Genomic DNA, 139751 nt, shown 5'->3' with positions numbered 1-139751 from the left:
TTACCATTCTTTCCTGAGGATCTAGGCTTACAAAAACCATTTGATAGCGTGGAAGAAGTCCCTTCAGGCAAAATAACAAAATATTGACTTAAATATTTATACCTGAAGGTACACCAAAAGAAGTTCATTTTAAATGCCCCCTATTCAGTGGTGGGTTGCCCCCGGTTCGGACCGGTTCGCAAGAACCGGTAGTAAAACCGATGGGAGGCTCCGCCCACTGACCCGGGCGTCATCATAGGCAATCTGTGCATGCGGGCACGATGCGAGCCAGTAGTAATGGTAAGTAGAACCCACCCCTGCCCCTATTTGATGTTTCACCACCTCAATGCAACTTCCTTCCTTGGCCCAGATTTCAAATAAAAATCTAAAAGAGGAGAGCATCCTCAGACCAGCTAGTCTACTTCCCTGCCTTCAAGCTTTTCATTAAGCAGATATTCTCTAGGGCAGAAGTATGTCCTAAAAGGCATTTAGGTAACTCCAAGCATGCTCACTCCACAAGCCCACTAGGTGCAATAAGCCCACCTCACCTGTGCGAAGTAGAAGCCAAATGCAATGATGCCACACCAGCTGTGCAGGCTGTACATATCTGGAAAACCTTGATTCTTGTGGTGCTGGAAAACAGCAATCAGACCTAAAGGGAAAGACGGCAGGCAAATTCCTTAGAAAACCCCCATTCTCTTCTAACCTACCACCATCTTCTCCATAATGTTGAGATAATGACTACTCTAGGAATAGTTGGGAAATAGAAGAATAGCAGGTCCACCATTATCTGGGGTGATGAAAATGGCCCTTGGCATTCCAAATCTTTCCAAGCCAGAAAACATCTTCCAAAATCCATTTTGTCTTTGGGAGATATTGTAAGACATCTTCTTCCCCCAACAGTAACTCGGGGCCAGGGATAGGAGAGGGATTTTCATTGCAATCTTTAAATATAGGCTAAAGATTGGATTTGAGTTATACAGAAGGACAACTTCCAACCATGTGTGAAGAGAAAAATTCTAATAGAAAGAGCAATTTGATTGTTGCCTAAAAGATATAGGCGCTTCTTCATTGGATACGTACAACTCAGGGGTGAAATTCAGAAGGTTCTGCCAGATTCTGGAGAACCGGTAACGGAAATTTTAAGTAGTTCGGAGAACAGGCAAATACCACCTCTGGCCGGCCCCAGAGTGGGGTAGGAATGGAGATTTTGCAGTATCCTTCCCCTGCCATGCCCACAAAGTCACGCCCACCAAGCCACGCTCACCAAGCCACGCCCACAGTACTGGTAGTAAACAAAATTGAATTCCACCACTGGTACAATTGGCTAGACAATAATCTATCCTAAAGGCTGTTATTTGGATTTCTGCACTGAGCAGAAGGTTGGACTCAGTAATGATCAACTTGAAGGAATTTTTAGCAGAGACCCCATGTAGCGACATGTTATCCATCCCCCTCTTAGCAAAGTTTCCCTCAAGTCAAATTCAACTCCTAGCAAATATGCATATATATACTGTATATATCCCTCCGTTTGCCTTGGTAATGATATTAAATAGATTCCCACTGGCTTTTTTTTTATTCCCAGGCAAAAGTGGCAAAAGAGACCTGTTTCTTTTCCCTCTTTTTACAATATAAGAATGGAGGACACACTGCACAGAGAAGTATCGGCGCAAGCTGCAAAGAAGCCGCCAGTTGCACTGTTATGAGAGGAAAATGGCAGGCAGGCATAGTCTCACTTTGCTGTATACCACCCTAACCACTCCAGTAGAAATACGCTTTTAAATAGGTAAAGAAATGCTGCCCAATGGTTTCACCTTCACGAGCAGCAGAAAATGTTGCATCTATGGCAGAGGTGGGTTCCAGCAGGTTCTGACCAGTTCTGGAGAACGGGTAGCGGAAATTTTGAGTAGTTCGGAGAACCGGTAGTAAAAATACTGACTGGCCCTGCCCCCGTCTATTCTCTGTCTCCCAAGTCCCAGCTGATGGAGAGAAAATGGGGATTTTGCAGTAACCTTCCCCTGGATTGGGGAGGGAATGGAGATTTTACAGTACCCTTCCCCTGGAGTGGGGTGGGAATGGAGATTTTACAGTACCCTTCTCCTGCCACACCCACCAAGCTATGCCCACCAAGCCATGCCACGCCCACCAAGCCACGCCCACAGAACCGGTAGCAAAAAAAAATTGAAACCCACCACTGATCTATGGCTAACTATAGAATAACACTGAAACAGAAGTTCTCGAGTAATCTGGCAAGCCTCGTCTCCTCTCGGGAGCCTAAGAGCCATAAGGAACATCAGTGATGACCTTTGGAAACAAGTGTGTGACAGAAGGCTCCCAGGCAGGTTCATTGTGCCTTACCAACCAACGCAATGATGAGTGCAAAGAAATGGATCAGCCCATGCAGGATCTTCGTGGAATGCTTGCTCTCGTTCCTGAAGACACGGTAAACCAGAAGGGCTGGAGGATAAGAAGAGGAAATAGGAATGAGGTGGGTGGCTGGTCAGTTCCCCTTGCTTCCTTATTCTCCTGCCCAAATTGAATGCAGTCTTTGGGCTATTAAGCAAAAAGCATTTCAACTGATCCAACTGACTTTCAGACGGCCATAATTTGAGCTGCTTCGGGGTTTTTTAATTATTTGTTTTATGTGTTTATGCATATCAGTTTCACGTGCTCAAATTAGAAGCGTGAGATTTGAATATTTGAAATAAATATATGCAGCCAAGAGGGAACTTAAGACAGCAGTAGCTACGCAGTTCCCATTCTACAGGCTACCTGACTGATTTGAGAAAAGATGGATCATGGTTGTCAATGGCAACAGCAAGGAGGGGTGTAAACGCAGCAGGAGATCGCCAGAGGAGGCATACCGGGGACTCCATAGACTGAACACAGGTGCATAATTTTTCTGCGCGTGCAGATTGAGGGTCTCTGTGCTCCAACTGCTAACTCTCTTGCCTTCCTGCCTTCCTCTTGCTCCCTTTCCACAGATTAAAAAATCCACACTGGATTGCATGAAGAGCAGAAAATAGTCTGCTTATCCCATAAGCATCAACAATGACCAGAATGTTCCTGGCTGTTTCCCAGTGTCTTTGTCCCTTGCTTGCTCCTGAATCATTAGAAACTGTATGTCAAGTAGGCAAGTGAAATGATTCTTAGCAATGTTATAAAAGGGACAGTGCACCTGATGCACTCTTGTCTGTCCAAATATGGGCAAACATAATTTTCTTTTCAAAATGGCAAATGATTTATAAGGAACTCTTTCCCCCATCTAACTCTGGATCTGGGTTCAGCTCCTTTTAGGATATGCTCTATAGTAACTAGAGCTGTTTTTTTCTATCGAGGCGCCTGGTCTACCCCAACATGTGGGAGGGAGCATACTGCTTCCCTTTCGCCTTTCTGCTCCAGTTCAGGAGCCCTCAAGCAGTCGCATTCACGACAAACCATTTATATTTCACTGATAAAGAAATAAAGGGAGACTAGTATAGATCTATTTCAAGCTGCCCAAGTTCGAATCCAAATAAGGGTATGGCTAGCTGATGAGAGCTAAATAGCTTGAAATAGATCTATAGTAGTCTCCCTTTATTTATCAGCGAAATATAAATTTTATATATATATATATATTATATATATAACTATAACTGTAACTGTAACTATAACTATATATGTATGTATGTATGTGTATATGTATATATATATATATATATCGGGGTGAAATGCTCCCGGTTCGGACCAGATCGCCCGATCCGGTAGCAATGGAGGCGGGTGGTTCAGAGAACCGGTAGATGAGTTGCCTGATTGGCAGAGGCTTTTTTAAAAAGTCTCTGCCGATCAGGCAACTCAGCTTGGATCGTCAGAGGCTTTTGAAAGCATTTTTTTACAACCTCTTCGCCGAAGAGGTTATAGAAAAAATGGTTTTAAAAGTTAAAAAAAATTGGCCACGCCCACCCAATCACATTACCCCACCACCAAGCTATGCCCACAGAACCGGTAGTAACAAATTTTAGATTTCACCACTGATAGATATACATACACTATATATATAAAACTATAGTAGTTACTATAGTCGTAGAGTCAAGAGTGACTAGCACATATGTGCGAGGGGAACCTTTACTATAGTAACTGATTCTCTAAAAAGTATATATATACACACACACACACACGTGGAAACAATTAGGAAAAACTTCGAAATACAGTATATATTAAGCTGTCAAAAGTTATAGCTAGCTGCTAAGCCAAATCATAACTGGGGTCCCCAACTGGAAGGAGGGGAGACCCAGCTGGAAGGCCTTCTCATTTGTGGGAGAAAGCAAAAGGTCACAGCCAGTTTACCCCATTTCAAATTAGGACTCCAGCCACACCCAATTGTGTCTCTTCCCTTGGATGACAAACTTCATCCACATGCCTTGCATGTGATAGCTTCCTATCAAAGCAGAGCTGTCATTTCTTTCAAATCTCTTACCATCTCCTTGAAGAAACACCATGCCAATGACCATGCACAGGGGGTGGACATTAAACAGTAGTTGAGAGCTGTCCCAGGCAACGCCACCTCGATACTGTCCGATCCAGGCTGCCATCACCGTGATGACAGCAAGGCCCAGGATCTGTGAGGCGGCCACGACATAGGTCAGTCCAATGGGGCTTGCGGGCCTGGCAGGAGTCTCATCCATCTTCAGGAGTTTTCCCAAATGAATCTCGAGCTGCCAAATTTGGAAAAGAGGGGGTAGGGAGAAAAATCAACATCCAAATTTTTTTTCTCCATCTTGTCCCATTATGGATTTTTCTTCCCTCTCCTGGATTAGAAGGCCAAATGGGGGAAAGAATATTGAGCAGAATAAGGAGAATAAGATCCCTTACTTCTTCACATCATCTTTTATCTTTATCTTTTATTGCTTGTACTGTAATTTGTTTGTTTGAGCCAACCAGAGTCACTGAGAGTTAGGTGGCATCCGTGGTGGGATTCAACCAGTGTAATAACCGGTTCGCTGAGCGCGCGTTTTGTGTCCATGGTACATTTGAATTCAGCTCTAAAATTTACCTTCTATTGCAGCCCCAGTGAGTAAAACAGATCAGGGGCGGCAATCCAGTCTGCCGCGACGATCAGCTGGGCTTCAAACAAAGGAACTAAAGGTTAAGTAAAGCGCAGAGGTGGGCGGGCCGGTTCGCTCCCAACTGATTGTTGGAGCTATTGATTCGCCCGAACCGGTCTGAACCGGTAGAATCCCACCGAGTGGCATACACACAGGTAGTTCTCGACTAACAATCGCAATTGAGCCCAAAATTTCTGTGGCTGAGTGAAACATAAGTAAATTTTGCCCCATTTTATGACTTTTCTTGCCACAGTGGTTAAATAAATCACTGCAATGGTTAAGTTAATAACAGGGTTGTTAAATGATTCTGGCTTCCCCATTTGATTGTCAGAAGATCGCAAAATGTGGTGACACTGCAACCATCATAAATATGAGTCACAGGCCGAATGCGACCCGTGGGCCTTGAGTTTGACACCTTTGGTCTAGAAGTTTTAGGTGGAAGTGCATGAAATACAGTGTTGTTGTTTTTCAGGAAAACTGATAGCCAGAAACAGCCGCCCATTTATTGAAGGTGGGGAGAAAAATATGGTTGGAAAGACACAGTGCATGACAGAAGGACTGATACTAAAAGATCTTTATCAGTGAGCCACACAATTTCTAGTCAGAGACAGAAGTTTTATTGAATTAAAATACCTAACCAGATTAAGATAATTGCATTAGTCTTGTTTCTGTTTCTGGCAAATGCCAGCTCCATGCTGTGCAGCATAACCTTCAGGGTAAAAATGAAAAAAAGATGTAAAGAATCAAAACCTGGAAAAACAGTGACATTACTAAAAGCAATTCATTAGTACCCAAACTGAGGGGGACTGGCCTTCTTCACCACGACCTCACATAATGTGCGATGGTGAAAGTGCTGGACTAGGAGCAGGCAGACTCGGGTTTAGGTCTACCGTCAGCCAGGAAATATCATTGGTTGGCTCTAAGCTAGTCACTTGCAGCTCAACCAAAATCACAGAACTGTTATTGCAGGGAAAAGAAGAAGAAAGAAAAATGATGCATTCTGCTTTGAGCTCTTGAATAAAATGCGGGCTGTAAATCTCATAAAAGCATGCGTAGGATTAGGCAACATTTTTTTTACCCTGGGGGGGCACATCTGAAAGTATGAGATGTCCAGGCATTATTATGAAACATAGCACATTTACTAAAACCTAAAATGCTAAAAATGCTTGTGGCTTTTCTATCCGTGGAGGTTGCTCTCATATTCAGTCTCCTTCCTTCCTTCCTTCCTTCCTTCCTTCCTTCCTTCCTTCCTTCCTTCCTTCCTTCCTTCCTCCCTCCCTCCCTCCCTCCCTCCCTCCAACCCTCCCTCCCTCCATCATTTTGAACTTCTGAAGGGGAGGGGAAATAAATGGGGGGATGTGGTTGTAAGATGCCCCATATACCATATTTTTCGCACTATAGAACACACTTCCCCCCCCAAAAAAAAGTGGGTGGAAATGTTTGTGCATTTAAGAGAGTGAATATTGTAGTGGGTGGAGGGGGGGTTGGTGCCACCGCCGCCTATCACCACTGCCACCATTTGCCGCTGCCAGGGAACACTGGAGCCTTCACTGCCGAGCAGCTGATCGGCAGTTGGATCAGCCTCCCAGAATATCGCCAATCAGCTGTTCTAGGTGGCGGGGATCATTACTACCATTCGCCACCACCACAAATGGCAGCGGTGGTGATAGGCGGCAGCAATCAGCAGCAACAAACAGCAGCAATGATAGATGGCAGCAATAGGCAGCGGCAATCCCCGCCGCCTAGAACAACTGATCAGCGGTATTCCGGGAGGCCGATTCAATAGCCAATCAGCTGCTCGGCAGCAAAGCTCCAGTGTTCCCCAGCGGCGGCAGCAGCTCAGCTCAATTGACCAATGGTGGGCGCAATGGAGCGGAGCCCAGACGAGCCATGTGCTGGGGCTGTGATAATGTGCTGAAGCTGACCAGGCTGTTTGTTGTTTGCTGCAAGAATGCTAGCCAGATGAATACCAGATGGATGCTGGGAGGCAGAGGCAGATTTTTTTTCTTGTTTTCCTTCTCTAAAGCTAATGTGTGTTTTATGGTTCAGTGAGTCTTATAGTGCGAAAAGTATGGTACATATGTGAGCTGCAGTCACTACCAATCGTATGAGATGCCCTTGTGAAGGTAACAAAACATTCACAGCAAGCTGAATTGACCCACAGTGATGAGAAAGAAGAAAAATCAGTCAGGAACCATGTGGCCCAGTAAACCAAATTGTTTATATTCAGTGAGCCTGTCTCCAAAACAGTGTGGCTACGAAGCTGACCTAGCAGGAAGGGATAAATAATTAGAAAGTCATCCAGATGGGTTTATCAAAAACAATCCAATATCATGCTGCAATTTACACTGGATCTGTTCTAATTTTGTCTTGTCTTTGAAATGTAATAGGCCAGAGGTATATAATTTGAGGTTCTGCTTTTGATCAGGGCTGCCCAGCAAGTTGCCAATGCTTGCTGGGAGCCCAGCGTATGTTGATTTATAATTTGCATGTTAATACATTTATGTTATATCTTTAAAGTAATTTGATTGCTTTGAGCCATCCAGGCTTGGGCCATAATAGTGTCCTTTTAGGTGCCAAAATTTTACTTCTAACCACACTCAGCCTCCATCATGCCTAATCATTTTATTAATTTAATTGCCCGTAAAGTAAGACATCCAATGTAGAACTTTACATGACTGATGTGTATAGATGGGTCACTTATTCCCCTCTCTTCCTGTACTCCCTTCCCTTATTCTAGTAGTAAAGCATAAACAACAGAAAAGCAGGTAGAGCAAAGGAGTAGCTACATTTGGAAGGGAATAATGTCAGAGACAGGCAGAGTAGAAAAGAAAAATCCTGTTTAAATTTTAGGGAAAACAGTTACATTCAACAGGCAAAGGACACAGAGAGGAAAACACAACTATCAACAAGAATTGAAAGAATAAAGGCCCTCTGGAAAATGACACTTTTGAGCAATTTGCCTTGTCATGCTTCCCATCTAAAGATCTGGCATTAATATGGTGACGCCATAAGAATCAAAGCTGATTTATCAGCCCCCTTTTTTTCATTGGGGAAAGCAATGAGATTTTTTTTCTCCTAAAATACATGTATTAAGTCTGTTTCCAGTTTTTGGTGCCATTATTCGAAAGGCACTAGGAATGGCTTAAAGATGGGTAACAATATATTATTTAAGGGATGCCTACACTAGTCCAATGATACAGCAAATACATTGGATAATCTTCCCCCTTACTTGGATAGAGAGAACCTGGATTTCTCACTCGCCTTTCCCTTTCCTATTTAATCTGCTCAACCCAGAGGAGGAACCAACCTAGAATTAAGGAGAAATTTCCTGACAGAATGATCAGTGGAACAACTTGCCTCTAGAAGTTGTAGGTGCTCCAACACTGGAAGTTTCTGAGAAGAGATTGGACAACCATTTGTCTGAAATGGTATAGGATCTCCTGCTTGAGAAGGGGATGGGTTAGGAGATCTCCAAAGTCCCTCCCAACTCTGTTATTTTGTTATATACTTGAATATGGGGAGTGACCAGGACAGTACAAAATACAAACCATGTGGTACTTTGGCTGTCCAAAAGATTCCTCTCTGATGATTGCAAACCACATTTTTCATTTAGGATTCCATTATGAAATTATATGGACAAAGGAAATTAATTCCTTCCTTCCTTCCTTCCTTCCTTCCTTCCTTCCTTCCTTTTTCTCTTTGCAGCTCTCTTCTTTCTTCTTTATCCTTCCTGACTTTTGTTTCTATTTGCATTATATATTATAACAAACTTTAATAAAAAATACCAAAAAAATGAATTATACGGACAAATATAGAAAGTCCAGGGGAGATCACATATCCAAAGCAGCAGCGCAGATGGGAAATGAAACCAAGAAATGGGAAAGATGTACTGGTATATGCACACACACAGAAAGACTTCAACAGAAAGCTAAAGATAATATGAATCATTGTCCCAATGGTATTCCATACTGGATAGAAAACCACAATATGTTGCAAAGGTATGTCACTTACTCATTGGTAAATTAAAGCAATCTACTAAAAGTAGAGTGGAATATATCCAGTAATCTTCTTAGCTAATAAAAGAACAGGATGGTATCTTATTTTAAAAATCAAGAGAATCATTCCTAAAGATTAATATTGCAAGTTGCAACATGATCAATAGCAACAAAATCAAAACCAAGGAGAGCAGGATGTACTGGGTTGTAGACCAAGAGTTAATAATATATTATTATTCCAAAACATTGCAGACTAAGTCCACCTCAATATGCTTCTCTGGCTCTTATCTATTTTTAAAATACATCACATTTATTTTTCTAAAACTGCAATTCCCTACTATATCATTTAGATAATCAACAGGTTTCTTCCTGTGTATTGCTTCTCTATCCATTAGCAGTATAATGAGAAAAAATACAGTAGATGTAAAAAAGATATTCTTTTATTCAGGATCTTTTTCAGAGATGAGACAAGATAGAAGACCCACTGAAATTCACTGTTTTAAAGGATCAATGGGATTAATAATTTTAAAAATATAATCTCAAGAATTATTTCAAGCACCAACCTTCAGCCTCCTTTATATTAACACGAATGCCAGTAAGATTCAAATGGGCAACTGGTTTCCTTCATATTAAACACAACGAATTGTTGCAACCCTGTAATAATTTTGGAAGCTTTAGAACAAAGGTAAGCAAGCAGAAATAGTAGCAAGAAGCTTTCTGGTAAATCCATGTTTTTTTATCTGGTTATATTGCCATTGGCCATCATTTTCATTGCCATGGCAATGCTTTTGCAGTCACAGGAGGTTCTTAAAGTTCCTATTATGCTCATTAAGAATAAAAAGAACCTCAGGCCCTATTTGCCATTGATTTCACATATTATAAAAGAATGGAGAATTGCACTGGCAAGAGGTGCAGTGAGAAGGAAATTAGGACTAGGGTCAAATTAATTTCCTAGGTTTCTCAAAGTCATTAAAAGGGTTGATTTTTATTGCCTCCACTATACATACTACCCTAGATCTTTTAAACCTGATCTCTATTGTCAAATGGCAAAAAAATAATTGCAATATGCCAGGAAGAAAAATAAGCAAAAAAGTCTCTATTCCATCTGCCCCACCTTCATTTTCGAAAGCAATATGTTTAAAGATTAAGAAGACTTTAGGAGGTGAAGTGTCAACAGTGCACACTAGACTTTCTTGTTCACAAGCCAGAAATAAAACAAACAAAATTGAGATACTTGGTACCAGTCGTTTCGAATTTTGAACCTTTAATCACTTCCTTTAAACTCAGGCCCGACATCCATTCTCATTCATCCCCCTTTTGCAAATTCATTTAACTTTTATACCAGAAATTACATATGCTGCTGGACTACTATTGTCTTTCCTCACCATTCTGTTACACTATTCAATTGACTCCCAATAGGTAGGATGCAGTTTATGAAACACTTACTTTTTTACGAGATCTCAGTTCCAATTCCGGGGGGGGGGGACACCTCCTCGGTGCCTAGCTCAAGATATCTTTTACCCAAGCAAATCAGAATCAAATTCTGTAGACAACCTTCCTCTTCCTTCACTGTGCTGATGACTCATACTAATCGCTCCTCCTGTCACTCCAGTTTCAGAAAGAGCACCTGGAGCAAAATTGATCATTAAACTCTACAGCAGACAGACAGTAACTTGTAACCTTTTCTGGACTGGGCAACCCAGAAGTTTACAGGTTTCTGTTCCTTCCTCATCCATTTCCTTTCTTCTGGTCTCCAAGCAGAATCTTATATTTAATCTTTTCTCCCAGCCAGCATTTATGTTGAACTCAGTCAAGCATTTGAGATGGTTTTGTAGGAGAAAACTGTGTTCAGGTAAATTAAGGCTTCCATTCTTAAAATGTGGCAGCCTTGGTTAGCTGATCACAGCTGCTAAAGTTTAGGGCTCCACCTTTAGCTAACAGTGACTCCACTTAATTTTTATCCACCCTTAGGAGGAAGGAAATGAGTAAAGGACAAAGGAACATACTTTTTTCCAAATAACAAAGAAATCGAGTAAGAGACCAAGCACAATCAGGGAAAAAGAAGCCCATAGAATAATTCAAACTGCATTTCACTTACTGCTATTTGAACAGAGTTTCCTTACCTGGTTTTTAAAAAGTTGCTCTACAACTTTATATATGCCAGCAAAGCAACTGTCTTGTGATCAGATATCTCAGCAACAATGTGCATGATTTTCCTGTGCCTTCTTTCAGAAAAAAAAAGGTTTGCTTGTTTTTCAGAAGTTGCATAACTTATTTATGTTATTATTAATATTAATCTTGTGAGTGGTGTCCACGGTTAAGTTTTCCTAAGCAAATGGGGTGAGAAAGGTATCTCAAACAAGTACATAAAAATCAATGGTGGCGTGTTTTTTTAATTATAAGTCCTGGCTCAGTTTAGCGTGTCAGATTCATAATTGGCAAGCGTTAATTGTACACAAAAGATTTTTCTTCACTTTCAGGAAAATCTCTTGTGAACTGCTGGCTTATACCCCTTCCACGCTTGGACTGGACTAGTCTCAAATATGTCAATCATCACGGATCACCGTGCTAACTACCAATCAAAGCTGAAATAAATGAAAAAGCCACCTTGTATCTTGTTTCTCAGCGCAGATGGAGAACAAGAAAGCCAGCGATGCGACCACATTGAGAAAAGAAAAGCATAATTGTGAAGTCCTCCTCATCAAAGAATGTTGATTCAGGACAGTTCTATCTCACCCTTTTCAAGCTGAAACGCACATGTGATTTTTTTTTTCCCCTGCCTCCCTGGTTAGATTCTCACAACAACCCCGCAGGGTAGACTAAACGATCGAGGGCGTGGTTTTTAAAGAGAGCAGGAAAGGTGGCAAGACGACAAGAGGTTTGCGGGTTAAGGGAAGGAGGCTCTCTCCCATCCAGTTACACCTGCCGAGCACGTGAGGACTCACCTCACCTGGAAGTGGCTTCAGCTCCCGCAGACCAGCCAGCCAGCAGCACCTGTCGCCCCGCTGAGCCTCCCCCCCCCACTCCGATTCCCAATAGTCCTCCCCAACGGCGACCGACCCACCTTGCGTTTCCTGCGGATGGAGAGGAGGACAAAAGAGCCACGTTGCCACAGAAACCCCAGCAAAATTGCACTGTGCTGGGCGAGAGAGCCAGCAGGAGAGAGAGAGAGAGAGAGAGAGAGAGAGAAAGAGAGAGACCGAGGCGGGCGCAATTGGGAGGTTCCGGCCTGAGCTAAGCGGCTGGCGGGACGCTCGCGCCTTGGGGTCCCTAAAATCGCCCCGGGTGGCTTGTCCGCCCCAACTCCCCAATCCCTTTGTTATTGTTGTTGTTGTTGTTGCTGTTGTTGTTGTTGTGTAATAGCTTTCTAAGGGGCTTGGCTTGTTCTTTAGTATCAGAGCGACTAAGAATCAGCTGCCTCTTGGAAGATCGTGGGAACAGATGGTGCTCTCCAGACGCAGCATTTGTTGATGCATTTATACCGCGCCTTATCTAAGGTGGGTTGTTGTGTAATCGCTAAATCGTGTCCGACTCTTCTTGACTCTTCATGGACCATAGCAACTCCAGGCACCCCTATCCTCCACAGTCTCCCTGAGTTTACCTAAATAGCATGCCCCTGCCCTGCGTCGATGACACTAACTAATCAGTCATATCTATGGAGATTCTCAGTCATCCAGGTCATGGTTGTCCCAAAGGATGGTTTTTTTCAAAAGGCGACTGGGTTTTGTTTTTGTTTGTTTTTGTTTTGTTTTTTGTTTTCTGGTGTTTTTTTTTTTTCTTGCTTTAAGAACTTCAGCTTCTTATCAAAGAAACATCTTCAAGCAAAAAACAAAGAAATCACCTTTTGAAAAAAACATCTTTGGGATATCTAGCCATCCCTTCTCCTTTTGCCTTTAATATTTCCCAATATCAGGGCCTTTCCTAGTGAATTTTCTTTTTGCATTTGGTGGCCAAAGTATTTGAGCTTCAGCTTCAGTATCTGTTCTTTCAAAGGACAGTCAAGGTTGATTTCTTTTAGCATTGATTTTCTAAGGCAGAGGTCTTCAAACTTGGCAGCTTTAAGACTTGTGGACTTCAATTCCCAGAATTCTCCAGCCAGCATAGCTGGCTGGAGAATTCTGGGAGTTGAAGTCCACAAGTCCACATAGCTGGCTGGAGAATTCTGGGAGTTGAAGTCCACAAGTCCACATAGCTGGCTGGAGAATTCTGGGAGTTGAAGTCCACAAGACCACATAGCTGGCTGGAGAATTCTGGGAGTTGAAGTCCACAAGTCCACATAGCTGGCTGGAGAATTCTGGGAGTTGAAGTCCACAAGTCCACATAGCTGGCTGGAGAATTCTGGGAGTTGAAGTCCACAAGTCCACATAGCTGGCTGGAGAATTCTGGGAGTTGAAGTCCACAAGACCACATAGCTGGCTGGAGAATTCTGGGAGTTGAAGTCCACAAGTCCACATAGCTGGCTGGAGAATTCTGGGAGTTGAAGTCCACAAGTCCACATAGCTGGCTGGAGAATTCTGGGAGTTGAAGTCCACAAGTCCACATAGCTGGCTGGAGAATTCTGGGAGTTGAAGTCCACAAGTCTTAAAGCTGCCAAGTTTGAAGACCTCTGTTCTAAGGTATCTCCATGAAAACACTTCTATTGCATTTGGTGGGTTGGGCTGAGATAGACCGGATCCCAAATCATCTGGAAGGGTCTTTGGTGGTGTGATGCCCCCCAGGACTTGAATTGAGGTGTCTTCAGGCCAGATACTTAAAACCAAACCTCTCTTCTGCACATAGCTGTGTTTTAGAAACGCCACCCTTTGGGACAGTCAGATGTTGCGATGTCTAAAAGGCATCTGATGGTTCGCATATTATACTTTTCATGGGTGTTTACATGGATGGTTCACAAATTACATTTTCACGGATACTCTGAAGAAGTGTTTCATACTGAACAATATTCGCATTGTACTCATGTTTGTTTCTGAAGTTGCCACAAGCTGTTTCCCATGACATGCCTACCTACATTTAGTCTTTTTTTAAAAAAGTTTTTTATTTTTTAAAAAAACAAAAACAACATAAAAACATCATCCTTCCGTATAATTGCAGACAGTGTTTCGATCGGTTAAAGTCATTTCGTGCTCTCAACATTTTCAAATTTTCAATTGTGACCAATGTTCTTTCATCTAACAAAAAACAAATGTTTACACATTTTATCCAAATTTCATTTCATATGTAATATTTCATTTCCATTCTTTATTGTCTATCTATTGATAAAATAGCTCCCATATCAAATAATATTGTTTATCTTCCTGTTCTCTTATTTCAAATGTCAATCTACTCATTTCAGCACAGTCCAATATTTTTTTAATAATTTCTTCATCAGTAATTATCTTCTCTCCTTTCCAATTTTTTGTAAATACAATTCTAGCTGCTGTTAAGATATTCACAATTAGATATTGCAGTTCTTTATTAAATGTCCCTGGTAAATCTCACATTTAGTCTTAATACGGTAGCAATTTATTCCATTTTCTCTGGTTTGTGCAACACACGGAATCAACTAACCAACAGCGGCAAACTTCAGACAACAGACTACAGTAGTTGTGGCCACTTTGTGCTGATGGAAGCCACATGGTTTGTCACGATGCAGATCATTTGCTACTCCTCCCCCTTGCAGAAGACTGTCAATATAGTCTCTGTATGGAAAGGTGCCTGTCTAGGACAGTACATTTTGATTTCTGCTACCTCCCAGGAGGTATAGCTAACATTCTGCATCTCTTTCCCTGCCCTTCAAAGCCATGTTGCTGTGCTTGAGCGTTTTGTTCATCATCAACAGTCATTCACCAGACCTTAAGCACATTGCCAAAAACATGTTCACACAATATATTAAACCTTAAAGACAGGTTATCACAATGCAGGTGTTATGTTCAGGTGGCACGATATGCCTCAATAGTCCTTGGTGGCAGAAGGCTACATCAGTGTGTGTCTGTGTCTGTGTCTGTGTCTGTGTAAACTCCAAGGATTGCAGACTTGTATGTCAGCTGAAGCGGACAGCCGAACAGAAAATACAAGCCACTAAAAAGGCTGTTGACTGAAGAGCAATAACTTCTATCAGAGATGCATTAGGCTACTTTGTCGGTGTGTAAAGATAACAGCCTGTCTTTTTGGTACCTTCAGGGTATTTAGAAATTGCATTATTTATGGGCAAAGCACTATGTCTTCTACAAAACAACGGGGAATAGGAAAAAAAACCTGCTGCTCTTTTTGCCTTTTGCCTTATTTCTCTTTTCTCCAGACCTGTTAATTCGCTCTAGGCATGTTTTTTTTCTCTCTCTCTTGGTTCACTTGTAAGCCGCCTTACAAGTGATTTTATTGTGTGCAGATGCTTGTAACTCCCAGATACTTCATTGCCTTGAATCTGAGTCTTCTTGAAGATGGGCACCCCCTCAACCATTTCACCCTAAGGCAGAAGAAAAAGCTGTTTGCACTGATGCACCTATAGGGAATTATTTTTTAAAAAAATTGATTTATATGCCACCCTTCTCCGGAGACTCAGGGCAGCTTACAATGCGTTAAGCAATAGCCTTCATACTTTTGTATATTTATACAAAGTCAGCTTATTGCCCCCACAAACTGGGTCCTCATTTTACCTACCTTAGAAAGGATGGAAGGCTGAGTCAACCTTGAGCCTGGTGAGATTCAAACTTACAGTAATTGCAGACAGCTGGTGTTAATCACAATGCTTTTAGTCTGCTGAGCCACCAGGCCCTTTATCATCCTCAACATAGGAAAGAAAAAAGGGAGAGAAATATAATTTGTGATGTTACCAAAAGTACATGTTTTACTCTGTTATATTTTAGCTTATTTCTCAAAGTTATTGGTTGCTTACGTGAAGGAATAAAACACAGAATGTGATCATAAAATGACTTAAAATCTTTACGTTTAAAGATTCTAGGCTCCCGATGCTCATCTTAGAAACAATTGTCTTAATGTTAAATAATATGTACAGGAGCACACATTAAATCACATTGATCTGTAGGGTTTTTTTTAACCATGAACACCTCAGGTAATGATGCTCAACCTCAACCTATTTTAGACAGAATCCACTTTAGGTAGAACACTCTCACTACAGGATAAAGGATTTCTTCAATAGGAAATGCTTTCTTCTTAGTTCCATGTGGTTCACAAATCTGCTGAGGCCTTATCTAGTCACGATATGTCCTTGTAGCTTCCTCACTGGAGTACTAGAATATGAGGCTCCCCGTGAGGGGCATTTTAATTAGCTCAGTTGAAGATTCCGGTGCTTTTGAAGGAGAAGGCAACACTTGAAAGTAAGAAGGCCACAACATAGACTGCCAACTCTTTGAAAGCTATTTGATAGTGTACTCTGGATGTCACCAAAACTGTGAATCAACGACGGACATTTTAAACCTATTTTGGGGTCTAGAGGTGAATTAAAGGTGGGCATGAGCCGTGGTGGCGCAGTGGTTAGAATGCAGTACTGCAGGCTATTTCTGTTGCCAGCAGTTCGATTCTCACCATCTCAAGGTTGACTCAGTCTTCCATCCTTCAAGGTGGGTAAAATGAGGACCCAGATTGTTGGGGGCAATATGCTGACCTTGTAAACCGTTTAGAGAGGACTGAAAGCACTGTGAAGCAGTATGTAAGTCTAAGTGCTATTGCTATTGCATAACAAAGTTGCCCAAATGCAGCAGCACAACCTCATGGTGCTGCATCACCTACAATCCATGGACTGCCTATTCCTACTTATCATGACGGAAGAACTCAAAAAGCTCAAGCAACATCTCTCTTATTTTATTTTTATTATTATTATTATTATTGCGATTTATATGCCGCCTTTCTCCCTGGGGACTCAAGGCGGCTTACAAAATGACAAATTCCAATACAAATCACAATGAAATAAAATTAAAATCAGCGACCCTATTAAAAACAGTTTAAAATTATAACAGTGTACCCCCAAACGGGTCAGTTGAGTTGACGAAAGAGCCACGTCTTCAGCTCGTGACAGAAGGAAAGAAGGTCGGGGGCTGTCCTGAGCTCGGTGGGCAATCCATTCCAGAGGGTCGGAATGAATTGCCCACCGAGGGTCGGTTATCTCTTCAATGACAGCTGCCAGTTGCTTCTCTATAGTTATTACATAAAACAAAAACTACGAAAATCATATTGGGAAACGTATGGTGCTTCATATTGGGAAACATATGGTGCTTCCACCATAGTGCTGTATGGTTTACAAGGCCCTATCCAAACAGGGTCCCCGCATGCCAGTAAAAGAATCTTAATAAGTTCACACTTTCCAACCTATGCTTTTCAGGTATGTAGTTCCATGTTTATCACTCCATTGCCAAGCAAAAATATTTACAGAAATACTTTTAACAAATTTAATCAAGTATTTATTTATTTATTATTTTATTTCGTGTATGGCAAATCAAGCATATTTTAGACCATATTAAATATTCTACTTTTCTTGCATTTTAGAATAGTGGGAATTTGGAATTATCTCTAGGCACCTAAAATTGTTCATGCCTGCCTCCGAGTTGAAACAAATGATCATAAAGAGCAGCCTTCTTTCTTTGTTGCTTTCTCTATTCCTAAGACAAAAAATTAAGAGATACAAACCTTTTAAAATCACAATATATCTGGACTTTGAGTATGTCAACAAGTGTGAAGATAACATAATCTAGCAGACACATCTTTTGATATTCAGTTGTCTTCAGACAAAAATCCATTCCCATAAAAGGCTTGAGTAAATTTAGTGGTCAAGAGATAAGGGAACTTCCTACTTCTGACTGGCCAATACTAAATTGTCAAAAACAATAGAGTGAGCAGTTCTCCTAACACAAATATTTAAATAATAGATCCTCTGCAATAATCTGTAGTACAATTGGTGAACTTCCTCCTAATTTTAGAGTTTCAAATGGGGCCGTTTGACAGATGTCCAGAATTCAAGGTAGCAAAAATCAAATGGTTACAAACAGCTCAAAATCTCATCTCATTCTAATAAATTGGTATGTGCAGTTCAGTGTTGCAGAATGTGATTTTAAAAAATCCTTAATTTCTGGTTCAAACGGGGGCAAATGAGCCAATGAAAACATTTACCCCAAACTGTGATCTTTTTGTAATAAACATTCTAACCCGTGTATATAGGAAAGGGGAAGAAGAGAGAATGAGGCCAGGCTACAGGGAAGAAATAATTTTTATGGTTTTTTTTTATTCTTTGTTCACTGGTTTCCTCTTTGTTATTTTAATCTCTTCCCATAAATTTTCTTTTTTTGTAACAAGCATAAACCACAGACCCCACTTCATCCTTACCATTACTGTCCTGCTGATATGCCAATTCTGTTTTTCAAAATCAAACAAGTCACAGTCATCAGCCAACTCTTGCAGCTCAAGGCAAGTAAGTAACAATACAAATCAAAAGTACAAAAACTTACAATGAAAAATACAAAATTTCACACCTCTGATGCCCTCTGGAAGAGCTCCATTTTCAGCTGCTTCCATGAAGCAGCCAGAGTTGGAGCCAAATACACTTCCCATGGAAGAACATTCAACCCAGGGTTACACATAAATATGGTTGAGGCACTATTCTTGGTGGAGGCTTTAAAGGTCTGGATGGGGAGAAGCAGACTCAATACCACCAAGATAGAGTGGAAGTAGGTTTGGCAGCTAAGATGTGTTTAATTCAAGATGCAGTTCCCCAGATAAAACTAGCTTGTAATCTGGAGGTGTTCTTAAGAGTCTATTTTGCATAATTCTGTCTAGCTGCTACAACTAGAGTAGATCAAAAGACGCACTCACAGTTGCTCATGCCCAGATCATTTTTATTTGATTATTGCAACTCATACACTATGGAGCTGCCTTTGAAAACTACATCATGGGGCAGAGGCTCAACCAACTAAGGAAGCCTTTTTATGGCTTTTATCATAAATTCACATCTTTTAGCTACAATTATTGCTACCCCTCTTGCTTTTTCTTTTTTTTTTAATTTGATTTATATGCCGCCCTTCTCCGGAGACTCAGGGCGGCTTACAATGCGTTAAGCAATAATCTTCATACTTTCATATATTTATAAAAGTCAGTTTATTGCTCCCATAATCTGGGTCCTCATTTTGATGTACCAAATGCCTTTTCATATACATCAGCCCAGTATAACTTAAGTTCATTCACCCCTTCTTTCTTTTGATGTGTTTCTTGTAAAAATACAATATATATTTTCTCTTTGTTAATTGATTTTTCAATTCTTGCTCATTTATATTCAACGATTTCCCCATCTATCCCACATATGACATATTCCCTTTGGTCTCCATAGGTGCTCTAACATAAATCCTACAAAACTAAAACTACACAGTATACATATTACCCCAAAATGTAAATAACCTCTTACCCACCCATCAACATTTACCCACCCATAAACATATATAATATCCCCTTTCCCTTCTTCAGATCTTCCTCCTCTCCACCACATAAGGCCTCTGGGGGAGAGAAGAGGAGCCATTCATACATGGCCTTCGGTTGCCCACTCCACCTCCCTTAACTACCTTTACCCTATTTCAACACCCAAACCTATGTTGTAACACATATCCCTTAATATAACTATTGCAAATATTTATATACTGTCTCTACAGCGAACTTGTAACTCCTGTTGCTTCATCCAGCCTCCCTTTCTCCCGTAGATCTTTCTTCTTCTCCATCTCCCTTCTTGAGAATGCTGACATCTCATTCATTTTCTGGATTTGCTCCACGAACTCTTCTTTATTGATGATTCCAAGCTCCCTTAATTTCTCCATCGCCTCCTCCTTTGTTTCAACTCTATAAAATCTTCCACCATATGGAAATCTCAAAAAAAAAACCTGGATAACCCCAGCTATAATTAGGGGAGATAGTGGCCTAGTGGTTATTCTTCCCCCAGTTCCTGCCAACCTAGCTGTTCGAAAGCATGCACATGCGAGGAGATAAATAGGTACCACTTTGGTGGGAAGGTAACAAAGTTCCATGCACCAAAGTGAAGCATGACCATAGAAGCATCTTTGGACAACACTGGCTCCCCTCAGCTAGGAAACGGAGATGAGCACACACTCCCAAAGTCAGATACGACTGGACAGGGGAAACCTTTACCTTTATTTCTGACACTTTAAATGGAGTTGGACTACAACAACCAGGTCAGAAGCATTTTGCAGCTCCTACTAAAATACCTCCATTTGGGAAGGACAGGAATCAGTTCCAATATTTAACTAGCTTTGCCTCTGTTCGTTTCCTGACTTCCTAGTAAATGAAGCCGGAGCTTTGCTCTAGTTTTAAGGCACTTTTCTGCTGATGAAATTCCTCCTGGCTGTCATATTCAACTTTTCTTTTTTCTGTCTTTGAAGACACGGGTAGCCCCTTGCCCAAAACAAATAGTGGGTGGAATTCTGAAAGACAAAATGCAAAGAGTGCAACCTGGCTTAGTTATAGTAATACAATACACAACTGAATACAAGCTAACAAGTCCTCCTAAAGCAGAGTTCTCCAATTTTTTTCAGCTTTACGGAGCAGCAGGGGCAGGGAGAGAGGGGATGGTCCTGCACACGAACAGCTCCATTTGTGAAAACGGTGGGCACGCGCATCTGCCATTTGCACAAACGAAGCATGTGCACGCCTGGTCACCTGCTGCTTGAGCGTGTATGTGCCCACCATTTCCACGGCTTGGTTCAAAAAAGGTTCAAGACCTGGTAATGGGTCATGGCCCGGGGGTTGGGGACCCCATGTGCTAAAGTTTCTTATATTTCTAACAATTCTATAGTCCAAAGACAATACTAGTTCTGCAGTATGCAGATCTAAAGAGGGGGGGAAATGCTTCAGATCCGACATGAGTCTTGCCAAATTTTCCCCCCACCCCGGTTTAGTCACCAATTAGCTAAAAGACAGAATTAATTCTTTCCTTTAACTATTTCTGATCTGAGCATATTTAACTTCTCTTAAACATTTCTGACATTGAGAAATTCTCAAATTATTAAATTATACCAATTAAATCCAGATTGGCTGATTATCAGATTTTTGCTTAATTTCCAATGATGAGATGAGATTGGATAGGAATTCCAGAAATCTGACATCAGTTTGCTGAAAAATATACATTAGGCCAAAAAAAAAATTCCAATAAATACTATGTTGTCTCCAGTGGCCAAAATTATTCTAATTCTTGAAGAGATAGATGTTTCGGTGCAAAGTCAGGTGGATGTTCATACCAAAAGGTGATTCCAAGCCATCTGAAAAAAGCAAAGCCACCAACCTTGATCTATAGAGCTGTTTTCCAAATGCTGGAGAGTCCAAAGTACACTCTGTCTCAGCCTGAAAGTCACTTTCCATTATACTCTTATCTGGACCTATTTCCATGGCCTCAACATGTGATTGTTCTGAGTCTTCCACAGTCATATCCATTGGCACATTGCTTTCTTTTGATGAAGGCCTCATTTTCTCTTTCCTATTGCAGAAATTTAGCTCAAAATCAACATACTGAAAAATAGATGGCAAGAACATTGTAGAAAGACTTTAACATCCATGCCAGTCCTCAATTTATGCTTTTTTTTTTCCCTTTAAGCAGTCATATAAAGGTAAAGTTTCCCCTCACATGTATGTGCTAGTCGTTCCCGACTCTAGGGGGCGGTGCTGTCTGAAGACGTCTCCATGGTCATGTGGCTGGCAAGACTAAATGCCAAAGGCACACGGAATGCTGTTTCCTTCCCATCAAAGGTGGTTCCCTATTTTTCTACTTGCATTTTTTACGTGCTTTCGAACTTCTAGGTTGGCAGAAGCTGGGACAAGTAACAGGAGCTCACCCAGTTACGCAGCACTAGGGATTTGAACTGCTGAACTGCCAACCTTTCGATCAACAAGCTGAGTGTCTTAGCCACTGAGCCACCATGTCCCTAAGCAGTCACAGTCTCTCACATTCTGGTGAGAAAGAAGTTCCCTGACGATGGGCTCCAGCACAAATCTGAAAGCTTGGAAGACTAAACCTCTGGTCCCAGTGACCGACCCAAACTGAATCCTGCCACATTATCCTGGGACATGAATATTTACTTTCATTCCTCACTTATTTATTTTTATTATATTTATATGCCATTCATCTCACTATTGAGTCACTCTCTCTGGGTCAGTCACTCTCTCTTAGATTAATTTAATTAATCAAGTCAAAAGAAAAATACAGAATGATCATACCAACAGTATTCATAACTAGGAACTGATCTTCTGAATTTTAGATTTTCTGTCAGTCATAGATCAAAACATTTCTAATGAGCAGTGAGAAACATATCAAATGTACATTCCGTGTAATCATTTACCTTTGTGCTTTCAGAGATTTATCAAAGCGAAAATCAGATGGATACTGATGAACTGTGATTAAATGATCCTTGCGGTCCTTGCTGCTCTTGAATTTCTCTGGACAGCTCTCTACCAAACACTGGTACTGCAAAGAGGCAGAAAAACCAATAAGAAGGTTGATCAGTATTCTGTGTTATACTCTTGAAGTTACTAGTCCACTGTTAGGGACTGTATTGGCAGAACATAAATTCAATCTTCCCAACTCAAGTAACAAGTTTTAGGTTGGTCTTAGTATCAGCAGCTGTCAGAGCTAGCAATAGTTGATGAACCCATGAAGTGAACTAAGCATAAGGCAGTGTTACTGATTTCAATACCCAAGAGAAAAATGAACTACAAGTAAGCATTGCTTATGTTCTTGATTTTTTATAACCAAAAAAATGGTGATTATGATAGTAACATTCTTGATTACAAAAATATTGCAGTTGTTAATATAACTAGGTTTGTGTTGTACTAAATCTCTGAATAGCAGCCAATCTATAGGTCTCATGGCCATTTACCATATTCTGCTTCTCTGCCATTATCTGGAAGAGGGAATCATGCCACTCCAAAATGTGAACATCTAACAAATGTGTTGAAGGGAAGGCTCTTTTGCAAGAAGAACACACGTTCCTGTGCAGCATGTTGTAATGATGCTCATAGCTCTCCAAGGTGTTGAAAACCTGGCTGCATCCACCAATTTGGCAAGAAAATTCAGAGGTTCTGAAAGGAAACATAGAAAACAAGTCTTTATCAAATTATTCCCAAAAAATGCTTTTTCAGGAGGCAACTGGAGTTTCTTGTTTTTTCTTTGAAGACGTTTAGCTTCTGGTAGGGAATGGAAGGAGGTCTAGTCAGAGCTGAAGAAGCTTCTTGGATGAAGTGGTATAACCATGACCTGGAAGACTGAGAATTGCTACAGCCTTTATCAAATTGTGACATTTTAAGAAGTGTTGGGTTTATTTATTTAGTGCATTTTTATTTACAGTCTTTACAGTGATTGAAGCTTTGGGAGGCTTGTTATTCTTAAAGGAACAATGTCAATAGAGTAGAATCATCCCCATCATTGTGGCTATACGCTAAAAGAGAAGTGTGGGGGGGTGAGGCTTTTAATGTAACTCTTCCTTATGGACAAGCTTGTTTCTGCTGAAGATTTTATAATCAACAAGCAACAGCGAATGAGCATCCTTGCAGGGAGGGAGAGAGGGAGGTGTTGTGGCCCACCAGCTGCCAGCAGAACTGCCAGCAGACTCGGACGATGAGGAGGTTGGGGAGGAACTTATGGAGTCTGCGTCGAACACAGAGATAGAGCCAGGGCCGTCCGACATTTCCCAACCACCAAAGAGACAGCTGCCTTTGGAGGCTGATATGAGTGAGGAGGAAGAACAGCTGGGGCCTGTTCCAGATGCACATATGTGCAGAGCAGTTAGGAGAGATGAACAACAGAGGACAAGGAGTTGACTCGGGAAGCAAAGCACATGTGGATGTTGCATGGCCCCTCCCTGGCTGGGGAATAAATAGAAGGAAAGGAGAATGGTTGTTGTAGAAGACAAGTGTTTGTATTTCTGAACATTTTGCTCATTGTGTTTTGTGCGACAAAGACTGCTTATCAGAACTTAATTTGCAGCCTTTCAGCTGGGAGCTCACAGCCTTGCAATTATCACAAGGAAGTGATAAGGTCCGTTACTGCCATTAACTCCTTGAATAGATTTTTTTCTTTTTTGAAGGACTACTGCCTGGACTTTTCCGTGAGTGAATTCAATTAATTCACAGGAGGTAAATAAAAAGGAGGTTTTCGTGACAAAGAGTCTGTTTCTTGCTTCTGCTAAAGCTGGGGCAGGACAGAAGGGCAGGAGGGAGGGAAGGAAATAAAAGAATCACAGAGTTGGAAGAGACCTCGGAAGTTTTCTAGTCCAACCCCCCTGTTCAAGCAGGAGACCCCATATTAGGGGGTATTTAACCTTAGAACTTCAAGACTTGTGACCTACAACTCCCAGAATTCCCTGCTGGCTGGTGAATTCTGAGAATTGAAGTTCACAAGTCCCAAAGGTCGGACACCTCTGCCCTACAACATCCCAGACAAATGGCTGTCCAGTCTCATCTTAACAAGATTAAAAACATCCTGCCTTTGGGGGGGGGGGGAAAGAGGCCTTTATTCAGGACATCTGGCGAGGAAGGGGGGGAGGCAAAGGCCCAGACCCGCCCACACACACACACACACACACACAAACACTGATCTTGTCTACCAAAGATTGGCAGTTCGAATCCCTGGTACAGATCTCCTGCGTGAGCAGGGGGTTGGACTAGATGACCTCCAAGGTCCCTTCCAACTCTGTTACTGTTAAACTCCCGGTCACCTGTGCGCTCACAGGAAAGGAGGAGGCACCTCTCCCAATCTTCACCTGGGCCTTTCCGTGTCCCTCGTGACGTTCTCCAGGAGACCTTGGAGGTACATATGCCGGTGGACGTCGCCGTCCTGGAGAGGAAGAGAACAGAATTTACAGCAGGGCTCTCCAATCTTGGCCACTTTAAGACTTGTGGACTTCAACTCCCAGAATTCCTCAGCCAGCAAAGCTGGCTGAGGAATTCTGGGGGTTGAAGTCCACAAGTCTTAAAGTGGCCAAGGTTGGAGACCCCTGATTTACAGCCATCGCTTCAGGCGCAGGGAAGAAAAGCGGCCGCCCGCATCCCAGGCAAGGCCGACCCCAGCTCGGAAGGAAGGCAGAAGCAAGGAGGCTCCCTACCTCGAAGAAGGGATCGTCCGCCGCGTAACGGACCACGGCGGGGCGGAAACGGAAAGGACCTCCCTCCCCACCGCCGGCCATTCTTTCTTTCCCCTCGCAGCTTCTCTCTCTCCCTTGAAACCTAGCACACCCGCGCTTCTTCCGCTTCCGGGTCGTGCGGAGGATGGTTGCTGGGAGACGGGAGACGGGAGGGGCGGGGCTATAAAAGGTGGAGCTTTTGTGGCGCCTTAATTCCTAACGGCATGGCCCTGCCTCGCAGGGTTGTTGTGGCTTGACCGCCCACCCTTGGGAAGCCCTGAAGGATCTTTTCCCGTCATTATGAGCGAGTTTCGGATTCATCACGACGTGAACGAGCTCCTGAGCCTGCTGCGGGTGCGGGGCGGCGGGGAAGGGGCGGAGGTCTACATCGACTTGCTCCAGAAGAACCGCGCCCCTTACCTCACCACCACCGCCTCAGCCCTCGGAGCCAAGGTGGACCGGCCGGGAGAAACCGGGGATCCTTCTCTTCCCTACTTCCCCTTCTCTTCCCCCACTCCTCTCTTCTTCCCCCCCTTCTAACCTCCTCCTCTGCTCCTCTTTCCCCTCCCTTTTCTTCCTCTCCTTTTCCCTTTCTTCTTTCTCTTCTTCTCCCTTCCTCTCTCTCTACTCCTTCCCCTCTCTCCTGTTGTTTCCCTTTTCAGTTCACTCTAAAGTGGTATTTGAGCAGCCCCGATTTTCTAATTATCTTTATTCTCATTTCAATTTCTTATTCAATTATTATTTATTTTTATTTCATCATTTGCGTACATTTTTATAATAGCTCACTTTTTTTCCCTTTTACACCCCCCCTCCCCTTTCTCCTTTTACGTGACGTAATCTGGGTATCTATTTTTCTAATTGTTTTCTCCCATCTATTCTCTTATCTATTTTATCTCTATATCCTTGTTCAAGGAAAGGAAAAAAAACCTATTTTTGTATAGGAGGGAATGAGATATTTTGAAGTAAACGCTACATAGTGATCACTGATGACTGCGAAGGTCCACCCAGCTATTCCTCCACAATCATAATATTTAAGGGTGCAACTGGTTTTGCAATCAATTTTAAAAGGGTTGACTGGCCCCGCATAAGATCTGATGAAATGAAGATAGCCATAAAGCCCTTACTGGGTCCCAATAAGAGGTTCCTCTCCCACCCTGCTTCCAGTCACCCTGCTTCCAGGATGGCCGAGCTAAGTAGGGGGGGAAATAAACTTATTTGTTTAGTCATTATTTATTTGTTTGTTTGTTTGTTTTAATTTGATTTATATGCCGCCCTTCTCTGGAGACTCAGGGCGGCTTACAATGCGTTAAGCAATAGCCTTCATTCTTTTGTATGTTTTATACAAAGTCAGCTTATTGCCCCCACAAACTGGGTCCTCATTTCACCTACCTTAGAAAGGATGGAAGGCTGAGTCAACCTTGAGCCTTGGCGAGATTTGAACCAGCAGAAATTGCAGGCAGCTGTGTTAATTACAGGGTGCACTAAACCCCTGTACTATCAAGGCTCAATTGTTAAATGTATTTGCCGCCTCTTCGCCGTGGGGGCTACTCTGGATGGCTTACAATAAGAAGAAGGAAGAAAAAGGGAGTGTAAACAGAAGTAGAATAATAATAGAACAATAAAATAAACAATTACAAAGGAACACCCAAAGATAAATACATTAATATGATAACCAAAAAGATGGGTGGGTGGAGAACAGAGAGCAAGAGGGAGTAGTGATGGAGTCTGCCATCAATCTAGCAGCCACCTCCAGGTTTATCAGTTTTATTTGTTCATACCTGGCCTAAAAGAGCTCCTGGTCTTCAAAATATGAAGTTGTGTTCATATTTGCTGGCCTTCCTGACCACATTTTATCCCAGAGTGAGCCAGGTAAATTTGTAGAGTTATGCGGTGTCATTCAACCCATTAAGTTCAATCCCCTGCTCAGGGTAGGAATCAAAATAATTTACAGAGATGATGATAGCAAGGATGTTTTCACCAAGATAGAAGAAACATGGGGAGATGTGGTAAGTGATGTTGGTTTCTTTATCTTGGGTCTTTAACTTTTTGACTATCTCATTCGTTTTCTTTTCATAAAGTTGCTTACCTGGTGGGTATGAATATATAATACAGTCAGAGAGGGAAAATCTATAGTAGCTTTTTCCCCTGCCGCCACAGGATCACAGTTTAGCTGCCCAGCAATTCTGCTTCATGCAGAATTGGAAAGGCTTTGTTAAGTAGAAAAGCACTCTGGAAGTTTACAGATATATATTTGTGTAGTTTTTTTCCTCTTGTGATACATAAGAACAATGTTATTGATTTTTTAAAAATTTTGATTGCTTTTGTACACCACCCAAAGTCGCATTGCTCAAATTGGGCGACTATATAAATTAATTAAAATTTTAAAAGTAAATAATAACAATAACATGTATTTCCTAGGTTAAAATTGCAGAGTTTTCACGGACTCCGGAAGATTTCTTAAACAAATATGATGAACTAAAATCGAAGAACACAAGACATCTTGACTCACTTGTGTATTTGTTGTCCAAGCTTATAGAAGACAAAGAGGTAGAAGGTTTACTTTAGAAAGCCCATATAAAAACAATTTTAATTCTTAGTTACTGGTAGTTGTGTTGGTAAAAATAGGAGACCAAGCATTAAAGGAGTCAAGACCAACCATAGTTGTGTAGTGGGATCCAGAAAGGGGTACAAAACAAGGAAATAGGGAAATCTCTTGCATTCTCAAACTAACAGTGTTGAGTTGAGGAATACAGCAAAGCAAAATAAAAGTCTGGGTTAAGTAACATTAATTTTCCAAGTCCCATGTACAGAATAATTTCTAAATGTAATACAGAGGTCTTTTCAATTGGAGATGATCACAGAATACAGGGGATGAAAGGGATTTTGGAAATTATCTCTCTGAGTCCAGGGTTCCCCAAAGTGGTTAGAATCAAGGGTCAATAGAACTATCCATTATAGTTGTTACTATTTTTTGTAGTACTATTAGTTAAAGTATTTATAAAATTATTTTCATGCAATAAATGTTTGGGGTGTGCATGAAGAATCTGAAACATGAAGTCATGGAGCCAGTGAGCTGAAGAGTTTGGAAACCCCTGATCTAGTAGGACCCCAGTCAGCTATCCAATTGTAGAGCATAGCTGAGTGACAGTGAACAAGTCTTTATTTACACATCTCTAGAGGAGAATCTACCATATCGACAGTGAGTTTGTCCCATTGTTGAACAGTTCTTACCATTAGGATTTTTTTTCTGATGTCTGACCAAAATTTGCTTCCCTATCACTGAAACCCCTTTAAATGATATAGGGCAGTGATGGCTAACCTTTTCCAGACCAAGTGCCCAAAGCGCGCACACACGAATGCGCACGCGTGTGCCCAAACTCCCAAAATGCAATGCACATGCTGGCCCCATGCATGTGTCCCGCACATGCATGCACGGCCCCCCGCACACATCCCAAACCCCGCGCATGCGCATTTCCCCCACATGCACCCTGTGCATGTGTGGCAGAGACCCAATGACCAGCTGACCCGGTGGGAGGCATGCGCGCATGCGTGATGGAGCTGAACTGGGGCAACAACTTGTGTGCCCACAGAGAGGGTGCTGCATGCCATCTGTGGCACACGTGCTATAGGTTCGCCATCCCGGATATAGGGGATCTTCTGCACAAAGGGAATAAATGCCATTCTAAGTAAACATCTTATTCAAGGATGCCTCAGAAGCTGAGTGAAGTTATTAATCAGCACTCGCCATAAAGCTAGAATCAAGAACATCTGGGTAAGAGAACAAACTCACGTTGCCATACATACCCAAATTCCATAATAGGTTTCAGGGAATTGTCAGAAACGCAAGTAGATGCCTAGATATGTTGGTAGCTGGAGGTATAGTAAGTTCAGCAAATAATCAGGAAATCGTACATGTACATGTGAAAGACTGAAGCCTTCATTATTTCTGAATTCTGTTTTTGGCCCATTTTTAGACATTGCAATACTTGCAACAGAATGCAAAGGAAAGGGGAGAACTTGCAGCAAGTGCAGCAGCCAGTAACAGTGGTAGCAGCAGCCTCACTTTCTCTGTCCCCTCAACATCTTCCAAAATGACTGCTCAAGAACTGGAGGAGTTACGGAAACAGCTGGGCACTGTGGCAACCGGCTCCAGCTCACAGCAGGTCTCTGAGGTTCTTCCTTTGTTTATTTGCTGTATGTAAGCCATGCAATCCAAAGGGCCATGCGTATTCTTTACGATTCCACATTTATTGAGGAGTAGAGAGTGGCATTTATTATCAAAAATTATAAGGAATCACAGGGAAATTATACTCTATATAACTCAATTAAATTATTGGGTGGATACTGCAATATGTTATGCATGGGCTATCCCTTGGCCACTTTAGTTACTCAAAATAACCCTGAAATGTTTCTGACAAGTTGCTTACTTATCTAGTACTCTGTTAACTGTCTTGGCCATTAAGTCATTTCTGAGCCCAGTTCAATATCTTAATGTTGATTTTTAAAGCCCTGAATAAACTACATGCCAGACTTGAATGGCTTGAGGAATGATTCTTCCCATATAAACGAGCCTGGCACTTTAGTCATTTTCTGATGACCTGTACTGTGGTTGTGGATGCTTAGAGTGGACTAAACAAAGTTATATTTACAACTTTTGAGCTCCTTGTGGAATGTGAAGGTAATACAGACTGAATGAAATTAACTGGCTGGTTGGGTGGGGTAAGGGTTAAGAAATGTTTGTCTGCTCACATAAAGATGGATAACACCTAACCATGCAGTAAATCAATTGCTAAAAAATGTCACTCTGCTGTGACAGAACTAATTTGTCTCATCTCTGTGTGTGGCAAAAAGGCTTCTTATATTAGTTTGGTAGGCATTTCACTTACAGAATGCTCATGTCTCATTTTTCTTTGGCAGCCTCTTGAACTTGTACGAAAGGCACTCCGAGAAAAGCAGAACAAGAAAAATTCTGGCCAGCCTATCCCATCATTCCCTTCCTGGGTGTATGAAAGACCAGCTCTTATTGGAGACTTTCTTTCTAGCTCTAGTTTAAGTACAGATACAACTGTGCCAATAGGTGAGTAAAAGTGATGGATTGTAAGAGACTATCTAATCATGAAGCTCCACACCAGTCTGTTGTTTGGCTGGAGCCTTTCATTAGCACTTAAACATTCAGCCTGTATTTTCCTGCCAGCGTACCTCAAAGGAACTGGGATGCAAAGTTAGAGATGTTAATTAATTTGTGTACATTATTCTGTTCAACAAATCAGGAAAGATTATTTTGTATCTTAATTGGATGCCTTTAATATAAAAACTTAATCCTCCAGAAGCCTGAAAGTTATTTGTTTGTTTTTCCCTTCTCCAAAATATTATATATCTTTGATTTCCTCATCAGGTACGTTACCATTGGCAGCCCAAGAGTCTGCAGTTGTAGAAGACCTGCTGTATGTTTTGATAGGTGTGGATGGCAGATACATCACAGCACAACCCCTTGTTGGTAGAGAGACTCGTACTTTTCTAGTGGATCCCAATCTAGATATGTCTGTTAAGGAATTGGTCACTAGAATCCTCCCTGTCGCTGCAAGTTACTCCATAATATCCAGGTACTAGCAAGTTCTTTAAAATGTCACTAGCGGAGACCAATGAAGGTGTCCATTTCTTATATGCTTCTTGCAACTACTCTAGAAAGCCAGGCTCTTGTTTCAGCTAATAAAACAGCCTAATGCTTGTTCTTATAGATGGATGGATGGATGGATGGATGGATGGATGGATGGATGGATGGATAAATTGACAAAAGGCTTGGATTATTGCAGGTTTGTAGAAGAGAAATCTTCCTTTGAATATGGACAAGTAAATCATGCATTGGCAGCAGCAATGAGGACCCTCGTTAAAGAGTACATGATCCTGATAACCCAACTGGAACATCTCCAGCGCCAAGGGCTCCTCTCACTGCAGAAGCTTTGGTTTTATATTCAGCCCACAATGAGGACCATGGAAATCTTGGCTTCTCTTGGTGAGGAATTCTTCTTTCTTTGATTTATTGGGATGGTGGTAAATATTTTCTGCTAGACCATCTTTCAACATTTACCTATATAAGTAGGGTGGCCAGTTTTTTAGTGAATCAAGTGGAATTTTTTCTGCCTGCATTTCTCTTCTTCAGTTGTTTTATCTAAAGCAAAATCCTAATTCAATTACTATTTTTAGTAACTACATGCTTGGTGCACTAAAATAATACCTGCTATTCAAATACCAGGGCCCTTGAGGCTATCATTCTTATTATAATTTTAGTTATTATAATTTAAATTCAGGGTAATTTAAATCACCCTGAAAACTATTGAACTGAAAAGAAGAGGCTTTTAAAACTTACAGATTTACATATTTAAAGAATTCAGTTACACCATGAACGTGCTCAATTTGAGCTGATCACTTATAGCTCAATCACGTTTACAGGTAATCCTTGATTTACAATCATAATTGAGCCATGGGAGTATGCAGCCATCATAACTGCAGAAACAGGTCATAAGTAGTCTGGGGAAATCTGCCGTAACTTTAAACAGTCATTAGACAATTAGTCATAAATCAAGGACAACCTATACATGTACTTCAATGGTGTCAGTTTGACTGTCATTTATTCTGCTAGTAAACATTCAAAGATGTTTAAAATTACATTGAGCCATTTGAGAGCTGCATTTAATGTTTTGCAGCATGCAGCTAACTAAGATCAGTGAGTCTTTTTGAAATTATCATGTTTAGTGGATTAGCAGTGTTGCAGTTGAATATTTGTTCAGGTGGACTTTATGCAAAAAATTCTGTGTGATCAGCAAGCAGATTCTTTCAGGATGAAAGATCTTTCATGGTAGATGCATTTTTTTCACAGTTAAGTTTTTAAAATTGCATCTTTTTTCCCCCAGCTACTTCGATAGACAAGGGCGAATGCGTGGGAGGTTCAACCCTCAGTCTACTCCATGACAAAACATTCAATTACACAGGAGACAGCCAAGCCCAAGAACTGTGCCTCTATTTAACCAAAGCTGCCAGTGTTCCTTACTTCGAGATATTGGAGAAGTGGATCTACAGAGGAATTATCAATGATCCTTATAGGTATCCTGAGGAATCGTGCTCTTTTTTCCTTCTGGGTATCATTTGTAGTATTGTTGGGAGGCGAGGTAAAATTTCTTGCACTGGTGGAAATGGTGTGTTAGCACTGCCAGAGTAACCAGAGTATATATAGCACACTGGAACAAACAAAAATTCTTTTCCATCTTTGTACTCTGATTTCCCCTTTCACTCTTCTCTCCCCTCCCCCCCCCACCCTTCTCCACCGCTGCTCTTCATCACTCCCAAACGTTCATTTCTTTTAATTTTATAGTGAATTCATGGTGGAGGAACATGAACTCCAAAAGGAAAAGATCCAGGAGGACTATAATGATAAGTACTGGGATCAACGATACACCATTGTCCAGCAACAGATTCCCTCCTTCCTGCAAAAAGTTGCTGATAAAATACTTAGCACAGGTAAGCATTTAGCTTTCAGTGAACAGGAAAGAGGGCAGAGGCTCCTGAAAAACAATACTGTAAGCACCTTAAAAATGTGAAACTTGTGCCTCCTTTGTAACCAAGACTGAAAAATTCTTTTTTTTAATCATGAAAAAACAATGGTTCTTCACAGAGCCTGAGAAAGCCATTTGGATGGAATCTTGCTGGCCTTGACAAATCCCTGCTGTTTTCTTGGCAAGTTTTTGGCAGTGGCTTACAACTGCCTGCCTTTTAGGCAGTGGTGAAATCCTCTGAAGTCTGCTACCGGTTCTGTGAATCTGCTACCAAGCACTCGCTTTTGCATGCGCATGCGCACCTGAGACTCACCCGCACAGTGCTAAAAAAGGAACATTTTGAAGCCTTCTGAGTCTGCAAAGATAAGTAGAACAGCGAGGGGAGGAATCCACTGTGCCATGTGATTTAGATTAGCTAGAAAGCAGGAAATCCGATGATTCTAGCTAATATAAATCGTGCATCACAGTTGATCGTCGCCCAGCTGATCGTCAGAAATACTGGTTTGCCCAAACCGATAGCATTTTTTACTACTGGTTCGGGAGAACCAATCCGAACCGGTAGCATTTCACCCTTGCTTTTAGGGCTAAGAGAGAGTGATCCAAGGTCATTCACTTGATTTCATGTCTAAGGCTGGATTAAAACTCAGTCTCCCAGTTTCTGATCTGATCCTTTAACCATTATACCAAACTTTCTCCCTTAAAAATAATTACATATTTTTAAATGTATCTGTGGTATGCCATGTGTGGATTCACTTCTTTTGGCTCCATTACAAGGCAGAGCAAGTTAAGCTTTGTTTGATGTAGAAGTTTTTAGTCAGTCTGTACCCATCTGAGTTATTCCTTTCTCTCTTCAGGGAAGTACTTAAATGTGGTCCGGGAATGTGGCCATGATGTTACTTGCCCAGTGGCAAAGGAGGTGGTTTATACCTTGAAGGAGCGTGAATATGTGGAACAGATCGAGAAGGCCTATAATTATGCCAGCAAAGTCTTGCTTGATTTCTTGATGGAGGAAAAGGAGCTTGTGGCCCACTTAAGGTTTGCTTCATTTGTTATATTCAGAAAGCATGGTTTTTACCTTGCTTTGCCTAAGAGGATGATTCAGGGAGGGTGGAAACGTGCTGGCTTTTGTTAGCATTTCTCCTTGTAGAAAATATGTCCCTTTTTTTTGTTGTTGTTGAGCAGGTCCATCAAACACTACTTTCTCATGGACCAAGGTGACTTTTATGTCCATTTCATGGATTTGACAGAGGAGGAGTTGAAAAAACCAGTAGATGATATCATTCCGACTAGATTGGAAGCTCTTCTGGAATTAGCATTACGTATGAGCACAGCTAACACTGACCCATTTAAAGATGATTTAAAGGTAAACGAGACTTGGCAGCCTGAAATGAAGACAAGATGTTATAAAGACAGAAAATAAAGACAGATGTCAGATTCACAGATAAAAACTGGGAGGTCTAGATAGTTACCTGTTTCTGCATTTATCAAGCCAATAATATAAAACCTTCAGGACAAAAAAAATCCTGAAGCAACCGTAACAGCAGATACACTATTAACAACTCAAGAGAACATTTAAGTCACAGCATTTGCCATATAAGCCAAGAGGAAGTGCAGCTGACAGCCTTTTTAGAGCAAAGGGTCATGTTGATTATCATTGTTAGTATACATTTAGTATAGATCTATTTCAAGCTTTTTAGCTTTCATCAGCTAGCATACCCTTACTCGGATTCGAACTTGGGCTTCCTGCATGTTAGGCAGTTGAATTAACCTTCTGAGCCACAAGTTCTCCTCCCTTCATCAGCTTGGGGGGGGGGGGGGGGACTTAATCTTTCCCCTGGCTCAAGCTGATGAAGGGAGGAGAACTTGTGGCTCAGAAGGTTAATTCAACTGCCTAACATGCAGGAAGCCCAAGTTCGAATCTGAGAAAGGGTATGGCTAGCTGATGAAAGCTAAAAAGCTTGAAATAGATCTATATTAGTCTCCCTTTATTTCTTTATCAGCAAAATATAAATTTTATATCTATCTATCTATCTATCTATCTATCTATCTATCTATCTATATATATATATATATATATATATATAATTATAGAAGCATATAAAAAACAGACTATATTTTGTGGGTAGAAGAAATTCTTTTTGTCTAAATTCCCTTACATGCATTATCCAACCTAATTACTTAATAATGCCTTATAATTAACAAAAAGAGTATTTTTTTTCTCCAATATCACATTTGTCAGATTCTTACTTTAGCTTTAAGCTAACCTCATTGTTCTTGTGGTTTCTTTCAAGATTGACTTGATGCCACATGATCTCATAACACAGCTCCTGCGAGTTCTGGCCATTGAGACAAAGCAGGAGAAAGCCATAATCAATGCTGATCCAACTGAGCTCACTCTCAGTGGCCTGGAAGCATTTTCTTTTGACTATATTGTGAAATGGCCATTGTCTCTCATCATCAACAGGTAAGCCAAGGAGAGGAATTTCTGCCAGAAAGAACCACATCATTTATAGGTTGCTGTCAATATACTTTTGCAGTGGTTTGATCACTCATTATTTAATAATCTCGGGTCCCAATATAGGAAGTGTTTAGGATGGACTAAAAACTGTCCATGCCTGGATGGCAGTGTGATAGCTCAATGGTTAAGATGCTGGCTTGTCGCTGGAAAGCTGACTGCCAGGTTCCAAACCTGAGCGCCATGCAACAAGGTGAGCTCCCATTACTTGCCCCAGCTTCTACCAACCTAGCAATTTCAAAGCATGCAAATGCAAGTAGATAAATAAGTACCACTTTGGTGGGAAGGTAACAGTGATCCGTGTTTTGCCACATATTCTGCGCTCTGGTGTGATGTCATGCTGGCCACATGACCATGGAAAAATCTTTGGACAGCACTTAACAGCTTTGTAATGGAAATAAGCACCACTCCCTAAAGTCAGCTACAACTAGCAAAATAAAATTATCTTTACTTTATGCCTATATAAATTTCCTTCTGAGAAAATTTAATGCTTGCTTAGCATTTGCTTGTAATTGCTAACTTTGTGCTTGACTTGTAGAAAAGCCTTAACACGGTATCAGATGCTCTTCAGACACATGTTTTATTGTAAACACGTGGAGCGGCAGCTGTGCAATGTCTGGATCAGCAGCAAAACAGCTAAGCAGTGTTCCCTACAGTCATCAAAATGGTAAATGATCCTTCAGTGTTCAGTGGACTAGAAATAGTTGTTCAACTATTTATGCAAACAGCCTTCTATATTTGACATCTAGTAATACCTTGCCAAGGAATGTTTCCCAACCTGGAAATTCTTGGCCTCCAGTTATGGAGATACAGGGAGGAATCTTAGTGCTTTCTGAATAAATTGTTTTTGCCATTCTAAAAGTGAAGGAAGTAAAAAGAAATAGAAAAGCAGGTCTGTTAATGGTTTCAAGCTTTCACCTCCCCCCCCCCCTTTACTCCAGTGAAATGTTTTGATGGAAAGCTAAACATCAAGTATGTTTGAAAGGTAAATAAATTTGAAGCTGCAGCTGCTTATTGAAAACTGCTTTGCAATGAGTGAAGTTGTTAGTACTTCAGTATTATCTTTAGTGATGGGGGTGACTTCTGGATTTCTGCCATTTCGTTCTCTGCACTAGTTAACAAAGTTATGGACTCAACCCATCTGCTTGCAAAGCATAGTAGTAACTACTCTGAGGCTGTGTTTGCACGCCACATTTAGTTAGGGATGTCAACTCAAGGCCTGGGGGCTGGATCCAGCCCTCGGGGTGGTTAGATCTGGCCCATGGAGCCACCCTGGAAACAGTGAAGGACTGGCCCGCAGTGCCTCTCCAAGCGAAAACTGAGCTTGGGAGGGCTGTATGCAGCTCTCTCGAGCTCCATTTTCTCTGAGAGAGGGTTGCAGAAGGCTGTCTCAGCCAAAACAGCTCGGGAACCTGTTTTCACTGGTAGAGCGCTCAGGCCACCACAGGTGCCCCCACGACGAGTGACATCGAGCTGGCCATGCCCAACCTGTCCCCCCAAGGTCAAACACAACCCTGATGTGGCCCTCAATGAAATCGAGTTTGACACCCCTGCATTAAGTCATATGAACAGTTCATGAGAGTATTCACTCTATGCCCTTATACTAACTTATGTGGTTCATTAACTATAATTGAAGACTTACCTGATAATACATCCCTGAAAGTGAATTGGCTGTTGTTTAGATTTATGAAAACTAAAGTTGAAACCCACAACAAGCATTGATTCTATATCCTGGTTCCTGCAAATAAAACAACAGCCACTCCAAATTCAGAGGCATGGTACCTCTCGGTGGCAAACCTGCACTTCCTACCCTGACAATCTCTCTTGAGTTTGTTGACCCCTTATAGCTTCATCAACCCTAATTGATCAACTCTTCCTTGGGCTCACTGCTCCTCTCTTTTTAGGTTTGCGGGTGCTTTTACTCTGCGTCAGCGGATGCTCAATTTTGTGCAGAATATCCAGTACTATATGATGTTTGAAGTGATGGAACCCACATGGCATATTTTGGAGAAGAATCTGAAGTTGGTTAGTCTGGATCAAACTATATTAGCTGGAATATAGCTGGAATATAGTCCCGTCTGGACTACTGTAACGCTCTCTACATGGGGCTCCCCTTGAGGAGCACTCGGAGGCTCCAACTGGCGCAGAGTGCGGCCGCGCGGGTGGTGATGGGAGCGACGTGGCGCTCCCATGTAACGCCTCTCCTGCGCGAGCTGCACTGGCTCCCGGTGGTCTTCCGGGTGCGCTTCAAGGTTTTGGCTATCACCTTCAGAGCGCTCCATGGCTTAGGACCTGGCTATTTGCGGGACCGCCTGCTACCACCAATAGCCTCCCACCGACCAGTACGCTCCCATAGAGAGGGGCTCCTCCGGGTGCCGTTGGATAAACAATGTCGACTGGCGGCCCCCAGGGGAGAGCCTTCTCTGTGGGGGCACCTACTATCTGGAACGAGCTCCCCCCCCCCCCGAGATACGGAGGATTCCAGATCTGCGAACCTTCCGTCGCGCACTTAAGATGTTCCTATTCCATCAAGCTGGCCTGACCTAAACTTTTCCTCTTTTTAAATGGGAATTTTAAATTTGGTTTTAAGTTATTGGGGTTTTAAAATGGTTCAGCCAAATTTATTTAATTTGTTTTATCTCCATTTTAAATTTTGTATTTATATGTTTTATTTTATGGCTGTTCACCGCCCTGAGTCCTTCGGGAGTAAGGCAGTATACAAATTTAATAAAATGAAATGAAATGAATAACTAAAGAGTTAATTGTGCTGCTGAGTCAAAACTATAGGAACCAGTTGGTTTCTGCCATCTATTCTAACTGCCTATTAGCAAAGCTGTAAAGGAGTTATACTTGGGGGGGGGGGGGAGGCAAATCTCCCACCACTAGGGCTCTTCTAAATCTGCAGATTTAGTGTTCTATATTGAGCAGGCTTCCTGGATGAAATTTTTGGTAACCTATGGCAACTGAGCAATTGGATAAGCATTCTTTTCAACTACAACTGTTAGAACAAAACAATTCTTCAAACTACAGACTCTCCTGAAATATGCGTAGCTATCTAGACAGAGCAAAGATTACCAATCCTACCTTGAGCAATTACCATCCTTTTTTATTAGCTATTGCTAATCTAGCTTCCTTACTGGTTTAAATCTTTGGAAGTATGGATGTTTCTAGGCAATATCATTGCTGCTAGGTTCTAGACAGGCCAGATAAAGTAACATTCACACAACATGCTCATTTCATTAGTTTTAGTGTTGGTTACTTGGTTGTATTCAGTCCCCAGCTCACTTGGTTTGGTTGTGATTGATTACGTGAACCTTGAAAACCAGTTAACTCCCAGATTGAGTGTTGAGTAAATTGAGGATTTTGAGCAAACTTATTTTATATTCCTGCAGAAAACATAGCTAGAACTGATAGCTGGAAGTTGTACGGTATGAAAGCCAGTAGTAGATAAACATTAGAGAAAAAAATTCCTCCAAGCCTTGAGGACCTGAAGGCTATTAGAAGAGAAATATTTGAATTGAGGTTGGCCACCATTTGTGTGAGATAAACTAATTGGATTCTGTTCTACAGAGCATCAAACAAGATTACACTAGGTGACTTCTAACTTCTCTTCCGTGCTTGCTGGAAGAAGGGTTCGTTGATGTTATTATATCTCCTTCAATAGGCCTCCAATATTGATGACGTCTTGAGCCACCACACAAGCTTTTTGGATAATTGTTTGAAGGATTGCATGCTTACCAATCCAGAGTTACTGAAGATTTTTTCCAAGCTGATGTCTGTGTGTGTCATGTTCACCAATTGCATGCAGGTAGGACCCACATAGCTTTAAGTCTTCTAGATTTGTTGAGAAGAGCCACCTGCTAAATTATGTAGGGCCTCAAAAGCGATATATGTATGCTTTGGAACATGAACCTTAACACCTGTTGGAAGTATTTTAAAGCACCTGTCTACAGTACTTAAGTATTCCTTTTCCCAAGGTTGCACAGTTGTCTGAAAAAAAGATGCAGCTTTTTATTTATTTACAAGATTTGTCAATTGCTGCAGTTGTATCAATTCTTGGCAGCATATAAAAAAAAATCAAGTAAAATTATCAGCTTCATGGCTGCTGCTGGCCAAGAAATCTGGGAGGGCAGATGTGTACCACCCAACCACATCACAATAATGCAAATTAAGTTTAGGAAATTGTCCCCTGCTGTGTCTTAAATATAATCTTTAAAGCAACACTGCTTTAAAGATAGGCGATATGCAATAGGCACCAAGTTCATGCTCTCACATGCTCTAGAACATGAAAAAATGTGCAGAATCCTAATATTATATGCATTTTAAATACGCCATCCTTTCTGCTTGCCAGAGATTTTCCCACAGCATGAAGCTAGATAATGAAATGGACCGCCTCACTGTAGAGCATGGGACTATGAGAGGCCCACCTACTAAACAGGAAAGAGTAGAGGAATCCACACGAAAGCAGCTTGCTAATAAGGTACGTTGTGGGTGCCAGGCTCTTCCCACTTCCTCTCTTACTCTAACACAGCACTTGAAAATGTTAGGCTATTGCATTTTTGCGCTGTATCAGAATCACTAAGTTAAGTCACACAAATGGTTTAGTCAGCTAAACACAATGTGTATGTTTCATTTTGGTTTGTGTGAATAACAGTTGGAAGGGACCTTGGAGGTCTCCTGGTCCAACCCCCTGCTTAAGCAGGAAACCCTATATCCGTGATGGCGAACCTATGGCACGCGTGCCACAGGTGGCACGTGGAGCCATATCTGTGGGCATGCAAGTTGCCCTAGCTCAGCTCCAGCGCATATGCGCGCGCCGATCAGTTGAATTTCAGGCCTTCTGGGCCCACTGGAAGTTGAGAAACGAATCGTTTCCGGCCTCCAGAGGGTGAGAGAGGCCATTTTCGCCCTCCCCAGGCTTCTAGAAAGCCTCTGGAGCCTGGGGAGGGCAAAAAAAGTACCTACCAGGCCCACCGGTAATCTTTTTGCCATTGTGTGCCAAAAGAGGGGGAGCGCGGGGAGTGGGTGGGTGTTGCGCGTGCATGCGTGGGGGAAGGGGAAGGGCATGGGGGAGGCATTGAATTATGGATGTGGGCACGCATGCGCACGACCCCCCTGTGCTCTCCCCCCTTTTGGCACTCGACAGCCAAAAGGTTAGCCATCACTGCCCTATACCATTTCAGATAAATGGTTATCCAATCTCTTCTTAAAAACCTCCAATGTTGAAGCATCCATAATTTCTGGAGGCAAGCCGTTCCACTAATTAATAGTTCCACTGCGAAATGAACCTATTAAGTTAACGGACTATAGTTTATGGCTAAATGGTATTTGAAAAAATACCATGTGGGAAAGCGCAGAACCTTTTCTCTTAATGCTGTACAATCATACAAATCATTTTTCTCAGTAGAGTTTGCAATTTCTAGTCTTTTGGCGCATTTATGTCCTTTGATGTTCTAAGAAATCAATTTGCTATGAAATGTACATGAAACAATGTAGGATTGCAGGAGTCTTCCCCTTTCAGTTGCAGTCTTTGGGTTAGAAATTATGCTAATTTCCTGTATTTTGCTTTTTTCAGTTTTTAGCAGAGCAGGCAGATTCTTTGCATGTAAGTTCTGGCTTTGAGGCAACAATAAACAAGTTTGACAGCAATTTCTCTGCACATCTGCTGGACCTCCTGGACAAACTGAGCATTTACAGTACCAATGACTGTGAGCACAGCATGATCAATATCATCTACAGGTAAGCAGAGATTTTTCTCCCAGAAAAAAAAATATATTCCTCTTCCTCAGGAATCTCTATTGAGTGTATAAAACTCTATAGAGAGAGCTAGTTATCAATGGCTATGCTGGTAGTGTGTGTATACTCACTTCAGGATCCGACTCAGTATGGCTTTCCGTTCCTGTTGCTGGAGAAGCTTTTGCTTTTCACATCCTATTTGCAACCTCTCCTAATCTGATGTGGCAGTGGGGAAGTAGAAGCTGGGCTAGATGGACTTTTGGTCTAGCACAGCTCTTATTTCAGTTCTTCCATGGTCCACCCACATAAACCCTACCCTTTCTTTTCTAGACTGGACTTCAACGGCTTCTACACAGAACGACTGGAGCACATGTCTGCAGAAAGGAGTCAGAAGACTGTTTTGCAAGTGGCTGCTCCTCCCAAAGTTGCTGCCTCCACTCAGTGAAAGGCCTGGTTTGTATGAAAGTCATTTTTCCCAGAGAAAAGTGGGAAGAGTTAGGGACTGCTTCGAGAATGTCATGGTTTCATCAACACTTATGTCGCACAAAAGTTGAGGAGCAGCAGTGGAAATATAAAATACAAACTCTAGCAACAATACTGTTTATAAAGGAATGTGACTCTGAATGCTTCTATATTTTTAAATCCAAGCATTTAAATTCTAAATTTTCTGTATTATAGGTGAAAACTAGTGTTTCTAAGTGGCATCTTTGATCTTTAAAAATGTACTTTTATATGTTGATGTTTAAGTCCTGGCTAACTAATTGTGTCAGTGACGGCTCAATTCAGTCAAGAAATAAGATAATGCCACCTATTTTGATCAGATATTAACAATTTGGAGTAGAATGAGTAATATTACATGAACTTTCATGGACACTGTTCACTGCTACTAGCCAACTCATTTGAGTATTTGCACTTTTGCTGAGAGCTTAACTATCTTCTGTTGTGTACACTCCATTCAGATAAAGCTTCATTAAATGTAATTGATTTCATCTGGTGTCTGGTTTGTATAAACCTATGTGCACATGCATGGGAAAATCATTGAACAAGAGTCTGATAAAATGAGGGAATTCTGTGCATTGGGAATAGTAGCAGAAGAAGCAGGAATTTAGATCTATTAGGTACATTGGGAACTATTAGTGGAACATGGCCACTAATGCTACTAAAAAGTGGCACTTTCACATTTGAAATGCCACTATGAAACGAAATCATTTTGAAGTCCTGAATTTCACATTGACAGATATCAGAGGAATTCTTCGGGGGTGGGGGGAATCAAGTTGTAAAGGTTGAGTTTGAAAAAAGACTGCCAAAAATAAAGGAACACAAAAGAAAGCAAACTGGATGTCAGAACAGATAAGGAAACCAAGAGAGCCAAAGCCAAGAAAGATTCAGGAGGGAAGATCTCCAAAATGATCTCCAAGTAACAATTTCAAAGACCTTTTGGAAGACACAATAAATAGTATTGCAACAATATCTGTAGAAGCAGGAGACATGTAGAGTTCTAAAAGATCTCTGAATTTAGAATGTTGCAACCTTGAATTGATATACTATGGACAGGTAGTAACTGATTCCAAGAAAATGAAACAAAGATGGAAGAAATTACTGAAACTTTGTACCGTAGAAATATCATTATCCAAGACACCTTAGAACACATTCCATACTTTCAGGAAACTCTCCATACTTTCAACAAACTCTAGTATTAGAAGATGAAATCAGATCAGTGCTCCAGTCAAGGCTATAAGAACAGATAGAACTACAGAAACATGGCAAACAATAAAAGAATTGTAAAAGTTCTAAGCAAACTATCCCAGAAAATCTGGGGAATGACAGCAGGGCCAATAGTTTGTAAGAGTGCACTACACATACCAACACCAAACAAAAAAAGAAAAACTTAACAGAATAGGCAAACTATCATGAAAGATCTCATATACAAGCAGGGTGGATAAAAATTGATTTTTTTAAATTTAAATTGGATTTTTTTTATTTCTATCAAATTTATTTTAATAAAATGCTTTTGGAGTAAATATCTAAAGATAGTTTTCTATTTAAGATACATTAATATAGTTTATTCAGCATGAAATGGAGTTTAGTTATGTAGCATGAAGCTGTATATTCTGCAATATTGGGACTGTCGGTGAGTCAACAGCAGATCAGAGGAGCAGCCGCGGGACAGATGACAGTTGCGCTTTAAAAATTATGATTTAAATCAAGTTGATTTAAATCAAGCCTTTTTACTACTGATTTAAACCGTGATTTAAATTGACTTGATATAAATCAAATCCACACTGTATATAAGCAAAATGTTTAGGATTATCCAATCCAGATTAAAACTCTACATGTAAAGGAAAATGCCAGACAAGCTGGTTTAGAAAAAAAGGATAAGATACATAATTGCTGGTGCATGTTGAATAATTAAGAAAACCAAAGAATACCAAAATAAATCAATATCAGCTTCATGGTTTATAGAAAGGCTTTCAATAGTGTGAATCTGTCCAATGTCCTGATGAAAATGGAAATCCCAGACTATCTTTGACAAAACACAGTAGTGGCCAAAATTGTGGAAACATTTTGATTTGATGGCTAATAACACTTTTTTGGGAGTTTCAAGATAATTATATTCCACTGCAGGAATGGCCTGGGAATAGCCCAGAATTTAACCCAACTGAAAATCTATGGAGCCAACTAAAGAAACTTGTTAGTCAGAAGTGACCTAGCAATAAAACCCAGTTAATAGAAGTGATCATTCAATCTTGGTTTCACATTATAATAGCTGCAGAAGTAAAAGACTTGGTTCACTCCATGGGAAGACATTGTAAGGCTGTAATTCATGCTAAAGGTTACCCAACTAAGTATTAACTGACGTGATAATTTTTGTATATCTCATTTTTTCTATGGTGATAATTTCTGTATATCTCAATTTTTTCTGTTTCACTTTTCTTCTTTATACTGTAACTGCTATTCTAATAGCAAATCCTTCATAAAAGTTATTGCATTACATTCTTGATTAAATTATCTTTCCATTGATATATAATTTTATGGCACTACTCCAAAAAAAGGTGGTTATTAGCCATTAAACCTCAAAAATACATTTTCCCCAAACTGTTTCCACAATTTTGGCCACTGCTGTATATACAGATTACACAGAAATGACAATTTGGAGGGAACTTTTGAAACTGACTGACGCCAGAGCAGGAAAGGATTAAGGGTGGCTGTTTACTCTCTCCTATTTATCCAATCTACATCTAGAATATGAATCAAGACACTGAAGCATGGTTGGAAAAATGATGTGCATAATTTTAAAACTGAAAGAACTTGCATTATGCTGATATTAATCAGATAAATAAAAACATCCATGATCTGTAAGCTCAGAGTCAAGCAGTAAAATGGGGGGGGGGGGGGAATGGATTAAGATCAAATATAAAGATGACCTAACTAATGACAGCAAGGAAAGTAATGAGCTTCAGAATTAACAAGATACTGAAGTGGATTGCTTCTGCCTTTTTGGATCTACTACTGTGGCAACATTAAAGGAAACGGCAGCAAAAAAACATTCCATAGACTAGCACTTGGTAACAGTGAAATCCCGGGAGAAGATACTCAGAGGCTGTGATGTGCTTGTTCCCATACAGATCACAATTGTGCATGCAGTAGTCTTCCCTATAACACTTTATAGAAACTAAAGTTGGGAGTTTGAAGAAGCAGCACAGAAAAAGTATTGACACTTTTGAACTTTGGTGTTGGACAAGAGCCTAACAATGCCATGAATAGTCAAGAAACCAGATAGATGAACCACAGAACAAATCGGTCTGAAGTTTTTACCCAAGGCACAAATACAGTACAAGGTTGAAATTATTTGTTGGACACAGCCCTGTCTTGCAGTCTATAATTCTGGGAATAATGGAAGGAAAAATAAAACAATTAGCAGCAAGGTGTATGACTTCAATTATAGTGATGTATTTGGATGCACTGATGGAAGCACTGAAGACAGAAAAAGTTGGGGATAAATCATCCTTAAGAATGTCGATCTGAGTATTCACTAAAAGTCAACATGAACTTGATGTCACATCATTATTCATTATAGATTTTAATAAAGTTGTCTTGGTTTCTGAATTTTAAAGGGATTTCTATTTTAGTTTTCTTTTTAAACAATTAAGATTGGAGGACAAAATATTCTACCGTTATCGAGTTGCTGTTTCATCCTACATCTCCCAATAAACACTAGCCCATTTTAGCAAAGTGACTTGTTTTCTGAGGTTTTTTTTTTAGCAACAACTTGTCCGTGATAACATAGGATAAACAACCTGAATCCACCATACACATTCTTAGAAAAGGTTATGAAAATAGCTTTATTTTCCCTATTCCAAATACCATTTGAAATACAAGCCTTTAAAAAAAAAAAGTCTGAAATGATACTTTCCAGTCATGAGATGCATCTTCTTCAGACACATTTGTAAATTCCAAAGCAAAGTTTTCACAGCAAGAACACAATTGAGTTGGAGCCAGAGCCTAAGAAGTAGTCTCAATAGTTTTTATCTTACCAACAAGTGGGACCAAAATTAATTGGGGTACGCAACTCCCCTGGAGTCATACATTTATCTTATTGAGCTCTTGGTTAATAGCATCAACTTCCAAATTCCAGTAGTAAAATGTATGATTGAGATTATTAAGATCTAGTACATCGGAGCCCCTATGTTACAATTGCTTTCAACGTAGGAACAAGTGCTTCCCTATAAGAGTGAAATAGCCAGGTTCAATTATTTTAATTGCCAACTCTTTTCTAATGATAAATGTTAGCGCTTGGATTACTTTAGTTCTTGAAATCCCCAGGAGCCAGCTTCTGGTGTGGAACAGCCCAAAAAAAGCCTTTGGATTCTCTTCCTAGCAGGCTCTGGAGAATGACACAAACTCAGTGTAGAACCGTTTATACTGCAAACAAAAAACAAAAACAAAACCCACTAATTCCTTTCCTCTGTTTATCAATAAGGCAGTTTGAGAACAATAACTGCCCTGATTTTGAGCAGTTGATTAATGTTCAGATCAAGGAGGCTAGATGGCATGAGCGTCAAGTAGCAGTTTCTTGAGCCCTGAGGTGGTGGCCTCCTTTAGAAGTCCTTGCAATCATGTGTTCAAACGCCCAGGAACCTAGAAACAAGTGAGAGGGCAGGCTACTGCCAAAGTAGAGCTTGCTGTTAGTAGCGATTGCTTGGTATTTCATCAGCTCCAGGTAGGCTGGTGTGAGTTTCAGCTGTCAAGGAGAAAAAAAATAATAAATACACCAAGGAAGGTATTCACATTACAAGAATTACCGTCTTTTTCAGAGTATAAGACACCTTTTTCCCCAAAAAAAGAGGGTGAAAATCTGGGTGCATCTTATACTCCGAATGTAACCCCACCCAGCTTCTAAAACGGAGGTTTCAGAGGCTGAAAAAAGCATCAGAAATGAAGCTTCAGAAAAGAAGCCCCCAAACAGAGCTTCAGAGGCTTTTTTTTCCAAAGCTGTTTCGGAGGCTTTCAGAGGCAGAAAAAAAAGCAAGGCACAGACCTCACAACCAAGGAGCCTGTTGCTAAAATTCACCTCTGGGAACAGCTGATTGGGAGTATTCCAGGAGGCCGGTCCACCTGCCAATCAGCTTTTTTTCTTATTTTCCTCCCCAAAAACGAAGGTGCGTCTTATACTCCGGTGCGTCTTATACTCCGAAAAATAAAGTAAGTGCAAATGCAGCAGGCCACTAGTAGGGAATGTTTTTACAGCTGTACTTATTTTCTTCCCCAAAAAAGTAGGCATTGCTTATATGTGTCTCATTCCCCCTAAACTTTGGTCAGATTGCTGATTGTAAGCAAGGGAAACTTAACTCACCTTATTTGAGTCAGCTGCTTTTTGGGCAGTGTAGTATTCTGCATCAGCCTTTGCTTTCTGTCTTGCTAAATAAGCAGCATCTAAGAAGGCAGCAGCAAAACCTCTTTTAGCCAGTTTTAAGCCATCAAGTCACCTGTCTGTTTCTTCAAGTTACCAAAATAAACCTTTCTAAACCTCTGCAACATAGCCCACTGTGAAATACATGAAGTCTAAGCATGTTTCTTTTTGGCCTCCAAGAACGAATTCAGAATAGAAGACAAAAAAACAACAACCAGGGAAGACTTTTGAGGAAGGCTGAAGTATGGGACGGGGTGTGTGGAATGTAATGACAGGAGGAGATTCCATTAAGTTGTATTCCAGTTCCAAAACCCGGCAATGGGGAAGAGAAAGATCAGGGAGAGAATAGAAGAACTAATATTTCCACAAGGGAACCAGTAAACAACATTAATCATTCCTACAAAGCCTTCTAAGCAGCTTGAACCAATCTTTGGAAATCAAGACAACCATCCTCCCATCCTAGTTCCCAGACACTGTGGATCATTGTCTAGAGATTGGCAAGAGATATAGAGCGGAGCACATAGCTACCTTCAAGCTCAGAAATTCGTTTCTCTGTCAACGTCTCCATGACTTTCTGTTGGATCTGTATCTTTGCCACTTCAGCAATTTTCTCTGCTTCTGCAATTGAAAAGCATTCACAGTTAAGCACAAGAACTGCACAGGCTGTGACAACAGTCAAGTGTGCCAATGCCCCAAGTTCATTCAACTTTCCTGAAGCTCACAAGAAACGATTTGTGGTCTGGCGCGCACACAGTTAAATCCCTACAGGTCCGGGAGAGTAATGTATGGCACATCCTTGCTCTTAACTTACTTTCCTTCTCTTAAAGACTCCATTACAGCAAAGGTACACAAACATGCATAAACTAACCAATGGCCAAAATAGTTCAACCTCAACATTTTTCATTTGGAGTATTGCGGCACACAAGGTAGGGATGGAGGGCTATTGGCACACATTGAAGGCTCCTCAAAATTATGCCACAATTCTGGCCATTTAGCTACTATTTTCAATACCTGCCAGACAGAAGATCCATGGTTCAACAATTATGCTTGTCAGTTTCCACACTCAGATTTTCTTCAACCAAAAGAGAATACTTAGCCCAGAGGCAGTCAAGTGAGATGGGGGGGGGGGGGGACGGTTGAGCAAAGCTCATTACCTATGACTGCCTTCCTCCTTTCCGTTTCAGCCTCCTTTTCCACCACTTTCTGCTTCTGCGTAGCTATCAAGAGTTTAGTCTTCTCTGCTTCCCTGCAAAGCAGAAAACGAATCGGCTTCTTGAACTGCCTACCTGGAAGGTCATCTCTATGAAGTTATCTCTATCATCAGCACAAGAATAGAGCTTTACGAAAGTCTCAGCTTAACTCATGAGAAATTCAGATGAAGACTCGGAAGCCAGAGATGGAGACTATTATGCTATTACATCCACATCCTGCTTTATAAATACCCCAGAGGCATCTAGCAGAAGCAGAATGCTGGACGTGCCTCTGATCTGATCCAGGAGGGTGTTCTTATACTCACACGAGTTCAAAATTTCTTCTGATTGCTTCAGGGATTTTGGGCTTTGTCACACGCACTGCCTGTGCAGAAACAATCAAATGGTCTTGATTAAACAATATCCATGTAGCATTTCCAAAGCACAAGTTCTATACCAGTGTTTCTCAAACTCGGCAGCTTTAAGATGGATGAATGTCACCTCTCAGGATTCCCCCAGTCAGCCATGCGACTTATGACCATTCATTTAGCGGCCGTTCAAAGTTACAACAGCACTGAAAAGTTACCTACAACAAGTTCTTGCACTTACAACATCCTGATTTGAGCGCTTGACAATCGTCACAAATTTACAACGGTTGCCGCATCTCATGGTCACATGATCACCATTTGCGACCTTCCCGGGCAGTGTTCTGTTTCAATCTCTTTCCATGACCCACACAGCTATACAACAGGCAAGTGATAGGTAGTACCTGGATGGTAAGGCCTGGTGCCATGGTATTCAGATCTTGTTGTAGTGCCAGCTTCAGGTTTTCATCGATCTGGTCTGGTACAAGAAAACACAAACTAATGAGTAAATTTGGTAAATTAACCAAACAGAGACACTTATGCCAGAGCTCAAAAAAAATTTCTGTCAGCACTACCCATGGCAATGCCATCTATTCAGCTAGAGAAGGGACTGGGATTAAATAGCTACTACTCTTTTAGCCAAGGTACATGAAAGAAGAATGTAGGGCATATCTAGGCGGTTCCATTCCAGGCTAACCACTGCAGATATTTTATTTATTAAATTAATATGTCACCCATCTCTCCATCAAGCAACTCTAAGTGGCTTGGATCAAGCTAAAAATGGGAATACAAAACATTAAAATAATAAATATTACCAAAAATATCTAAGGAAGGAGCACTATACAGCAGGCTGGAGATAAAATCTTCTCTTATACTATAATAATAAAATTGTAAATAACAAAACCTTCCACAAAACATGTTTTACATAGGTTTAATGACAACTTGCTGGGGTCAGTCTCCCCCCTAGCTGCACACACACCTCTCTACACTCAGGTTGCACTGGCCACTGGTCACATCCTCGCAAGCCCTCCTTGACCTATGCCATGTATCTCACACACACCCTCATGCCCTTCCCAACCCTCCCCATGCATCCCTCTTTCTCTCTCCTATCCAGCAGCAGCCACTTACCTGCCTACCGGCCTGGAACTTATAACTTTCTCCCCACTTCCCCACTGGTTGTGAGAAGCTGACAGAAAGTTGCTTTGCTTAATAATCATGGGATTCAGTTAATGACGACGATCAAGATTGCCACGACTAAAGCATTTTTTGCTTAAGACTTGTTGTTGTTGTTAGCCGCCTAGAGTAGCCCCATGACATTTGAGTAGTCCCAAATTAATTAACTAATTAATTAATTTACAACTGCTTTGCTTAGCAATGGAAATTCCAGTCCTACCGTAACTGCTATCATAGGTCAAGGACTACCTACGTGTGGAAAAGCCCATCCTCCATTGTGAAATACATAAAATAGACAAAAGCATTCCAAAAGCCATCCTCCAATAGAACTCTGTGTCTATGCAAAACCTCTTACCATGGATAGCAAGGTCTGGTCTGTATTTACCAATCACAAAATATGTGAAACTGCAGGTAATGAAATCACCAATAATGAGGATTGCTGGGAAACAATGTGTCCCAAATGTCAAAGACTCTCTGTGGGAAAGAGTGGAGCCAAAACACAGTGAGACTTACCAAAGAGCTCAATGTACACCTCCTGCAGGGTATGGACGCTGCAAAACTGGTTGAGTTCATGATGGATCTTATTGAAGATGAGCGCCTTGTCATAATCGGCAGTATAATTCCTCACAACGTCATAAACTAGGAAAGGGAATACCAATTTGCTTATCAATGATGTGACCCCCCCCTCAATCACAAAGCGATTCTATGCCGCTGATACAACACAATTACAACACCAAGTCAAAATAACAACTAAAATTAGAAAAAGGCAACCGGTGAAAGAACATATGGCACATGTCAAGGAGGATTGCATTTTATTCCAAAAATTACCATCAGGGAGTAGCTCCTCCTACTTTACCCTGGGACCTGTTGAGAGAGCCGGATTTTACAGAAGGGCAATGAGATGAGGGGCATATAATCTCAGGGTGTCACCTAGATTCCACAAAATTAGGAAGCCAAGACCTGGAGTGAACCAAGTCATTCAGAATCCAATCCACCAAAATGGTTCCTTGGCTAACCACATCTTGAGCCACAAAAGACTCCTCACAATGACCTTTGAGATATTCTTCCTACCTCTCAAATCTCACAAGAGTTTGGGTTCCCTTAAAAAATGTTGATGGGTAGGATTCTCCAGAAAAATATCCATGCCTTTATTTTTTGCGATATAGACCTAAGCTTGCACATGTATTTGGTAGGACTCATTCTTCATTCTCCCATTTTAGCACTCTAAATATCTGTTCTGATGCTTTACCTCCTCAGAAAACCAAGGAAGAGTATAAAATCACTCAAGTGCCATTCTGTGCAAGGCACTGATGTACCTTCATTTCAGAAAGCAATTAAAATCCAACTACTAGAGACTCAAGGAATTCCTCAAATGCCCTCTGGAAAACAGGCAACACCAGGCACTGGGGGCAGTGCAATTTGATAATCCCATCTGCAGAAAGAGGGGGGGGGATAGCTGCACCAGAGAGTGGTTTAGCTATGACAAGGAACAAATGCAAACCCACTTCAGATCATGTCACCTCTGCTCCAAGACAAAAAACAGATCCAATATGTAACATTGTGAGTCAGGTCCTCAATCATCTAGGACAGGCCACAAACTTCCAAGCCAATTTAGGTCGAAATTCTCCAGAACTATCAGTCTAGGGAAAATTTAATCACCATCCTGGCAGTGACATTAAGCAGTTCAGGCAAAGAACCTGCTAGGCAGCAAGAGAGTCTGGTGTTCCAGCAGCAATCTCACCTGCTCCCTTATACTGCACCCAACTGTATATTTCCAAGTAAGGAACAACACTGTGTCCAATCAGATTTGGTAATTGCCACTACAATGACTCTCTCATGGATGAGGAAGGATTTATTATAGGCCAGCCTGACATTAAGTAGAAATAACCAAAGCCCAGAGACACTAAGGATCTGGTGATCTGAAATTTGGGCTCAGAACTAGGATGCAGATGTGGGGAAAGGGAGCTCAGTGTAAGAAACAAAACCTCTCTTTCTTAGAAATGGCCCATTCCCTCTCTCAACACATCTCCCTCTGCACACTGCCATCAAAATGCTCCTGCAATTCCCACAAACACACAATATATGACAGTAAAATGCCTGAATCCAATCTGGTGCCCTCCAGCAATCCAGCAATCTTTATGAATCAACTGTCATATCAAACAATAACAAGCCAACTATGTCAGCGTCTCAGACATAGAAAAGGCTGACACAGAAAAGGGAGGATGAAGTTTGAACTTTTGCCTGCTAAATCCCTTTGAATTTTCAATCTCCTTGGAGATGAAGAGGGGAGGGGGAACATTCCTGTGAACTGACAGGAAAAGAAATCAGGAGAGTGACTTGGAAGATAGCCAATGAGAAGCAGAGAATTGGGGATCGGAAAGGGAGGGATTGGGGGGCAAAGGTCAGTACTGAACGCGCAGAGTCATGATCCGGTTGCCGTCCTCGAATAAAGAGAAAATTCCCTTAAAGATTGGCAGTTTGGAAAGTCATTTATTTTGAGATAGCACCGAAGCTAGACAAACTATAGTTGAACGTATCCTCCTTTTAGGAGCAATAAACTGCATAGCTTCTGCTCCTGTTTCTACATGTACTTGCCTACCTTCTATCTTCCCACCACTGATCTTGCTTTGAAGCTCCCTTCCCAAACTTGAAGCACCCCAAGAGTTCTCTTTCCTCTAAGCGTTTGTTTTCTGTTAAAGGAAAAAGGAAAATACCTGCATATGGTGCCAGCATATTCATCACCTCAATTCGGTCAATATAGATCATGACACCACCACTGCAAGAAGATAAGGAGAAAGCTCTTCCTTCATTGCATATACATATTTGCATGGTTAAAAACTATCCACTGTGTGCTTTTCTGGCAACGTCTTTGGAAACAATACACTCAGTTCACAAAATCAGGATTATAAACTATGTTCCTCCAGGATTATAAACTATGGTCCTCCAATTTTTGCAGAGTTTTTGTTTATCTTTGCGAGATTGGTCTTCAGAAGGAGGGCTGAAACCTCTAATCCCTCAGAACTGTTCAGTAAGAAGGCTGCATTATAAAAATTACTTCCCTTTCTTCCATTTTTACCAAAAAAGAAGATTTAACACCTTCTACTCTTCCACCCTGTGACTCAACCATTCTACTACACATCTTAATGGTGTATTTCTCAACTAGACCAGAAACACAATACAAACCACAAAACAACCATATACCTTGTCCCACATGGCACATTTTTCACTTCATCTGTCTGCAATGTTGTCTGGAAAAAAACAAAAAAAACAAAATTGATCAGCAAAGACATTGCAGAATGTAACATTTACTAATCTAACAATTATTGACATTTTGGAAACAAACTAAATTTCAGGAACATTCTGCTCTTTTTCTGAGAAACAACTTCAAAAACTTCAGTCCCACAGAGTTACAAGTGCTCCAACCACCACCTCCAATATCCAGGAGGAATTGCAGTTCATTTTTGGCATGAGATTGAGATCAAGAAACTGGAATGATGCAATTAAAAAAAAATATTATTATTTTTAAATTGCATTAATATTTTTCCCATAGAATAAGAGACAGGAAAGGACAGGACAGGACAGGAATTTAAAGTTTAAAAATTAATGACTTCTGACCTTCTTTTCACCAGATAATTACAACCTTCCTATAGGTAATCATCCACAATGGAGCCTACCCATTACTCCCACAGGTTGTGACGGTTGTGTTGTGGCCCGTCAGCGGCCTGTGCGGATTGTAGCTGATTCTGACAGCGAGGAGGCTGGTGTGCTGCGCCAGCAGCCTGTGCAGCTGGCACTCGAGTCAGACAATGAGGAGGCTGGAGAAGATGTGGTGCCAGAGGCAGGGATTCAGCCAGGGCTGAACCTCCAGAAGCTCCTTTAACTGAAGAGGACGAAGAGGAGGAGCCTCTTCTCGATGCAAGGGAGCGCAGAGCTGCCAAAAGGCAGGAGTGGCTCCTCAGGAGGAGGTCTCCTCTAGAGTAAGGCTTGGGGCTAATTGGCCACTCCCTTAGCCTATTTAAGGAGGAACGCCGATTGAAGCTATTTGTAGGGAACAACTTTAGTTCACTCTACTTCGCGTCTGGATTTATTTATTTATTTATGTATTGGTTCGATTTATATGCCGCCCTTGTCCGGAGACTCAGGGCGGCTTACAATGCGTTAAGCAATAGCCTTCATACTTTTGTATATACCTGCTTAATAGGGATTTCGCCCCCCCCCCACAAGCAGTGTTCTTTCTTATACAAAGTCAGCTTATTGCCCCCACAATCTGGGTCCTCATTTTACCTACCTCGAAAGGATGGAAGGCTGAGTCAACCTTGAGCCTGGTGAGATTTGAACTTACAGTAATTGTAGGCAGCTGGTGCTATTTAACAGCACTTTAGTCTGCTGCGCCACCAAGGCTCTTAAGGATTCTCTGCAAATTGCTTCTGGGCTTTCTGCCAACCTTAGTAAGATTGTCTTTGATTTCTTGTAGGCTGTTAAGAAAGTTTATTAACAGCCTTTGTTTGGAAAAGACTGAGTTATTTTAGTAAATTTAAGTTTTGTACAGACTTTGAGTGTGCTGTGTTCTTTGGGGTCCGTGCTGGGGCAGAACAGGTTGTAAAACAGTCATCATGTGACCAACTCAATTTTAGGAACTTTTTCTGGGGATCCTAAATTAAGCAAATGTGGCAGTCATAAAGCAAACACAGTGGTTGTAAAACTATTGCCCCAGTCCTTACATGAACCAATGGTTCACTAAGGCTATGATTTTGCTGAAAACCGGCAGTCAGATTTTTTTTAGCAAAACCATTGCAAAACATGGTCATGTGACCGCAGGACACTGCATAAGGCCATAAATGAGGCTGTGTTGCCAAACTCCTGTCAGAACTTTGAATCAGGGTCATGAGTCCCTTTCTTTGGGTCAGTTGTAACTTCATAGTAACTGATCATAAATCAAGATATCACTCCTCCCTCTTAGATGTTATACAAGTTCCTTCAACCTAACATTTAATCCAGGGAAACAGGGTAATTGCTAATAAGGAACTTGCTAAATTGCTATTTTGTTCTTCCTTCTTTTCTTCAATCCTTCTTTTTTATCTTCAAGCAATTAGCAAGATCAAGCATGCAAATGAGAGGTATAAGCTTATTTATAAGTATCTGTACTGCAACATTAGCCATTACCTACTTCTAGTAACATATTAACCTGAGGTGGATTTTTAGTACTGACAGGATACAAGGAAGTATCAAAACATTAATTATATTCTGCCCTGACGCTATCTGTATGAAAGACAAAGGCAGTCCTTTTATCATCAAGCTGTTTTCCCTCCCTCTGCTGTTTCCCATCCAAGGCAGTTACACAAACCTGTACTGTTCTGTAAGTTGTGAGAATTGGGATCATGATGTGATAGCCTGGTCTGCTCAGGGTAGAGAGCAGTGCACCTCCCCTATAATAAATTATATACAAAAAGAAAGCAAATAAGCATGAACTGAGGTCAGAGAGGACAACGTTCTTATAAAACAAAACCCACAGCAAACATTAATTTCATCTGTCCAACTCGTTTTCCTAATACCATACTCCAGTGGTTCAGAACAGAATAACAGAGTTGGAAGGAACCTTGGAAGTCTTCCAATCCACACCACTGCTCAAGGAGAAGACCCTATACCCGTGATGGCGAACCTATGGCACGCGTGCCAGAGGTGGCACACAGAGCCCTCTCTGTGGGCACGTGCACCATTGCCAGCTGCTTTTGTGGTTTCCAGCGCGCCAGCTATTCCCCTGGTTTATTGGCAGATAGGCTGAAGATAAAGGGGCAAATTTACAGGCACAGAATATTTACAAGTTGCCTTGTGCATTTAGCCAACTTAGTCTGGCTCTAGGCCTCTTCAGGAGTAGAGCAAAATCAAGAGATGAGAGCGCCAATGTTGTTTCACACCTTTTCAGGAACAAAACAGGACAAGCCGCCCTTTATTTCTGAGAAGTGTTGCTGGGTGGAGCCCTGTTTGTTCTAAGACAGTTTCCCAACCTTAGCCATTTTAAGGTGTGTGAACTTCAACGCCCAGAACACTTCCTATTTTGGGAGTTGAAGTCCGCACACCTTAAAACAGTTAAGATTAGGAAATACTTATCTAGGACAACTTTTTTTTCCATCTGGGACCATGCCCAGGTATTCGAGATCACAACACTACATTTGGGTTCATGCATCATGCCAAGTTACCATAAGTTTTGTCAACTATGGATCAACAAGGCTGTGAACCCAACCAATGGAAGTTGCTTAAAAAGTACAATTAAGCAAACCAGGACACACCCAGCCTCTGAATCACCACAGCCAGGTTGGTATCAGAAGTTGTAGTCCCAACACCACCCGGAGAACTAAAGCTTTTGCTCACTCAGAAGAAAGTTTCAAATCAGGACAGATGGTTGAGTAAATAGTCCTCAACTTGCAAGAGTTCATTTAGTGACTGTTTGACGTTACAACAGCACTGAAAAAAGTAACCCATGACTATTTTCCATCCCCGTGGTCACGTGATTTACATTTGGATGCTTGACCACTGGTTCATTTTTTATGACGGTTGCAGTCATATGATCCCCTTTTGCAACCTTCCAACAAGCAAAGACGGTGGAGAAGCCAGATTCACTGAACAACAACTGTGTTACTAATTTAAAGCGATTCATTTAGCAAACATGGCAAGAAAAATCGTAAAAAGGGGGCACAACTCACTCAGCACATTTCTCACTCAGCAACATAAATTTTGGCCTCAATTGTGGTCGTAAGTCGAGAACTGCCTGTATTGCCAGAGCCAGGCTGCAACCACGCTCTCTACTCAGGGGTTTCTATCATCTGCCCGGGGAAGGAAGGCAGCTTCTCAGGATAAGAGGTTAGTTAGAGCCACAAGAGGGATCCCGTCGTCCGGACTCACCTGTAGTAGACAGCCAGGTGTCCCTCCTCCACCTTGTGGACCGAGACCCAGAGCAGCAGCGACAGCAACAGGCCAGCCGTCACTGCTATTGACACCGCCGGTCCCCGTCTCCGGCTCCTGGTCGGAACCTCGCCGCCGCTTCCAGGCATCCTCCCGCCGCTCACACCCCGCTGCCACCACGGCCGCCACCACCACCACGACGTCGCCGCCTCTCCTGCCGCTGCATGTAACAGAACGGGACGGACTCTCCCCGCCTCCTTCGCGTTTCCGGCGGAGCATTTTGCCTGTTGCACGGGGGCGAGAAGGCGGCCGGAAGTGCTTTTGCGAGGCGCCGCCGTCGTGATGGCGCCGGAGAAGCCTTTGCGCCTGTGAGGAAAAGGGCGAGGGGAAGAAGGCTGGCCGAAGAAAGCCCCTTTTATTTTATTAAAATGGGGTTGCGGGGGATCTGGGCAGGATAAAACCCAAGCTCCTGGTCTTAATGGGAGTGTTAAAAAAAGGCCGCAAAGGACTGAGCTTTACTTCCTTTCTCTAGAATCCACGGGTCGCTTGGAAGGGGGGAAAGTTTATTTTTTATTTATTTATTTTGTCAAGCGTGTATAAGATGACAGATATAAGTATAAACATGATTATGAATGCATGAAACGGATACGAATAAAATGGGGACATTAGGATAGGGACGGAAGGCACGTTGGTGCACTTATGCAGGCCCCTTACAGACCTCAGGAATGGGGTGAGGTCAACAGTAGACGGTTAAAGTTTTGGGGGTTTGGGGAAGTAACCACAGAATCAGGTATTGCATTCCAGGCATTGTTTAAAATATATAGTTTCAAAGCAGCGTTTCTGATCTGGGGATCAAAAGAGCCCAGGTTTGCATAAGTGCACCAGCGTGCCTACCATCCCTGTCCTAATATTCCTTTTTACTTACTCTCTTCATGTATTCAAATTACGTTTATACTTTTACCTGTTATCTTATATATGCTTGACAAACAAACTTATGATTATGGTCTCCATTTGGTGCTTGAAAACGGACTTTAAATTAATCTTGGCTGCTTCAAAAACCAGGCAAGCTAAGTGGCGAATGATGTGATTCTGGAGCAATAATAGCCACCCCTGACATATCTCTTCATTTGAAGTTATTAAAGATGGAGGATCCCCACACTTTAATTGGGCTCTGGCTACCTGGGAATGAAGATGTTTCCTGAGTTCTCTGGCTCACATCACTGCATTTCTTCAAAATAGTCACTTAAGAACTCCTTTTGTCAGTAATTTTGTAGATTATTTTATCCCCAGGGTGTTCTGCCATAGTTTGTTGATTCAGGGGCTTTTTCTCTGCTTGAGACATGCTCGTTTCTCTCTCTAGGTTGGCCTGTGGAGATGTAGAAGGAAAATTTGGAGCTTTATATTCCAGAGTTCAAGCTGTTCAGAAGAAAAGTGGAGCATTTGATGTAAGTTTGTCTACATAGAATAACGTCCTAAAGCACTGAAGCTTCAGAATGAAAATACTCCTATCTTATATAGTCCTTCCAGTCTGTCTCAGTATCTGCCAAATAAGGAATCAGTTCATTGTTTATGTCAGCACTGGGTTCTCTTCTTTTTCCAAACAATCACCATTTTGTTTATTTCACCTTCTAAAAAATCTGAGAAGCTGCATAGAGGAGATGGAACACTAATAGAATTATATGGCACTAAGGCAATTATATGAAATGTCAAGTTCCAAACTTGACATTTCAATGTAGCTAATCAAAACTACGTGCTACAATATATCATATTGATAATTTTATGATACTGCACAGGGCTATTTGTATCATTTCAACAGGTTAAACTTTTTAATCCACTCACTAGCCCAAATTCTCTAGGTGAATTACAACTGATTTAAAGCATCATTATGATAAAACAATGAAAATAATGCACCACTTTTTTAAAAAATGAGCAGAATGCATTATGGAGAAACTACACAAAAGTATATTAAAGCTACCCTTGTTGAGCTAAATGTCTATGGAGATTCTCAGTCATCCAGGTCATGGATGTCCCAAAGGTGCTTTTTCAAGAGACAACTGGAGTTTCTGGTTTTTCTTTTGAAATCGTTTTGCTTCTTATCCAAGAAGCTTCTCACTGAAGAAGCTTCCTGGATGAGAAGTGAAACATTTTCAAAAGAAAAATCAGGAAGTCCAGTTGCCTCATGAAAAAGCACCTTTGGGACTACCTTGTTGAATTCATCACCTTTGTTTCTTCTTTGAAGGAATATTTCATGTCACCTCAATATTGTGTTCATTTTTATACTTTTTAATTATTTCATCCCAAAAATTTGTCGTCCATATAGATTTTTTAAGACATTACCTTAGCTGAACTCTTAAACTTAAAATTAGCTTATTGTGCCTCTTTAGCTGAAATTGCTAAGGTGAAATTTTTATATTTTTCCTAAAGGGAAAAATATTGAAATAAGTAATATGCACCGTAGCTCTTTACTTTTTAAAAATTCAACTGTATAGTACTGATAAATACCTACTATACTTATATGCCCTTCTTGAAATAGCTAGAGATGCCATTGTGGTATCCCAGATTGAACAGGCAAGTTTATAGCTTGGGAAGCATTTTAAAGATGAGGTATTTTCACCTTGATGCATCTCCTTTGGTTATTCCAATCAGTGTTATAAAAATTGTATGAAATGTTCTTACAGTTCCTTGTGTGTGTGGGAAACTTCTTTGGCTCTGCTCAAGATTCAGAATGGAAAGATTATCAAACAGGAGCAAAAAAAGGTAAGCAAAGTTACTGTTCAGCAGGACCTGTTGGCCTTTGCAACTGACAATCGTGTTATAGAATCTTTTTCACAAATATGACACTGCAGCTTAGACCTCATTTTTACTTACTATGTCTGGGCTGTACCACTTGAGGAAATTGGCTTGCTGACTGTTCTATAACAAATGAAAATTCTTCCCATAGGGAGTTTGACAAAGAGAAATATTGATATTTGTATACATACCAAAGCCAGTTCAGATAAATTCTCTTAACATTTCTATAAGGTACTTTGTCCCACTTTTTTGAACCAAAATATTTCTCTTCTATTCCCTACACCCACTGATACTTTGATCACAAATTAAATGGGTATACTGCTGATTTCCAGATCAAAATAAACATCTTATTACTCTACTGTAACATGTATCACATAACATTCTACATGTATAACTACAATTTTTGTTGTTATTCTACTTATTCAGAAGCTCATAGAACATCTATGACCTCAAAAGTATAAATGTTTCAAATTAATTCAGACAAAATTGTGACTGTCAGATACACAGAAATAAAACAGCAAATTGCTGCACCTGCTAGAAATGAAACATCAGTTGATTTCTGTGCTCCAGGAAAAATAGCGCAAACCCTTTTAAGTTAGAAGTCATATAAGTTTGTACTGAACAGTACAATACAGTAGTTATATATTTCTGTTGTATTACTGTTCAAAAATACAAAGAGGATGCTTTTAAGTAGCAGATAACGGAAAATCCTCACTATCATTTGCATGAAGCACAGATTCTTCCTCAGAACATACTGGAATAGCAAAGAATTTCTTAAATTTAAAATAAATGTCACAAAATAAAACTTTGACTTAAATCATTTTGCTCATACTAAGTAGAATGCATTTCTGTTGTTGTTTTCTTTAATTGTACTCTTGGGGAGGGGGGTTCTTTAGCCCCTATACAGACATACGTGTTGGGTGCCAATAATGATGAAACAGTGCGTTGTTTTCCTGATGTCAGCGGATGTGAACTAGCTGAGAACATCACTTATCTAGGTAACCTGGAAGTTTTATTTTTATGAGTTAATTTTGGGGGTATAAATAACTGAAGTTGGAATTTCTGCCTTCTCCAAGATTCTCATATAAGCTTCTTGTGATGTGGTAGGCATTTGCTAGGCATAGCTGAGCTCATATGATTCCCGAGATCAAAGGGCTTCTAAAGCCCCAAGGAGGCAAGAAAGAGCTGATTGCTGCTGAGATTCTGACTATCTTTGACTAACTTCCTCTTTGTTTAAATAATGTCCTTTTTTAAACATCAGAATGTGAATTATCTGAAGTATCCACAATTGTTTCCCTATTCCCCCCAAACGGGGGGAATATATGATATATCTGTTCATTGTAGTTCTGTCTAACTTTTATTTGTAGTTTGGAAAACTGCTGGCATCTGTCCATGCCTTGGCAACTGCAGGAAAGAAAATACATTTTGTTTTGTTTTTTATTTATTCATTCATATTTTACACTTGTCAGTGAAAAACAAAATATACAAATTAATATTAATATTGTTAATACTAAAAAAAGTTTAAAATTATAAAAGGCACAAATAAAATAAAAAGATTAGGCAAAGAGGAGCTGTTAATTACCTAAGATCCATCTCAATATTTGCCAGTCCGTCAGGTTCCCCAAGCCTGCTGACACAGCCAGGTCTGGAGGTACCTCCAGAAAGCTAAAAGGAAAGAGGCCAGCATTACTTCAGGGGAGGAGACATTCTATAAAGTGGGATCCACAGCAAAAAAGGCCCACATGAAATGGGACCCACAACAGGCCCTTTCTGCTGGATGTGGTGGAACAGACAGATGTAATCTGAGAGAGATAGCGCTTCAACTGCTTCAGCTCCATGTCATGTAGGGCTTTAAAGGTCAAAACCAGTACCTTTAATTCAATGTGGAAATTGGTATCCAATGCAGCTCATAAAACAGAGGTGTAATGTTTGATTAGCTCCCCTTTTTTCAGTTCAGTATGGAGATGAAAGTAAGACTTAGGTTCATCTAATCTTGCAACTCCAATTCATTCTTAAGAAGAAAAAATGTGATACTTCTTCAATCTTTTCTCTGTTTTGACTTTTTATGTATGCCAGACTGTCACTGAATTTACATATTATGCTAAACCAGAACACAAGAGAGTTGAAAATTGTGTGAATCCCTGACACATTCACATGTGTCTTCTAATCAAAGACTGGGCAAGGGGCAGTTCGTATCTTTCAGCACAAAACAGAGATACTACTTTATCAATTAAAATACATAGTTTGGGATTAGGTATTCCTTATATTTGAGTGTACAGTATGTTAAAAGCGTGTTTCCTACAAATTCTCTGGCTGAATCATGTTCCATTATATGCATAGGGCGCAAAGGTGTCTTCAGTGGAGCTTCAGGACTTCAGATTGCTTATCTCAGTGGAGTTGAATCCACAGAAGATCCAGCTCCTGCACATTGTTTTAGTACTAAGGATGTGATTGATCTCAAGACTTCCTTGCAATCCACCTCAAAATTCAAAGGTGTGGACATCTTGCTCACCTCTTGTTGGCCCAAGGGGGTAGAGATCTTTGGCAACAGCCCAGTAAGTAGTACATTGGAAATGAAAAGGAATTGTATGATAGGATTTATGTCTTCCACAAAGACTCATAGTCTGCAGGTGGAATGTACCAGATTGGCAGTGAGTATAACTCTGATTTTTAACTTGAACCTAGTAGAAAAAGCTGACTATAAAGAATGACACAATAAAATTTATTAATAATAATAACCTATGGTTAAATAAAAGAATACTAAATACAAATTGGACACAAGAATATAGGAAAACTATTAATGTTCTCACAGGAATTTTTTAAGAGAGGTTTTCCTTCTTGATAAGTCCAGTACCAGCTCTGATGTTGTTTAGAAGAACTGGGAAGACCTGGCTTTTCACCCAGGCTTTGGCAAGGAAGAGTGAGATCCCTCAATATATTGTATTTGCATTTTTATTATTAGATTTTTATTCCATCTATTTCTCCTTCCTCCCCTTCATTGAGTTGGTGTGTGTAAAAATAAAAAAGGCAACCAGCATATGGAATTCTCTTGCCTCCTCTTTTCCTCACAACAAGCCTGTGAACTGGGTTGGAGTAAGAGAGAGTAACTGACCAAAAGTCATCCAACAGGCTTTCTTGCCTAAGGGAACGTGGAACTTATAGCCTCCTGATTTCTAGGATAGCATCTTAATCACTACATCAAACTGGCTTTATCTTTTAAGTATTATTGATCTGAATGTAATTTCTTTGATTGTTGTGAGCCACCCAGAGTCAGGCAGCAAACCAGTTTAATAAATCATTGTTATTCGATTTAGACCATAGAAGCATTGTTGATATATTTTCTATATATAAATCCACTGTAAACATTAGTAACATTAAATATTTGTGTGTGTGTGTGACTGTTGTTTTTTACAGGGAGATGTGAACTCTTTGAAATGTGGTTCAGGGTTAGTATCTATACTGGCTGCAAGTTTAAAGCCCAGATACCATTTTGCTGGTCTTCAAAAAATCAATTATGAAAGACTTCCTTATAGGTATGTGAATCCTTGGCTAATAACTGCTATACACTATAAACCCATTTCTAAAACTGCAGCAAAATTGTCTCAGTACTTAATGAAGTAAGTTGCATAAATATAAGGCCACGAAAAGAGATAAACTAGATCAAAACAAAGCCCACTACTTGTAGTTCTGTTCTCACAGTGACTACAAGTAGTCCTTGACTTACAATCGCAATTGGGACCAGAATTTCCCTTGCTAAGCAAGGTAGTTGTTAAGTGTTAAGTGCACTTGATTTTATGACTGAGTTTGTCACAATTTTTAAGCAAATTACTGCAAATTGTTAAGTGAATTTTGCAGTCAATTAATTAATCTGGCTTCCCCCATTGGCTTTGCTTGTCGGAATCCAGCTGGCAAGTTTGCAAAGGTACTCACAAGACCCCAAGTTGTTACAACTGTCATAAATGCATGCCATTTGCCAAGTGGCTGAATGTTGATCACATGACTGGGAATGCTGAGACAGTTGTAAATGCAAGGACCTGTCATAAGTCACTTTTTCAGTGTCATGGTCACTTCACATGGTCACTAAATGAATGGTTGTAAGTTGAAGTGTACCTGTAATTACTTGTAGAAAACCCACAAGCAAGATCAGGACATGACAACACTTTCCAGTCATAACCCAAGAATTTGCCATGTGAAAACATGCTGCCTCTGATATTGGAGATAATGCATAGTCATTAAATAGTAACTTTTTATAGTCCTGCCCTCCATTCTTAAGAGAGAAGTAATTTCATAAACAACTTTTTATGGAATTAATTAAACTACACGGACAATTTTATGTGGAATTCATGTTGCATATATACATGTTATACAGACTAAAGTTTCCAAAAGCAAACAGTTTTTTTTTTTTTTTTTTTAGAGTTGTTGCATCTCTTTTCATCAAGACAATTGAATATCTTCCAGATCAGGGGATTCTTTCTAAAATCTGTGCAAAATTCTTTCTATAGAAACCATGCTGTTCTTCAGGAAACTGCACAACATGTCAGCAGATTCATCGCCCTGGCCGATGTTGGCAACACTGATAAAAGAAAGGTGAACAGAGACTTTTTTGCCTTTTCATACCTGAACTGAACATAGAAATAACCAGGTTGTATCCAAGCTGATTATATTTCTTGTCCTAAGCAGCATAGTTTAATTTTGGCCAAGAAATTTGACTACAATAGTGCTTCCATTAAAGGAAGCCCAAAAGTTGCTTTGCATTTGGTGTTTTGCATTGAAGGACGAGATCCCTCTATAATTGTTAATTTCCTTTTTTTAAACTACTTTATTGGCCTTCGTGTATTTTGTCTCACAAATCACAAAGCCCACCAGTTTATGCAGGAGTACCCAATATACTAGTGCTTCTGAGCATATTGGGATGATAGCCAGTCTCACAAAAAGTTATATGCTTGGCATGGCCTACCAATTCCAACTCCCTTGGCATAGGCAGCCTCCCTTTAGGCCTCTCTTGCGGGTCCCCTACAGTCTTTCCTAATTTCCCTTGTGATCTATCAGTTGCCTCTGCTACTTTGCTACTTCTCTCCTTATGCTGTGATGTGGCTTGCCAATTGCAGTGGTTTGATTCATGACACGTGCTAAGCCAAAACCAAATTGACCATATATGCCTTTTGGCAGTTTGCGAATAAGTGTTGCTATTTCAGTTGGTACAATCTGGGGTGTCCTTCCCTTTTGACATTCATGTATGTGTGTCTACTTGTAAGTTTGTTATGACATACAATTTTCATTTTGGATGGAAAATGCATACTTCGATCCTCTATTCTTAGAAAGTGCTTAAACAGTACCCTGCAGGTTTTCTGCTGTGGCTCTATTCCTTTTTTGTGATTTCTTTCTCTCAGTATCTCTATGCGTTCAGCATTCTTCCAATGAATTCAATGGATCCTGCAGAACTCATCAAGCAGCCACAAGATACCACCGAGAACCCATACCGAAAACCTGGGGATGGAGGAAGTTTTGTATATCAGTTACCAGATGCAAAGGTAGAGGGATTCAGCATTCATATTTTCCAATCTCTTAGACTTGCTGAACTTGTAACATAGTTTTGGATGGTCTGGGATAGCTAAACACTGCCACTGCCTCTGATGAATGGGTTCCAGTTCTGGTATCCTCATAGAAGTGTACAACTTTTTTTAATGAGTCAGGCCTCTTCTGCTGGGCATTTTTAGGACTATGTGACATTTGGAGTAGATCTATGGCTGTAGATCTATCAGCACAAACCAGACACACTTCCCCATTTCTTCTACATAGCACTGATTTTCCTTCCTTTTTTGGTTAGTTAGTTGATCCTAGGCAATTTTCCAAATTTCCTTAAAAATTCTGGATTTATAACATTCCTTAGAACAGTGGTTCTCAACCTTCCTAATGCTGCGACCCTTTAATACAGTTCCTCATGTTGTGGTGACCCCCAACCATAAAATTATTCCTAAAGCCATTGAAAATATATGTTTTCCGATGGTCTCAGGCGACCCCTGTGAAAGGGTTGTTCGACCCCCAAAGGGGTCACGACCCACAGGTTGAGAACCACTGCCTTAGAAATAAAAAAGCTACATTCGTTCGTTCTTTTATTTCATACTCATACATGTGTGTGTATGCGCATGCACATACACATAAGTTTATTTTGTATTAGGGACTCCATGTTCCAGCTGCTTTTCAAAAAGAGCTTTATTCCAGATGTGTAACATATCAAGCTGAAATACACATGAAAACAAATCTTTTCTAGTCTTGCCCTCTGCCCTAACAGATAATTTTCTCTTGCTTCTAAAGGAGGAGCCTGCTAGCCAATTTTTTTTCGATTTAAGCAACAAGCCTAAAGGAAAGAAACGACCTATGAAAGGAGAAGAGAGACGTCCACCTAAGCGGTCACCTTTCAAACCCCGTGAGTACCAGACTCATTTATCTTTAAAATATTGAGCAAGAAAAAGCACAGGGCTACAAATTGACGTTGGCTACCTAGCTTTCATTTTTATAAATTAGTGGAGGGGTCATGTTTGTTTTCTTCTAAGAGTAGAATATTTTGGTATTTGTTTTGAAACTCTTCAGGGCGACCAGCAGATTTAATACATTCACACAACTAAGGTGCTTGGGAAAGTCCAAGAGGACTCGCTCACTGTATTAATAAAAGACTTTGATTTTATTGGTCTTATCATTGATCCGAACAAATTAAGACAAACTCTTGGCTGTACGTTGAGAGATACTATCTAGCACAGTGGTTCCCAACCTTTTTTTGGCCATGCCCCACCTAAGCATCTCTAAAATCCTGATGCCCCCCCTCCCGCCGTGACATATAATTCTTACTTTACTCAAAAAATGAACTCTACTCACGCTGAGGAAGCCTAAAAGGTCATTAATTTAGTTTAAACAAAGTTCAAATTGCCCCCATTAAAAATCAAATTGCCCCCTTGTGGGGCGTGGGCCCCACGTTGGGAACCACTGATCTAGCACAATATGCATTAAAGCATTTTCCTTAATGGTGACAGAATAGAGAAAGGAGAGAAAGAGACCCGTTTGACCCATCTTAACCTTCAAGGACCTCTAAAGATCTCCTGTTAAAGATATAGCAGAAGTCATTGGTGATCTGTTTTAAGTCACTGCTGAGTTTCTGATACCTATCTCCTCTCTGATTTTAAAGCATTGCCAACAGCTGCCTGCTGGTTTTGCCTTGCCAGCCCAGATGTTGAGAAGCATTTAGTGGTGACCATTGGCACTCATGTAAGTATCTATTTTCCAGTGTCTGTTTTAAAGATGAATTATATATAATATAAGATACTCAAAATATACAGTAGATTTGGACTTGGTTGGTGATGTAGATAGGATATCAGTGGCAGCTCTTTCGAATAGTGTTCATTAATCAGACTGATGTGAAGCAGAGTACTTGTTTTCATTCCTAAAAGTTATGCATAGTACATGTTTCTCTCACTGTTAAACAGATGTTGACAATCTCTCTTTTTCCATAATTCTTTGGTTATCATTTGGCAGCATCCTGCACAATCTTCATTGCATTTATTGATAATCCATTTTCTCTCTGGTTCTTTTGTCAATAAAGTGGCATAAAAATTTCTAATAATGATTTTTTTAATAGTTTTCTCTGACTGTAAATTTTGTTTCTTTGTGAGTGGAAAGATTAGGACAATATAACATTTCAGAATGTCAGTACTGTTCCTATCGGTTTAACATTAATAGCATGAAGGGATTGGCTACGGAGAGCTAATGATTCTCACCACTGTTTTTTGGGTTCTTTTTCTAGTGCTATCTTGCCCTTGCCAAAGGGGGCTTGTCACCTGATCATGTCCTTATTTTGCCCATTGGACACTATCAGTCAATGGTCGAACTTGCTTCAGAAGCAGTGGAAGAATTTGAACAGTACAAGTCTGTGCTGAAAAAATTCTTCAAAGCCAAAGGAAAAAGGTGTGTGATTTATGAAAGAAATTATAGAAGTCAACACCTCCAGCTCCAGGTGAGGCACTTCTGTCTTTGCAGGATGTTTTTAATTTAATTTTAATGAAAATTTCTGAATACTTGGGGTATGATTTGATGGTTTTAACAGCACTAAGAATCATGGAATATCCTTCCTTTCTTCAGGATAAACCTTAGCTGTGCATTCTCTTCATAGATAGTGTTCTGCTTATACCACCATGTTTTTCTAATGATATATTGTGGTAGTTTCTATTTGGCTGACCAGAAACAGTATCTGAACAGCGTCTGGCTACCACAGAGAGTATAAGTGAGGCAAGAAAACTGAGGGCTCCAGAAGAAAAGCAAGTCCTCAGTACTTCATCTCCCACAGCCGATTTTCTCTTTCACATTCATAAGTTTAAGACTGCAAGAGAGGCATTTGCCTTTCGTCATGATGATAACCTTTGCTGAGGGCCCTCTTTGGTCCCAATGATGGAGCCCTTAAGTTGCCTTGAATATTGCTTTTTTAACTTCCTTTTTTCATTCCTAAATGCTGTGAAAATATTATTCTTCTAGGTTGTTCCTGTACCCCAGGCCTGTTGTGTTACTGAAGATATTAAGGAAGCCTTCATAAGTCAAGCAGAGGAACGTCACATTGAGTTGTTAGAGATACCAGAACATTCAGCTCTCAAACAAGTAAGAGTCAAGCATTGCTTCCTTTACCAGAAGATTGTTGCAAGGGATTCTGGGAATGCAGGAGTTGGATCTCAGCCTAGCATGTTTTTTTATGTGCCCATTTCCTTTATTTCTAAGCAGATGGCAGGATACTGAGTCAGCAGTTCCAGTGTGTATTTTTATTACATGTTACATACTATCAATGAGTGTTTCCCGTATCAGGCTTCCTCAGTCTGATCACTTTCTAGCAGCAGGGTCCTCAGTTCCAAATGTTCAGCCACAGCTATTGCCACTGGCTGCTAATTCTTGCAGTTAAATTACAACATCCCTGGCACATGTCCTTCTGTAATTTAACAAACCTTCTTCTCTCACAAAGAGCATCTCTGCCAGCATATTACATCTAAATGTATCCAGAATAACAAATAAAAAATTACCAGCATCACTTTAGTCCCTAAATACTTTAGCACGTATTTGTTGTAACTTGTCAAAAGTTGCCTGCTTAAAAAACCCAATGAGTTCACAAAAAGGATTAGAGCCTTAATTCAGTTTTGTCACAACCTGAATGATGTGAATGAAAAATTGCTTACTGAGCAAAAATCCAGCTGCACCAAAACTTTGGCACTTGCTTTCATTTTCCTGGCAGCCTGGTAAACATGCTTCAGAGATCATGTGTGCTTATTTGTTTTTGTTTTTGTTTTTATCCAAACAGACTCTTCTTTGGAAGGGAATGGACAAAATATTGCTACATGGAAATGTTTCTTGTCTTTCAGATAATTCAGCCAGGGACACCGTATTTTTATGTTGAGCTTGATAATGGAGAGAAACTCTTCCATCGTATTAGCAAAAACTTTCCCTTGCAGTTTGGAAGGTTAGTTTATTCTACTTATTTAATCTCTCTCTCTCTGTGTGTGTGTGTGTGTGTGATTTAAATGGCTACCCAAGTCACTGATTGACTCTGGGCAGCTTATATTTGGATAGAAACATAAAAAACATAGGAAATAAAAGCAAAGCACAATAAACATCCAGAAACAGAAAAAAGAATAACAAAAAGATTACAGAATAACCAAGACCAACTATTACATAGACCATTCAGAAGCCTTTTGTTCTGGACTTTGCCCATCAAATGGAATGAAAGAGTGTTGTAAAGACAAGCTATAGCTTCATAGTTACTAATCCCTGTCTTTGTTCTCAGTTGGGATTGCATCACCATTTTTTTCCCTTTGGCATCTGTTCCTTCTTGTTAGGTTTTATTTATCCCTCTGCATGATCCTCAAGTGGAGATCCATCAAGTGGCCTTTGGAATATATGGCTTCATAGTCTTCAGTATTGGGAACTTGGAGCACGATGATAGAGTAACACTAGTTTGCATTCTGCTGTTTTCCACAGGGAGGTGCTGGCCAGTGAGGCCATCCTTGGCATGCCTGAGCGAGCAGACTGGAGAAGCTGCCAAACAGGACGGGACGAAGAAATTGCTGCAGTCCAAGATTTCCGTCAAGCCTTTGAGCCCTTTGATTTTGCCCAATCGGATTGAGTATCTGAATGGAAGTGGGAAAGCTCTCTTGAAGAACAGATTTCCTTTGAAGCTTCCTGTCAAGCCACAGGAATTTTGCAGGGCTTGGAGTTCACTTTTCCTGCTGGCTAGGTCATGAAGGAATGCCTTTAATCTGACGGGAACCAGTGCTTGAAGCACTGAAGATTATTTATTTATGAAATCTTGCTGGTCTACAGTTTGGGCCTCATTTTGTCTGCACTTATTGGCCTGTGGCTTCCAGAAGGCCTTCAGAAGAGGCGCTCGCAAAAGATTTTCTTTTGCAGCTGACACCTCTGTTCCAGCCAGTGAGTTTAAGAGCTATGAATCCTCCTAGATCGGGGAAGTAGTTTAAATCCTTTGATATTGAAGGTAGATATGCAGTGTGCATCACACAGTACCCCAAGTTCTTGTGCTCTGGCAGTAAATGACTGCTATCCAGGTCATGCACTAAAAGAGAAGAATACAATCTTTGAAAGCAGTGGAAGCCTCAACCCCCTGCTATATAAATAGAGGAGGTGGTGAAAAGCTAGTGCTGGTTGCAAGCTGATTGTGCAAAGGGAAAAACATGCACAAGCAGGGTACGTGTTAACTGTGTTTTAGGAAAATAAGGGAAGTCAGATGTGCAATGCAGATAAGCAATCACTGCTGATTCAAACTTTCTGTTCAGCCTAAGTTTAGATGTAAGGTGATTGGGCTTTTAAATAACTATATCTGTTGAGAGAGAGAGATTATGAATCCTAATGTCAAGCAAACTACTGTCTTAATGAACAGCCTTGGAGAATAGTTAAAATATTTTAATGGTTGGGTCAAATGAATGTTTTTTATGAGAATGTGGTTTTTTTTAATACGTGAAAAGCAGATAAAATATTTTCCTGTCAACTTTTGGCTAGCGTTATCAGCTAGGAATAAAGTCATCTATATGAGCTCAGTTAAAATTTTCAAAAAGTCTGTTACTTTTGAGGAAGTGATTATGATTTATGAGGAAATTATAAGATCATATACTATATTACAGTAATAGAGTCATAAGGGGTCTGTTTCTTATGGCTTATTTGGAATTTCTCAAATGTGACATACCAGCCTTTTAATTTACTTATATCTTTCTTATTTTTATTTTTTCAATAATTTCCTTGGACACCCTATTCAGCCTAGGAATCCAAATTAAAGTTTCTCCAATAAATGGTGATGTGGTCTTGTAGCATCCAGTGAAGGAACCCTTCTTTCTAATTAATTGGTTTCACTGTTGGACTGTTCCTACTGTTAGAGCATTTTGCTAACATTCAGGCAAAATGGACTTATAGGCATTGGGGGGCGATATGGTCACATTTCAATTAAGATAGAAGTTAAAATGGTCTACTCACTGGTCTTCTCTGTTTCATATACGGCTACAAGACGTGGACAATAGTGCTGAAAGAAGCATACAGGTATTCCTCAACTTATAACAGTTCATTTAGTGACCGTTCGAAGTTACAACAGCACTGAAAAATGTGGCATATGACCATTTTTCACACTTAACGACAATTGCAGTATCCCCATGGTCACATGATCCAAATTTAGATACTTGGCAACTGATACATTTTTGCATGTCATAAATACGACCTGACAAGCAGAATCAGTTGGGAAGCCGGATTCATGTTACTAACTTAACACAACGAGTGATCCACTCAACAACTGTGGCAAGAAAGGTCATAAAATGGAGCAAAATTCACCTCACAACTGTCTCACTTAGCAACAGAATTTTTGGACTCAATTGTGGTCATAAGTCGAGGACTACCTATATTCGTATTCTTTAGACAGCCAAGAGGCCCAGGCATTCATGACTATAGAAAATCAACTTGAATGTCCATTGGAAACGAGGAGGCTGAAACAAAGCCCTTTGCACTTTGGGCACATCCATAGTGATGCCTCTGGAAAAGATAAAACAGGTAGTCCTCGATTTACAACCACAATTGAGCCCAAAATTTCAGTTGTTAAATGAGACATTTATTAAGTGAGCTTAATTTATTAAGCATCCCTGGCCTGCTCTGCCCTGCCCTGCCCTGGCCGGCAAAGGAGATGGGAAACCGGCGAAGCAGCATGGCAGCCAAAAACAAAAGCACATTCCAGACATACCTCTCTCAAAGCTGTCTCCGAGGGTTACCCACAGCAGCCAGAAGAGAGTGATCTCTACAACCCACGAAATTGCTCCGAATGTGACTGATGACACACCCTGGGGGGAGCGGGAAACGGTCAAGATTGGGCCATAAATTACATGGGGTCAGAGTTGGCTTCACTTGGAAGTGCTGACATGAATCTCCTAATAAATAACTGGATTTCTTTTGAAGCTTGGCTTGAGGCTCATGATTTAATTAGGGCATCTGTGGGAACCCTGACGCCATTTTATGATCATTCTTGCCACAGTTGTTAAGCGAATCTAACCCGCTATTAAGTGAATCTGGCTTCCCTGTTGACTTTGTTTATTAGAAGGTTGTAAAAAGTGATGACCTTGAGACATAGCAATGGTCATAAATATGAACCAGTTGCCAAGCATCTTGAATTTTGATCATATATGAGCACGAGGATGCTACAAAAGTGGTAACTGAAAAAAACTTTTCCATGCCATTGTAACTTTGAACGGTGACTAAATGAACTGTTGTAAATCGAGGATTACCTGTATTGGGCAAGGTAGATGTAAGGAAAACAAGAGGTCAGAACATTAGGTGACCAGAAGGAGTACAGAACAGGAAATTACAGGATTGCACCTCTAATAATTGTGTAATGCAACAAAAAACAGGACAGTTTGGAGAACGTCTATCCATAGAGTCAGCTACAACTCACTGGGATATAATATACAACATCCTTCCAGGAACTTGAAGAACGTTACCATATTTCTCCTTTCCTTTCCTTTTCCCAAGACTATTTAATTCCATCAATCCTTCCTCATAGTTTTGAGTCCCCGGTCATTCTTGTTGCCCTTCTTCGCATCTTTTCCAGTTTATTTGAATTGTTAAAGTGTGGTGCCTAAACCTAGACACAGTATTCAAAGCGGGGTCTGATAAGTGTAGAATAAAATAGAATTACTTTCTGTTCTTTATTTGCAGCAGGAAAAAAAACAGCTGTACAGTTTGTTGTAATAATAGTCTAATAATGTGGCACTTATAAAAGCCTCGTATCCAACCTCATGTATATACCTGCAGCACACAGGATGTGATAGCAGGGGGTGGGCAGATCCCACAAATCAGGAAACTGCTCATTGTTGATGTTGTCATACCAAAGGAATAAATTCTCTACAATGTTGCATCTTTTCAATATTCAAATGAATTATTATGTTCCACTCAGTCACTCCTGGATTAATTTTGTGGACAAATGTTTATTCTTGGCAATTTTCTGTCAGGATAGTATGAAGATTCTGACAATAGCAGCCGGTTTAGCAGCAACTCAGTGTTTTCAGTGGATTTATATATCATCCAAAAATATGCAGTATTTTGCATAGAAATACTTCAATGTGGATGCAAGGGGAAACTTTCAGTTCTTTGCAATATTTGCCACTGGAATCATAACAATACACACCCACTTGATGTTGGTACACAAAACTCTTATAAGGTGAAAAGGACAAGCAGTCACATATACTATTCTGAATCCCATTCTAATCAAACCATTATGCGTCAGGTTTTTTTAAAAAAATTAAGCAATATTTCCCATCCCCATCCTGCTTTGAAGCCAAGACATGACAACCCAGCGCCATTTCACCATATATTTTAAATTGAGTAATGGGTATTGTTCCTCTTCCCTGTAAAAACATGTGGAGAGAGACAACACCTTTAAATGGTGGTTTCAGGCGCTCTTTTTGGCAGTCCCTGGTAGCTACCTCTCCCTGGTGTTAGTTGACTCCTATACTTCTCGATGGGAGAGGGAGCTGACGAAGAAACTCCACCTGCTAGGTTTTTTAGGGGATGCCTTGGGAGACTATGGCCTTAAGGACGCCCAATCTAGGGTAGTCCAACGGCTTGTGGACATAGACTTGCAATATGTAAGAGCTAGAACTAATAAAATCTGCTCCCCTCTGATCTTCAGCCAATTTAACAATTATGGACTGAGGATGGCCTCATATTTTTACACTTTAAATCATCCCTAAGTCTTCTCCCTTGCTCGTTTCAACATCTTGCCCTCAGCATTGCTGGACGGACAATTTAAGAGGCTCCCAATAAGTGAGCGGTTATGCCCCTGTGATAGAGCTGAGGTTGAAACTGGAGCATGTTCTTTTATACTGCCCTATGTATAACACAGGCAAGACTAAATTACTGTCTCTCCTAGAAACAGATCTCTCTGGATCCAATGCTAGTAATTTGACCTTATATTGTTTAGGAGATGGCTCCTCACACATTACTTTTCAGGTTTCTAAAAAATTTTAAGAGCTGTAACTATTAGAGGAGAACGCTGTAATTCCTCTCAGCCAAGGCTTCTGGTAGCCAACTGTTTATGATGTTACTTTCCCCACGTTCTTTTGCAATTATATTTGTATTTTGGTCTGTGACCGCAAATAAAAGTTATTATTTTATATTATGTGGAGAGAGAAAGTGATGGCTAGCTGCTAATTGGGGTTTTCTCCAAGATAGTCTCCTCAACTATCTTGATCAGCCAGAGGGAGTACTGTGCAGTCTGAGGACCTTTGTGCAGCAGAATGAAAACATTTCTGATAGTTTGGAGGATGAATCTGGCAGTTTAAGGTTAGTTTTAAAATCTAGGAATCCTGTAAGGATATCATGCTCTTGTTTTCTGTTATGAAGGTCTTGAAGCCAGTACTCAACATGCCTATTAAACTAATCTGAGTTGTCGTAACTTGCAAATGAAAAACTGGTTTTTCAGAGTGAGCTACATTTCTGCAGTAAAAGAGTTCATGCTGCCTGAGGCTTAAAGCTCAAACCACAAGAGTCTGAGGCAGAGTAATTTCCAGAGCAACTGTGAAGGAAAGGGGAAATTCTTTACCAGAAAAAAAGTATGTCCCAGCAGACTTGAGCAAACCAGAATAATTTTTTTCTATCTGTTTTTCTTCTTTTTCTTTTCCATTGGTATACCAGCTTTACAGTTGATGCATGTTTCTAAGATGTGGGATACATGTCGTCTGTTTAGTGGCTGCCTCATTTAGCAACCATTTGCAGTTATGACAGCGGTGAAAAAAAATAACTTTATGATTAATTCTTGCATTTACAATCTTGGCCGGTTTGTAAAGCAAAGGAAAGCTGAAATAAGCTCATAAGCAACTGACAGCCAGTCATTTGGTAACCATTCATAGTCAAAGTAGCCACAGAACAGTTGCTGTGCAGCTTGTAAAATACTTACAGGCGTTATAAAGCAATCGCGGATCTCCTTCCAGACATGACTGCATTTTTGGCACTTGGCAACCTGTTCATATTTACAATGGATCGGCAAGGGCCCTCCGATCATGTGATCATCATTTGCAAACTTCTCTGCCAGCTTCAGGAGAAGCTGGCAGGAAATGTTGCAAACTGGACAAAAAGATTTGAGGTTTGTTCTCCCAATATGCTGGGAGATTTTCCCCTCTGCTCCGTGTAGGGAGGGGCAATCCTGTACACTGGACGAACAGACCTCATATCTGGCAACAATGTTGGCAAAGCCAAAGAGGAGGTGGACACTAGCAAAAGAGGTGGGTTCTAGAGGAGAAGATGCTAAGGGGTCTAAGCCCTTGCCTTCTGAAACACGGAAGCTCAGAGCCTTTCAGAACACTGACCTCGCTAGTGTTTTTCTCTCCAGAGGAAAAAACATTAGCAAGCACCATTGTTACCATGTAATTTGGAAAAAGAGCCTTTCAAGCCATTACGAGATTGGAACCAGCGTATAGGATGGAGCAAGATGATGGAAAGGTAAATGAATTTAGGCATGGTGGGGCAGGGAGAGGATCAGTGGGCCTGGCCACCCGCCGCCTCCCAAAGGACAGCAGGTTTTGGTATGCAAGTGGGCACCAGGCTTCTTACCGTCTCCCCCATTCCCTGAGGCATCTCTGCACAGTCGCTTAAAAACTGCAACAGAGAAAGCTCGGGTTGTGATCGTTAAATAAGGCTGTCGGGTGTCTCGCTTAACAACCACAACGACAGCCAAAAATTCCAAACTCAATTGTGGTCATAAATCACCCCCAATCTATTGCTGCCTCCTGAGTCCCAGCTGATGGCTAGAGGGAAAAAAAACTGTTTAAACTCTTGCCATGGGGCTTCAAAGGGCCGCCCTACAGCTGATCAGTGTTAAAAGAAAACAAATGAGTAGACCAGTGCCTGCAAAAATAAATGGGTAGACCAGTGCCTGCAAAGTAACGGGCGAGCTCCCGTTACTTGTCCCAGCTTCTGCCAACCTAGCAGTTCGAAAGCACATAAAAAATGCAAGTAGAAAAATAGGGACCACCTTTGGTGGGAAGGAAATAGCGTTCCGTGCACCTTTGGTGTTTAGTCATGCCGGCCATGTGACTATGGAGGTGTCTTTGGACAGCGTTGGCTCTTTGGCTTTGAAACGGAGATGAGCACTGTCCACTAGAGTTGGGAACAACTAGCACATATGTGCAAGTGGAAACTTTACGTTCATTTTTACGAATACAGTACAATGTATGTTTTGTAGGTATTGCAGGTATTTGCCTGTAGCTGTAGGGTCAAACTCTACATGCTCAAAGCTTTCCTCACAAAAACAGGAAACTTCCAGAAGAATCTGATCTAGCAAAAGATTTAAGACCTGTACGTGCAGCAGGATCTGTTTTACTTGAATGTGTTTGGCTAACTGCAGCCCCTCCTTCCTCTCACTGGTTTTCTACATCTTGGGTGATGAAACTGATTTCGGTCAATTCTAAGACTTTGACTCATGCTTTGCGCGATGGAGCCTTTTGGACTCACCAGTATTCTCCTGCTCTTTGGGACCTGCCTTCTTTTCATGGCAATCCGGAGAAAGACTTCTGAAAGGAGAAGGATGCCTCCTGGCCCTTTCCCTCTCCCATTGATTGGAAACTTTCTGCAGTTGGATACCAAGAATTTTCCCAGGTCCTTGGAAAAGGTAAACAAGCACAATGGAGAGCATGCATGCTTGCTTGCTTGCTTGCTTGCTTGCTTGCTTGCTTGCTTGCTTGATTGATTGATTGATTGACTGACTGACTGACTGATTAGCTATACAGGTAGTCCTCGACTTTTTTTTTTAATTTATTTTAATTTGATTTATATGTCGCCCTTCTCTGGAGACTCAGGGCGGCTTACAGTGCGTTAAGCAATAGCCTTCATACTTTTGTATATTTATACAAAGTCAGCTTATTGCCCCCACAATCTGGGTCCTCATTTCACCTACCTTTGAAAGGATGGAAGGCTGAGTCAACCTTGAGCCTGGCGAGATTCGATCTTACTTTAATTGCAGACAGCTGGTGTTAAATTACAGTGCTTCTGTCTGTTGAGCTAAACCAGGCTCTTACGTCCACAATTGAGCCCAAAATTGCTGTTCTTGAGAGAGACATTTGTTAAGTGAGCTTTGCCCCATTTTATGATCTTTCCTGCCATAGTTGTTAAGTGAATCTGGCTTCCCCATTGATTTTGCCTGTGAAAAAGGTTGCAAAAGGTGATCACGTGACCCTGGCACACAGCAGTGGTCATAAGTATGAACCAGTTGCCAAGCATCTGAATTTTGATCACGTGAGCATGGAGATGCTACGAAGGTTGTTAAGTGTGAAAAATGGTCATAAGTCACTTTATTCAGTGCCATTGTAACTTTGAATGGTCACTATAAATGAACTGTGTAAGTCAAGGACTAGCTGTACAAAACTAGATACTGGCATCAAATATGCAATATTAGAGTATTACTTAAAAGAGAATAGTGGCTAAATCCTCTTGTGTTGGAATGCAAGTGTGGCCACTTCCACCCCTTCCAGTTCAAGAAAGAATGCATTCTAGTTACAGCAAGGAACTAGAAGATATTGGATGTAAAATTATCATGTCAGGTTCATAACCATTTCTGCTTCTTACTAACTGGGAGAAAATCTTGTTCAATTCAGATCAGGCAGCAATGCAGCAAGAAGCTCAGACTGGATATCTTTTCCTTCTTGACTAATTGGGAGTATCATTTCAGAGAAAGAGAGAACCTGTGCTGTTGCGGTGGTCTCATGCGGTTGAGTGAAACCCAGAGAAGTAGGGCAAGAATAGAATAGAATATAATTTTTTATTGGCCAAGTGTGATTGGACACACAAGGAATTTGTCTTGGTGCATATGCTCTCAGTGTACATAAAAGAAAAGATACGTTCATCAAGAATGATAAGGTACAACACTTAGGGTACAAATAAGCAATCAGGAAACAATATCAATATAAATCGTAAGGATACAAGCAACAAAGTTACAGTCATACAGTCATAAGTGGAAGGCGATGGGTGGTGAGAACGATGGTGAGAATGAAGATTAATAGTAGTGCAGACTTAGAAAATAGTTTGACAGTGTTGAGGGAATTATTTGTTTAGCAGAGTGATGGCGTTCAGCAAAAACTGTCCTTGTGTCTAGTTGTTCTGGTGTGCAGTGCTCTATAGCGTCGTTTTGAGGGTAGGAGTTGAAACAGTTTATGTCCAGGATGTGAGGGGTCTGTAAATATTTTCACAGCCCTCTTTTTGACTCATGCAGTATACAGGTCCTCAATGGAAGGCAGGTTGGTAGCAATTGTTTTTTCTGCAGTTCTAATTATCCTCTGAAGTCTGTGTCTGTCTTGTTGGGTTGCAGAACCAAACCAGACAGTTATAGAGGTGCAGATGACAGACTCAATAATTTCTCTGTAGAACTGTGGAGGAAGTCAATATAGAAAAAAGGGTGATAGGAAAATGCCTCTGGAAGAAATCCCCAGATATCGTTCTGACAGAGGCAATCTTCACTGTTTAGTCTCATGAGCACATGCAGTTGGAAAGGGGTGAGGCAAAGAAAACTGGGCGATAGTCTGACTTTGGAGCTTGACTTCGGAAGTTTTGGGAGCTTCATCACTGGAAGCTTTCAAGCAGAGACTGGACTGCCACTTGTCAGTAATGGTGTAGGGTCTCCTGCTTGGGTTGGACTAGATGACCTACAAGATCCCTTCCAACTCTGTTAATCTGTAAATCTGGATGAAACCCTGTCCATTGCCTACATTTAGCACCTAACAGACTGACCCCTAGCAATGTGGCTGGAGAAGAAAAGTTGCCCTTTTAGAAAGCTCCCGGAGTGACTTAAATGATCGTAGCAAATTAATAGTCCGTTCATACAACTTTGAAATCTAAAGACATGAGAAACAAGGAGGAAAACAAGTTAACTCAGGCACAAATCTGCCTGTAAGATGTGGAGAAAGTTTTTTGGCCAACAGCTGCAAGACGTAACATGTTTGGAGTCACTGGGTGGGTGATGGAAAAAAACAGGGTTAGGAGGCCAGAACCAAAATTATGTAGGATACTATTTTATCTTTTGGATATAGTTATTTTCCTGATCCCCATCTCCCTTCCCTCTCTTAATGGTATCTTTCCTAAATTACTGGGCTGCTGGGAGTTTTTATCACCAAGTCTAAATTAATCTCTTGTAGACCATATTTGAAAGGACCAAAGGTTAGCCATCCTTGTTTTAATTGCCAGCTTTGATGATGTCAGGATGAGGCCCAAATGAAATCACCACATATTCCCCAAGCAATGAGCAACCAACATGATTAGGAGAATGAAGGCTAAAACATATAAAGAACGGTTACAGGAACTGGGCATGGCTAGTCTAGTGAAGAGAAGGACCAGGGGAGACATGATAGCAGTCTTCCAATATTTGAGGGGCTGCCCCAGAGAGGAGGGGGTCAAGCTATTCTCCAAGGCACCTGAAGGCCAGGCAAGGAATAATGGATAGAAACTGAACAAGGAGAGGTTCAACCTGGAAATAAGGAGAAATTTTCTGACAGTGAGAACAATCAACCAATGGAACAGCTTGCTTCAGAAGTTGTGGGAGCTTCATCACTGGAAGCTTTCAAGAAGAGACTGGACTGCTATCTGTCAGAAATGGTGTAGGTTCTCCTGCTTGGGCGGGGTGGGTGGGTGTTGGACTAGATGACCTATAAGGTCCCTTCCAACTCTGTAAAGATGCTTCTGTACAGCTGGTCCTCCTGAAGGAGAGAGGATCATCTTCAGTTGAGAAGAAATTAGGGCAATTGCAGTTCAAAGTGCATCACAGTCCTATCAACTGTTCTATAAGGGACAAATCATGGTAAGATTTATTATCCTGATCCTTTGAACCTCCAACACAGAGCATATCCTACCCCTATAGAGTAAAAAGGGATTTTAAAAGATCAATACATTTTTGTGCTTGACAATGACTCTGACGGGGACCTGGTCTTTTGAATCACACAGTACTTAGAACTTTAAAAATCCTATAGAATAAAGAGCAGATTGTGGTCTCCTGGTGGTCAAAGAAGAGGTTGTATCTGTATCCATGTATCTAGTATCAGTCTACTAAAAATGAGAAGTCTTGCTGTATCAATGTGACTGAAGAATTTATTAGCAGCCTTGTTTGAATAGTTCTCAAACAAAAGAAAGCTACTTGAGAAAGTGCAAGAAAAGCTTTAATAGCCCCCACTTATTCAGAACATCTTTGGTCTTAACTATTGTCAAGCGAAACTAAGTCACATCATAGCTTATGGTTTCTCCTCCACAGCTAAGTCAGAAATATGGACCGGTATTCACTATCTACTTGGGCTCTATGCCAGTTGTGGTGCTTTATGGACATGACATAGTGATGGAGGCCTTGGTTGCACAAGAAGATGAGTTTAGTGGCCGAGGAGCATCTCCCATCCTTGCAAAAACCACCAATGGAACAGGTTTGTTGGAAGGGATTAATCCATGGGTGAAATGCTACCGGTTCGTACTGGTTCGGGCGAACTGGTAGCGGCGGTGGTGGGTGGTTCGGAGAATCAGTGGCGGCAATACAAGGCTCCGCCCGGATGTTGTTACTTCCTGGTTTTAACCTGTTTTTTACACTCCGCACATGCGCAGAGGGACCAAAATTGCATGTAATGAGCGTGCGCACTTCCGAACTGTTAGGAAAGGTAAGTAGATTTCACCCCTGGATTAATCACAAAAGGGGCCAAATCTACATAGGCATGATCAACTCTCAAAACAGAACAAAAATAGATTTCAGAAAACAACTATTATTGCCTCAGTGACTGCTTTTTCAGCCACACAATACACTCAATCTCAACAACATGGGTAGGGGAATCCCTGTGCCCTCAGATATTGTTGAACTTTGAATCCTAACTATTGGCTATGCTTTCTGGAATCACTAAGATTTATGGTTTAGCAACTACCAAAATGCTACAGGTTCCTGAATCTCACCAGCTCAAGGTTGACTCAGCCTTCCATCCTTCCGAGGTCCGTACAATGAGGACTCAGATTGTTGGGGGCATGAGGCTGACTCTGTAAACCACTTAGAGAGGGCTGTAAAGCATTGTGAAGCAGTATGTAAGTCAAAGTTCTATTGCTACTCGCATTTGTATGCTTTCGAATTGCTAGGTGGGCAGGAGCTGAGGCAAATAACGGGAGCTCACCCTGTCATGCAGCAGTCGGGTTTTGAACTTCCTACCTTCCGGTCAACAAGCCCATCATCTAAACCGCTAGGCCCCCAAGGCCCCCTTTATTCAAGGCAGCAAAGCTATTCAGTTAAAGCAGTGTTTTTCAATCCCAGAATTAAAGTTGGCAGATTTGTAAAACCCTGAATTAAAATACATCAGCAAACATCATTTCAAGTCTCCCCCCTCTGCCCTCATCATTACTTGGATATTGATTTCAATATATACCAGTAAAAAGAAATGGAGAAAAGTTACATTAAATGGGACGTAATGAGAAAAATGTGTGGAGGGGAAAATCTTCCAATGAACTTCTCAAACTCTTTAAAAAGACCCTGAAGGAAGTAGGTGGGTGTATTTCGGCCTGAGTTGAAAACAGCTGAATGCTTGCCCTTCAATCTTACCTAGTTATTATCAACTGCTTATCTGCACTGAATTCCTTTCTAAAGACTTAAGAAATCCACAATGACTAGGAAGGGATTTCAAAACAAAAGGGGATTAAAATGTACATGAAAGAGCTGAAAATAACTAACTCAGTTGGAAATGAGGCTAAAATGCAAAGAGGATTTTAACTCTGTTAAGCATTTAGTTTAAAAATTTAAACAGGACCAGAAGCTGGAATGGGAGAAATTCTTTATTTCAGTTTTTTAAAAAAAGATTTAGTAAGTAGAAGTAGTCCACGACATACAACAGTTCATTTAGTGACTGTTCAGAGTTACAACAGCATTGAAAAAAAGTGATTTATGACCATTTTTCACCCATATGACTGGCAGTATCCCCATGGTGACATGAACAAAATCAGATGTTCGGCAACTGACTCATGGTTATGACGGTTGCGGAATCATGTGATCACTTTTTGCAATCTTCTGACAAGCCAACTCAATGGGAAAGCCAGATTCACTTAACAACTGAGTTACTAACTTATCAACTGCAGTGAGTCACTTAACAACTGTGGCAAGAAAGGTCATAAGATGGGGCAAAACTTACTTAATAACTGTGTCACTTAGAAATGTTGAGCTCAATTGTGGCCGTAAATCGAGAACTACCTCTACATCTGAAAGAATTCATCTCTTAGGCAAGAATTATCAAGGAAAATACTAGATGTTGCTCAGTTGGTCAAGTTTCTGATTAAAGTACTAAATTAGTGCCTCTAGCATAAAAAAGATTGAAGAAGATAGTACGTTATGTTATGTTAACATATTCCTGATTGATGCTGGCAAAATTGTAACAGGCAAAAAAACTTCCATATAAGAGGCATGAGTGAAAAAGCTGAGAACACTAATGTAATCATGAGCCTCGAGCCAAGCTTCAAAAGAAATCCAGTTATTTATTAGGAGCTCCATGTCGGCAGGTTCCCAAGTGAAGCCAACTCTGACCCCATGTAATTTATGAACCTAATCATGACCCTGCTTCCCCCCTTCCCCCAGGCTGTGTCATCAATCACATTCGCCAACAGAGCAATTTCATGAGTTGTAAAGACCACTCCCCTCTGGCTGCTATGGATAACTCTGAGAGACAGCCTTGAGAATGATATGTCTGGAATGCACTCCTGTCTTTGGCTGCCGGCTGCTTTGTCAGTTTCCCATCCCCCTTGCCTATGGCAACTCAAGAGCAGACTAGGGATGCTTTGCAAGTTGACAACTAACATGATAAATCATGTAGTAACAAAACACAATAATCTCCTATTCATCCTTATCTAAATAGGACATACAGTACTGTAGTACATACACACAGCGTTTTGCACACTCTTACACACACACACTTACAAAAGTGAAAATATCAAGACATTATTATTACATTTCCAAATGAATCTACTAGAGGTAATTTACACAAAAAATGTAAAAATGTACTTTGGTGACATCAAACCCCAATAGAAATCTCACATGTATCTTCTCAATATTCAGTGAGATGCTGGCAAGGCTGTAAACCGAAGGGAACATTCTTCCACTTTTACTGGGAATGTGATAAAGTATCAGACTTTCAGAGGAGCGTGTTTAAAGAAATGTCTTAAATTACAATTTTAAAAAAAGTCAATTCTATCTGAAGCTGGATCCTGGCAGTCACTCAGAGTCAACCGGGGTGAAATGCTCCCGGTTCGGACCGGATCGCCTTATCCGGTAGTGATCATGGTGGGTGGTTCGAAGAACCGGTAGCGATCGCAGCGCAAGGCTCCGCCCACCTGCCCGGTTGTCATTACTTCCTGGTTTTAACCAGGAAGTAATGTGTTTTGTACCCTCTGCGCATGTGCAGAAGGTTTCGCTTTTTTGCTTTTAAAAGTTAAAAAAAGGCTCTGACGATCACAGCTGAGCTGCGCAATCGTCAGAGCCTTTTGGTTTACTTTTAAAAGCATTTTTTTACAACTTATTCGCCCGAACAGGTTTGTAAAAAAATGCTTTTAGAAGGTACAAAAAAGGCTCTGATGATCACAGCTGAGCTGCGCACCTCACATTTGGTGTGTGGTGGGCAATATGTATGTGTGCGCATGCATAGCCAGCAAACCGGTAGTAAACCAGTTCAGATTTCACCACTGGAGTCAACATTGACTGAAAGGTACCAACCCCCACTTCCACCGAAATAGAAATATTTGGATGACTTGAAAAGATATGGTCTGTAGCTTTACTTGAAAAAATACTCTGGTAAAATCCATTGTATGGCAAACCACAGGATTGAATCATTGTTTAAGAACAGGGGTATCCAACCCTGGCAACTTTAAGACGTGTGGATGTCAACTCCCAGAATTCCCCAGCTAGCATGGGAGATGAACTTCCGGGAGTGGACTTCTGTGGACTTTTGGGAATTGAAGTCCATCAATCTTAAAGTTGCCAAAGTTGGACGTTCCTCTTTTAGAAGGAGTAGTGGAATTTCATTCATTATTTATATAAGAGAGAAGCATTCTGGAAACAACTTTTTATCAAATATTGTGAGCATTTTAAAATGTAATAGCACTATGTGGATTTTTGAAGTTCAAATAAACTTTTAATTGGAGGGACAGATGAGGTGCTGTATGTTTGACTTTTTGTTTGCTTGTTTGTTTCTATGAAAACCAAGCGCAATTCAAAAGAAAGACCATTGGTTAGTAGTTATTGTATTTACTAAGCTGAAGAAGCTTCCAGATTCAATACACAGTTTGAAAAGGCTCAAGTAGCAAAGGAGAGACAAGACTGTCTGGTTGCTGGGTGATCAGAAGGAACACTGTTTAATTATTTCCATAGTATAACATTGCACATTGCATTGCCTCATATTTCTCCATCACAAACAATTGGATAAACAGCACAAGAATTTTTTCATTAGCATTATGAAAAATACACTTGTTGTTCAATGTATTTTAAGAAATCCAGTGACAGGCTTTTCAACCATTGTGAGCAATCTCTTCTTCCATTCATTTTCATTTCTTTGCTCTCCTCAGGAATTGGCTTCAGCAATGGAGAAACCTGGAAACAACTCCGTCATTTTGGAGAAACCACACTGGACATGTTGGGCAGGGGCCAGAATATTGAGAAGAAAATCCAGAAAGAAGCTGGTTTCTTAGTGGAGAGACTGAAGAGCACAAACGGTAAGAATTCAGTGCCTTGCTCAAGGTGGTCTTCTCTAGCAAACGTGTTGAAGCAGACTCAAGAAGCAAAAGTTAGAAAAATAAAGAAAAGGCTGAGAACACTTGGAGCATCCCAAAAGGTATGGATGTATAAGCAAAAGGTACATCCACCCAGCAATGAACAGTTAAGACCTTCCTTCTTAGATGAGAGCAGGGGTTTCCAACATTGGCAACTTTAAGACTTGTGGATTTCAACTCCCAGAATTCCCCAGCCAGCTATGGGAGTTGAAGTCACCAGGTCTTAAAAGTTGCTGAGGTTGAATATCCCTGGATTAGAGTTTAGTAATCTAGGATGTTCATCCCTCCATCTTGGAAATAATATATTTGTTCATTGGCAGGAAGGACATTTGATCCCACCAGTCTCCTCAGCCAGACAACAACCAACATCTTATGTTCAATTGCCTTTGGGAAACGCTTTAATTATGAGGACAAGGATTTCCTGAGATTCCTTCACTTGTTGAATGAAAATGCCAACCTTCAATCTAGCACAATGACAAAGGCAAGTATAGGAGGGGATCACGCAACGGAATTTCCATTCCAGATGTGAGGTGGGCTAAGATAACCCTGCAAACATTAGGAATGTGGAGAGAAAAAGTATCAAGCCTTCGGTATTTCTCTCCCCACTGCAAAAGAATTAATGCTGAACTAGCTGGCTGTGAATGTTTGGGAGTTGAACTCCACACTTCTTAAACCTGCTGAGATTGACAAACACCCGTCTAGCACATCATCATGACTTTTCCCACCTTGTCTTCACAGCTATACAATATTTTCCCAACAATCTTGGATTATCTTCCTGGATCTCATCAGAAGATATTTAAAAATACCGAGGAGGTAAAACAGTTTGTGTCAAGGCAGGTGGATATGCACCAGAAGACCCTGCAGCCTGAGCATCCAAGAGATTTTATTGATGCCTTTCTTATCAAAATGGAGCAGGTAATGGGGATCAAAGGATTCCTGAGGCAACTCCTCAGGTCAGCCTTGTTTAATGGCTAAGGTAAACAGCCATGGTTGCAGGACATCTGAAGGAGGCAAGACTCCATAAACACAGATCTTCATTCTCGATCTTATATTTTCTAGAGCAGGGCTGTCAAACTCCCGGCCCATGGGCCGAATGTGTCACATGCTGGCCACGCCCACACCTGGTTAACAAGTGGGGGGGAAGTCCTGATATGTCACGTGACACTGCCATAATGACATGAGTTTGACACCCCTGTTCTAGAGCATAGATGATGGAGGAAGAGGGTGAATGATGTGTATTTTAATGTATGATGGCAACAGATGACAGCATCTGATCTTTACTTTAAGATAAATAGGATAAAGTAGACTAAGTAGTATTGGATCTGAATAGAATTAGATGAAAGAGCACTAAGAAAGCCCAGAGCTGTTGATTAGACTAAGGAAAATTAAAAATCCCAGAAAAAACTAGTGACAAATAATATGAGAATTCCCTTTGTATTAATTTATGTTGAGACACAATGTAGAGGAGAGCAAAGAGTGGTAGGAAATCCCTTTCTTGTTCATCTCATTCCTGCCACTACTTCTGGATTGAAGAGGAGGTGGGGGGGAAAGGTAGTGTATTTGGGCATGGTAGGCATGGTAGACAAGACTAGTAGTCTTGGTATGTAGGGATCTCTTGGCTTTTTATAGTTAAAAAAAAAGTGTGAGAAAGAAACCTAAAGAGTTTGGGAAGGTAACATCTCCATGTGGGTCAGCTTTTCAGTGCTCAATTCCAGGCTGAGCTTGCAAACTTTTGCAACCTTTGCATATCTTTTTATAATCACAAGAAAATATCACTGTTATGTCTTTGGCAGACGAATGCATCAATGGAAAAGTTATTGTATGTTATATAAGGTTTTGAATATTGTTGCAAGAATGATTTGCCCCGGCTCTACAGAGTGGGCAGATTCTAGTTGGTGAGAACACTTGGTCTCCTGGCCCTAGTGCTCTCCCTGCACCTTGATGAAGCTCAGGTGTCAGGATACCTGGCCCTATTTCATCATGTTTGATTGACCCAGTGTAGACGGTAGCTGCAGGGAAGGACTCCGCTAGGCTGGGACTCTGTAGACAATACTTTCTTAAAAACTAAAGCCATAGGCATCCATTAGAGCCAGTACTTTGTTCAGTTTGCATTATTATATCAATATATAAATGACACATTGTGTAATTCTTTACATTTGTCACACCAGTTGGACAACAATTAGATGTGGATGATATCACTTGCCCCTTTGCCCCTCAACCCCAATCCCAAAGCTGTTCTCTTTTGTCATTGCTCAACTCTTTCCTAACCAGTTTGGAGGAAGAGAGTAAAAAAGGAGAATTTAATTCCCTTTCTGCCATTTTTTTTTACAAGGGGGGAATAAATGGAAAACTGAAAGGAAAGGGTCGGGGTGGAATTTAATTGCCAGTGGAATAACAGCACTCAAGTGGAAAATGGGTTAAATATCACGTTTCCCACCATTTCTCTTTCTTCATCGGTTGAGTAGTGCTTGAGGCCAGAACAAGTGTTTAAAATATTTGTGTCAGGCAGACTAAGGAAGGATGATGGTGATTTATCTTCAGTCTTCTTTCAGCTCTATCTCTATTTCTAATAGTTATAGGTACGATCTAACGAAGGTAGCTGGAAGAGATTGTGTCTCAGTCTCCAAAGTGTCTTTAGAGACTAGACTGTTCTTGAATTACTGAGGACTGTTACTGCACAACTATTCTGCATGTGTTTGTTTCATCCTTTTCCTCATTAAGACACTGTGTTATAATTTATTTGTTGAGCTTGTTCATGTCTGGAATACCATATATCCAACTATTGATTAAAACATTTCGATTCTGCAAAGTATAACAACGCCCTTGGAGAGAGTGATGTAAGATGTGCACACAGCCACATAGAGATGGGACTTACATTACATTAAGCCAATGTTTGCCTAAGTATAGGTTACTGAATAAATCACAATTCATAGAACACATTAAGCCTTAAATTATGACTTACAAATCTCAATGGGTTCATACAACATTCTAAGCGAAAGAAAGAAAGAAAGAAAGAAAGAAAGAAAGAAAGAAAGAAAGAAAGAAAGACTTTGTGTGATGGAAACCTATAAACTCATAAAGTAAGAGTTGTTTTGTTTACATCAACAATGCCTTTCTAAATATTTGTCCTCTATCTCAACACTTTGTACAGGAGAGACAGAATAGCCATTCTGCCTTTGATCTTCCCGGTTTGGTTAGAAGCACGTTAGACCTTTTCACTGGAGGAGCACAATCAACCAGCCTTGTCCTAAAATATGGACTTCTGGTCCTCATGAAGTACCCCAAAGTACACGGTAAGATAATAATATTGGATTTCCCTATTTAAGTTTTATATAGAAGTGTACTCATCCATGGTGAAAACAAATGTAAACTCAGAAGGCCTATTTTTCTGTGTTCGCAATAAGGGATTTTTTTGTTTTTGTTTTTTAAAATAAATATACAAATATTAAAAATGCAGAGTTAAAAAGAAACCAGTGGTGAAAAGGAAGATGAATATAATTCTTTATAGAATTCTTTATTCTTTATTGGCCAAGTGTGATTGGACACACAAGGAATTTGTCTTTGGTGCATTTGCTCTCAGTGTATATAAAAAGACAAGATACACTCGTCAAGAATCACAAGGCACAACACCAAGTGACAGTCATACGGTACAATAAGCAATCAAATCATACTAGGAAACAATATCAATATAAATCGCAAGGATACAAGCAACAAAGTTACAGTCATGCAGTGGGAGGAGATGGGCGACAGGAAAGATGAGATGACCAATAGCAATAGTAGCGCAGCCTAATATGAATAGTTTGACAGGGTTGAGAGAATTATTTGTTTAGCAGAGTGTTGGCGTTCGGGAAAAAACTGTTCTTGTATCTAGTTGTCTAGGTAGAAAAACAGAGTAAAAACCCGAGGGTGTAAAACAGAATTATTGTTGTTCATTCATTTGCCATTCAATTTTGAATAGTTCTGCAGCAAATACAGGTAACATTTTGTCAGAATTTATTTAAATGTTGTAATCAATGATTAGTGATAGAAAACATTATACTTACATTTTATATAATGGAGACATGGAGATCAAAATTCAGAAATAGTCTGATAAACAGGATTCAATACATACAGTAAATTGATAAAAATTGTTTGAAAGCCAAGAAATACCATGGCATTTTACCTGTTAGATAAAGATTCCACTGTTAGATTCCACTGGATCAGAATATTCTTAGATGTTCTTAATATGGAGAACTATGCAGATGTCTTTGCTCAGCTATGGAGCAAACTCTGCAGGGAAGTTTGTGTTACAACCCACCTTTTTCTATCCAGAGAAAATTCTTCAAGAAATTGATTCCGTGATTGGCCCATCCCAAACACCCTGCATGGCAGATCTTGATAAAATGCCCTATACTGATGCTGTAATCCACGAAATTCATCGGTGCCTAGCTCTTGTGCCACTGAACTTGCCACATGCTGTGATCAAGGATACTTTCTTCAGGCAGTATTTCATTCCCAAGGTGAGCCTGGCTGCTACATATAATCTCCATTTAGAGCTTTGTACATATCTGCCATGTTCTCATTCCTTCTTAATTAGCAGGCATTAGCAGATTATAATTGTTAATTTGGCATAAAAGACAAACGTATGAGAATACACCAGTGGTGGGATTAAATTTTTTTTACTACCGGTTCTGTGGGCATGGCTTGGTGGGCGTGACGTGGCTTGGGCGTGGCAAGGGAAGGATACTGCAAAATCCCCATTTACTCCCAATCAGCTGGGAGTCGGGAGGCAGAGAATAGATGGGGGTGTGGCCAGTCATAGGTGGTATTTACTGGTTCTCCGAACTACTCAAAATTTCTGCTACCAGTTCTCCAGAACTGGTCAGAACCTGCTGAATACTACCTCTGGAATACACCCATTTGACTTAAATTGCAGTTGTAGTAAATACATATCAAATTTAGCTTTTTGCTTGGTTTCACCTTTTGTTTAAAAAAAAAATACTTTGGGCGTGTCATTTAAAAGTCAGATTCATAGCTCAAAACAAATTCACGAATGAAGGCGAATATATGTGCCCCAGGATAAAGTTGCAGGATGCAATCTGGGTCAGTCACCGGGACCAGAGATCTCATCTTCCAAGCTTTCAGACTCATGCTGGAGCCCATCTTCAGGGAACTTCTCTCTAGCAGAGTGTGTGCTGTTCTGTGTGTGGTATTTATAGTCCCTGTTGTAAGTGGCTTTTTAGATGTGATTGGGGTGTGTTGATGGCTGGCTTTTAAGTCATTAGTTGTCCTTTGCTGATCAGTCCTCGCTTTCTAAGTACTTGATAGGCTGGTGGTAAATCAGGACTCCTGTTGACTGACGAGGATCCTGTTTCCCAGGCTTCAATCACAAATTGTGTCACTCTGCCATAAGGCATCCTTTCACAGACTGATAGATGCATGCCTAAAGGAATCCTGGGAGTTGCAAATATGTGTGATTTTAGATGAAGGATGGCTGATTCTCAGTAAGCATTCCACGCACTTGTAACAGAAATATTTAACACTATTGGTCCATGAACTATTTACATCAGTGTAATACATCATTGCGGCTGTGTCCAGTCTCAATGCATCACTAGGAATGGCTGGTGGGTTCTCCTATGTTTATATCCATATAGTCCTTGCTAAAGGATTCAGAATAAGCTTTTGAGGGCTGTAATTTCACAAAGGCTGGTAGTAGCTACTAGGAAGAGAGCTGTTTCTATGTGATACCTAAAACATGAAATCTCAAGTCTCTCATATTACATACCGGTACATGGAATTATCCTACTCATTCTTAGACATCACAGCAATTCTACCCAGGCCAATTTTAATTATCTCAGAATAATAACATTCCATCTGGTATACACTATGCTGGTTGAGCGGAAACTCCCACAATTCTCTGTTGGTTCTGCTCATTAAGAATTCTGATGGTTATAGTCAGGATCATTCTAGAATACATATCAAAGCATCAGTGGTGTATATTATTTGTTTTAGAGGGGTATCAAACCCCAAATCAACTATTCTAGCACAAAAATGGACTTACCTTGGTGTATGTGCATTTCTGCCAGAATGTTTTTCTCTTTGTTTCTTGAAAAAGAATCTCTTCGACATTGAACTTGTCATTGTCTAACTAGGGAACTACTGTGTTTCCGGCTCTGAAATCCTCTTTGTATGACAGTAGAGAATTCCCTAACCCAGAACAATTTGATGTTGGGCACTTCTTGGACAAAAAGGGAGCTCTAAGAAAGAGCGAATTCTTCATCCCTTTTTCCACAGGTAAAGATATCCTAATTTTAGAGCTGAAATCAAGGGAGAAAATCATGTTAATGTTTATGCTTTTTCTAGATCAATTGTATATTTTATTCACATTTTTTTGAAAGCAGAAATAGAAAAGTAGCCAAACACATTTCTAAATGAATGTAGAAAGGATTACCTTAAATGTCAAAAATAGCTATTAAATGTCTGGGGCTTTCCCCTGTATTAAGTCTGTTATATCTCATATCCCCATAGTTGGACATTTTACTCTTTTAAGCAAGCTGCCACAAATCAATTATTCTTTCCTCATTTTTCCTTGCAGGCAAGCGGGTTTGTCTAGGCAAGAAATTGATAGACATCCTAATATTTATCGTCCTGACAACTATTTTGCAGCATATTACTCTGAAGCCATTGGGGGGTCCTGATGACCTTGATACATCACCAACAGCTGGATTTCTGACAGTTGCCCCCAAATCCTATCAGCTCAGTGTTGCCCCTCGTTAAACAGAATCACTCAACCAACCATACAGCAGCTCCAAATACTGCAACTGTTTTCACATCAAACCTTGAAGTTTGTGATCCAGTACCTGATGCATAGTGCTTGAAAGAAAAGCAACTTCTTTGAATGTTACTGTATTTTTGTGATTTTTTTAGTTGCCTTTTAAAATGCATGATATTCAAAAAGGTGAAGTATAAATGTTTAAATAAATTTTCTAAAAATGAAAAACAGATTTTGAGCAAGTGATGGTATAAGAGATCTGTGAGTAAAGGAGAGGACCAGAATTGGATCCCATTATTTTAAGCTCTTATGTTCTTACAAAAAGAAGAGGCAGAAAAATCTTCTCTCCACATTTTCTTTCTTTCTTCTTTCTTTCTTTTTCTTTTTCTTTCTTTCTTTCCTTTTTTCTTTCTTTTTCATTTTCTTTCTCTTTCTTTCTTTCTTCTTTCCTTTCTCTTTTCCTTCTTTCTTTCCTTCCTTCCTTTCTTCTTTCTGTCTTTCTCTATTTAGTTCTCTATTTATTTATTATTTGAATTTATATACCCACTGCTTTGTTCCATAGATCAACATTTTAAATTAAAAAACTATTATAGTCCATTTACAATCACACATATTCATAACAATCCACACACTCAGCTTTCCTTTCTTTTCTCTCTCACACAGAACAAATGTTGCAGCACCTAATTGATTTTAGTTGATCTTGCGGTCGAACTAAGCAAGATTGACCCTTGTTAGAGCTTAAAAGACTACTCATCAGGGAATCCAAACAATAACTCCGAAAATGGAAAAATAAAAAACAGAGAAGCAAATTGAGCCGAGGTGGCACAGTGGTTAGAGTGCAGTACTGCAGCTACTTCAGCTGACTGCTAGTTCAGCAGATTAGCGGATCAAATCTCACCGGCTCAAGGTTGACTCAGCCTTCCATCCTTCCGAGGTGGGTAAAATGAGGACCCAGATTGTTGCGGGCAATATGCTATTTAGTATACTGTCTTTGGTATACTACCAAAGTAGACTCCAGAGTCCTCGGACAGTGGGCGGCATAGAAATATGACTAATAAAAAATAATAAAATAAATGCCAAGTCATTTTATATGGTTGCCAAGAAAAAACATGAATGTGTGTCCGACTCAGATTTGGAGGGAATTTTAGCCTTGATAAAGAAAGCAGTAGAACTTGCAAGGAAGATTCAGATGATTGAGGCAATGGTCAGGTCTCAGATATGTCTAAAGCACAGATGACAGTAGGAGCACTGTCCCCAGTGAGGGCTACTCTCATGTCAAATCAATCAACATGCCTTCAAGTATTTCAAAATTCATTCAACAACTTTATTGCAACTGGTGAAGATGATAATATGCTTCACACATGTTGAAATAGTCACCAAAAGACTTCATCAGCTAGCTACACTCTATGGTTCCACAGTACCAGTAGTCCTCAACTGACAATCACAATTGAGCCCAAAATCTCTGTTGCTAAGCAAGATAGTTAACTAAGTTTTGCTCCCATTTTATGACCTTTCTCGCCATAGTTGTTAAGTGAATCGCTGCAGTTGTTATTAGCACATTTGTTAAGTAAATGCGGCTTCCCCATTGACACTGCTTGTCAGATGTCGCAAAAGGGGATCACATAAACCTGGGGTTCTGCAACCATCAGAAATATGAACCAGTTGCCGAGCATCCGAATTCTGATCACGTGACCATGAGGATGCTGCAACAGTTGGAAGTGTGAAAAACTCACGATTCACTTTTTTGGTGCCATTGTAACTTCGAATGGTTACTAAATGAATGGTTGTAAGTCAAGGACAACCTATACTGTCTTCCAAAGGCACCATAGATTTCGCAATTCATGAACTACTGTTGTTGGGTGTGTTGGAACAAAAATTCCGTTAATCTATATTGCCTTGCGTAACAAAAATACAGAGAAATCATCCTGCGTCCTGATTTTTGTCATTTAAAGCCCGCCAAGTGTAAAATTTATCCTGGTGAACACTTGTTTCTTTAAAATGGCAGAGTAGAAATCCACATGATGACCATGTTGCAATCCTTGATCAATTGGAGGCTCATATGCAGTGGTGGGATTCAGCCAGTTCGCACTACTTCGGGAGAACCGGTTGTTAACTTTCTGAGCAGTTTGGCAAACTGGTTGTTGGAAGAAATCATTAGGGCAGAGAACTGGTTGTTAAATAACTTGAATCCCACCACTGCTCATATGGTAAGCGACATCAGCAACAATTCAATGGGTGTCCTTTTTTTCTGAAACCATCTGAGAAAATGCAACCAAATGCATCATATTTGCATAGGAATAGCAGCAGCTACATGTGCAAAGTATAATTTTTGTTACAGAAAATTATAAAAAGGTAAAGGAGTCTCTATGGATTTTACTCCATTAGTGATTGCCGACTTAGGGGAGTGCTCATCTCCGTTTCAAGGCAATTGAGCCACTGCTGTCCAAAGACATTTTTGCAATCATGTAGCCAGCATGACATCATGGGGCACTGTTACCATCCCACAGAAGTGGTACCTATTTATTTACTCGCATTTGCATGCTTTCAAACTGCTAGGTTGGCAGGAGCTGGGGCGAGCTCACCCCATCAGGTGATGCTCGGATTTCGAACCTGACCTGCTGGCTTTTCACTGAAAAGTCTAGCACCTTAACCGCTGAGTCACCACACTGCCCTTTTTGGTTCCATCACCAACTCTGGTTCTAAGATTTTGATCTCAATTCATCTTGCTATTTTATGGATCTCCATTGGACTAAAACATGGGTGTCACTCTCTCCACATCACGTTGCTGTCACGTGATGAATTGCAATGATTTTTCCCTTCGCGGAGCTGGCCTACGTGTGAGGCATATGGCCCACCCTTGGATTAAAGCATCACTTAAAATAATAGCTTCTGAGGTGTCAGTCCACTTCACTTTTGTATAATAATAGAATTATTTTTGTAGTCAATTACTTCTGTCTGCCATATATTTATATCAAAATACTATTGTAAGGTCCAAAAACTGCACTTGAGTCACCAGAATGCCAAAATGAGATTCAAGAAGAGGCTTGGGGAAAAAACAGCTTTTATTTGTACAAAGAAGAGCTGGGTAGACTTATTCCATATGCATAAAGACAACAAACATGCAAGGAGAAAAGCCACACCTAAGTGAGTATAGCCACAATGTCTTATATCCAAATCTAGCCAATCAGAGACAAACGTTTGTTACCTAACATGGGTAATGTCTTGCCCATGCCCTCCTTATCCATGGAGCATTCTTTGTCCATGCTCAGTCCATGCTTTGTTATCTTACAGAGCATCCCTTGTAGCCTTATGTAGGCAGCCTCTTCTCTGGCCCCATTTATGATGATCCTGGGTAACTGTTTTTCTTCCATCTTCTAGGATGTGCCTAGCTTTGAAGCAAATAACAGAAGTGAGATACCAAATAGCAAAGGATACAATTCGAGGTTTACAGAATTAATTCCTAACAAATAATTCCTAACTGTAGCAAAATAGCACAAGCAATTCTTAATAGAAGCAAACAGCAAAGCTTAGATTGATTCGTGTCAATATGTCCTTTCACTATAATTACCAGTATCAAACGCCCCTTCTGTTTTAACTTTCTGTAAGTTTTCCAGCTTTCAAAATTCATATACTTTTCCAAAGATTTGTATAAATCATTAACTGTTATATTGTCCAAGAAGTGCAAATTTAAAAATATTGGGAGACTATTCAACAGAAGATGCATATTCTACTATTCAAAATCTTCCACTGATCTACACACGAAACCATAGGCATACAGCTAGACAAAAGCTGTTTCAAGAATATTCGAAAAGTTGTTTCTCTACTTATATAATAATATTCCTTTTTCTCCCTTGTTTGAACATTTACACCAATATAAAAGCAAAGAAAATATATGCAGGAATATTTGGTCACATTTTCCTGAATCTTATAAATGGCAAGCCAGTATATTTACGTTTTCCATTTATATGATCAGGACATATTAACCCTTCTTCCTATTCCTTTTTAATTTTAACCTTCTTTTATTTTGCTTGAAAGTGACCTTTTAAATTCAAATCAATCTATTTAATTTTAAAAAATCCAGGCCTCATTGATAACTAGCTTTCTGTTACTCCCCTTGATGATATCCCCCCCCCAATTCCAATTCCAATTCCAAGAATAAAGTAGAACAAAATAATCTGTAGTTTGGGTTGTGTCTAGAAGGAGAGCACTCAATGAACTCCCTTTGGGAGAACAAAAGCCTATACCTCCTCTCCATTGTGCTATCTACGTAATGCCGTAATTACATCTTCGCACGAAACTCTCCTCTAGGTTTTCCAACGGATAAATTACGAAACGGAGAGAAACTTCTCTCCCTCTCAAACTTATTCCACTAATCTCTTCAGGCAGATTGTGGACACCTATCAGTCCATGTCCCAACTAAATTGTGGAGGTGACTTAGGGCCCCCTCCGCATAACAGGCAATACTTGCACCCTATCCGTGCCTTCCGTCTTTTACAGCTGCCCAATGGCAAGCTGGAAGGCGGGACTTCCGGCGCCGGTTGCTAAGACAAGCACGTTTCTTTCCTTAACAACGGCGAGGAGGCTGGCTTTTGGGGGGCTCGGGGTCGAGGTGACGCAGGTGAGACGTACCGCCGAGTGCTCGTTTGGGGCTCCCGGCGTGGACGGAGCCGCTTCTCGCTTCTTCCTCGGACCGGGCGGCGTTCACCGTCCCCACGCCTTTCCTTTGGCGGGTCTGGTCCTCCCGAGAGTGCCGCCCGCCGCTGCTTTTTTAGCCGGGTCTTAGAGGACGCCTTTCTCCAGAGCGGCTGGGTGGGACTGTCCCACATTCCAGCCCGTGTATGATCGGCGGGCGGAGGCGAGCATCTGAGCAGGGCGGCTCGGGAAGATGAAGCGGCTCGCCTGGGCTCTAAAAGAAGGAAGGCAGCCGAATCATTGTTTCAGCCGGCTCTGCGGTTCTTCCTCGCCGCTCCTTTCGGAGGTGCGTGGGAGGAAATTCGGATTGTCACTTAAGGTATATTAGGCATGCCTTCGGTTAGGGCTGGGTCTCTATAGAGACGGTTTACTCTCCCGCCGGCCTTGAATCGCGTGGGAAGCAGCAGGGTGTGAGAACCATTGAGCATGTGCAGAGAGTGGGTGTGTTTGCCCCACGAAATGAGTAGCTGGAGCCCAACCCTTGCATAGATAAGAAAGCTTTGTGAGTCTGGAAATGTACTTTTTAATGAATAAAATAGCAGGCTTTGTCACTTGATTATAGGTAGGAACTATAAGGGATAAAGAGCCTTGGTGGCGCAGCAGACTAAAGGGCTGTTTAATAGCACCAGCTGCCTGCAATTACTGCAAGTTCAAAATTTCACCAGGCTCAGGTTTGACTCAGCCTTCCATGCTTTCTAAGGTAGGTAAAATGAGGACCCAGATTGTGGGGGCAATATGCTGACTTTGTATAAAAAAAGAACACCGCTTAGGGGGGGCCAAAAGCCCTACTAAGCAGGTATATACAAAAAGTATGAAGGCTATTGCTTAACGCATTGTAAGCCACCCTGAGTCTCCGGAGAAGGGTGGCATATAAATTGAACCAATAAATAAAGACAATAAATAAATAAAATAGCAGGCTTTGTCACTTGATTATAGGTATGAACTATAAGGAATAAAGAACTATAAGGGATAAAGAACTACAAGGGATTAGGAAGGCTGAGCACCAAAGAATTGAGGCCTTTGAACTATGATGCTGGAGAAGACTCCTGTGAGTCCCTTGGACTGCAAGGCAATCAAACCGGTCAGTCCCAGAGGAGATCAATCCTGACTGCTCTTTAGAAGGCCAGATCCTGAAGATGAAACTCAAATACTTTGGTCACCTAATGAGAAGGGAGACTCACTGGAGAAGAGCCTAATGCTGGGAAAGATTGAGGGCAAAAGAAGAAAGGAGCGACAGAGAATGAGGTGGCTGGATGGAGTCACTGAAGCAGTCGGCGTGAGCTTAAATGGATTCCAGAGGATGGTAGAGGACAGGAAGGTCTGGAGGAACATTGTCCATGGGGTTGCAATGGGTCAGACACGACTTCACAACTAACAACAACAAGGGATAAGGAGCTATTCTCCTTAGCAATGAAAGGGACAACAGAATCTTGTTTTTTTTTTCCCCTTAATATTTGACAAGTCATTCTAAATTAAAGGGTTCCAAAATCAAGTGACCCAAATGGATCTTTTGATCGTGCCTCAATAGGACATTGGATTGATTTTGATTCCATGTGATAGTCAGATCAAAAGTTACTATGACATGTATTTTGCATGATATCTAAACACACAGATGAGCCAACACCTCTAACCCCTGGCTATGGGTTTCAAAATAACTGAATGGTTGGAAGTTATTAACACACAGTATAGTTTTCACTACAGTTGGTACTTGGTGAAACCGCGTTTCACTAATTTTACAGGTGAAACCACTGGGATAATTTACTTGGAGGCAATGCAGTTTTAATGTCTCAAGATTATTGAAATGGTTGGCTTACAGAATAATTAAAAAACAATATAGCAAGAAAAGAATGATACAAGACAGTATCTTTTATACAAAGATATGGCAACACAGTTTTACAGTTACAATATTTAAGAAGATCATTATTTAAATGTCCTCAAAAAGAGCAACAGATAAGCTAGCTAAGACCCTAGTACCTCCAAAATCACTTTTCCTGTAAGACACCAAAAAAATATCTTAACATTAGCATAATTTTTGTTAGTAATGGAAGATTATTTGCCTAAGGTTCCAGCATTTGGATAGCAAGATGGTATTTCCTTCCAGATTTTGAGGTCTCTTACATTTTGTCTTCCAAGAAGGCAGAATTACTGTATACATTTTTGTATTTTGATTTATCTTGCTGTTCATCCTTTAGTAGTGGCTTTTTACAATTTGCAGTCAAAGTTCAGAAATTTTTCAAATGTATCATATGTCAAGTGTACAGAGTATCTATGTTGCCTGTAAACAGCATACTGAATGATATTGTGTGATATTTTTAGAAGGAAAGCAGCACATTGACATCCTTCTAATATCACCCAGTTTTGTGCCCAGAAAGTTGATTAATTCTTACTTATTCACACCTTCCATTATTTTTTATGGAGCTACAGAATGTCTTGGTGATTTGGAAATTCATTATTTGAAACCGGCTTACACTGAAATATACTAATGTCCCCTCTGAATCAGTGTCTCTTACTCTAAAGAGAGCTGATTTATAGATTGTCCAGGAAGAGATTTTCTTCTTCTTATAATACACTTTAAATCTTTAAAATATATGTGACTACACAAGTTTGGCCAAGTGATTAACTGTTAATTCCACTGGGGGGAAAAGAGAGCTAGTTCCTTATCTGAAAGAGTAAAAAATGACTTGCTCTGAAACTCTTCTGAAACTCTGACTCCCAATATGGAATTTAAACAAATGAATAAACAGAGATCATCACAGTCACCATAATTCAAATATTTTGTTACTGTTACTATTTGAAGCCTGCCTAGTTTAACAATATTAGTAAGAATAAAAGAAACGGTAGACAAATGTAAGTGTCATATAAATGACCACTTAATTTTATTCTCTTAAAAGGATTTGCCTGTATTATATTCTAAATATTATGCTATATTGTTTTTTTTTCTTTATTTTTCTACATAGCATAAGGTATTTTTCCAAAACTGACCTGAGCTCACATTGCTAGCCTACACGTGATTGGTTCCCTTCAAGATATTCTGCCCCCACTTGAAGTCACAGTGGACAAACAATGGCAGACACTGGGGAGGGGAAAAAAGAAGAAGCAGATTATAAGAGACTTCACAGCTTCCCACTGATTAGGGTAAGAATGGAAGTGAAGAAAGATGATATATTCTGAATCAGAAAATACTGAAATTTAATGCCATTTTTATATCTTAAATTTGCCACAAAATCTAACCAGGAGAGTGAGAGGAAGGATGGAGAGAACTACCGGTAGTTGCCATAGTGACTGAAGAATTATTAGTTTATCTGCGAAAATCTGATTACCCAAGGTATACAGGACACCCTTGATCAAAATGTGCATTTCTGTCCCTCATAGCTTAGTAAGCATCATCATCTTTCATGACTCTTTTGTACGATATCTAACCATGTTTTTATAGTGTATCTATGATGAAGAAACCTTTGCTATAGGCCCAAGCAAGCTGACACTTCTTTGTGTTACATAATGCTTGTGAAGTTTTCTGATCAAGGAGAGTCTACTCTCCCCTCCATGTTTGAGTGATGAAATGTGGCTCATTCTAAAGCTGGCCTAAGAGATTCATTCCAAGGTCTTAAGTAAGGTCAAAAGTCAGGCTTAAGATTTTTGTATGCACGAAAATGGGGAAAAAATTGGTGGTAACTACAATGGAGGAATGGTTAGTGAACGTGATCAATATGCTGAAAAGGCTAAATTGACTTGTTTGATTGGAGAGAAGACAATATTGCATTTATTGGTAACAAGAAACCCCTTATGGACTGTTCGCATTAAAGAAGACAAAAATGATTCTTGCAGGCACTAGTTTAGCACAGATGGCTGCAAGAGAGAGGTGTGATAGTTTCTTCATTAACCATGATAAAGTGGCACATGTGAAGCTTTCCCCCTTTGTGTGACATTTGTGTGAGAAAGAAGGATTTTATCTGGAACTAGAGTGTATGGCGTAGACAAGGATTACTGGGGAGAAAGTCTGTAGACTTGTATTCTTGGTGCTTAATTGTCTGTAATGAATAAAGGCAAATTTAGTGGAAGGGATTTGAATCCTTCCATTCTTCATGTCTTACTATCTGATTTTGATTTAATGTTATGCAATAACCAATCCTGGCTTAATACTGACCAAGATCCTCTATGCTTGTAATTTTTTCCCAGCACTCAGACATGCCGGAAGAAATGCGAGTCGAGGCCATGGAATTATGTGTCACTGCATGTGAGAAATATGCCACCAACAATGAGGTACTGACACTAAAACTTCTGTATTTGGTGAGACACTAGATAGGCTTCAATTAATTTTTAACCACCTCTTCCTAAAGGAAAGGTAATAAAAAAAGCAATAAATCTTTGTTCTTAAAGACTCTAGTGCCATTTGTATATATTAAAAAGCAGTAATCATAGTTTGTATGCCCTCTTTACCCCTGCTTTTGATGCTAAATCCCTTTCTATACTGAAATGATAATAGACTATTTTCCCCCAACGTGATCCCTTTATGCTTAAAACCTAGCATTGCATAATATATTAACAGTGGTGATTTTTTTTGTAGCTCAGTGTAAGCATTGTCACATGCATTTTTTAGCCCCCTCAGTTTGCACATAGTTGTTTCCGTTGGAGGAATTGGATTCAGGTTTTAGTCAGGGCAGAAAAATGCCTGCTAAGTTCCATTCAAGCATCCAGGAAAGAGTGTTCATCATGCAAGCGCTTTAGATTTTATTTATTTATATTTCCTATTTCTAAACCGACCATCTCCCTCAGAGACAGATAAGCTGTGTTCCCTACCTATGTCACTCAGATGACATTGTCTCCTGCGGCCACTGGTTTAGCGCATATGGCTGAGGAGAGGAACTAGAGTAGTTTCTTCCATAATCAAGACAAAGCAGTACATGTGAAGCTTTCCCCCTGCCAAAATTTGTGCAAGATGTCATTTAAGCAAGGTCAGGAAGAAAGTGGGAGCTAGTGTTCCTAATATTTCAACTGATGGAGCTAGTAAGGTAAAAACCTTTTGTTACTGTGTTAAATATTCTGGCAATAAGTACAGGTAGCCCTCGATTTACGGTCACAATTGGAACCAGAATTTCTCTTGCTAAGCAAGGCAGTTAAGTCAAGTCATGCCCAATTTTATAACCTTTTTTGCCAGAGTTGTTAAGTGGATCCGGCTTCCCGCATTGACTTTGCTTGTTAGCAGACTGGGAAGGTTACGAAATGATCACATGACACCAGGATGCTGCAGTTATCATAAATGCATGCCAGTTAACAAGCATCTGAATTTTGATGTGACCATGGGAACGTTGCAGTAGTGAAGCTGTGGCATTTTTTCAGTGCCACTTTAACTGAATGAATGGTGCTTAAGTCAAGGACCACCTGCATGCTAATTAATATCAACTGTTTTGTGTGTGATCAGATGTCAACACGTTTACCTACAGCTTAGGCTATTTCTTTGTGCATTCCTCAAAAAAAAAAAAAAAGTCAGATTTAGCTCCTGACTTTCTTAATACGGACATGTGGTTTTCATGGCAACAGTACAGATGTGGCTTACTACCACCTTTTTCAGGAATGTTTTTGGAATTTTTTCATCTAGATTAGTCCTGACCTTCCTGGAGATATTAAACAAGCCATGGGCTACTTAGCTTTGTGGCCCAATATTGCCCAGATATTGCTACCTGCTGGATCAGTCCACACCTTTTGTTCTAGTAATTTTTTTGCGAGATAAAAAATACATTCCATTTTAGTAATGTTACTTTTTTTTCTTTTGGTTTCTGTTCCCTTCCATGTCAAAACTTTTCCTTCAGAGCGCTGCCAAGATGATCAAAGAGACAATGGACAAGAAATTTGGATCTTCCTGGCATGTGGTGATTGGGGAAGGGTTCGGCTTTGAAATCACCCATGAAGTGAAGAATTTGCTCTACATGTTCTTTGGAGGCAGTCTAGCAGTTTGTGTTTGGAAATGCTCCTGACACATTTTTCGCTACTGAAGCTCATCGCAAGCAGGATACCTTTTTCCCCAGACTTTTAATTGGTTTTTGTACAATTTAAAGGGCAACTTTATTTTTAATAACAACAAATATTGGGCTTTTTCTTATTTATATGCAAGTTATATGAGATATATTTAGTGTGTATCTGTAAATCTGTTTGAGCTACCTAATCCAGCTCATAAGTGTTTTGATTCTGATTTTACCAATGTGTCTTCTTGCTTAGAGGTGGGATTGTGCAAGAGCGATTGGGGTTATGAAGCCATACATTGGAGGTAGTGTGAGAATTTTAACCCAAGTTTGCTGCTACTTCTCCTTGCTATCCTTCCCACTTTCTAAGAGCAGACCCGAAAAGGCAGCTTTCGTTCTGCCTGGATGGCAGCTGCATGGTTGAGAAACCTAAGACAGTGGATGGTTGCTGAAATGATTTTGCCTCGCCACCTCACTACACCTAAAGAGCACTGATATAATTTGTGGAGCATATGGTGCAGAAATAGAGATATTTTGCCTAGCATGGGGATGGGGTGGGAGTATCATACCAATATGTTCAGAAACTGGTAATGGAAAGAATGGACCTGACCTGCCAGTTTCTTATACTTCTAAGTACAATTGTACTTCCATTTTGTAGGCTGATGCCATCACAGAGGTGTTTGATTAATGGAATGATCTTAATTGTATTTTCTATATCCCTTGTTAGAATTTGGAATGGAAAGGGGATTTACTTTTTGCAATAAAAACTTTTTTAAATGCATGGCTCCTATCTGAGAGATTTTCCTAGAATTTTGTGCATGCCCAGAAATGGTGGGAGACCTGTATGTACCGGCTTTCCAAAAGGATGCAGAGATCCTACTTACAACGTGACTGAATTCAGTGTTATCCTTCAGTTAATGCTTATGCCACCATGTTGTGGCTCACCTCTGGCTTTCATCTTGAAAGCAATGAGCCGGATCGTATTTCTTAATTCTTAGTTGATGGGCAATCCCCAAGATATGCCTTGCTTATCGTGTCCCAAAGGTGCAATATGCACTCATCAACTTCAAATCTCTGGTTAGCCTTTATGTCACATTGCAACATACCATAAAATGGTAGTTAACTGCTATAGAACTATTCTACTAAATTTAACAGGACAAATGATTTATCCCTTCAGGGAAAAAAAGCTTGCATACTTTTCTTTCTTTTACCCTTACCATAGTATCTGGGCAGCAAATTACATACTACAATGTAACAAAACTGCTCCCGGAACAAACATTTGCGCACAGCTTAGTTGCAACCACTACACAAGGATGTCCCCATGGCCAAATCCTGCCAGTTTAGAATACCACATTAATGGTATCAAAATGTATCAAGTAATTCACACTAACTCAGATAGCTGCATTTAAGCCATCCATCAAAGTTATCGAAGCAGCCTTACTATCATATCATGGCCTGATTAAAATTGGTCCATCTTTCAAATAAAGTTAAGAGGTCATTGCCATCTTTGCCCCAAAATAGAATGTATGAAAGTAGAACTAGAGGTTTGTTAATTATTTATTTTAGAAAATTATACAGCTGCCCATTTTTAACTCTGCAACCAAGAAACAATGTCAACAATATTAATAAAAAGCAGTGTAAAACTATACGGAATACATGATCCAAGCTCGGTCGGTCACTGGGACCAGCAATTAGTCTACTAAATTTATGGACTCCTGATGGAGCCCATCCTCAAGGAATTTACCTTACAACCTTACAACCGCTTCCTTTAATGGTTGCGGAAAAGACCCCTCTTTTCTGCAAGTGCGGAAAAATGCAAAACATTTTGCCGACCGTATCGCCACTAAATAAGTCCTAATAAAGGCTCTTAAGAGTGTTCGGTCAGATTCAGATTTACTGGTCCTCCACCGCCGCTCCAGACGTCTTTTCTGGCGCTTCATCTCCTGGAGCTCCTCAGTAAACCAGGGAGTTTTCCTGGATTCACTGCTCTTGAGAAGTCGCAAAGGCACAATCCGATCCAGTGCCCCAGACGCTGCCTTATTCCAGGCAGCAACCAGGATCTCTGCCGGGCTGTGGACAAAGGAGTCAGGTATCTCCCCAAGCTCCTTCTGGAACCCTACAGGATCCATTAGGCACCTGGGGCGGAACCACTTAATCTACTCCACCTCCCTGCGATGGGGGGGGGTGGCGTCCTAAAGTCCAACCTCAGCAGGAAATGATCTGACCACGACAAAGGAGATCCAGATCACATCTCCACTGCCCCGAGAGAAACACCAAGTCGAGCGTCTGTCCTCCCCTATGGATCGGACCCTGAACTACTTGGGTCAGGTCCATGGTTGTCATGGAAGCCATGAACTCCTGAGCCACATCTGAGGATTCGCCAAGTGACGGCAGGTTAAAGTCCCCCAGCTTCATGAGCCTGGGGAACTCCACCGCCAACCCGGTTACTGCCTCTAGTAGCCCAGGTAGGGATGTTGTAGCGTAGCTGGGAGGCAGGTACGTCAACAACAGACCCAACTGAACCCTTGAATCCAACCTCAAGAGGGAGGGCTCACATCCGACAATCTCCAGGGAAGGGATCCTGTGAGGGCAAAGACTCTTACGGACAATGACTGCCACTCCTCCACCCCTTTCCTGGAGTCGCGGCTGATGCAGTATCTGATAGGGGAACACCCTCTTGGCCCAGTCAGGTCTCAATTATGCATGCCAGGTCAGCCCTCTCCTCCAGGATTAAATCCCGAACGAGGGGGGTTTTATTAACAACAGGCCTGGTATTAAATAGCAGCAGCCTGAGGCCAGGCCCCTGATTTCCCAAGTCACCAGGTATATGGGATGAGCCTTGTGAACCAAGACCAGAGGGACCGGAACACGTAATCGTTTTGACATAGCGAGTCCTAGTTCCCCGAGAGCGGCCTACCCCTCGGCTCCCGTCATATCTACCTCTCCCAGTCATAACCGCAATATTCCGGCTCTCCATCTCCCCAGAGACCCCCTCCCCATCGGCCCCCCTCTTCCCCAGTAGGCAAGGCACTTCATTCATTCATTTATTTTTATTTATTTTATTTAATATAATTTATATGCTGCCCTATCTCCATAGGACTCAGGGCGGCTCACAAGTAAAAACAAAGCCAATAAAAGACATAAAATACGTAAGTATACATACATAAAATACATAAATGTATAAATATATAGTTTAAACATAAATTAAAACCCATTAAAATAATCAAAAAACCCCTCAGTCCAGGCTGGGCGATGTGAACAACCATGTTTTTAATTCATGGTGGAAGGTGCGAAGGTCAGGAGCCAACCGAAGCCCCAGGGGGAGTTGATTCCAAAGAGTAGGCGTGCCCACAGAGAAAGCTCTACCCCTGGGGCCGCCAGCCGACATTGTCTAGCCAACGGCACCCGGAGAAGGCCCTCCCTATGAGAATACACTGGGCGACAGGAAGCCATTGCTGGCTGCAGATGGTCCTACAAATATCCTGGGCCTAAGCCATGTAGGGCTTTATAGGTCATTAGCAGCACCTTGAATCTCACCCGGAGAGCAACCGGTAACCAATGCAAGTCGCGCAGGAGAGGTGTAACATGGGAGTATTGGGACCCTCCCATCACCACCCGCGCGGCTGCATTCTGCACCAGCTGAAGCCTCCGAGTGGTCCTCAAGGGCAGCCTCAGGTAGCAAGCATTACAGTAGTCAAGACGGAGGTGACTAGAGCCTGAGTAACTGTGATAGCAGATAAGTTGTTGGTTTTGTTTCCCTGTGTTGCCAAGTCCTCATTCCCTATCTCCTAAGTACCTGATAAACTGATAAATTGGCACTCCTTTTGACTGACAAGGGATCCATTTCCCAGGCTTCAATAATTTTACTATATGTATACCTGCTTGGCCAAAATCTTAATGGTGTAAGTTTCAACGTATGTCCTCATTCATTGCAATCTGAGACTCCCAATGAGTTTGGATCTTTGTCTGACCACTTGGCTTATGTTCTTGCAATCTAATGGTTAGCTTCCTCCATGTCTGCCCTACACAGAGGGGCAATCCGTGCAGGGGATCTGGTAGATTACACTGGAAGGATCTCCCACCTTCCAGCGATCTTTGCAATGTATGATGTGTCCTCATATGGTAGTCTTTGGGCAGTGTGCGATGCCCGGTTGCAGATCTAGAAACTGCATTCTACTGCTTGTGAAATATTTTTTATGTATGGCAGAGTATGTCATATAGTTGGGTTTTGTGCCTTATTTCTTCCTCCCCCCCCCCCCCCGCGTATTGCACAGGAATCTTGTAATAAATGCTTGTGAAGTTCCATTCCTCATACAGAATAGTTAAGAATCATATTGTAACTAACAGTTCCTTAAAAAGTATCCATACAATAAATCTATTGGTAGTCCATTGAGGTCCTGACCCTACCATCTCAGGGAAGAGCCAGGATTTCCAAGGAAAAATGTTCCAAAGGGCAGGTACTTATATCTTAAAGTTAACAGAGAATTTTTTCAACAGAACCTTATAATCAACTGCTTTTTAAGCGAGGAAGAGAAGCCATTTTCATAGGTGTAATCCCTCCCAGACCAATTTTATCAGACAAAGAGGGAAGGAAACAGATGGTGAGCTTCTATTTTACATCTACATTTCTGAAATCCATAAGATGAAAAAACAAAATAGGACAAGCAGATTGTCAATATACCTGTATGATCTGCCCCAACAATATATTCAAGTCCATTATTTTTTCCTCACAGCTCTAAGGCACAAGGCAAATACTCAGAAAAATTCATGGTCAAGTGATCTGTCCCCGTCCACACACACACACAAACACAGCCAGCCGAGGGTTAAGAAAGTACTTGGCACGCACACAGGTTGTTATCTCAAATTTGGCAGCAATATAATCACCGTCTGCCAAGAGCTTTTACTGCAACAGATAACATAACATTACATACGCCTTGCAAATAGTCCAGCAAAACAATATTCCTTTCGGCAGCTTCAGACGTTGTTCAAGTGACTAGCCAAAGTTCATTTTTGTTCGTCATGGAGTTTTACCAGCCACCACCCTCTCTTATATAGTCTCTGGGGTGACTCAGTTCTAATCCCTAGCACGCCTCCTCAACTGCTGCAATCGTTTATCACGCCTTCGTTGGCGTGCATCCAGGAATGACAGCTCTCCTTCGCTCTCATCCGAGACACCTGGCTCCTAGCTAATGTCCTCTCCCGGCACCTGAGACAGTGCCAGAGAGGAGGGGCCTAGAGAGGGAGGCCTGGCTGACTCCTCTTCCTCATGTTCGGAGCTTTCTTCCTCCGATGAGATAGGCTCAGAGGGCGGGGCCACAACAGTCAAGTATGAATTTGAAGCCACATCTTTTCAGGCTAAATTGGACGTCACAAGATTAATTCTTCCAGGAAGTCAGCCACAAGTCACTTTAACGATCATGTGTCTTTTTTTTCTATGAAAAATTGAGGAAAAATAGATTATTCATGGTGCCAACAAGTGCATGCTACATCTGAGATAAACCTCATAACCCTTTGACATTGCCCAACGTAGGTACCTTAACTTACCAGAACCAAGTTTAAAATAGAGGGAAAGCCATCCAAAACCCAGAAGCCAAACATTAAGCAATAATTTCAAAAAAATCATTTCTGATTTATATTCATTCTCCCCTGTGCCTGTGGTAACAGAATAACAGAGTTGGAAGGGCCCTAGGAAGTCTTCTATCCCTGCTCAGGCATGAAATTCTATACTATTTCAGACAAATGGTTGTCCAATCTCTTCTTAAAAACCTTAAGAGCACCCACAATTTCTGAGGCAAGCAGTTCCACTGATTAACTGTTCTATTAGGAAATTTCTCCTTAGTTCTAGGTTGCTTCCCTCCTTGATTAGTTTCCACTTTGCTTCTTGCCTGCCTCCAGGTGCTTTGGAGAACAGGTAGACCCCCCTCTTCTTTGTGGCAGCCCCTAAGATATTGGACATTATGTCATCCTTAGTCCTTCTTTTCATTAAAGTAGACATACCCAATTCCTTCAGCAGTCCCCTAATCATCTTTATTGCTCTTTACACTCTTTCTACAGTCTCAACATCTTTTTTAGACCGTGGCAACCAACATTTTTTATATTGTAGTTTTTATATTTTAATAATGATAGTTTTACATTTTTAATAATAGCTTTACATATTTATTGTTTTACAATTCTGGTATGCTAGCCAGTCACTTTTTATGAAATAGCTTTATAAATTTCACAAATAAATCAAATCAGGGTGTAAGATGTGTAACACCAGCTAGTAAGTATATTTTAAACTTATTCTGTCAAGGGAACAGATAATTTATTATTATAAGCACATTCCATCTTTATTTTGTACAATTTATTGCTGCAGAAATAATGCTCCTGCCTATTTTCTTGATAATACCCAGTCTGTGAGGTTGGTTCAGCTAAGTGACTGCCCAAGCTCAAACCAAACTGGCTCTTAATCTATAGAAATTCATAGTACTCAGGAATCTTTCGACTCTAGCAGAATATAAATAAGGGAAATATACTTTTCAGATAGAATTCTATAGTGATACTTGATGAAATATCCATGCATCTGGTTTAAAAGAAAAAAAAACCCTGCCAGTAAAACGCTAATTTGCACTTTAAAAAAACCCACTATGAACCAAGCAAACTACTCTAAAAGCCCAACTCACATTATGATGTGTAATAAAAAGTTAGTCGTTTCTCATAACAGCACTGGCCATCCTTGAATAACATTGTCTTCTAGCGTAACACATATTTAGGAAGGATTGTTTATCTTTTGTTTCTCCCGACAGGATCCAGAGAAAAGTTTCACCCTCACCTCTGGGTTTAAGAGAGAATTTACTTTACCCCTCTGTATTGGCCACTTAAAGCACCATCAGCCTTAAGAGGGCAAAGCTAAAAGGGGGAGATGAATTCCAGACGTAGGTCCATCTCAAATTATGACTGAAGTTGGTAACACTGCAAGTGATAATTTTTCAGAAATGTTGTGGCAATGGATAAATTTTAGGGGTTTTTTTTCCAAATATGAGATTGTGGGGATTTTTAAAAGCATCCTTTCCAGTTATGCTTTGAGATCTAGTGGAGGAAAGGAATACATTCACCAGCTTCTCAATCAAGTCAACAAGAATCAGAAAATCTACAAACAGAATAAGAGTTGGAAGGGATCTTGGAGGTCTTCTAGTCCAATCCCCTGCTCAAGCAGAAGGCCTTATATACCATTCGACATGTGGTTGCCCAGTCTCTTCTTAAAAGCCTCCAAGGATGGAGCATCCACAACTTCTGAAGGCAAGGTAATAAGGTGGAGCCATTCTCTTACTAAGAATTTAAAAGTAAAGTCAAGAATCTTTTGGTAAATCCAAAATAAAATAAGCCAATGGATGGGGTTATCAACAGAGTTTAACCTAAATAGGTACTTTACTTTGGCAATGGAGAAATTGGATGCATCACAGAAAAGTAACGATCTCCAAGTGCCTGATAGCCAGAATGTGACCAAGAAGTTAATTAGGTATATAAACTAAATTAAAAGAGGTAATTTATCTACATGATGAAGAATAAAATAAAACTTACCATTGTTTTCTAACAGAAGGAACAGCTACTGCTTCAGACCTTACATTCCTCTCATTCAGCAGAATCACTTCTGCAAAACACCAACCATTTCATCGCAGGGCATTTTTGTAAGCAGACAAGCTATCCCTCAGGTCTGTACCTGGAACGGAATGAAAGAGAAGCAACAAAAGTTGATGTAAAGAGCTCAAAACAGTCTAATATAGTCACAGACTATAACCAGGCCTATCTGAACCTTTTTAGGGTGGGTACTGTGTATGTGTATGTGTGTTTTGGTTGGTTATAAAGAGCAAGTTAAGGTAAAGGAAAAGGTTCCCCTCGCAGGTATGTGCTAGTCGTTCCGATCCAGGTGTTCCCGACCAAAGGTGGTCCCTATTTTTCTACTTAAATTTTTTACGGGCTTTCAAACTGCTAGGTTGGCAGAAGCTGGGACAAGTAAAGGGAGCTCACCCCATTACTATGGCACTAGGGATTCGAACCACTGAACTGCTGACCTTTGAATCAACAAGCTCAGCGTCTTAGCCACCACGTGCCTTAAAGAGCAAATTACGCTATAATAAATTTTGTCACCTTAAATTCTTCATAAATGACCAAGAAACGAGGTTATCACAACTCAATAGTGGTACATCGAATTGCAGTTCCTACATAGGAATACAACCAGTGGTGAAATCCAATTTTTTTTACTATCGGTTCTGTGGGCATGGTGTGGCTTGGTGGGCGGGGAAGGATACTGCAAAATCTCCATTCCCACCCCACTCCAGGGAAAGGATATTGCAAAATCTCCATTCCCACCCCACTCTGGGGCCAGCCAGAGGTGACATTTGGTGGTTCTCCGAACTACTAAAAATTTCCGCTACCGGTTCTCCAGAACCTGCTGGATTTCACCCCTGAATACAACCATTTCAATCAGGGTGGATAAAAATTAATCATTTTTTAAAAAATAAATTTAAAAAAACAGATTTTTTTGATTTAAATCGATTTTTTTTTATTTTTATCTAATTTATTTTAATAAAAAACTTTTGGGGTAAAAATCTATGGTAAGATAGTTTTCTATTTAAGATACATAAATAATTTAGTTTATTCAGCATGAAATGGAGCTTAGTTAGGTGTCATGAGGCTGTATATTCTGCAACACTGGGACTATCGGTGAGTCAACAGTGGGTCAAAGGAATAGCAGAGATGACAGTTGCTCTTTAAAAATTATGATTTAAATCGAGTTGATTTAAGTCAAGCCTTTTTACTAGTGATTTAAATCATGATTTAAATTGTGATTTAAATCAACTCGATTTAAATCAAATCCACCCTGATTTCAATCAAGAAAAATCACGAAGTTGGGACTAACGAGGTTCTCCTTCCCTCCTGCCGTTGCCAATCCAGTAACGAAGCCGGGGATTTGCCGTTATAACGCATCCCGCGTGCCCAAAACGTTTGTTTCTCACGACAGGATCCGAAGGCGGAGACCCCACCCCGCTTCAGGTTTCAGTGAGAGCGCGCTCTACCCCCCTGTGTTGACCATCCTAAAGCACAGACCGCTTCGGAGGCGCGAAGTTTAAGGGGCCGAGAAAAGACGCGGGAGTTCCGACCCTCACCTACCCTGCGCGCTGAATATCTACCCTTCACGGGCAAGGCCTCCGCCTGCCTTCCCTTCGCTGCTGGGCATCCTGCAGGAGGGCTGGGCTTTCGTTCCCTTTCGCCCGCCAGCTTCTTCTTGCGCCCCGCCATCTTCCCTTCTCCCGCCGCTGGCCTGCTTGCAAAAGAGCCGCAATCGTTGGAGAGCTACGCCGCCTCTCACGCCGGGCGAGAAAAGAACGCAGGAGGCGCCCGCTGGGTTTATATAGCCCAAGAAAGGCGATCCCGCGAGACTGGCCTGGCTGGGAAGGGGGCGCGCAAAGGCGGGGCGAGAGGAAAGCAAAAAAAAAAAAAGAGAGAGAGAGAGAGAGAGAGAGACGGGGGTGGGTGGGAGGTGAAAAGCACCTGCGCCGGTTTTGCCGCGCAAATGGCTGTGGGGTTCATTGGCTCAGCAAGAGGGCACCGTCTACGCAAACGAGGATATCTTATTAAAAATAAATATATGATTGGAAGCAAGCGCATAAATGTTCTTCAACTCCTGTTTTGAGGAGGGACGGGTGTTTGGTGTAATTTACTTTAAACATTATAAAGTATTAATTTTCGAGCGGGTTTGCTCCATGAGGGAAAGAAAAACTCTCCAGATCACGTCTATGGAGGGTTCTCAATCCTCCAGGTCATGGTTGTCCCAAAGGTGTTTTTTGCAAAAGAGAACTGGGTTGTTGTTTTTTCTCCTCTCCTTGAAAACGTTTCGCTTCTCATCCGAGAAGGTTCTTCAATTTTGGCTTCTGAAGAAGCTTCTTGGATGAGAAGCGAAACGCTTTCAAGGGAAAAAACACGAAGAAAGTCCAGTTGCCTTTTGAAAAGGCACCTTTGGGATCTGCAAGATCACGATATATTCTGGATCGAGCGAAGGCTGCGAGAGGAAGGAGGCTGTGTGCGCGCTCATAGCACGTACCTGCCACGCAGTCCTACTCCATCGTTTTCCTTCGAGGAGCAGAGAGGTCTTTAGAACATTTTCTTTATCTTTGAACCAAACCTTTGATCTGGTCGATAGGAGGATTTAACCAGAGAAGTGACAAGTTTTTAGGCAACATGTATCCTGAATCTTACAAATTACTTTGTAACTTGCATGTAGTTTTTGTAAGTTAGTTACAACTGCTGCCAAACTGTGCATGGCGTTCGGTTCACCTGTTGTATAAGATCCTTCACCGTTTCAGTAAAAAGCCTTAACCTAGGGTTCATAATTAATAATCTAAAATCTTTATTGTCAGTGCACAACATATGTACAATGAGATTGGTTGAGCTCCCTCAGTGCACACACCCCAACACAATACAATTCACAGTGAAGACAGAAAATCCCATACCCAATAAATTATATTAACACCAGTGTGAACATGTTACACTTAGAGATACTTTACTATATCTTTACTATATTGTAAAGAAATCTGGCTAAGGATGAAACATTTGCTTTGTGTCTGAACACTAGTTTTTGCAAAAAAAAAAAAAAATAAGACTGAAGAGAATTTGGTGGTATAACCCTATACAGTATGGTTTTATTTTCCTTTTCAAAAAATGTATTTGATTAGCTGCACCTTCTCTAACATTGTAGCATTCATCTAAACTCAAGACATTTGTACCATTTGGATAACTCTATTTCCCAAATCACAGCAGGAATGAAGTCTGTTGCATGAGGTTGCACAATGTTTGCACTAGTTTTTTTTTACTGTGTAATTTGCAATCATTGATCCCATTTTCCACATCAAGCATTTGATATAATTTTCAGATCAGCAGCCATAGGATCATGCTTCCCATCAAAATTGCTTTATATTTTCTCTCCATTCCAAATTTAATTCCTTGCTAGTTTATCTGTTTTCACATTAAACAATATTGCTCTTTTTTGTAACAACCATTTCTGCAATAATTTTGCCCTCACATGGCACCACTGAACAGTGGTGTCTGTCTTGCACTAAGAACTTCTCATGACCCTTATATCCTTCCTCAGTTTTATCACTCTTTCATCTTAACCAGTCTTTATTTTCTCCTTTTGGTGTGTTTTTAATATTCTTTTTGAAGCGTGTACATCAAAAATGCTTCGAAGAAAACCAGACCATTTTCTAAGCAGATACTGATCAGTCATTAAGTTGTCATAACGTCGCTTGCATTGAACCTAAAGGTGCTTTTTAAAAGGCAACTGGACTTTTTTTTTCCATTGAAAAACGTTTCACTTCTCATCCAAGAATCTTCTTCAGTTTTGAAGAACTGAAGCAGCTTCTTGGATGAGAAGCAAAACATTTTCAAAGGAAAAAAAAAACAGGAAAATCCAGTTGCTTTTTAAAAATGCATCTTTGGGACAATCCTAACCTGGATGATTATGTCTGTCCACAGGCACTTTTATGGAAGGTGGCTAGAACGTAGGACTGAAACAAAGTACAACACTCCACATACTGCTATGAAACATCTAGGTGACAAGAGCTATCACCACCTCACCTCCTGGTGACATGAGCACATTATTTTGTTTTCCTGGAGACAATACAGGTGGCTTTCCACGATCTTCCTGGCTTGCTTTACTACGCAAAATTGTTAAAAGTGAAAGAAATAATCCACGTTGCTCAGTTCCTTGGAGCAAGGGTGGAATAAATACATATCTTCTCATCTTAATTTCTCATTCTCACCAGAAAATGCCAAACCTATTTCCATGCAAAAGAAAACCAAGACTCTCTAAAATTCTGGTCATTTCATTTATTTTAAACAGACTTTTAGACAACAAATACAATGCCCTGGTTGAAGGCATGATGCTGACATTTCTGGCAGCTGGAGGGAACTGGTTAAATAACAGCAGTGGTCTTAGATCTAACTTTGGCAAGTGAACCCATCTGTCCCTGACCAATCGTTATCTTGTGCATTTCTCAGGGATTCTGTGGCCTTCCAGAGTGCTGAACTACAGTTTCCAACTTTCTTGGCAGTAGCATTTGCAGATGGGTCAGACTAATGACAGCAGTGCTGTGGCATCACAATGCAAGCTGTATCCCTTTTCTGTGAGCTTCATGACATCACACACAATATCTCCAAGGGGTGGCACTTGTGATCCTGCAGTGGGATAGCGCTTTCATCATTCTGACAAAAACTGCAAGCTACAGCGCTACGATTCATGATTACTGCCACTAGGACTGCTAGAAATTGTAATTTAGCAACTCCAGGAGGGCCTCATCTCAAACCTGGTCCTTTTAAGTGCAACTATGGGCAAAAATATACCTGTGAATGATTAAAGTGTACCAATCAATCCATTAGTTACATTTGTTCAACTAACATATGATTTTTCATGGTTACAAGTAACAGGCTAGGGCTGTTTTTCCAGGAACTGACGGGTCTTGCTGCAAACATCACATTCCCAACTTCACGTTGATTGCTTCTCCCAATCCACTTTGTAAAAAGCAAGCACTTAAATGTAATCTTTGCAAGTATATCATTAACTTGAACCACAGAACTCTTTAGAAGGAGGAAAAAAGAGCCAAATTGTGAGCAGACATATGTTGCTAAAGAGCGTATGTAATGTTTTGTGTTCTATCAGAAGTGACCAACTGCCACTGAGCAGACCTCAATGCTGGATTGCTCTAAAGGAAGCAGTGAGGAAGCAGCAAAATCTTTGACCTAAAACCATTTTGGGGGGCACTTGCTTGTTCTGCTAGAGCAGCCTTTCCTGATACGTGGTGGGACCCAATTGAGAAAGGCTGTGTTGGAACTACAAGGGGCAAGATGGGAATTCCGGTCCCAACACACCCCAAAGGGGCTAGATTAGAGGCACTCACAAGACACTGTGTCTGTTTTACCATCTTGGGCATTCTTACAGGAACTACCATGATTATATAGCCTTGTTCTCACAATCACCAGATACTGCAGCACCTAGATGACTGTGCCATTTGAAAGCTAAGCGAGAGCTGGCAGAAGGCTTCCCAAGCATGACCCTCTATGCACAGAAACTGTCCAAGGAATGAAGACAAAAAAAACAAACAAAAAAACTAGAACCTTTCTCAGTGGCAAAGTAAGTTTTCTATATACAGGTTGATTTTTCTTTACGGAGAAGCAGATCATCTTACAAATTCCACAAAGAGACTTCAGTTGCATGTTGGTCATCTCAGTTGCTGCTTGAAAAAGATATATGGATAGGATGTTCTTCTCGGCTAGATGATTCAGAAATGGACAGGGGTGGTGGTGTCAGGCATCCATTTTGAGCCCCCCCCCCCCCGCCCTCATGTTAAGAACACCTTGTGACACCAACTTCATGTTCTTTCTTAAACCGAGTGCCATCGAGCAAATGACTTTGCATGTTGTAAACTCTGCATCTGGGAAGTCTGTTGTAGATAATTTGCAAAAACAACCCAGCAATGCAAACAAAACTGATTTCAAGATGTCACCAGAGTTTAACTAGCATTAAGACATATCAGCAGGCAAATGGTTGGCAAGAGGAGCTCAGCTAATACTCAGAAAACTTCAAAAAGGAGGACGAATAGTCCCCAATTTCTGAAGCAAAGAAATAAGACCAGCCAAGTTTTCCCAAGATTGGCTCTTGGCCTCGTTTCAAGGCAACAGCTACTCCTAACAAAAAACAACACTGAACAGGGTGTACAAGAAAAAAAAAACATTCATGAGGTCTGCACTAAACACGAGGTCCAAGTACAGCTGGATATGGGACACAGCCTGATTCCACTTCCAGCCAGCAAGACAACCTTGGCCCACACCTTCAAGCACCAAACATGTTTCTGACCAGGGATATTGATTACTTTCTTGGCCGCAGTAGCTGAGTTGACGTTATTGTGTTCGAAGCTGATAATCTAGGATGAAAAGAAAATTTAATGAACTCGGTAATGAGGAGCTATGAACCCATACATAGAGAGCCCTTCTACTCCATTTTTTTTGAAAAACTCGTTCATGCCTTACCACTTACCAAAAAAGCATCCAGGCATTTTTCTATGGAAAGAGGCATGTGAAAAATTGCCTTTCGTTTTACCTTTACAACAGCAACTATTAGACTGGGAAAAAGTGACTAGTCCAAAGCCCCCTGGTGGATTCTCTGATCAAGAAATTGAAAATGGTCTCCTCATTGGTACTCCAAGATTCCAATCACCATTCCACCCCTGGCCGTACTTTTTTACCCATGGTTTTTACATAAGATCATCTAATTCTAAAAACTATGCTCGACTATATACTAACCATCCCACCCCTTAATTAATTGCGCAATTAATTTTCCTAGTTTTGTTGTCAGCTCTGTCTAACACAAGGGTGTCAAACTCAATTTCATTTGAGGGTCGCATCAGAGTTGTATTTTGACAAGGGGGGGGGGCTGGGGGGCATGGCCAGCTCAACGTCACTCGTGTAAGGTGCACCTGTGACGGCCTGAGCTCCATTTTTGCTGGCAGAGGCACCGCAGGCCGGTCCTTCCCTGTTCCCAGGACAGCCCTGCGGGCCAGATCTAAACACCCCACAAGCCAGATACAGTCCGCAGGCCTTGAGTTTGACACCTCTGGTCTAACACATATATTTTAATCTTCTATTTTCTATTATAAATTTTACGTTGTATAGTATGCCTTATTTTAATTGCGAAGCTTCTGGCACGAATAAATAGTCCCATTCCTTATCCCAGGAGAAACACGTGATAAGAGCTCTTGGTTAGTTAACCAAATTCAGCCCCACCTAGACCTCATTCTTACTGCAAGCACATGGAAACCATCCATACACCATGTGACACCCACCAGGTAAAGCACTTGATATACCAGCCTCATTTTGTGGCTGCAAAACCACTTGAAAGTATCTAATAAGCAAAGTGTCTTTTCACATACCTCCATTCTGGGTAATGTAGCGGACCCAAGGCAATGCCTGGTAGCCACTCTTCTCAATTATTTTTAAATAACGAACCTGGAAAGGAACACAAGTAAAATTTCAGCCTCTGTCTGAAGAAGTCCATTTGCTTCCCATATTCACAGGGGTGGGACAGATAAAGGAGAAGCAGCAGCATGAAGCACAGTGGACAAGATCACTGAAATCCCATATAGGCTGGCAAGGAACCCACAAGAATAGCCTTCTTACCTGAATTCCAGATGTGGTGAAATATGGGATTTCGAACTTCACACTGATGGGAGGTTTCCCTTCTTTGTCCTCAGCTTCCACACTTGGGAGCCCAAAATGGGCCCTCATCAAGTACTCCTTCCCTCCCTGTAAGTTAGCAGAGAGTCGAATTTCATTTTATCCCACCTTTCAGGCTTCTTACGCCAAAGAGCTGAAGAAAAACCATCCGTTCCACAAAATCTGTGCAATTCTATCCAGCGTGATAAGACAGAATTCCATGGGATCAATGGAAGTGAACTAAACCTTGCTAGGTCGGGCAAACTTCTTTTGACATGAGCTAATGAAACTTGCTCTGAACAGTTAGGCAGCTACAGAGTAAGAACCGTTCTAGACAAAGTTCCTTTAGAAATAAAATGCATACAGCTTTTTTTTATATAGTTGGCCTTCCTCCCAGAGATGTTCACAATCAATGAGCTTACTGGAAAAGACTTGATGGACCACACAATGGCACTGTTCTCAGGAACCCACTTGACATTCCCAACTGTGGTTTTGAACTTCGGTGAATCGGCATCATTGGGAACAGGAATGTGAATCTCCACGTTATTGGCTGTAGATCTGCGCTTGAACTGACTCTTGGCCTAAAAAGATTTCAAAATTGCTATAGAAGGTACAATCCCAAATAAACTGAGTAATTTGAAAAGTATAATTTCTAATTTTTTTTCTAGTGCCTTTCTCTCCACAAGTACTGTTCCAAAAGGCCTATCTTAGGGTAAGTTGTGCTTAGTTTGAACAAAAAGGTCTTATTTTATTGGCTAAGAACCCATATTTTCCTGGCCTCTTTTTCAACCAAAAAGGCAAGGCTAAAAATGTTGGGCCTGTTCTTTCAATCAGTTTATTGGATTTTTTTATAAAAATGAGCCATCATAATTTAATAATGCAAAGTGTGCTCCGAGGCCACACGCAGCCCATGTTTGCTCACTTTTCCTTAACCACCATGTATTTTCAACATTTATTGTATGCTCAGTAGGGAAAGATAGCAAGGGATGGACATTGGAAATTGTTTTGAGATTTTACTGTGTATGTAAACTTGGCCTCCAAGGTGCTTTAACAGCCTGCCACCTTTTCTCTAGAACCTTTGGGGACAGAATTGCTTTGCACAATGGACCATAAAGGGCCGAAAGAGTCTCTGGATTCCACTCACCTTGATCATGTACTCTATGCGGCTGTGGGAATGCTTCTCTATAACTGACTCAATCCAGATTAGAGGCTTTACCTGCAGATGACAAGGTAAACTGCTATCACATCACTGGCTCCCCAAGTGCTAGAGGATTCACTGGTTCTCCTTCATTTCTAGGGAAAAAGGAAGCCCCCTACAGAGAACCCAAGATACCCATGGCTACTGAACCCACAGTACCAGTTGTCTGTTGATTGGTCTATAAAGCCACCCAAGGCTACAGCACTTTCTTTCTAGGATTACTTCACCTTCATTACTATCCTATACAGCAGCAATCCAACATGCAGCAATTGATTGATTCCACCCATTTCACCCACCAGGTATGTCAGAGATGTCACAAACCAGGCCACAAACCAGGGTGGATAAAAATCGATTTTAAAAAAAAATCAAAAAAATTGGATTTTTAAAATTTAAATCGTTTTTTTTATCAAATTTTAATTTGATATTTTAATGAAATGCTTTTGGAATAAAAATCTATCTAAAGATAGTTTTCTATTTAAGGTACATTAATAGTTTAGTTTATTCAGCATGAAATGGAGCTCAGTTATGTTGCATGAGGCTGTATATTCTGCAATATTGGGGCTGTCGACAAGTCAACAGCAGGTCAGAGGAGGAGCTGCTGCGGGACAGAGATGGCAGTTGCTCTTTAAAATTTTTGATTTAAATTGAGTTGATTTAAATCAAATCCACCCTGCCACAAACTCTTCAAAAGAAAGAACCCCCCCCCCAAAAAAAGGGTGGGCTGGTGGGTGGGTGGGAGAAACGATCGTAATCCAAGATTTAAAACACACGTACATGGGTATTAAGGCGATAAGACATGAGCTCAAATTCCCCATCGGGTGGGATAAATGAAATAGTCCTATCATTTTCAAAACGAGACAGACGAACACACTGGTGGAATTTCACATCTTCCAGTTCCACAGATTTGCTCTTGCCGCCTGTCAGGGAGATAGAAGAAAAAGCCCAGGCTTGGAAAGTATAACTGCAACAAAGGGAAGCTATAGAAGTAGGTCTGTGCTGAAATTACCCTAGGCCGATTTCCTAAAGCAGGGGTCTCCAAAACCTGGTAACTTTAAGACATATGGACTTCAACTCCCAGAATTCCTCAGCCAGCTGTACTTGGAGCCAAACTAAGTTTAGAGACCTCCCCCTCTCCTAAAGAATAGCAATCAATCCCCGCTATAAAGAGAGGCATTGCATAAACCAGGTGCAGAGAAGTTCCCCTGTACAAGCCACATGCAGAAGACAAATACATCCCAGTAAAGGACAGAATTTATACTTACTGTCCCTAATTCTGCCCCTCTAAGCCAGGGGTTCTCATACTGGGACTGATGAGCCACTGGTTAGTCATGACCAATTTGGGAGCCGTGGTGGTGCAGTGGTTAGAATGCAGTACTGCAGACTACTTCTGCTGACAGCAGTTTGGCAGTTCGATTCTCACTGGCTCACCTTCCATCCTTCCACGGTGGGTAAAATGAGGACCCAGATTGTTGGGGGCAATATGCCTACTCTGTAAACTGCTTAGGGAGGGCTGTGAAGCACTGTGAAGCAGTATAAAAGTCTAAGTGCTATTGCTATTAGAGGATAGTGGCAGTTTTGTTGAGCAAGCAAAGCAGGAGTGGTGTCAAAACTCTCTCCTGTTGTGCTTGGCAATGTCCTCAGGGGATTTCACCAGGCAAAGCAGAGAAAAGGCCCCAGGCTGGTTTGGTGGGATAGCTCATTTAGTAGTATGTCAAAACCAAAACCACAGCAGCTTCTTTTTATTTTACTCACAAATTAATTTATCATTTTAAGAGGTCATGATACTGCACATTTTGAGAACCTCTAAGTTTCATAATGAAGAAACTGACAGGAGGACAGAATTAAATTGGTTAATACAAAATGTTTCTGGGAGAATTCCAATTAGTACAGGGGAGTTCAAAGGGATGATTTCATAAGGTCCTTTCTAGTACAATGACTCTAGTAATGACATTGCTTTTTAATATGATGGGTTAGCAGTCCACATGCAGCTCTGTAGCACCCTATTTGCAGCTTCCAGTCACCCTCCCAGCAATCCATGGCACAAGCACAGTCACAATTCAGCACTTTAAAAAAAAAAAAGGTTTAAAGGGCCAGATGGATGCCTTAAGCCTTGCAACATCTTCAAGCATTTATGTCCTTCAAGTCCTCCCCACATGTACAATTCTTTAAAATTAGGCTGCAAGGACAGGGAATGAGAGAGGCAAGCAGGTAACCCAGAAGAAGCAGACATACTCACGGCCAGTATTATCAAACAGGACTTTGTCATTCAGGCCAAGGCGAAGCTCTGGCATTCCAGACAAGAAAACCCTCATTTTGATGGATCCAACAATTTCACTGCGCAGAACATTCCCGTTGGCACTAACCTGAAATTGAAGGGCAGGGAGGGGCGTGTCCACATTTCAAAATACCGAGAAACTCAAAGGCAAAACTAACAAGATGAAATTCCATGGTGATCAACATAAAGTGATACGTTATAATAAATGTAATGTAAGTGAAGAATGCAAAGCATCTGGGTTTTGCAACAGTATATATGAAATGGATCTAATGTCCTCAGTTGATCATAAGTGATTTCACACTAAATACTTCTAGCAAAAGAAAAGTCCAACATTGCTGGAGGTGCTGTAGTGCTTCTTCAAACAGCTCCTTCTCCTAAAAGTGATCAGAATCTGTAGCACTCTTACTCAGATGATGGAGTGGGTTTGTTTTCTACATCCGCATACAGAAATACAAAAAGTAGATAATTTTACTGAAAGGATTAGCCAGTGACATCACTGTCCTCCAGAGGATGCCCAGTTCCAGCAGGAGCTGGAATGAAGGACAGGAATTCACCCTGCCCTATGGCAGCACACCAGAACAGGTCTCAAACATGAGCTTGCTTACTTCCAACCCAGAGTCCTAACCACCTGAGCCCATTGTGCCTCCTGGACAGTAAAGGTTTAGATAAATGAACAAGGAGCCTTGGTAGTACAGTGGTTTAATGCACCCTGTAATTAACACAGCTACCTGCAATTTCTGCAGGTTCGAATCTTACCAGGCTCAAGGTTGACTCAGCCTTCCATCCTTTCTAAGGTAGGTTAAATGAGGACCCAGTTTGTGGGGGCAATAAGCTGACTTTGTATAAATATACAAAAGTATGAAGGCTATTGCTTAACGCATTGTAAGCCACCCTGAGTCTCCGGAGAAGGGCGGCATATAAATCAAATAAAAATAAAAAATAAAAATAAATAATTAGCAAATAAAAGGAACTTGAATCAACGTTTGATTCTCTATGTAACTAAGATTCTCTCTGTCATTCTCTTATAATTTTTCAGTGTTTCATCCCACTAATATACATAATTATTAAAATTAAAGAGGCTCAAAGAATTTTGCTGGACCTTTCTGAAACTTGAACTCCAGTACAGTGATCAGAAATCAGCTCTTGTTTAAACACTGAGCAATTCTGGGCTGAGAAAAGAAATTCCAAAGGTCTTGAAAATCTGCTGACAAGGCCAAAACAGTAAAATAATAAATCTGTCTGGACCATAAGATCTAGAGTGACTCTTTTGAAGATGCTCCCACTTTCAGACAGTTTGTTTTCTCTCTCTCCCTCTCCCCCCTCCTCTCTCTCTCTCACACACACACATACACAATCCACTTTATGATTTGTAATCATAGACATACCAAAAGATTAACAGATTCTATGACATCCAGGAAGACTTCATTCTTTCGGTACTTGATTCCTTCAGAACGCCAAGACACAGCATTTGTAACAGTGGCAGGAGGACGTGGAGCTCCAGTTTCCAATTTGTGGCCTTCTTGTGTTATGTATCTATATCAACACAGGCAAGATGTTCAAAATACGAGTATCTGCATATTTTAGTCCTAGAGGTTTATTTAAATTAGGATTATACCAATTAAATAAAGGACAGTTTTAGCCATCCTGAATTGGGATTATTAAATATACAGAAAATGTGAGTCTTTTAGCTCCAAGCCACATTCTTACTCTTGTAAAATTTTACTATCTGTGGTTTGAGGATATCCAAAGTCCATCAACTCATCTAGCAGTTCATAAATAATCACAAAATTATCCCGAATGCTCTCTTCTTCCAGTTCCTTGAAATATTCAGAAAAGACCTGAAATAAAAAGTTAAAAAGGAATGCAATATGCCTATATGGTAAAATTCCAATTTCATTATCAAATTATTTTCTAAACTAAAAGTTGTTGATATAATCACAATTACTTCTCACTGTAGAGAATAAACCCCAAACTAAATCTCAGAATTTGAATAATAGAATCAATGCCACACTCACCTGAACTACCTTGTATAGAAATGAGAACACGAGAGATACACAGGCATTCTTCTTTGAAGTGGCAACCACTGGGATAGCATATTCAGGAGCTTATAGATATTTGTATTTCCAAGCTATTCCTCTTTATATTTTAGATTTTACTAGTTTCTTTTTCAATGAACATCCTACTTAATTTCCTGCAAACTATTAACTTGTATCAAAAAATTTTATAAGACATATCCTAACCAGAAATGCACTGATTCAAAATTGCAAAGATTCACTAAAATAATGTCTTTCTAGGCAAAATCAATGAAAGTACTGTATCTAGATTATAGGGAACAAGTTATTCTGTTGGACAGACCAATATTATGTCCAACTGCAGGCTCTGTATTTTAAGAAAGATATTAATACATTCAAATGAGTCTAAAGAAAGGCAAAAAAAGAAATTAGAAGGCTCAATACCAGATGGATACCAGGCTAAACATATGGAACTGCATATATTTAGTCTGGAGACAATTGAAATGATCTGAAAGCAATCTTTGACTATCTAAAAGATTGTCACATAGGAAAATGTGTTTTTAAAAGAGAGGGTTAGTACTAATGAATTCAAGTAACAGAAAATTTGACATCAATATGAATTTCCTGCTTTTATGCTTCTCATTTATATTTGACTGGCCATTGAAAAGTCAGAGCTTATTGAAGGCAGATCTTTACAACTGCTTTTCATATTCTCTTCATAGCATGAAATCTTCAACAATAGAAGGCAATTAACTTTGTTTCACTAGAACGTAAGTAAATGGATGACAAGATACAGCAATAGGGAATTTTCTGCCTGAGCAGGGTTTAGAGTAGATCATTTTTGAAATCTCTCCCAATTCTGAAATTTAAAGGTTGATGTAATTGTTTTTCTTTTTTCCTTAACCAGATTTAGTGAATTCAGACCTGATCAGCTCTCTCCAATATCATCTAGACCAGTGGTCACCAACTGGTGGTCCATGGACCACTGGTGGTCCACGAGAAAATTTTGGTGGTCCACAGAAAAAATATTTGCATTTTTATATTGCACTAAATCCTCAAACTATGGCCCCTGGGCCGGATACGTGCAGTCTTTTTGTGCGGGTCGGAGGTGGGCAGAAATTCTAACTTGGGGTCTGCTTCTCTCTCCTGGTGTGGGGCTTTGGGCGAAGGCTGGAGGGAATTGCTGCTGGTGGCGAAGAGCCAGAGGACCTTGTTCCAGTGGGACTGCCTCATGGCCTGGAACTGGCTGACCATCTCAGCCCGCTGAGCCTCCAGGCACCAGTATCTGGCCTTGCACTCTCATAGGTCATCCCTCTGCTTAGAAAGCCTATGCTCGTAGTCCTCAGTGAGGTGCTTCTGCTGAGCCTCCTTCTCGGCCAGATCCAATCTGAACTGAGCGTGTTTTGCCAACTCTTTCTCATGGTGGCTGCTTAGCTCCAACAACTGCTTCCTGTTGGGGCCCTAAGGAGCCAGGGCGGGGAGGCAAGGAGTGGCTGGGAGTGGAGGGGCGAGTAGAGGCCAGTGAGGCACCCCTCGAGGCGAGTGACATCAAGTTGGCCATGCCCATCCAGTCACATGACCACCTAGTCACGCCCACCCAGCCGGTCATTAGGCAGATCATATTAGTGGTCTGTGGGATTTAAAATTTTGAATTTAGTGGTCCCTGAGGTCTGAAAGGTTGGTGACCCCTGATCTAGACCTCCATTTAGTGTTTTTTTTAAGCTGGAAAGTATTTCTTAAGAGATAAATAATAATAAGTAAAAAGTTTATGAGAACAAAGTAAAGATTAGCATGTGAATAATGAGGGAAACTGCCTTTCTTTTGACTAATTTAGTTACTAACTTGAGCCTTTTTTAAAAATTAAGTCTGAAGTGGAAAGTTTGGCTAAAGAGATTCCTAAAAATTGGCCTTCTTCACTATCTGGAGTCCTAGATCAAGGTGTCAGCACATTAACCCTTATTGTGTCAAAAGATACAATATAAATTGTTGTGTTTAATCCACATGAAGCGAACACCTCCATGAGCCAGAATAGGTGAGAGCATCCCTTCTTCTTCCTTCTCCATAAGTATAGGCATAAAATGCTCTACTTCTGACATATCCACATCTCCACGGTAATTTCTACAGATAAGAACCTAAAACAATAGAGACATTTATTAGCAGTTTTTGAAACAGTAAAATTCATGAAAGTTGCCTCAGCCAAGTTTGTATGTGCTACAAAAGAAACCACTTTTCAACTAACCAGCTATAGTACCAGAACCTCATTGATTTTCGATACTAAACAACCCTCTAGCTTTAAATAGCAACTGGTTTCTTGCAACAAGTGTAACGGCTAGAAGCTCATTTAATTAGGCCACTAGTGATATGAATCTAAATTTAATCCCAAGGAAAGAGCAACAGATACTGCCCCTCCCAGCAATTCTCTTTTACAGAACAACAAGATAGAATTACATAAACAAGAATAACATTAAACAGATTCAACTTGTGGCTTATTTCACCTTTCTTCCTTCTCTCAATAGCAGAGAAGAAGAGACATTCAATGGTGGGGTGCATTAAAGGGACTTAGTGAGGGAGAGAACAGAACAACAAAGAAATGTGGACATATGGTGAGTTTCTGGCATGGCTCCGTTTAAGTCCTTCCCCGAATATTCTATTTAAAATCAGAATTCCACGTTTCTTGCAAAGCAAAAACTTAACACCATGCTTAGCCTTTCCTATTTATAATGCCCTTAACTGTTTTTTTTTTTAAATCGCAGAACAGAGCAGCTACCTCTCTGAAAGCATTTATTTTATTTACACTTTACAGCTGATAGACTGCCCCTGCAGCTGGAGGTTTCGCGGAAGGCCCATCCCCTCTCCACACACCTTGCCCTTGAGATCCAATACATAGACGGCGCTAGCCGACATGACGGCGGTCTTCCACCAGCCCGCACACGAGAAGCCACGGCGGTCCCGAACCCAGCGCTTCTCGGTACGCCCGAAAGCCTCGCGAGCTCACATCCGCTTGACTTGCACTTCCGTTGTAAAATTACAACGCCTGAAGATAGAGAGAACGGGTAGTGCCTAGAGCGGCATCTAGCCAACAAGAACGCTATAATTGAAAAAGAATGCTTATACAGCCAAAATCCCCTACCTACAAGATATAACTCTATGATAACGAACGTAACGTACACCCGTTCCAGCCAATGCTAGAGGCCGCCGGCTCGTGAGGACATATTAGCCAATGGCAGGTTGCCGCTGTAGTCAAGACCGTCTATTGACCAATGGGATTTTCAGTCCAATTTTTCCGGCTATAACCTACAGGAGGGAGTACACCTGATGACGTTTCAGTCGCAGTGACCAATGAAATCCCACCGTTATGAAGATGGACAGCTTTGCTGGCCGGTAGCAAATTCCATAGAGGCGCCGGGTCGAAGAACATGGCGAAGACCTACGACTACCTCTTCAAGCTGCTGCTGATCGGGGATTCCGGCGTGGGCAAGACGTGCGCGCTCTTCCGCTTCAGCGAGGACGCCTTCAACGCCACTTTCATCTCCACAATCGGTGCGTCACCGCCTGGCGACGGCAGCATTCCGCCTACCGCCACTGTCGCTATGACAACTCGCTCCCTCGCGACCTCAACCCCTTCCGGTCGGCGTTACCATGGAAACCGCCCCCTCCCATCTCCCGCGGCTCTAGAGAGGGGCGAGGGCGCGAAGTGGGCCGCCGTTCAGCTGTGGGCGCGGCGAGAGGCAGCGTCCCCTCAGAGACCTTGCGGGGACATGAAGGGGAGGGAATTGGGTCTCGTGTGGACTGAACCAGCAGGCTGATCCGGGTTCACGTCCCCACACCAACGGCCCAAATTCTCTCCAGTTCGCCTTTCTCGGAGATTGTGAGGGGGGTTCAGATAGGAGAAAGGCCTTCCTCACTGGTAATTTGGTGAAGGGAACAAAAAAAAAAACATGTTGTAAATTATTTTTAAAAGACTTATGAATAAAAGTCGAAGCCACTTTTCCAGGCAGAAAGATGGGTGAAAAACTGTAATCTATCTTTGCTGGTTTTAGAGAAAGGAAAAGAGAAAGGAATAGCAGTAAAAAACAAAAAAGCAAAACAGCCATGGGATTATTTATGATAGATACAGTGCTAGATCGGATCAGAGACATCCTGCTTTGGAATCATCATTCACTAAATAAATAGCCTCTCATCCCAACCTATCACAGAATAGGTGACAGCAGAGCTAAACTGGGATTTGCTGCTGTCAGATGAAACTATGGTTTTATGAGATGACTGAAGAAATTTATGTGAAGGCTGTCAAGTGTTACTACTTTTGATGGCTTGGCAGTATCCCTTAACAGTGGTTAAGCAAAAATAATGAAGCCCCTTTTTTTAATTGTTTGCAGATGAGATCTACTATCCCGGGGGTTTCTCTTAAATTTTCTGTGATTATTTTGAAGACAAGTGGGTGAATGAGTCATTCTGAGAAAGGAAAAGTATACAAATAACTTAAAATCTAAAGAAACTGCATTGTCCATCATTCTCAGCTGTAAAAAAGAACAAATGGATGCTCCTATTCCTTCAAAACTAACAAATGTTATATTTCTAAATCTTTTGTAGGTATTGATTTCAAAATCAGGACGATTGAACTCGATGGCAAAAAAATTAAGCTGCAAATATGGTAGGGGACACCTCAGAGACTACCAATGTTGCTGTATTGCTGTCACCTAATATAGGCATCCTATATGTGGTGAGCCCACACCACAGTTGAAGAGCCCCAGATCAGGGAAGATTGCTTTAGAACAGGGATGGTGGTCTTATGACTTATACATGCTTCAAACCAAATGCCAAATGTTAGCTATTATTTTACATATAATATCTTTGATTTCATATAAGCTCAGTATATATAATTAGAAAGTAAAAAAGAGGTAGTTAGTTGCAGACAACTGAACAATCAAAAAGAATCCTGGAGGAGCCAATCTGCTGTTTTACATAACAGGTAGTCCTTGACTTAACAACCACAATTGGGGCCAGAATTTGCATTGCTAAGCAAGCCGGTTGTTAAGTGAGTCATTCCTGATTTAATGACCTCCATGTCATGGTGGTTAAACGAATCACCATGGTTGATAAGTGAATCCAGGTTCTCCCATTGACTTTGCTTGTCAGAAGCTGGCTGGGAAGGTTGCAAATGGCAAACGTGACTGGGATAGTGCAACAGTCATAAATACATACCAGTTGCCAAGCATCCAAATTTTGATCGTATGACTGCAGGGACACTGCGATAATCATAAGTGCAAAGAATGGTCATAAGTAACTTTTTTAACACTTGAACTTGAACACTTGAACATTTTGAACGGCCACTAAACAAATGGTCATAAGTATTTGTACATAAGTCTACTTGTGCAATATTCCTATAGGCTCTATTGTCCATTAATTTACTGGTTCCCTTTTACTTATCCCACTTCTCTGCCTAGAGAGGTCTGCCTCTTCATAGTACAGAGATCATAAGAGAGCTGAAAATCCAATGGCCCAAACAATATCACTCTTCCATCCTGCCCTCATCCTAAGAACAATGGAGCTGAATAATAAGCTCTGATAAGGATGGAGCAGAAATCTGTCTTCCACTTTCTGACATTAAGGTTCCCAGCCTTCCATCCTTCCGAGGTTGGTAAAATGAGATCCCAGATTGTTGGGGGCAATATGTTGACTAAACCGCTTAGAGAGGGCTGTAAAGCACTAAAGCAGTATATAAGTCTAAGTACTATTGCTATTAAAGATTTATCCAATAGTGGCGTAATTTAAAAGTAGTATTTATAAAGCCCTTGAAACAACATTTTGTCCTATTCTAGGGACACAGCTGGGCAAGAACGATTCCGGACAATCACAACTGCTTATTATAGAGGAGCAATGGTAAGTTCAATTCTCTACAGTACTGATGAGCATCAAGTACTGATGTGCTGCTGTATTCTATAGTACTGATGAGGCTCCTCAAAGTCTCCAATCTGTTCTCAATTGAGACAGTGGTTCTCAATCTTTTCTTCACCACAGACCCCCTTTAAATATATTTTGTGGCCACAGACCATGGCCGTGGACCCCCATGACTTAACTTAAGATTTAAATCATAATATTTCTTCAAGCATTCACAGACACCCTCCGCCCCCCATGATGACATCCTGGCCCCCTAGGAGTCCACAGACCACAGGTTGACAACCATTGTATTAAGATGTTCCTTCAGTAGGAACGTGGCTGTAGTTAATATTAAAGACTTTGTATCTGTGCTTGCTATTTTTTTTTGTTCCTTATTGCTTTCCTTCCAACTTTTCTAAATGTTTAGAGTTCAACTTACTTTTTCTTTCCTTACTATAGGGTCATTTCTTTCCTTTTTTATATTTCAGCACTGATTCTCTATCCTCTTTTGCATCAGATTTAAATCTCAGAGTTGAATGCTTCCCACACAATTCTCACCTGCCTACCCTCCCTCACCCCTTTCATCACTAGTCAGATCAGTCTCCTGCTTCTTTCCACCAAACTGTTCCTTGGAAATTCTTTCTCAATGCTATCAGCTAAGTTGTATCAGTTATCTCATTTACATTTACATTGTCAAGTTCTTAAAAAATAAAAGACGCATCAGTCTACTTTTCTGTCTCATTCTTTAGGGCATCATGCTGGTATATGATATTACCAATGAGAAATCTTTTGAAAATATTCAGAACTGGGTCAGAAACATTGAAGAGGTATGTTTTCTGTATTAAAATGTATAAAACCTCTTGTTTTTTTTAAGTGTCAGATTTTGTGTTATTTCTCACAGGTATTCATAATGCAGGGAGAAAATCCTGTATTTTGTCTCCTGATATTTGGGAGATATTAACACTTAAGTAGTAAAGTTTATACTTGACAGCATATTGTTCAAGGCTCTACTTCTTTCATTGACAGATAGGAGGATTGATTAAAGCTAATGGGAAAATTCTTTGTCTTTCTAAGACCCCCAAGAGCAGTCATTGCTCTGGGTAGACAATCCTCCTAAATAGATTTTGGTGACCTGATGACTTTCAAGGGTGTTGAGGTTACAGTGTCTAAAAACTAACCAGTAGAACCAATAATTGATTTGGAATTTTGGAGATATCTGAATATTGCCAGGTTGTTGAAAGCTAGATGGACATATAATCTTTCTTTCCTTAGGGCAGCTTCCTATTTGTTCCTAAACTTGTTGAAGCACTTTCTACCTAATAGTGTCTTTTTGATTCCTGCAGAAAATTGCACAATTGAACATTATTAAATGTTGGAATTGCAGAAATGGACAGACTCACAAAGGAATTACAAAATAAAGAACATGATTACTATTTAGTATGGGAAAAGTGGTACACCTGGTTGGAAGGCAGAGAAAGGAAAATTAGGACAAATATAGGTTAACAACGAACCACCAAAATAGACATAAGAGATAAGACTAATAATATTAAGGAGTCAAAAGCACAAATAAGAACATACAGTACGATAAACTTGATATATATTTGAATTTTTGTTTATACGTTTACATGTTTTGTATGTTTTGTCGTGATTTGTTTTGTTTAGTTTGTATTTTCAAATAAATTTTTTTTAAAAAAAACAAAAATGTCAACTACGTTTGTGATAATCTCATAAATGAGCTGAAGATATTTTCTTTCTCCTAGCATGCATCTCCAGATGTAGAAAAAATGATCCTTGGAAATAAGTGTGATATAACCCACAAGCGGCAGGTTTCCCGAGAGCAAGGTGAAAAGGTAAAGTTCATCCTAGAATCTAGAAATTCAGAGCATCACATAAAAAGAAGTAAATAATCATCCAACTCTTGTACAGTTAATCCTCAATTTACAACCACAATTGATCCCAAAAAATTCCATTGCTAAGCAAGACAGTTGTTAAGTGATTTTTGTCCTATTTTGCAACCTTTCTTGCCATAGTTAAGTGAATCACTGCAGTTGTTAAATTAGTAACAAGCTGTTAAATTAATCTGACTTCCCCATTGACTTCGCTTGTGAGAAGATCACAAAAGGTGATCACAGGCCTCAGGACACTGCAACTGCCATAAATATATGCCAGTTGCTAAGTGCCTGTCTGAATGTTGATCATGTGACCATGGGGATGCTGCAATAGTCTTAAGTGTGAAAAACTATCACTCAAAAACTTTGGATGGTCACTAAACAAATGGTTGTAAATTGAGGACTACCTATACTGTGGGTTTTTGGATTTTGTCGACTTTGCTTCAAAGCAAATATTTCAGAAGTGGGAGAATAGTATAATTCAGGAGGTTTGGTATTTACCCTGAAGTTGTATTAGGTTAACAGAAAATAACAAAACGTTAGAATAGCCATGCTTACAGTAAAAAGTCAAATACAATTAATTTTTAATCATACATATATAATTCATAAGCCCTTGTGAAGACTGCAGTAGACTCCAGAAAACTTCGGATATTTCATTTAATTTATTTGAGTTAAAAATCCTAATCTATTTTTGTTCTGTGACACAAAGTGAAAAGAGAAAGCTCCTTTCTCTGATACCCTTTGTTCTTAGTCTGGACATTGAACTGAACATAGCGTATGGGTGACCTCTATGGTGAAATCTGAGCCAGTTTGCCACCAGTTCACTGGCCGCACATGCATAGCACGTGCCAAATGCATGCTGCGCATGCATGCACAGTACACACCAAATGCATGCTGCATGCGCTCACATGCACAGTATGTGCCAAACACGCGCTTTGTGCGGAAAAAGGCTTGGAAAGGTAAGTAGAACAGTGGGAGGGGGAAACAGCTGTGCCGCACAATTTAGATTCACTAGAAAGCAGGATTTCCTGCTTTCTAGCAATTTTAAATCACGCAGCACAGCTGATCGTTGGAAATACTGGTTCAGAGGAACCGGTAGCTTTTTTTTTACTACCGGTTCGCCTGCAAACCGGTAGCATTTCACCACTAATTGGACCTAATTGGAGCACTTTGAGCATTTAGCCAAATACAGCACGTTGAAGGCAGAAAAAAGCATGTTAATGCAGTTGGCCAACTTGGATGACTGTTTTTCTTTCTTAACCTTTGAGCCCTGAAAGGCCTTTGGCCTTTCTATGTTGTTAGAAATGTAGTCATTGCTACAAATACGGAAGCAGTTTCTAGCTCTTGTGAAAGGCAGTTTTAAATTTTAAAAAACCCAGAAACACATGTTTGACGGTAGTTACTATGCCCACATCAGATTGTTTGTATATAGCCTTTGTATTCCCATCATATTAGAATGTTTTGTTTTTTGATAGCAATAGAGAGGGAGAGTTTCATGTTAAAATTCTGTTTCATGCAATTTCATTTGAGGTCTCTTTTTCTTCAGTTGGCTGTTAGCTTTGGAATTAAATTCATGGAGACCAGTGCAAAGGCAAACATTAATATAGATAATGTAAGTATTGGCTCTTTATCTTGTAAAATCACTCTTGTCCAAATAACAAATGGTTTATCTCGTGTGATATCCCAAATGTGATTCTGTGGGGATTTGGATTCCAGTGCTAAGAAATGTCTTAGTGGCTTCCAATGGTTGGTGTCAAATATATTAATATAGAAAGAGGGGAGTCATTTGGAATTATTGCATCAATTATATTTAATTCACATTACATTTAGTATTATTTTTTTAAAACCCACTGACCTCTTTATCATGGCCATACTAAGATTCTAGAGCAGGGCTGTCAAAACTCCCGGCCCATGGGCTGGATGCGTCATGTGCTGGCCATGCCCAGGCCCAGTTTAGCAAAGGGGAAAAAAGTTCCAATATGTCACATGACACTGCTGTGACGACTTGAGTTTGACACCCGTTCTAGAACATAGCCATCAGCCACTCAAATGCCAAGTTTATGCCTGAAACTGTTTTATTCTTTGAACATTAGACTCCCATTCTTGTTCACTACACCAGCCTTTTACAATACCTAGTGCTTGACCTCATTTACACATTCTATCATTTTGATCTCAAATATCTAGCAATCTTACTGCACATTCTATGGTCAGCTAACAAAAGCGGTATATAGCTAATCCTATCCAAATAGGAGACTACATAATTGGCTTTGACTATGCCAATTGTGAATTCTGGCAGTTGTAGCTGCCACACATCCCAGTTGTTTATGGCCATATTTGGTTAGCTGTTGGCGTATGAATGAATGGCCAAATGTTTTCTGGGTCCTTCCTCATTTGGAATAATTTGTATTTAATTTTGGTGTTCTTGATATAAAGAAAACGGAGAGTTCAAAAGCAATGTGGTATGCAGTTTGTAGCAGTGAAGCATTTTTCAGTAATGCACTTTTGTATTTCTTGTTTTCATTTTAGGCATTTTTTACACTTGCCAGAGACATCAAAGCAAAAATTGACAAGAAACTGGTAAGCACCTTCACTATAAGAGAGTTCCCTTGGGGAACTCTAAAAAACTGGCAAATATTCTCTTTCATGGGTATGAAGATATTCTCTGATTGTCCGACTTATTGATTGGATTCACACATCACTCTTAAGTGGTTTGTTTTGTTTAGATTTAGCATAATGTGGCAACCTAGTCATTGTGGTTTTGTAAATCATGCTTAACCATGGCATCATATGATGTTTACAATAAGATCAATAGGCAACGTTGCCCTCTCCATCCTGTTCTTAGAAAGCAAAGGTGCTCTTGAAAATTGAATGGAAGCTATGAGTGAATTATTTGGCATTGAACAGCAAAATGCTTACATGCACATGGGAGTGTATAATAGTTTGTGTAAGCAATATGGTTTTCTAGTACTGCAGGCAGGAAGTTTATTATAAGTATAATGCATTTATTTGTTTATTGCAGTATTTATTGACTCAAATCATACAAGTTTTTTTAATGTTTTTAAAATGCTTTTATAATGTTTTTTTTTAAATTATGTCACTGTTTGTATTATTTCTGTTGTAAGCCGCCCAGAGTCCCTTGGGAGTTGGGCGGTATAGAAATGATTAATTAAATTAAATTAATTAAATTAAGTTCTGGATAGTGTAGAAAAAAGGAATAATTACAATTAATGTAGAATTGCAGGTTCTGGATAGTGTGGGAAAAAAGAATAATTAAAATTAATGTAGGATTGCATTACACATTAAAATGCTCAGAATTTTCCACCTGAACCATTGAAAAGAAAGGTCTCAAGAGGCTTCTGGAACATCAGAAGAGGAGGGACTGGGTCAAAGAGTTCTGCAGTGCAGGGTCAACAGCTACTACCATTGAAGAGGAAGGGTGGACTTCCTATACCCAGGCCAAGACAAAGTTTCATCTATCTGTGCAGCCAATACAATTTGTGCCCTCCACGATAGGGCTTGAATCAAGACAATATACCCTGTTTCCCCCAAAATAAGACATCCCCTGATAATAAGCCCAATCGGGCTTTTGAGCACATGGCAATAAGGCCAAGCACTTATTTCAGGGTTCAAAAAATATAAAACAGGGTCTTATTTTTGGGGAAACACTGTAGATAATCTGCTTCTTCTAGAATCTATTATAGCTAACTTTTCCCAAAAAGACGAGGTTGAAGAGGAGGTGAAAAATGTCAAATATAACCAGATCAAAAGTTGGCTACTTTCAAGAGAGTGCACACTATCACCTCTTTCAAGGCAAGTGGCATTCTGCTCTCTCAAAGAGGCATTGACCACTGCTTAGCTCCAGCTGCACATGCCTGGTCATTAGCCCAAGAGAGCAAGGAGCAGAACAGATCAGGTCTACAGGTAATAAGGCTCAGAGTAAAAGTACCACACCCATTTTTAGGGTTCCACAAACTCAATAGAATCCCAGGTGATATTGCATGGCAATTGCCAATCTAATTGTAAGGATAACCCACAAATATGTTTTGAAACAATCAGATCCTCAAGCTCTCTTCCCTGTCCTTCGCCTTACTACTCTAAAACTTAAAATCCAGGAAGGCCAATCAATAGGATCACATCCCTGTTAATGCCCAACCACATCTCAGCAATATTAACCAATGTACAGCTTTCCCTTCTCTTGAAATGGCCTATCCAGGGCAAACCCTATTATTTTTTGCGGGGGGGAGGGGGGACTTTACTATCAGACAACACATAGTGATCATATAAAACAAGAGCTCGTAATTGGAGTTCTGAGTTGAGATTCCAAGGGAGGCTACAGAAACAGTGTGTCACTTTTTTTTCTTTATTCAACTGATTTCATAATTACTGTATATAATTATCCTATATGCCATACGTGATTTTGCTGCTCTGGATATACTGTTGCATAGCATTGCTGGCAGCTTAATATTACTTACATGTTCCAACAGTATTCCAGCATTACTTCATCAGTTTTGGCTACTTCTGCTGGCATAACTGGTATAGCAATAATATAATAAAGCTTTCACTCTATTCTGCTAGTGGATTTTAAGTTTAAGAATGACTTTTAAATTTCCTAGTAACTGAATCTCACCATTCTTTACCTTTCTAGGAAGGCAATAGCCCTCAGGGCAATAGCCCAGGAATGAAGATCAGCCCAGATCAGCCAAAGAAAAGCAGTTTTTTCCGATGTGCCCTTCTTTGAGGGGTACAGCCTTAACATGAGGTGCTGTTCAACCTTTCTGGACTTGCCCATTTGCACGGGCTTTTTTCCCTTTCTGGATCTGATCCCACACCAGTCTAATGCAACGGGACAAAGTGGCTCCTTTTCATAATCGACCCTTCTGCGATAGAGAAGCATTAATTCCATCACTGCTCCTGATAAATGTGGGGCATGTAGATCAAGAAATCAGATACCGGACATTTTGAAACAGGCTTTTCTTTTTCTCTCGGGAGATGTGGTTTGTTAACTGTTATCATGGCTATAGAAAAAGTGATGATCAGCATAATTCTAAATGATTTTTCTCTGCCTTCCCAATCTATGAAGGAGTGTAGGGTGTAGCCTGTAAGACAGAATGAAGCACTGACATTTGTAGCGGATTACTCACCCTCCCTCTTGGAATCAGGAAAAACAAATTAGCCTGTTCTTGGCACTCGTACTAGACACTCCCATGATAGAAATTGCACAATGTCTCAAAATAAAAGTAAATTATTTTTTTAGATAAATCAGTGTGTATTCTTACTTATACAAGTCAAATTCCTTTCCTCTTGTGTTTCCTTCTCGGTATAGGAGATTGATGCAGGGAGAGTAATTATTTGACTGATTAGATAAATGTTCGATTTTGAACTGTGAACTACAAATCCTTGTGATCGTATTAAGGTTCCCAGCAGGTTAGACAACAACAGTTCACTTTGCTTACTGCACCTTGGCCTGACTGCTAATTTTGCAGTTCTTCATTGGCATTAGGCTCTTGCCTGACTTACAAATAGCTGCTTTCTCCTTTGAGAAAATTACTTGGGTTCAGCCTTTTCTGTGGGATTTTCTGAAATTCCCAAGCACAAATTCAAACTTAGTATTGACCCTGTGGACATATATTGCCACAATAGAAACCTGATCTTGTAACTTTTCTTCAGTGTATTCAGGATTCCAGTATAACTTCTGTATCTCTGGAAGACTCACTTATATGTTGGAATCTATCTGTTTACAAGAGTTTATTATAAAACGGCAACTTGGGCTTCATAACTAAAACTATTTTATCTGGGCCAGAGCTGCTTCCTATGTTTTTTCCCATGCAGCTCTGTGTGGCAGTATCAAAGTAGTGGATATGGAAGTTACTTAATGAAACCTGTACTCCCCTTTTCAAGATTACTGGAATAGATTTCCAAATCTTTTTGAACCCATCCATTCAATGAATAGTAAGTTATCAAAGAAAATACGATCCTGATTTCTGACACTGCCCAAATGTGGGGAAAACTGAACCAAAGATAATCGGGACTGTTTTTGAGAGAGAGATACAGCCAAGAATGAATCAAGTTCCTTCTGTGAAGGATAAGATACGAATTATACTAAAGATTCAGCATTCTCTCCCAATACTTCTGATTAAAAAATATCAAAATGATCTCCATTACCTAGGAGTATTTCCAGTTGCAATCCTTAAAATAATATTCTGGGTTGTGTGCTGATTAAGAGGAGCAGTTTTCACACCTGTTTTAGGACAGATCAGACCAGTCTGTGCTCCATTTTTCATTTATTTAATGTGTTTATATAGCATTTATACATCACTTGATTATTCATCAATGAGGGGAGGGTATTGTGCAATACTTAAAGCCACCAATGCAGCTACTAGTCTTTTAACTGCCTTGGTTATATGTGTTGTGAGAACCAAGCCATGAAATACTTGCCTCACCAGCATCACAACTTTGCCACTAAACAAAGTAACCAATGGATGTGAGGGTGATCTGACCACAACATCTGTCACTCCACTGATTGCCAGGGTTGATTTGGCTGATCTGGCTAGCTAGGCGGGTGTTGCCTTCTTCCCTCATCACTCCATGTGCATCCTTCCCAAAGCTCTGCGCTTGATGGAAGAGGATGTCCATCCCAGATAGGAGTGTAGCAATTTTTGGTCAAGGTCAACCTATTTTCAAAGCACCTTAAAGCCAGACAAGGATTAATGGATGGAAACTGATTGGAGAGATTAAACCTAGAAATAAGGAGAAATTTTCTAACAGTGACGACAATCAACCAATGGAATAGCTTGCCTTCAGAAATTGTGGGAGCTTCCTCACTGGAAGCTTTCAAGAAGAGACTTATTGTCTAAAATCTTAGACAGAGTTAAGTACATACTGTACACACCTAGAGATCCCTCCCATCTCCGCTAAAGTTGATACCAAACACTGGACTTATATTTATCTCAAAAGGCCGTGGAAATGTAAATTCTTAATCTCTGCTTTTGGGAAACTAAAACTAAAAATACATCTCAAATTGTAAATCACGTTACCATCTCAAAAATCTTATTACAAAATAATTATTAAGTCACCAAGATTTTAGTTTTCCTTTCCTCACCCAGCCTATGATGAGAATGATACGAGAGAACCTTGAATTCTCTTGAGAAAAAACAAAATGAGCTGCAATGTGTCCTGCAATGATAGAGGGGTTGTGGGTGTGTCTTATGACAACCCTGCAGTGTAGTCCACTTCCGAAGCTGAGGGTCCCTAACTCCACACTATAAAAAAAGATGTTGAGACTCTAGAAAAAGTGCAGAGAAGAGCAAGATGATTAGGGGCCTGCAGGCTAAAGCATACAATGAACGATTACAGGAACTGGGCATGGCTAGTCTAGTGAAGAGAAGGACCAGAGGAGACATGATAGCAGTGTTCCAATACCTGAGGGGCTGCCACAGAGAGGAGGGGGTCAACCTATTCTCCAAAGCACCTGAAGGCCAGACAAGGAATAATGGATAGAAACTGAACAAGGAGAAGTTCAACCTGGAAATAAGGAGAAATTTTTTGACAGCGGGAGCAATCAACCAATGGAATAGCTTGCCTTCGGAATTTGTGGGAGCTTCATCACTAGAAGCTTTCAAGTAGAGACTGGACTGCCATCTGTCAGAAATGGTATACGGTCTCCTGCTTGGCAGGGGATTGGACTAGATGACCTACAAGGCCCCTTCCAACTCTGTTAATCTGAATATTGGGAAGGATTGCCACTCCCTGAAATGGCTTTGGCCCTGCAAGCTGGGAATCTTGAGAGTTGTGATCCTCACGCATCTGAATTCTGAAAGACATCAAAAGTCATCTATCTATCTATCTATCTATCTATCTATCTATCTATCTATCTATCTATCTATTATTTAAATTTGTATACCGCCCTTGTATAGATGTATCTCTATCATCTATCTCTATTTGTCTGTCTGTCTGTCTGTCTGTCTGTCTGTCTGTCTGTCTGTCTGTCTGTCTGTCTATCTATCTATCTATCTATCTATCTATCTATCTATCTATCTATCTATCTATCTGTCATCCATCTATATCTATCTATCCATCCATCCATCCATCCATCCATCCATCCATCCATCCATCCATCTATCTATGAAGACCTACAAGGTCCCTTCCAACTCTGTTGATCTATCTAACTCTTAAGTATCTCAGGTAAAAGTATTCCCACTGAGTTTGCTCGCAGCTCCTCTGCGTTTCCCTTTTGCTTCCCTCAACGTTCCAAACAGCAAAAAAACCTCCTAAGCCGGTGATTCGTTCCTGGAGCCGCTCTAGCATTTAACTTTCTATGGGTAAAGGCAGCCGTTCGCCGGTTTTAGGGATCCGCCCGTGTACGCATTCCGTGGTTCCTTTAACCCGGAAATATTTTCTCAGCCTGGTCCACACAGCCCCCGAGAGAGAGAGAGGGGGGGAAAGGGGAACGTCGCTGAAAGAAACGGGGGATGTCGGAGTACGAAGCTGTCCAGCGAGGCGCTCTGCGTATAAAAGGGGGCACCGACTGCGGGTCTGCGGGGAAACGGTGAGGGGAGCCTCCGAAGGCAGGAATTGGATAGGCGGCCGCGAAGACGCTGGTTTTGTTCAGTCTTCATCTTGTTTTTCATAATCTTAACGCTCGCCCCCACTCTTTTGGGCAGGCGGGTCTTCTTTTGCCGTTAGCCAAGGCGAAATAATAATTTTAAAAAAATCTTAATTTCTAGCTTTGGTCCTCTGTCAGGAAGCCCTAACAAGAGCAAAGAGTCCTCACGACCACCACCACAAGAGAAGGCCAGAAGGAGGAGTGATTAATTTGGCTATTGGCGGTCGTAAAAGCTCTTCATCAGCTATGGCAGAAATGGGCAACTATGGCCCTTTTATGACTTGTGGACTTCAATTCCCAGAATTCCTGAGCTAACATGGCTGGCTCAGGAATTCTGGGCGTTGAAGTCCACAAGTCATAAAAGGGCCATAGTTGCCCACCCCTGAGCTATGGGAAAGGAAGGCGAGGCTGCCTCAAAAGGAAACGGCGCTTAAGGCCCACTGTTGGAAAGGCTTGGTCTTGCATAGTCACCCCACATTAAAAGGGCAATGAGGCGATGCATTTGAAAAGTTGGTGGCTTTTATAAGTTGAAAATGCTTAACTCCAGTCCTCAAAGTTAAGAAGTGGAGCTATGATTCATAATTAGCGAAGTGTTTTAAATTCCTCATTTCTGCTATAAAGACAAGGTTATCCTCAGGCTTGATCAGGGCTTCTTTGTG

The 139751-nt window shown here is 40.7% G+C and overlaps 10 protein-coding genes, 2 long non-coding RNA genes and 2 other non-coding genes across 25 annotated transcripts in view; 6 read left to right on the top strand and 8 right to left on the bottom strand.

Moving 5' to 3' along the window:
• CYB561 (cytochrome b561) overlaps positions 1–12253 on the bottom strand; it is a 20100-nt gene extending 7847 nt beyond the window's left edge. The window contains exons 1-4 of one of the 5 annotated variants that reach the window (XM_034437514.3): positions 12126–12253; positions 4436–4673; positions 2338–2436; positions 528–631 (exon numbers count right to left, since the gene is read on the bottom strand). In XM_034437514.3, coding sequence (XP_034293405.1) covers positions 528–631; positions 2338–2436; positions 4436–4643 — 411 coding nt within the window. In that variant the 5' untranslated portion in view covers positions 4644–4673; positions 12126–12253. Of the gene's footprint in view, positions 1–527; positions 632–2337; positions 2437–4435; positions 4674–9624; positions 9670–10507; positions 11031–11184; positions 11259–12006; positions 12090–12125 lie in introns of those variants that run through there. The other 4 variants (XM_034437516.3, XM_034437517.3, XM_034437515.3 and 1 more) reach the window with 4 other exon arrangements.
• Positions 12254–20157: 7904 nt separating this feature from the next.
• Positions 20158–25290, bottom strand: ZNF511 (zinc finger protein 511). Of its 2 annotated transcripts, XM_034437524.3 has the most exons (6): positions 25135–25289; positions 24793–24866; positions 22912–23113; positions 22375–22499; positions 21324–21515; positions 20158–20466 (listed from the first exon to the last, which is right to left on the bottom strand). In XM_034437524.3, the coding sequence occupies exons 1-6, from the start codon at positions 25213–25215 to the stop codon at positions 20397–20399; spliced, it is 744 nt and encodes a 247-aa protein (XP_034293415.2). In that variant the 5' UTR covers positions 25216–25289; the 3' UTR covers positions 20158–20396. The 2 variants fall into 2 exon arrangements, with proteins under 2 accessions (XP_034293415.2, XP_087750962.1); XM_087894836.1 differs by lacking the exon at positions 20158–20466 and having other exon boundaries at positions 21095–21515; positions 25135–25290.
• Positions 25291–25387: 97 nt separating this feature from the next.
• Positions 25388–41942, top strand: TUBGCP2 (tubulin gamma complex component 2). Of its 2 annotated transcripts, none has more exons than XM_034437519.2 (17): positions 25388–25605; positions 27571–27699; positions 29127–29315; positions 30070–30229; positions 30548–30755; positions 30966–31165; positions 32064–32253; positions 32522–32667; positions 33557–33737; positions 33885–34065; positions 34994–35166; positions 35756–35884; positions 37122–37242; positions 38882–39025; positions 39569–39697; positions 40793–40956; positions 41284–41942. In XM_034437519.2, the coding sequence occupies exons 1-17, from the start codon at positions 25453–25455 to the stop codon at positions 41396–41398; spliced, it is 2712 nt and encodes a 903-aa protein (XP_034293410.1). In that variant the 5' UTR covers positions 25388–25452; the 3' UTR covers positions 41399–41942. The 2 variants fall into 2 exon arrangements, with proteins under 2 accessions (XP_034293410.1, XP_034293411.1); XM_034437520.3 differs by having other exon boundaries at positions 25388–27158.
• A 3330-nt stretch (positions 41943–45272) lies between these two features.
• LOC117677385 (erlin-1-like) lies at positions 45273–56779 on the bottom strand. The gene is made up of 11 exons (XM_034437523.3): positions 56493–56779; positions 54937–55018; positions 52794–52840; positions 52307–52368; positions 50106–50231; positions 48824–48897; positions 48381–48439; positions 48019–48110; positions 47393–47482; positions 46808–46887; positions 45273–46195 (listed from the first exon to the last, which is right to left on the bottom strand). The coding sequence occupies exons 1-11, from the start codon at positions 56639–56641 to the stop codon at positions 46013–46015; spliced, it is 1044 nt and encodes a 347-aa protein (XP_034293414.1). The 5' UTR covers positions 56642–56779; the 3' UTR covers positions 45273–46012.
• On the top strand, positions 56750–72706 carry CWF19L1 (CWF19 like cell cycle control factor 1). Its single transcript, XM_034437522.3, has 14 exons — positions 56750–56860; positions 57853–57937; positions 59171–59249; positions 60179–60280; positions 61623–61837; positions 62697–62815; positions 63785–63869; positions 64673–64813; positions 65598–65709; positions 66463–66542; positions 67078–67287; positions 67803–67922; positions 68672–68769; positions 69288–72706. Exons 1-14 carry the CDS (start codon positions 56835–56837, stop codon positions 69430–69432), a joined length of 1617 nt encoding a protein of 538 aa, XP_034293413.2. The 5' UTR covers positions 56750–56834; the 3' UTR covers positions 69433–72706.
• Positions 72707–75193: 2487 nt separating this feature from the next.
• On the top strand, positions 75194–91575 carry LOC117677387 (cytochrome P450 2H1). Of its 2 annotated transcripts, none has more exons than XM_034437528.3 (9): positions 75194–75290; positions 80080–80242; positions 84393–84539; positions 84917–85077; positions 85335–85511; positions 87748–87889; positions 88908–89095; positions 90728–90869; positions 91171–91575. In XM_034437528.3, the coding sequence occupies exons 1-9, from the start codon at positions 75270–75272 to the stop codon at positions 91350–91352; spliced, it is 1323 nt and encodes a 440-aa protein (XP_034293419.2). In that variant the 5' UTR covers positions 75194–75269; the 3' UTR covers positions 91353–91575. The 2 variants fall into 2 exon arrangements, with proteins under 2 accessions (XP_034293419.2, XP_087750959.1); XM_087894833.1 differs by lacking the exon at positions 75194–75290 and adding an exon at positions 75554–76458.
• A 2816-nt stretch (positions 91576–94391) lies between these two features.
• On the bottom strand, positions 94392–95842 carry LOC117677389 (uncharacterized). Its single transcript, XR_004594781.3, has 2 exons — positions 95592–95842; positions 94392–94736 (listed from the first exon to the last, which is right to left on the bottom strand). It is a non-coding gene; the product is annotated as an uncharacterized LOC117677389 (long non-coding RNA).
• Positions 95843–95868: 26 nt separating this feature from the next.
• On the top strand, positions 95869–102777 carry DNAL4 (dynein axonemal light chain 4). 3 transcript variants are annotated; one of them, XM_034437532.3, is made up of 4 exons: positions 95869–95965; positions 98997–99174; positions 100216–100299; positions 101847–102777. In XM_034437532.3, the coding sequence occupies exons 2-4, from the start codon at positions 99103–99105 to the stop codon at positions 102009–102011; spliced, it is 321 nt and encodes a 106-aa protein (XP_034293423.1). In that variant the 5' UTR covers positions 95869–95965; positions 98997–99102; the 3' UTR covers positions 102012–102777. The 3 variants fall into 3 exon arrangements, with proteins under 3 accessions (XP_034293423.1, XP_034293420.1, XP_034293422.1); XM_034437529.3 differs by having other exon boundaries at positions 95869–96358; XM_034437531.3 differs by having other exon boundaries at positions 95914–96325.
• Positions 102778–106847: 4070 nt separating this feature from the next.
• Positions 106848–111359, bottom strand: LOC117677390 (uncharacterized). The gene is made up of 3 exons (XR_004594782.3): positions 111147–111359; positions 109557–109695; positions 106848–107428 (listed from the first exon to the last, which is right to left on the bottom strand). It is a non-coding gene; the product is annotated as an uncharacterized LOC117677390 (long non-coding RNA).
• On the bottom strand, positions 108764–108882 carry LOC117677530 (small nucleolar RNA SNORA26). Its single transcript, XR_004594807.1, has one exon. It is a non-coding gene; the product is annotated as a small nucleolar RNA SNORA26 (small nucleolar RNA).
• Positions 110980–111099, bottom strand: LOC148116356 (small nucleolar RNA SNORA26). The gene has a single exon (XR_015731652.1). It is a non-coding gene; the product is annotated as a small nucleolar RNA SNORA26 (small nucleolar RNA).
• A 2487-nt stretch (positions 111360–113846) lies between the features above and the next one.
• Positions 113847–126350, bottom strand: AP1M1 (adaptor related protein complex 1 subunit mu 1). 3 transcript variants are annotated; one of them, XM_087894791.1, is made up of 13 exons: positions 125855–126260; positions 125587–125758; positions 124700–124856; positions 122728–122795; positions 122420–122550; positions 122098–122245; positions 120674–120800; positions 119212–119354; positions 118384–118455; positions 117662–117820; positions 117204–117329; positions 116957–117032; positions 113847–115951 (listed from the first exon to the last, which is right to left on the bottom strand). In XM_087894791.1, the coding sequence occupies exons 2-13, from the start codon at positions 125626–125628 to the stop codon at positions 115929–115931; spliced, it is 1272 nt and encodes a 423-aa protein (XP_087750917.1). In that variant the 5' UTR covers positions 125629–125758; positions 125855–126260; the 3' UTR covers positions 113847–115928. The 3 variants fall into 3 exon arrangements, with proteins under 3 accessions (XP_087750917.1, XP_034293425.1, XP_087750921.1); XM_034437534.3 differs by lacking the exon at positions 125587–125758 and having other exon boundaries at positions 126162–126350; XM_087894795.1 differs by lacking the exon at positions 125587–125758 and having other exon boundaries at positions 126076–126324.
• Positions 126108–135749, top strand: RAB8A (RAB8A, member RAS oncogene family). Its single transcript, XM_034437535.3, has 8 exons — positions 126108–126264; positions 127315–127375; positions 128544–128604; positions 129351–129428; positions 130362–130451; positions 132037–132102; positions 133017–133067; positions 135136–135749. The coding sequence occupies exons 1-8, from the start codon at positions 126141–126143 to the stop codon at positions 135226–135228; spliced, it is 624 nt and encodes a 207-aa protein (XP_034293426.1). The 5' UTR covers positions 126108–126140; the 3' UTR covers positions 135229–135749.
• A 3115-nt stretch (positions 135750–138864) lies between these two features.
• FAM32A (family with sequence similarity 32 member A) overlaps positions 138865–139751 on the top strand; it is a 4125-nt gene continuing 3238 nt past the window's right edge. The window contains exon 1 of the mRNA XM_034437536.3: positions 138865–139035. Coding sequence (XP_034293427.1) covers positions 138959–139035 — 77 coding nt within the window. The 5' untranslated portion in view covers positions 138865–138958. The remainder of the gene's footprint in view (positions 139036–139751) is intronic.

Source organism: Pantherophis guttatus, chromosome 1, assembly GCF_059756535.1.
Source record: "Pantherophis guttatus breed Tessera chromosome 1, ASM5975653v1, whole genome shotgun sequence".
Classification (NCBI taxonomy): domain Eukaryota; kingdom Metazoa; phylum Chordata; class Lepidosauria; order Squamata; family Colubridae; genus Pantherophis; species Pantherophis guttatus.
This window is presented reverse-complemented; position numbering and strand designations above follow the sequence as displayed.

What these genes read in the sequence shown, in the direction of transcription:
- DNAL4 (XM_034437532.3), top strand. Translation starts at nt 99,103, where the DNA reads ATGGCAGACACTGGGGAGGGGAAAAAAGAAGAAGCAGATTATAAGAGA. An exon ending in ACAGCTTCCCACTGATTAGG is followed by an intron (nt 99,175 to 100,215) that starts GTAAGAATGGAA and finishes ATTTTTTCCCAG; the next exon opens with CACTCAGACATGCCGGAAGA. An exon ending in AATATGCCACCAACAATGAG is followed by an intron (nt 100,300 to 101,846) that starts GTACTGACACTA and finishes CTTTTCCTTCAG; the next exon opens with AGCGCTGCCAAGATGATCAA.
- ZNF511 (XM_087894836.1), bottom strand. Translation starts at nt 25,215, where the DNA reads ATGGCCGGCGGTGGGGAGGGAGGTCCTTTCCGTTTCCGCCCCGCCGTG. An exon ending in CGGACGATCCCTTCTTCGAG is followed by an intron (nt 24,867 to 25,134) that starts GTAGGGAGCCTC and finishes CTTCCTCTCCAG; the next exon opens with GACGGCGACGTCCACCGGCA. An exon ending in AAATCTCTGAAAGCACAAAG is followed by an intron (nt 21,516 to 22,374) that starts GTAAATGATTAC and finishes TTTCTGCAATAG; the next exon opens with GAAAGAGAAAATGAGGCCTT.
- AP1M1 (XM_087894791.1), bottom strand. Translation starts at nt 125,628, where the DNA reads ATGTCGGCTAGCGCCGTCTATGTATTGGATCTCAAGGGCAAG. An exon ending in TATTGGATCTCAAGGGCAAG is followed by an intron (nt 124,857 to 125,586) that starts GTGTGTGGAGAG and finishes CTATTGTTTTAG; the next exon opens with GTTCTTATCTGTAGAAATTA. An exon ending in GGTCCATCAAGTCTTTTCCA is followed by an intron (nt 117,330 to 117,661) that starts GTAAGCTCATTG and finishes GCTAACTTACAG; the next exon opens with GGAGGGAAGGAGTACTTGAT.
- LOC117677385 (XM_034437523.3), bottom strand. Translation starts at nt 56,641, where the DNA reads ATGCCTGGAAGCGGCGGCGAGGTTCCGACCAGGAGCCGGAGACGGGGA. An exon ending in GGTGTACATTGAGCTCTTTG is followed by an intron (nt 48,898 to 50,105) that starts GTAAGTCTCACT and finishes TTCTTGTACCAG; the next exon opens with ACCAGATCGATGAAAACCTG. An exon ending in AAGCAGCTGACTCAAATAAG is followed by an intron (nt 46,196 to 46,807) that starts GTGAGTTAAGTT and finishes TCTCCTTGACAG; the next exon opens with CTGAAACTCACACCAGCCTA.
- LOC117677387 (XM_087894833.1), top strand. Translation starts at nt 76,270, where the DNA reads ATGCTTTGCGCGATGGAGCCTTTTGGACTCACCAGTATTCTCCTGCTC. An exon ending in GAGACTGAAGAGCACAAACG is followed by an intron (nt 84,540 to 84,916) that starts GTAAGAATTCAG and finishes GTTCATTGGCAG; the next exon opens with GAAGGACATTTGATCCCACC. An exon ending in GGCAGTATTTCATTCCCAAG is followed by an intron (nt 89,096 to 90,727) that starts GTGAGCCTGGCT and finishes TTGTCTAACTAG; the next exon opens with GGAACTACTGTGTTTCCGGC.
- CWF19L1 (XM_034437522.3), top strand. Translation starts at nt 56,835, where the DNA reads ATGGCGCCGGAGAAGCCTTTGCGCCT. An exon ending in GCGGTCACCTTTCAAACCCC is followed by an intron (nt 65,710 to 66,462) that starts GTGAGTACCAGA and finishes CTGATTTTAAAG; the next exon opens with CATTGCCAACAGCTGCCTGC. An exon ending in TTTCCCTTGCAGTTTGGAAG is followed by an intron (nt 68,770 to 69,287) that starts GTTAGTTTATTC and finishes TGTTTTCCACAG; the next exon opens with GGAGGTGCTGGCCAGTGAGG.
- TUBGCP2 (XM_034437519.2), top strand. Translation starts at nt 25,453, where the DNA reads ATGAGCGAGTTTCGGATTCATCACGACGTGAACGAGCTCCTGAGCCTG. An exon ending in CCTCAGCCCTCGGAGCCAAG is followed by an intron (nt 25,606 to 27,570) that starts GTGGACCGGCCG and finishes TGTATTTCCTAG; the next exon opens with GTTAAAATTGCAGAGTTTTC. An exon ending in TGATAAAATACTTAGCACAG is followed by an intron (nt 32,668 to 33,556) that starts GTAAGCATTTAG and finishes TTCTCTCTTCAG; the next exon opens with GGAAGTACTTAAATGTGGTC.
- RAB8A (XM_034437535.3), top strand. Translation starts at nt 126,141, where the DNA reads ATGGCGAAGACCTACGACTACCTCTTCAAGCTGCTGCTGATCGGGGAT. An exon ending in CCCGAGAGCAAGGTGAAAAG is followed by an intron (nt 130,452 to 132,036) that starts GTAAAGTTCATC and finishes CTTTTTCTTCAG; the next exon opens with TTGGCTGTTAGCTTTGGAAT. An exon ending in CAAACATTAATATAGATAAT is followed by an intron (nt 132,103 to 133,016) that starts GTAAGTATTGGC and finishes TTTTCATTTTAG; the next exon opens with GCATTTTTTACACTTGCCAG.